Source organism: Bombina bombina, chromosome 6 (assembly GCF_027579735.1).
Source record: "Bombina bombina isolate aBomBom1 chromosome 6, aBomBom1.pri, whole genome shotgun sequence".
Taxonomy (NCBI): domain Eukaryota; kingdom Metazoa; phylum Chordata; class Amphibia; order Anura; family Bombinatoridae; genus Bombina; species Bombina bombina.
In genome coordinates this window covers 883,085,383-883,229,561 of record NC_069504.1, presented here as the reverse complement: position 1 = coordinate 883,229,561, position 144,179 = coordinate 883,085,383, and the positions used below count along the sequence as shown (strand labels likewise).

General features: G+C 37.9%; 2 protein-coding genes across 2 annotated transcripts; both read left to right on the top strand.

Annotated features, from left to right (window-relative positions):
• Positions 1–23,838: 23,838 nt before the first annotated feature.
• On the top strand, positions 23,839–90,082 carry LOC128663849 (RNA-binding protein FXR2). The gene is made up of 17 exons (XM_053718383.1): positions 23,839–24,040; positions 24,708–24,760; positions 25,684–25,777; positions 25,900–25,971; positions 26,067–26,215; positions 26,788–26,881; positions 28,472–28,588; positions 28,715–28,885; positions 28,975–29,053; positions 54,218–54,327; positions 59,233–59,319; positions 59,411–59,597; positions 59,841–59,993; positions 72,876–73,052; positions 88,341–88,427; positions 89,689–89,780; positions 89,864–90,082. Exons 1-17 carry the CDS (start codon positions 23,990–23,992, stop codon positions 89,945–89,947), a joined length of 1,857 nt encoding a protein of 618 aa, XP_053574358.1. The 5' UTR covers positions 23,839–23,989; the 3' UTR covers positions 89,948–90,082.
• A 28,798-nt stretch (positions 90,083–118,880) lies between these two features.
• Positions 118,881–124,934, top strand: LOC128662347 (transcription factor sox-2-like). The gene is made up of 2 exons (XM_053716149.1): positions 118,881–119,289; positions 124,189–124,934. The coding sequence occupies exons 1-2, from the start codon at positions 118,883–118,885 to the stop codon at positions 124,361–124,363; spliced, it is 582 nt and encodes a 193-aa protein (XP_053572124.1). The 5' UTR covers positions 118,881–118,882; the 3' UTR covers positions 124,364–124,934.
• Positions 124,935–144,179: the final 19,245 nt, after the last annotated feature.

Below are 144,179 nucleotides of genomic sequence, written 5' to 3'. Positions count from 1 at the left end.
AACATTTCGGCTATAGCCAAATAATCTTGACATATATGTGCTCCACTAAAATGTTTAAGAATATATTCTAACTCTGGGGAAAGGCGGATATCTGGGAATTTCTATAAAGAAAGCTATCAAGTTTTGACGCTGACATTAAATGAGCTCAAGAGCAGAGTCCCGCGCTATAGTATTACAGACAATTGAGTTATGAGTATAACATACCGCAAATATATCATGCATTTTGTACCGTTGTCAAATCTTAAATATTTAGGGGAGTCACTCATATATATATTATAAAAAAAAAAAAAAAAAAGATAGCTAGGGTGAGAGAAATCTGTTACTATAGGGTTGTCTGCAACAGAATGGGTATGATAGCTATTAACTTTAGTAATCCATCTAGGGAAGTAGCATACATTTCTCACTAGTTTAAAGGGACAGTTTACTCAAAAATTTTTCTCTCCTTTCATTTGTTCCCAATGATCCACTTTACCTGCTGGAGTGTATTAAATTGTTTACAAGTAGCTCCTTTACCCTTATATTGGCATTTGAAATTGTTGATTTAGCATGTGGTATCCCCACCTATTCTGAAAGTTTGTGGCCGCGCGTACCAGCTATAGATGAGCTTTGTAAACGCAGCCAGCAGAAGAAATTACACTCCCAATGCAATATAGCAGAGATAAGGTAATACAATGTTGATTTTCCATTGTTCTCTCAAAGTACTGGTGATTGTTTTAAGGACAGATATAAGATAAAGAATCAGGTATATTTGCACAATGTGATACAGTAATGAGATTGGATTATACCTACAAGCTCAACCCATTTTATTAGGTTGTGGCTTCAAAACACAAAATAAGAGCTTTAATATACACAAATAAGCCTTAAAAAGCTAATTTACATACATTTTTTACTCTGCAGTTGGTAAAAAAAGCAATTGTAAACACATTAAGGGAAAAACTATTTTACAGTATACTGTCCCTTTAATGGGCAACTAATAACTAGGGTTATAAGAGGGATATGTTGCAGGAAAGATTCTCATATTGGGACTAGTATATATTACTGGAATTGAACTGGAGCTTCACAATCATCAAGTACAATAATCATATAAAATACTAGAAAACAAAATGCACAAAGTAAACTGGTTTGCAAAGTATATGAACAAGTAAACTATTGAACACTGTGTAAACAGCAGACTCTTATGCTATAGTATGACAGGTAGGTTTAACCAATGCAATGTCGGTATGATGGGGTACAAACACTCCCGTAGACCCCAGGGAATCAAATGCAGGAGGGCTTCAGACACTGTCATAGCATTAGGTTACATTTCTTTTTATAGGTGGGTCACCTAAAATATAGGTAATATAAGCTTGAAGAAGAGAATACAAGTGGCTCTACTTAAAGGGACACTGAACCCAAATTTTTTCTTTCGTGATTCAGATATAGCATGCAATTTTAAGCAACTTTCTAATTTACTCCTATTATCAATTTTTCTTCATTCTCTTGCTATCTTTATTTGAAAAAGAAGGCATCTAAGCTTTTTTTTTTTTTTTTTTTTTTTTTTTTTTGGTTCAGTACTCTGGACATCACTTTTTTATTGGTGGATGAATTGATCCACCAATCAGAAAGGACAACCCAGGTTGTTTACCAAAAATGCGCCGGCATCTAAACTTACATTCTTGCATTTCAAATATAGATACCAAGAGAATGAAGACAATTTGATAATAGGAGTAAATTAGAAAGTTGATTAAAATTTCATGCTCTGTATGAATAACGAAAGAAAAAAATTGGGTTCAGTGTCCCTTTAAGTATGTTGTATTAGCCCCAATCCCTAATGCAAACAGATAAGCAAATAAATACTGAGAGAGAGGGTAAAAGTGCTGTGTATTGAACTCTAGGCTGTATATAGGGATAAGAAGAGGTGATAGGACCTACTCTTAGAGAGAATATATATAAAGCACTAAGTTAACATAAACTCTAGAGTTGGACCACAAAAATAATTTTAGGGGTTCACCAGTGAATGAGAAATAATATACATATGAGACTCTCATAACATCATATGAAGCATCGTCATGATATGAAACTCTAAACTTAAAAGGACAGTCTACACCAGAATTTTTATTGTTTTGAAAGATAGATAATCCCTTTATTACCCATTTCCCAGTTTTGCATAACCAACACAGTTATAATAATATACTTTTAACCTCTGTGATTATCTTGTATCTAAGCCTCTGCAAACTGACCCTTTTTTCAGTTCTTTTGACAGACTTGCAGTCTAACCAATCAGTGCCTGCTCCCAGATAACTTCACGTGCACGAGCACAGTGTTATCTATATGAAATACGTGAACTAACACCCTCTAGTGGTGAAAAACTGTTAAAATGCAATCTGAAAGAGGTGGGCTTCAAGGTCTAAAAAATTAGCATATGAACCTCCTAGGTTAAGCTTTCAACTAAGAATACCAAGAGAACAAAGCAAAATTGGTGATAAAAGTAAATTGGAAAATTGTTTAAAATTACATGCTCTATCTGAATCATGAAAGTTTATTTTGGTATAGACTGTCCCTTTAATTCTCTGTCAATAACATACTGTATTAGTTGACAGCATGTATAAGTATTACTGCTAGGAGCGGTATTAAACATATGGAAAGCAGGTAACATCTCAAAAAATTGTCTCAGTCAGTTGGATCCAATGTATAACCAAATGAAATACTAGCCGATTAGATGTCTGTAAACTAGGCCTCTATCAGTAGCCGTTAGTAATTTGTTGTAATGCTCCGATGCAGGTATAACTTGTAAAAGAAAACGAACAAAAGAAAAACATCAGTTGACTCAGCAAGATGTCTTGATTTCATTTCTGTAGTTTTATTAGGATAGATGACTGAAATAGTCATAGCTACATAGTAGATTATCTGCCGGAGTTATAGAGCTTTAAGTTTTTGCTACCGGTCATGGCCGCCTTCTGGTCACACCCCCATAAAAATTTAATTTTGCAGTTGTATGCAAAAGGACACTCAAAAGGTTCAGAACTGAAACAGTCACTTTAGTAGAAACACTCACATATACACACAAATACACACACTCACACATATACACATTCACAAATACACACACATATACACACACACACTCACACGTATACATACACATACAAACACATATACACACACATATATACACATACTCACACATCTACACACACACTCATACATATACACATTCACACACACATATACACACACATACACAAACACATATATATATATATACACACACACACACATTTAGACACACACACACATACACACACACTCATACATATACACATTCACACACACACATACACACTCACACACATACTCATACATGCACACACATATATACACAAACACACACACACTCACACATATACACACACATACTGTCACGCCGTGCCGCTCTAGCCGTTACTAGGGGTGCAGTGTTTCCTTCTCTGCTCGTTGCCAGGGGCAGTGTCGTCATCGCCGCACGCTCCTGATGCCGGTCGGAGCTCAGTGTTTTGAATCCTGCACCTATTTAAATGTTACACTGACGATCTGTTACTGCCCAAGTATAGGTGTTACTTTGTGTGCTCCTGGGTGTGACAGATCGTTCTTTCTAACTGCCTATTATTGATTACTGTTGCTGAACCTGCCTGTCTGACTACTCTACCTGCCTTAACCCTTAATCTGCTGGATTGTTTACTTTTGCTGAACCTGCCTGTCTAACTACTCTACCGGCCTTAACCCTTAATCTGCTGGATTGATTACTGTTGCTGAACCTGCCTGTCTGACTACTCTACCTGCCTTAACCCTTAGTCTGTTGGACTGCTTTGCTGTTGTAAAACCCTGCCTGCCTGACCATTCTAGTGGTTTATCCTTGGACTGCTTTACTGTTGCCAAACCTTGCCGAGTTTGGTCTGATAGAGGAGTATCCCACGAGCGTTACATTATACATGGGCCATGCAGCTAGATGAGGTGGCACGAGCTGTTTATCTTCAGGGACAGATGTTGGGAACCCATACCACACAGTTGCAGAATATGGATTCCAAGCTAGAGGCTATTACCGCTCAACTCTTCTTACTAGTTGCAGCGAGGGATGCCGTTCCTGTTGCTACTCTACCAGCCCCTACTCCTAGTACTGTGACTTCTTCCTCTGCTTCTGGAGGTACAGTGGGGCAAAAAAGTATTTGTCTGATTTGGAAAGAATTTATTTGCATATTATGGTGGAAAATAAGTATTTGGTCACCTACAAACAAGCAAGATTTCTGGCTCTCACAGACCTGTATCTTCTTCTTTAAGAGGCTCCTCTGTCCTCCACTCATTACCTGTATTAATGGCACCTGTTTGAACTTGTTATCAGTATAAAAGACACCTGTCCACAACCTCAAACAGTCACACTCCAAACTCCACTATGGTGAAGACCAAAGAGCTGTCAAAGGACACCAGAAACAAAATTGCAGACCTGCACCAGGCTGGAAGACTGAATCTGCAATAGGCAAGCAGCTTGGTGTGAAGAAATCAACTGTGGGAGCAATAATTAGAAAATCGAAGACATACAAGACCACTAATAATCTCCCTCGATCTGGGGCTCCACGCAAGATCTCACCCCGTGGGGTCAAAATGATCACAAGAACGGTGAGCAAACATCCCAGAACCACACGGGGGACCTAGTGAATGACCTGCAGAGAGCAGGGACCAACGTAACAAAGGCTACCATCAGTAACATGCTACGCCGCCAGGGACTCAGATCCTGCAGGGCCAGGCGTGTCCCCCTGCTTAAGCCAGTACATGTCCGGGCCCCTCTGAAGTATGCTAGAGAGCATTTGGATGATCCAGAAGCTGATTTGGAGAATGTCATATGGTCAGATGAAACCAAAGTAGAACTGTTTGCTAGAAACACAACTCGTCGTGTTTGGAGGAGAGAGAATGCTGAGTTGCAACCAAAGAACACCATACCTACCGTGAAGCATGGGGGTGGCAACATCATGCTTTGGGGCTGTTTCTCTGCAAAGGGAACAGGATGACTGATCTGTGTACATGAAAGAATGAATGGGGCCATGTATTGTGAGATTTTGAGAGCAAACCTCCTTCCATCAGCAAGGGCATTGAAGATGAAACGTGGCTGGGTCTTTCAGCATGACAATGATCCCAAACACACCGCCCAGGCAACGAAGGAGTGGCTTCGTAAGAAGCATTTCAAGGTCCTGGAGTGGCCTAGCCAGTCTCCAGATCTCAACCCCATAGAAAACCTTTGGAGGGAGTTGAAAGTCCATGTTGCCCAGCGACAGCCCCAAAACATCACTGCTCTAGAGGAGATCTGCATGCAGGAATGGGCCAACATACCAGCAACAGTGTGTGACAACCTTGTGAAGACTTACAGAAAATGTTTGATCTCTGTCATTGCCAACAAAGGATATATAACAAAGTATTGAGATGAACTTTTGATATTGACCAAATACTTATTTTCCACCATAATATGCAAATAAATTCTTTCCAAATCAGACAATGTGATTGTCTGAATTTGTTTCCACATTTTGCCTCTCATAGTTGATGATGAAAATTACAGGCCTCTCTCATCTTCTTGGGAGAACACAATTGGTGGCTGACTAAATACTTTTTTGCCCCACTGTATACCCCGGATACCCTTGGCTGACAAGTATGAAGGTACTACTGATTGCAGGGGCTTTCTAAACCAATGCAGGCTGCACCTCCGCAACGACCCACACATCTTTCAGTCTCATCAGTCAAGGGTCACCTTTATCATCTCCTTGCTAAAGGACAAGGCCCTAGCCTGGGTCTCTCCCCTTTTGGAACAGAATGCTACACTCCTGCATGATGCTGATGAGTTCATTCCTGCTTTATCTTCTGTGTTTGGGACTTCTGGCCATACCTCTGCTGCAGGATATTCTCTCCTGGATCTCCACCAGGGCAATAAAACTGTGGCACAATTTGCCATTGAGTTCCGCACCTTGGCACTTGAAAGCACTTGGGATGGCAGTGCTCTCAAGGCAGCCTTTAGGAGGGGTCTCCATGAACGCATCAAAGATGAACTTACTTATTGTGATATTCCTTCTTCTTTGAATGACTTTATAGCGCTTTGTATCAACCTGGACTCGCTTTCAGGAAAGGCAAGCCGAGAGAGACAGAACAAGGAGGCTCCTTCCCTCCCGTCCTCCTATTCGCCCAGTTTCAGCAGCATCTGCTACCCCTTCAGCAGCTCCAGTTACCTCAGTAGAGGAACCCATGGATCTCTGCTCCTTCAAACCCTCAGAGTCTGAAAGGCAGAGAAGAAGGAGACTGACACTATGTTTTTATTGTGGATCTAACACCCACCAACTTAGGGCTCGCTTCCATTGAGTCATTATTCAGTTTGCGTGCACTCGCAAACCGTTAAATATGCTGTCGAAAGCAATATCGTTTATCGACTGTTTCCAATGGCACGTTATACCTCAATATCGGCAGCCGAAAAGATCTTTGCGTCCCATAGAAAGTAATAGAAGCCGTTAATCGATAAATTATACCAGGTTTCCAATGAAAGCGCTAACCGTTAATACACTGTCGGAGGCTGTTGATACATTGAGAAATATTACCCCCAGCTCAACTAGGTGTAAAGGAGGAAAAATAGCTTTTTTGAGGCCTGTTTCTCATTGAAATTGCAAATCCAAAAGAAATTATGAGTGTTTCAATGTACAAATAACATTATATATGCTACATTTATTGGTCCTATGCATAGGAATATTTGCACCCATCCTGTCATAGAAATATCAATATGTATGTACATATAAAAATATATGCAAGCACCACAATTATGGAGCGACCTCCCGCACACTTTCAAACCTTCCCCATGCCTAATATCCTTTAAGAGATCCCTCTCTACATATCTCAAAACAGAATGCACCTGTCATTGTTGATTATATATTTCCTACCTGTTCTATGTTAAATTTTTGGGCATATGTATTATTATTGTTTTTTATTTTATTGTACCCATTGTATCAATGCAATGTTTTGTGTACCCAGGACATACTTGAAAACAAGAGAAATCTCAATGTATCTTTGCTGGTAAAATATTTTATAAATAAATAAAATATCAAACTCTCCACTAACTCTCAAACAACTCTCAAAAACCCAAAACTCCTACCAACGCAACTAGCTCCCGTGTCTTTCTCTCTAGAGGCGATCACAGGTAAAGAGCGCAGGCGCAAACCGTTATTCTTATAGACAGAGGTCGGGTTACCATGGCAATGCACTTGTTATGGCGCGCTTTTCGACAAATCTGACATCGGTTGGCAACGCAAACTTACGTACGGCCGAAAAGAGCGACTGCGCGCAACACGCTAATCTTTTCAATGGAAACCTGGTACTAAAATGGAGCCGTAAATTACTTTTAGCTGTCGTCCGCTTCGGTAGCTTACGGCTCCATTTTTAACGACTCAATGGAAGCGAGCCCTAAAGGACTGTGACATTCGGTCCGGGAAAACCCAATGCTTAGGGGATAACACTGGGGTACCTCTAAGCATGATCTCTACTAAATCCCCTCACTCCTCTCGGATCCTGGTACCTGTTACCCTTACCTTCCTTCAGAATACTGTCCACACTCAAGCCTTCATTGATTCAGGGGCAGCGGGAAACTTCCTGGATCACCGTTTCATGATTCAAGCAGGTTTGCCTATTCTGCAGAAAATACATTGTCTCAAAATAATTACCCTGGATGGCACCCCCCTTGGTTCGGGCGTGATTCATTTTGAGTCATCACCCCTGACCATGACTGTGGGAGTCCTCCACACTGAACAGCTACAGTTTGAGGTCATTCATTCCCCAGCACAGCCTATCATCCTTGGTCTTCCTTGGCTTCGGGTATACAATCCACAGTTCGACTGGGCTGAGGGACAATGGCCTCCTGGGGTACCTCCTGTTTCCACTCCTGCCTTGCTTAAGTCATTCCTCTGCCCCGTATTCCTAAAGCCAGTATACAGACTCCTTCAAACCTTCCTTCAGTATACACAGACTTTGCAGATGTGTTTAAGAAAAAAGCAGCCAACGTGCTGCCACCCCACCATCCTTATGATTGCAAGATCGACCTCTTTCCTGGAGCCCCACTTCCTAAAGGTAGGACTCTCCAAGACTGAAACCAAATCCATGGAGGAGTACATCCAAGAGAACCTAGCTAAAGGTTTCATTCACCCTTCCTCCTCTCCTACTGGGGCAAGCTTCTTTTTCATCAGTAAGGATGGTGGGCTCAGACCCTGCATTGACTACAGGGCCTTGAACAACATAACCATCAAGAATCGCTATCCCATACCATTGATCACCGAACTGTATGACTCACTCCAGGATGCTCGCTTCTTCACCAAACTGGACTTACGTGGGGCATACAATCTGATTCGTATCTTTCCAGGCCACAAATGGAAGACCGCCTTTAACACAAGATCTGGGTATTATGAATACTTTGTAATGCCCTTTGGGCTGTGTAACGCCCCTGCAGTCTTCCAGGCATTTGTCAACTATGTCTTCCGTGACCTCCTTAATCGCACTGTCATCATTTATCTGGACGACATCCTTGTTTTCTCTTCCACTTTAGAGGAGCATCATAGGTACGTGAGACAGGTGCTTCTTCGTCTCAGAGATAATTCTTTGGTAGCCAAGCTAGAAAAGTGTGAGTTTGATCAAGTGCAGATCACGATTTTCCGATGAGGTAAGATTGATTTGCATTCCGCTTTCATTTCACAAGTACACACAGTGCTCCGACTGCCATCTAATATGGGGCGTACATGACATTCATCTGCTTGATGATCACCTTGCTGTACAATAGTAGCTGCTGCCACCGCCATCTTGCATGTACGGCTGCCTCGTGTATCAGATGTGTCTCTGAGTATTTGTGCAAGTTCATCCAACCTGTTATGAAGCCGCTGTTCCAGGTTTTTAAGCAAGGCTTTAATTAGCGAACATTGATCCTCCTCCATGCTTAGTAGTAGTACCCGAATACTCGGGGGGGGGGTTGATGTCTGTAAACTAGACCTCTACCAGTAGCGTTAGTAATCCGTTGTAATGCTCCATCAGTTGAGTCAGCAAGATGTTTTGATTTAATTTCTGTAGTTTCTGAGGATAGATGACTGAAATAGTCATAGATATATAGCAGATTATCTGCCGGAGTTATAGAGCTTTAAGTTTTTGCTACCGGTCATGGCCGCCTTCTGGTCACGCCCCCGTCAAATTTAATTTTGCAGTTGTATGCAAAAGGACACACAAAAGATTCAGAACTGAAACAGTCACTTTAGTAGAAACACACACACACTCACATATACACACAAATACACACACACTCACACATATACACATTCACACATACACACACATATACACACACACTCACACGTATACACACACATACAAACACATATACACACATATATACACACACATATACACACACACTCACACATATCTACACACACATACAAACACATATACACACATATATACAGACACACATACACACACACACACATATACACACACACACATACATATACACATTCACACACACACACATACACACTCACACACATACTCACACATGCACACACATATATACACAAACACACACACTCACACATATACACACACATACTGTCACAGGGGCACAGCATCTCCTTCCCTGCTCGTTGCCAGGGGCAGTATCGGCTCAGGATGCGTGCGGTGCTGACGTCTTCGCCGCACGCTCCTGATGCCGGTTGGAGCTCAGTGGTGCAAATCCTGCGTCTATTTAAATGTTACACTGACGATCTGTCACTGCCCAAGTATAGGTGTTACTTTGTGTGCTCTTGGGTGTGACAGATCGTTCTTTCTAACTGCCTATTATTGATTACTGTTGCTGAACCTGCCTATCGGACTACTCTACCTGCCTTAACCCTTAATCTGCTGGATTGTTTAGTGTTGCTGAAACTGCCTGTCTGACTACCTGCCTTAACTCTTAATCTGCTGGATTGTTTACTGTTGCTGAACCTGCCTGACTACGCTACCTGCCTTAACCCTTAATCTGCTGGATTGATTACTGTTGCTGAACCTGCCTGTCTGACTACTCTACCTGCCTTAACCCTTAGTCTGCTGGACTGCTTTGCTGTTGCCAAACCCTGCCTGCCTGACCATTCTAGGGGTTTATCCTTGGACTGCTTTACTGTTGCCAAACCCTGCCTGCCTGAACATTCTAGAGGTGTGCCCTAGGACTGCTCTGCTGTTGCCACTGGGGACTGTCCTTCCTCATCTCACTAACTTTCTCTGCTCTGGGATATTCCCTATCATTCCGGCTCAACGCCGGGATAACAAGACTACTGGCCGAGTTTGGTCTGATAGAGGAGTATACCACGAGCGTTACACATACAAACACACACACATATATACACACATACACACACACACACATACACACACACATATACATACTCACACATATACACACACTCATACATATACACATTCACACACACACATACACACACACATATACATACTCACACATATACACACACACTCATACATATACACATTCACACACACACACATATATACACAAACAAACACATAATCACAGACACACATACACACTCACACATACACACACACATATACATACTCACACATATACACACACACTCATACATATACACATTCACACACATACACACTCACACATACACATACACATATACATACTCACACATATACACAAACACTCATACATATACACATTCACATACACACACATATATACACAAACACAAACACACACATACACACACACTCACACATACACACACATACACACTCACACATACACACACATATATACACAAACACACACACACATACATACAAACACACACACACACTGATGCATGTATCTCATGATAAATAATTATTCCATACAAAACCCTTTTTAGCTGCCACCTTCAAATAATAAAAAAAAAAATTTAAACAGAACTTTCTCAGTTGGCAGTCTCTGAAATTAATGAGTAACCTCCACACACCCCAACAAAGCAATAAGAAAGAGTGTACACAAGGATCACAGCCACTGTAAATAAGCCGTGAACAGTCTACACCTGCTAGACAAACAAATCCGTCAAATCAGAGAGACATTAGCTTCAGCAGAGTAAACTAAAGCAGTGCTTCTCTTGTGCAGACAGTAAAGGGAAATGCATGCTAGACTTGAAATAACGTTAGTAACTCGGGTTTGAAGTCTAACATTTACAGAGGAACATGAATGTAAATACTTAAGGCATCTATGCAAATAGTATTGCAATATAGATAATTAGCTTCTAAAAATATTTGTTCAATCTGAATGCACTGTTCGCTTGTACCTTTGGTGCAGTTTTAAGCTGCCCTCGCCGCCCGCCATTGATTGCATTAGTGCCCCCCCCCCCCCCGGTTAAGTTTATCGAATATTAGCAGTATGCAACATAAAAATTGTATGTTGCATGCTGCAATTATATTTGATAAACAAACTATGATGTTGTACTCAGTCTATCTGAAATAGTCTTGTGACTGACGGATACCCCGACTGGGTAGCTCCGCCAAGAGGAGTCCTTCTTCCTCCCTGCCGACTGCAGCTGTGTAGCTGGCAAGTGACCACAGCCTGTAGCCCACCCTGATACCTGGACCGCAACAGTATTCAGGATCCCATCCTGTGACAGACTCCCCGACTAGGCAGCTCTGCCAGAGGGTCCTTCCTCTATCTGGACCCTGGAACAAGCCGCTATGTAGTGGAGAAAGTGATTATAGCAGGAGCCTATCCAAATAACTAGACAGACTAGCATTCAGGTGAAACAAGAACTGATTTTATTGGGAAACACACACTCCTTTTATACACAGACAAAGGGTCTTATCTCCCTCCCAAATCTCCCGCCATACCCGCCCCTCCAGACAGGCTGGCGCCTGCCATAGCAGCCACAGTCCCACAGAGTCCTAGGACACAGAGGTGGTGGTTTCGGGGTGATCATTTAAAAGCTCTCAATCCTCAGATGCCACAGTCCAAGGGGTCCAGGGGTAAAGTTAGTGGGTGTCCAGGGTGATTCGGCTGACAAGGAGTTTCAGGAGCCCGGCTAGACTGAGAGGGGTTAGGCGGGTATCTGTTGCGGTGCGGCCGGCTGGCCGTTCCAGGAGCCCAGCCAGCCTAGGAGGGTTTTCCTCTGACAGAGTACTCATAGCAAAAACAACATCTAGCATGAATCTGGGAGATCACGTAAGCCATGAAAAGACCAAATCCGATGTAGAAGGAGTGAGCCCTGTAGTAGGGGGTTAGCCTTGGTGGTCTGGTATCCGTGACAAGACTTACCTCTAAGTCTCGGTCTGTTTGAGTCCTCTCCTCCTTAGTCTGTAGCTCAGCTGAGCTCACTTGTCATGGTGGTTGCCGAGCGTGCAGTACTGCAAAGTTAGTCAGGACTCAGTTGTTCCTTCCCAACGGCTTACTTCCTGCCACTGAGCTGACTTGCTGAGGCTAAGATCACTCGTAGTAGTCTGAGCAGCTGCTCCGTCTCTTCCTCCCTGGCGCTGATTGGTTCCCCCTAAGAGGCAGCTATGAGAGCTGCCTCAATTGGGAACTTATTGACCGCGCTGTGCTTACAACCACCAGTGGGTGGCGCTGGAACTTGCAGCTCGTAGCACATCAGTAACCATGTTCCGCAATGGAGAGAACCTGCTCATTGCCTCTCTCCATAGCTTACATGGACAATTTATTTTTTATTTTACACAATGATTAAAATTTGCCCATATAACAGCACTGACTAACCTGCCTCCCCTGACTGCATGTCCCTGGTGTTTAACTCCTCAAAATGGATTAAACACTAAAAACAGAAATGCACTACTGGGACTATCTGAAGACATCTAGTGAGCCAATGACAAGAGATTAACATATGTAGCCATCAATAACCAGCTAGCTCCCATAAGTGTGTTACTGCTAATGATGATATGTATGTATGCTTTTCAACAAAGGCATTGTTGTTTAACAGTAGCAGACCTACTTAACAGAGGGCCCTGGCAAAAAAAAACATGTTTCCCCCCCATGTTAAGTAAGTAGTAAGCAATAGTAATATTAGATATGCTGCTCTGTATAGCGATGAGACAGAGAGACAGCTAAATAGATAGACAGATGGCCTGGCAACCTGCACTGATAAAAGGCTCCCCTGTATTAGGATTGTACACATTTTACACATGTCTATATATAAACTGTTTCTATGGGCCCCACAGCAATTGGGCCCTGGTGCCACTGCACCTGCAGGTCTAATGATAGTTCCACCCCTGCTGTGTAAGGGGATGGCAGTGCGATGGCAGGCTGGACTTTATTTGCAATTGTATGGGTATAGAAAGAGTTTAAAAGGGGTTGATCTCAACAGGACTGCTGCAGGCTGCTATATTTGACATGGTAAGGCTGATATAGTGGGTATGGTTAAGAAAATATCAAAAGATGCTTTTAAAGACACCCTTTTTCTTTGGCTGTTTGTTAAAGGGACATTCAACTCTAAATAAATCATTGCTTGGATGATGTATTCAGAGCAAAGATTAGCCTGAGAATAATTTGTACATACATTTATTTTTTTACATTAGTTGTTTAAATATTGAAAAAATAAGGGTAAAGTTAATTTCCATAAAGCAATGGGCGCCTCCATATTGTAAATTAGCTTAGCTTTTCTGCTGAAGCCAATTAGGAATGGTTATAAAAGGCTTACTAGAGTGTGCAACCAATGACTGTGTGGAATACAGCTGTTTCTGCACTTCTATGTTTAACATGAATTGGAAAGTCCACAATATTCAGAATAAAATTACAGGAAAGGAGAACAAAATAAATAATGAAAGTATATTGCAAAGTTGTTTTACTGCATGTATTTAAACAATGTATATTACTATATTAAGGTGTTTAATGTCCCCTTAAGATATTATGAATTAGCCAGTTGCATTTGGCTGTTGACTAAGGGTTTGAGGTATCATGGTGTGCAATTTGAGAATGCCAACTGGTTTTCTCACACAGCTGAAAACAGGTGGCATGAGTTGGGCAATTGTCCTAAACGCAGCCTGTGGTTAAAGCTGCTTATGTACTTGCATGTACAAAATTAGAGTGGTTCAACCAGGAATTGAGTGCCCTTTTTAGAACAAGAGGACAGGAAGTCATTATGTAGGCTCAGGCTATAATAAGGCCTTGCCTGGCACAGCTTAGGCCTAAGTCATTAGATATGCAGTTTGTATGATTTAAATTGATAAAGGTTCAGAGCCAACCAGGTTAGAGTAAGGTGATGAAATTGTAAAGAAAATTGACAGATGAGAGTCTGGACGCCCTAAATCATTTACTTAAAGGGCCATAATACCCAAATGTTTAAACACTTGAAAGTGATGCAGCATAGCTGTAAAAAGCTGATTAGAAAATATCTGAACATCTCTATGTAAAAAAGAAAGATATTTTACCTCAAAAGTTCCTCAGTAGCCACCTCCCATTGTAAAGGATTTCTAAGCAGCATTTTAGTGTGTTTGTCCTGGGACATCTGAAGGGACTAGCATCGTGCACTCTCATATTATTTCACCAATCAGGTAAAAGAAGCTTACTATGAAATCTCATGAGAGTTAAGTGAAATCTCATGAGATCACAGTAAGAGTTCATGACCTCAGCACTGCTGATGCTGATTGGCTGCTGTTCATTTCTTCATTTTTTTAAATTTGTTTACCTGCAGCTGGGAGCAGCTGAGTATAACTTTTTAGAAAATAATAATAAATAATCCGAGAGCGCCAACTAGAGGCAGAGGAAGATTCTAATAGAAAAATAAATAACAGTCAAAACATTTATTTAAACATATAGTAAAAACATGGATCCATGTAACATATACTGAAATCAAATACAGTTAAAAAATACAATAATCAATACAGTTAAAAAATACAGTTAAAAAATACAATGGTCAACGAATTTGTATCACCAATTACGGGGATAATAAAATAAGAGTCACATTAAATGATCTCTTAAGGAGAAAGAAAAAGTTCTGAAAAAAGTCCAAAGGAATAATGGTGCAATTCCCAGGTGTAAATGTCAAATCCAAAAAATCCAGTGAAAAAAGGGAAGGTGATAAAAAAACCAAATAAATAATCCAATGAAAAAAGTGTTATACTCCAAGTGTATATATAAAAATGTGTAATATGAACTGGGGATCCCCTAAAACTGTGTAAAAGAGTGTGAAAAAAATATGTGTAAAAAATCTGAAAAAATAGGAAAAGTTAGAAAATATATATAAAAAAGTTATATGTGTAAAAAATCCAATATAAAGTCTTAATTAATAAGTAAAATCCAAGTGAAACTGAGTTAATAAAATAGTGGTTATTAGTGAATGATCCTCCTTATGAATGTCTCCATATAGGTGATGGTAATAGACTTTTGTGTGCTAGATGACTTTGCTTTGTCTTTTCAATGTAAACTTCGATTATCCCTGTAATTTAAAAAACAACATAGTGCAATAACGTTTTAGCATATGAAAAATAATGAAATAATGCTCACCAGATTTGTCAACGCGTTTCGGCCTCTATAAAAGGCCTTTCTCAAGACTAACTAAAGGTGATTATTTATTATTATTTTCTGTAGTCTTATCAGGGTAAGCTAGATACCCTTTTATCCAGGAGCTGTGAGGAAGCAGGTTGAGCGCTGTCAGATCTTTTCTGTATGGAGTATAACTTTTTACACAGAACTTACTCTGGTGAGCTGAGGAGATTGTGAGGTAAAATATCTTCCTTTTTTACATAGAGATGCTCAGGTGATATTTTCCTGTCAGCTTTTTACAGTTATACTGCATCAGTTTCAAGTGATTTAGCATATGAGTATTATGTCCCTTTAATGCCAACATTTTTCTTTAATGATTCAGACAGAGAATGCAATTTTAAGCAACATTCCTATTTACTTCTATTATCTAATTTGCTTTTCTCTTTAGATATATTTTGTTGAAGAAATAGCCATACACATGGGTGAGCCAATCAAACGAGGCATCTATGTGCAGCCACCAATCAGCAGCTACTAAGCCTATCTAGATATGCTTTTCAGCAAAGAATATCAAGAGAATGAAGCAAATTAGATAATAGAAGTAAATTAGAAAGTTGTTTAAAACTGCATCCAAATCATGAAAGAAAAAAATGTAGGTTTCATGTCCCTTTAAGTGTATTAGTGATGTTTTTACAAACAAGTATTAAGCCATTGAAAAGCAACAGGTGGTCTCTTTCTCTGGGTGATGTTAGTTTCCATTGGTTAGATTTTAGGGCCCTGAAGAGGGCTCAGAGGATGTTTTCTTTTTAGGATTACAGCTTCCAGGATGTTATACTGATCTTTGCAGGAGGTAATGTGTCAATGAAAGACAGTTCTATAATAAAAGAAAATGAAGATGCCTAGCATAATAGCACTTACTAATAATGAGTTATATGAAAGAGGAGAAGGAAGGAAAGAAAGGAAGGAAGGAAGGAAGGAAGGAAGGAAGAAAGAAAGAAAGAAAGAAAGAAAGAAAGAAAGAAAGAAAGAAAGAAAGAAAGAAAGAAAGAAAGAAAGAAAGAAAGAAAGAAAGAAAGAAAGAAAGAAAGAAAGAAAGAAAGAAAGAAAGAAAGAAAGAAAGAAAGAAAGAAAGATTTTTTATAATTATCAAATTACTGAAAATGATATTAAATAATTAATTGTACATGTAGTTAAATTAATGTTTAATTTAAACACCTGCATTCAATTATTAAAGAGACATGAAACCCACATGTTATTCAGATAAAGCAAAAATTTTTAAAGAACTTTCCATTTTTTTTTCCCAATTATCAATTTTACTTAATTCCTTTGGTATCCTTTATTGAAGGAGGAGCAATGCTCTACTGGGACCTAGTTGAACACATCAGCAAGCCAAGAAGCATAGATGTGCAGCCACCAATCGGCAGCTAGCTCCTGAGACTACCTAGGTATGTTTTTCAACAAAGGATATCAAGAAAGCAAAGCAAATTAGATAACAGAAGTAAATTGGAAAAATTGTTCAAATTGTATGTACAGATATACGGCTGTATGAGGATTACGAAAGAGGCTGAAGTTGAAGTGCTCCGTGATGAAACAAGACTGCATTTACCCTTAAAATGATAGCGGTGTTTGGTGATTCGCATGGTGAAAGGGAAGGAAAGATAACATCACACGCTAAGCCAATATTGAAGTGTGGGGAACCGTATGGTGAAGGGGAAGATATGGTAACATTATTCCTTGAGTAAAACTCTCTCTGTAACCGACACCGTTTGCTGTTTATTGATTCAAAGGGGACCTCTATCATACAGTCCGTATATTACCCACAAGCCATCATGGGAGCAAGGAATCTGAGACCTGAACTGTAAATAAGTAATATAAGAAATGCATTACAATGTCAAAGTCTAAAATGACTGGTCATGGGATAATAAATCCAGACATATAAAATTGTTTTTTCAAGGATTTCTTTCTTCACTTTAACGGTTTTGGGGATCCAGAGTCACTTTTGGGACTTTGCATTTAAAATGGTCATTTTGTGTCAATATTAGGGATGGGCGAATGTGTTAATTTCCGAATTCGAATGTTAGAACGAATGTTATTACCGAAATTTGAATTACAAATCCGAATGTTGATTCGAACAAATATTCTTAAAAATTCTATAATCAAATGCTATTTACAGTTTTCAAATATCACTTTTGAATTTGAATGTTTATAATTAGATTGAATGTCCACATTCGAAATTTCGAATTTAACATTCGATTTAACAAATACTATTCAGAAGTTCAATAGTTCATGTGTTAGGGAATTTAGTAAATTGATACATAATAGATACAAATATATCAATTTGAATGTTTCTATTTTGATTGAATATTGCATAATTCGAATATTACATTTAATGAAAGCATTTGAAATACTATTATATACACAGTAGTATATATGTATATAAACACACACACACATATATATATATATATATATATATATATATATATACACACGAACAATATATAAATATAAACACAGTGTGTGTGTATGTATATGTGTATATAATATATATATATATATATATATATATATATATATATATATATATATATATATATATATATATATATATATATATATATATATATATATATATATATAATCCCATCCAGTGTACAGTGTTACCCTCCAGTGGTCATCTGCCTGGGTGCAAACATGCAATGAATATTCCTGAAAAATAGTCGCACTCTCAGGTCTTTTAGTGAAGAAAGTAAATAATCTTTTAATGAAACGTTTTCGGGGAATTCCTCCCCATCATCAGCATAAACATGAACTGCATCAAACAAACTTATATAGAGACTGCAAATCATCAAACTAATTTCAAATACCTGTGTGTAAAGTGTCTTCTCAGTGTGGTGGCGCCAAACAGTTTGTGTGTGGAACGCAGATTCTGCGTTCCACTGTGTAGACCGGAAGTGCTTGATGTGGTGCTCTTTCCGGTATTATCAATATACAAACAATTTTTTTTATTAGCAAATAAACTTGCAATGTTGATATATCTTTAACTGTAAATGTTAAAGTAACAAAGTGTACCGAAATTATTTGTTATATATACCGTGTTAGCTGTGTATCACACTCATTGTGGGTTACTCGTATTGCGTGAATCAATCTTGCATGTGCAATCTTCCCCAGTCAAAGATCCTATGTGTGCTCATGTGTTGTCATATTATTGTTACCCACTGTATTTCTGGACTCCCCCCTGCTTATTATCCTACATGTGTCACTCTCGATCATCTGTAAAAGTCTTACATGAGGACACGCTGTTGTAGTCTGGTTGGCATAGGAACCGTTTGTTATGCCGGTTCTACTTAGGCGGATAGATCTATTTGTTGCCCTTTATTTTATGTGTCTTTACTAGGACATATAAGTAATGTTAGTTAGCTTAGTATCCTAGTAAAGACACATAAAATATTTTCGAATGTAATTGTAAAATTCGAAACCGAACATTCGAAAATAGAATGTTAGAATGTTATGTAAACATTCGAAATTTGATTCGAACGAACGTGTTAAAATTTGTTTCATTTTTTGAATGTTGCGAAACATTCGCCCATCCCTAGTCAATATTACCCAATTGTGATGTGCAAATGTAGGGCAAATGTATAATATCAATGATTTGATGAATTAAATGTTATTCTTTACTCTGCTGGCTTGCAACATTAGTATTTATTTCTAGCAGTGTTTTACTGAATTACTTAGAACCTTAGGAATGTGATTCTTAATTGTTACAGTTTGTCCTAGTGCTGGAAAAGATTGGCTTGTTTCTCTGGTTTATGTCTTTCTGTTACTATCTTTCTAAATATTCCTTACTTTTTTGAATGTATATATATATATTTTATTATTACTTTTTTTTTAATTTTAAGTGTACAACCTAAGGTTTTCATCTAGGCCCATTTTTGTATGTTTCATGCCACCATTTTGTCTGCAAATGCAATCATATAAAAAAAAATTACTTTTTCACAAACTATGTTTCTCACTGAAATAATTTACATACACCTTTTGCAGGCATAACACAAATGGTTGTAAAAACTTCTCTGGGATCCATTTTGCTCAGAAATAGCAGACATTATGCATTTGATATTGCTTTTTGGTAATTATAAGGCTGCTAATTGCAGCTGTGCACCACATTTCTGAAATTCCCACTGAAGGGATTAATTAGCTAGCTGGTAAGGGTAATAGTATTGTAATGTAGGTATGACCACTTCCCACCTCCCTTATCCCTCCCAAACAGCACTCTCCTCCCCCCACCCACACTCCTTATCACCATCTTAGGTACTGACATGCAGTCTGCCCCTAAGCAGTTTAATGCTTTTTTTTTTTGTTTAATCTACAGTGTAGAGATCCCTCCTCAACAATCCCAGCTACCTGATCCCTCCGAAGCAGCTCTCTATTATAATTAGAGTATTTTTAAATTTTATTAATTTACTAATTATTTTTTTCTGTAGCGTAGTGGTCTTCCCTCCCTGCGATCATTTTGTAGCACTCCCCCCTTTGATTTGACATTTTTCTGTAGTGTAGTGTCCCACCCCTCCATCACTCTCCCAACCCTCCTCTGCCACTGAGTCACCTCCCGCCCCTCTCCCTCTCTGGGCTGCCCTCCCTCATTGTTACTGTTTGCATACAGTAACCATGTGATCGCTGTGGTTCAATATCATTGTGATCACATGACCACCCTGGGCTCTGACTGACCCCGAACACATTGACTTAGTTGCTGGAACACAGCGATCCCCTTTACAAGAGACTCAAAACCACAGACCTAATATTACGTCACTAGGGTCCTTCTGACAAATTGTTTTGTGATGTCATGGTATGTCCATTTGGCTGAAGGGGGTAAACAAAAGAGATTATGAAAGCAAATGGCAAGCATAAAATATATATACTGAAACTAGACCAATTTTGTGTTCTTCGAAACGCATAAAAATAAAGATTTTTTTTTTAATTAACAGAGGTAGGTTTTTATTTGAAGCAAATGCTGGTATTAGCTTTTCTCAATGCCAAAGAAAGCTGAGCACACGAGCTTGTGCTATGCAGGCAAACGTAGTACACATAAAAGTGGAGTTCAGTATGCTGTATCAACAATGCTATGGACTATCGGATGAACAGTCAAGGTTTTTGTTGGCAATCTATATTCTCTATAATCAAATGTAAATACAACATGCTATAACTAGCTATTTTATCACATATCTCAAACATGTAATTAACCTTTTCACTGCTAAGCTTTTTTTTCACCCCAGTGCTGAGCCAATTTTGAGCTTTTTTTTGCTACTTACATTTAAACCCTATTGTAGTCAAATTTATTTAATTGACCCACACAAATTATATAGTGGGGTTTTTTCAGCAGGCCCAGCAGATTCACAATATGCCATTATTATATTTATAATTCATGACATGAGAGAAAGCTGCAGCCAAAACTGTAAAAAAAAATTAAAGGGACACAACCAAATTTTTTTCTTAAGTGATTCAGTTAGAGCATGGAATTTTAAGCAACTTTCTAATTTACTCCTATTATCAAAATTTTCTTCATCCTCTTGGTATCTTTATTTGAAATGCAAGAATCTAAGTTTAGATGCCGGCCCATTTTTGGTGAACAACCTGGGTTGTCCTTGCTGATTGGTGGATACATTCATCCACCAATAAAAAGTGCTGTTCACAGTTCTGAATAAAAAAAAAAGCTTAGATGCCTCCTTTTTCAAATAAAGATAGCAAGAGAACAAAGAAAATTTGATAATAGGAGTAAATTAGAAAGTTGCTTAAAATTGCATGCTCTATCTGAATCACAAAAGAAAAAATGTGGGTTCAGTGTCCCTTTAATCATTTTTGGGTAGATTTTAGTAAATAATATGGAAAATGGCCCAGTAACTGTGATCACTTTACTAAATTGTCATCAAGAGTAGCCACATGTGAACAGGCTTTTATGGTTATAATATAGATTAGAGTGGGCCCATTGTGCAGTACAGAAACAAAATCACTTTTTTCTTGCAAGGTGTTCATTGTTACCACAGTGATCACCTGATTTTTGGTGAACAACCTGGGTTGTCCTTGCTGATTGGACAGCACCAATAAACAAGTGCTGTCCATGGTTCTGAATCCACAATTTGCTGGCTCTTTAGCTTAGATGCCTTCTTTTTCAAATAAAGATAGCAAGAGAACGAAGAAAATTTGATAATAGAAGTAAAGTAGAAAGTTGCTTAAAATTGCATGCTCTCTGAATCATGAAAGAAAACATTTGGGTTCAGTATCCATTTAAGTGTCTCTAAACATAAACATTTGTTTTTCATGGTACATATACTGTACTATTGCAAAACAAATCCCTGTGTGTTTGGTATTCTTTATTTTTTATATGATTTAGTTTGTACTATTGCTCCACCACCAGCATGATTTCCTTTTTCAAATGAGGAGTCTGGGAGCTTTGTAGCTGCCTTGGGAGCTGAGATTGAGGGGTTAGAAAAACCTCCCACCATCCAGCTCCCTAGTAGCTACTGGTGAATTCTGGCTTAGGGCCTTTGTGACATCACCACGTCAGCCTGGGAGTGCCACCCACTAGGCCACAAACGATCCATGGACTGTAGTACGGGGGATCGCCGAAAACAGCATTTGATCAACAATACCCCTCCCTGCATAACGAGGAGGGCTTGTCATGAGCCTATGGGTAGCAATGCGCATGACGAATATAGCTTATTTTACACATTGAAGGGAATAAGAAGCAATTTTTGTTTTTTTAAAGTCCCTGAGTGTTTAATTTATAATGCCTCCTATGTCTCAATGCAATACAAATATAGAGTAGAAAAAGATGAGGGGCAGTCAAGGGGGTCAAATCTCTGTTTACATTTATGTTACTGGCAGTCAAGGGGTAAACTGACTGCTTAGTTGTGAAAAATATACATGGTAGGATCAAGAGTGTTGTCTAAGGTAGAGCTTTGGTGTGGGCATTGTGTGAATTCACAGACCATTGTGCCGAGTCACCTATAGAATTCCAGTATTTTTATAGAGGACAGGTGGTAATCCTCTATTTAAAGGGCCATGTAAGAGTATGTAATTTTAATAATAGCAATGCCCAACTCTGTATGTGTTTAACCCCTGCAGAGACATTCCAGACAAGATTGAGATGCACATCAGTCTATTTAATTTGTAAGTAGAAACATGTTTGCAGTACATGCTTATTAGCTTAAATACTTCTACTAAAATCTACCCATTTTCAGCGAAAATGTACTGTGCATGTGAAGCATATCTAGCTATGCTCCATGCACCAGCATTTTAACAGCTTTCCTGCTCAAGTGGAGACTCGTATTGTGTAAATTGAGTAATCCCCAACACATTACAAAGCACCACTGACTTTCCGAGCAGACAAGCAGTTTGAATTGCTGTTGCATGCACCATATCTAGATATGCTTCACGTTAGCATGAACATCTCCAACTGAAAACTGTGATAGCTTTAAGACAAAACATTTTTGATAACACATATTGCAAATATGCTGCTATTCAAATGCATTTGTGTGCATTTTAGTTTTAACTGGGATGACATTTTAAAGTACTTCTTGGGAGCCGCAGAGGGCTGCTGGTCCTGAGTAGAAACTACCATTCACCTATCTGCTGCGACCCTGCAGATTAGGTAAGCTTTAGTTTCTGCTCTGAACCTGCAGTGCCCTGTGGCTCCCAGGTGGTACAACTATGTTTAACTCCCTTGTTGTGTCTAAAAGCTTTAGGGCTTTAGTAGTGATGGAATTACATGCTCTATCAATCCCCGCACACCAATATGTGTAATGTACAAACAGACTCTGCAGTGTTAGATAGGGGATACATCAAATAAAGAGAGAACAGGGGGAAAACTGGAAAAAAAGATGACTAAAACCCTGCTCCCTAGATAGCTTACCATCTAATAAATGGTAGTTAGAGACAACCATTTTCGTGGTAGTAATTTTAAGATGACTAAAAAAAAGGAATATGCTTTCAAAGTCTCGACAAAAGGGATATTAGTGACGTTACGTATAAATGCATTTATTCACACTATGCGCCACATGGTCAAGAGCCAATCAGAACTCAGCATGTAGGCAGGGCACTAAGTTTCTACACAGCCTTATTCTGACTTTAGCCAATCAACACACAGGAAGACTTCTATTTCTGAAAGGTGTCCTTATATGCCTGGTTGCCATAACGACGCTGTTTCAACAACCGGTACTCTAAATTCTCCTAACTCCTCCCCATCTGGTAAATGTTACGGATCTTCCCCAAGACTTATAGAGCGCATGCGTATATTTGACAAACCAACGAAAAGACCATCTGTTTCCTATGCCAATAGGCGATCTGACTTTTCCAGGGTGTTTTACTGAGCCTGTCGTCCAATCAGTGCATTTTTCCTATAATATGCAACCAATCAGCGGCTCGACGGACCCCCCAGAGATATCGAATTAGGTTGAGGAAATTGAGAGGACTGCTGCACATGCGCACTGAGCCTAGAGAGGCATGGAGGGGCTATCGGTAGAAGTTCGGGGATCTAACGGGGCGTTTTATACGGTAAGGAACTGTCATGTTATCGAAATTGCAGAAACGTGTCCTGTCAGTCCATCCGTGTATATTTATGTTGCGTGCGCTACTTGTTTTTCTTTTCATATTACGTGGGAGGCAGACGAAGGCTCAGTTCTCCCTGTCACTGTGTCCCCAAGTATACTATGCTCTGCCTTTTTATTATTTTTTATTTTTCCACTGTTTCCCATTTGAGACGAGCTCTGTTTACATGACAGCAGGTGCGCCCCGCTATTAGCTATAAATAACTGCGCAGTGTCCCCCAGATCAGGTTCCTCGGTCTCCCAGCATCCCATTGGGGGTTACAATCCCGTATTATGTGGTAGGTCTGGGAACCTGACTAGCTTCCATGGTACTGATCACAGTGCTTTGGGTCACCATGTTATACCTCATCATTTGATTTATTTTATTTTTTTTTTGGTCTTTAACTCTGTAAAGGCTTTGTCTGGGGAATTTCAATAGGAAAAAAAACAACACTTTAATATTGCATAAAATGTATAGTGATCTTGTAAGGCACACTGCATGTTTGTATAAAATATGCTGTAAATGATTATATTTCCTTACCCATGGTACATCAGGTTGCTACTTTTTAAGGATTACTCAGTTTTTTGGCTATTTTACATGAAAAATGTATAACATTATCTTATGTAACACACAGGGTTATGTACAAGATGTCCACGAAGACTCTGTTACTATCACCTTCCAGAACAAGTGAGTTTTTTCTTTTGTGTCCATCCATCTGTTCCTGGATTATTTTAATGCTAGGGGGATGGATATAATACTGTACTGAGATCCCAGACTTTCCCAGTGTCACTGTTGGCATTTAAATTTACTTTTAAATGTACATTTAATACCTTAAGTTTGCTCTGGGTTATGCCTACAAACATCAATTTCTAGCTGAATTCTTCAATAAGTTTGTCATTTTTAATGAAAGCCACAACTAAAAATTCATGATTCAAAAGGAGCATCCAATTTTAAGTCCCTTCAATTTACTTAGTTCTTAAAGGAACACTAAAATCAAATTTAAACTTTCATGATTCAGATCATGCGTTCGTAAACAACATTCACTTCCATTATCAAAATGTGCACAATCTTTTTATAGGCACACTTTCTGAGGCACTAGCTCCTACTGAGCATGTGCAAAAATTCACAGTATATAGATATATGCATTTTGTGTTTGGCTGTTGACTGTCACATTATACAGGTGGAAGTAAAATTGAACTGACCTTGAAATTTGAAAAAAAAATCTTCTAGTCTTTTTTGAAATTTAGGTTTTGCATTGTTTTTTTTGTTTTAATTATGCATTTCTCCTTATGCAATAATACTGTCTTTAATGGTCCTTTCAGTATGGGTTATCTTACTATAACATCAAGCTGTATGTTTAATGCCTTTTAAAGGGACAGTAAACACATTGAGATTTTTATATAAAAAAATAGTTATGTGTAGTGAAACAACTTGGCAATATACTTTCATGATATATTTTGCACCCTTTTGATATAATTTAGCTATGTATATTGAGGATTTTCTAATTCACCTTCCTACTCTGCAATGCTAACCCTACCCTATAACAATACAACAGAAATGTCTTGTAATCACAATTTGTTTACTGTTCCTTTAACCCTCTCTCACTATAGCTGGATGCCTGAGAGACAAATCCCATTTAGTGATGTGCGATTGCCACCCGTCTCTGACTGCTCAAAGGAAATAGCTGAGGGAGACCATGTGGAGGTAGGTTCCCTGATATAATAGCTGAAGAAGGCAGGGCCATAAAGTTTGTTAAGCAGGATCTGTGTTTGCAAAGTGTTCTGCCTGTCAGAATAGACATGCAGTGACAGCTGTGTCTGTTCCAGGTCTACTCCAGAGCTAATGAGCAGGAGCCTTCTGGCTGGTGGGCTGCACGAGTTCGCATGATAAAAGGAGAAGTAAGTATTAAAGCACTGACTGGCTGTGCTATAGGAAAATCCCTAGGATAATCCTTCTCAAATCATTCTTTTCTGTCTTTTTTTCTGACTCTAAGTTCTATGTAATAGAATATTCCGCCTGTGACTCTCCCTATAATGAGATTGTCAGTCTGGATCGCTTGCGGCCCATGAATCCAAATGGAGAAGCAACAAACAGATCTTTCTACAAGCACAGCTTGCCAGTCCCAGAGGATTTGAAGGAGATGTGAGTGTGCATTCCTTCTGTTCACTCCTTTTCATAATTATTTTACTCTTTGGATATAATTAGACTTGTGCATGGCCGAAAAATTCGGTTCGGTTTGGATCGATCCGGATGTTTTCGAATTTCGGTTCAGATCTATTCAAATTTGGAAAAATTTGAATGGATTCGTTTCGGATTCATTCGGATTCAAATAAATTCGGCTGAATTCGGTTCAATCCGGAATTTCGGTATGTGTTAGGTGGGATGTGCTGTGTATTAGACTAGTATTATGTACTGTATATTAGGTGTAACCCATAGCAGAGTGATATAACCTAACATACTGTACAATACTAGTGTAATCCATGGCCATCCAAATGTAACGAATAAATCCGAACTAATTCGGATTTATTCGGTAGATTCGGTACTACCGTAATTCGGAAATTCGAATCGATCCGAATCTCCGAATTTAACAAATTCGTCCGAATTTCGATTTGTTCCAAATCGAAATGCACATGTCTAGATATAATCAGATTCATAGTTCTTCATTCTCATTCGTATACTTGGACTTTTTTCAACTTTTCACTCTTTCTTTGTAGTTGTTCCAACCCTGATGTGCATAAGGAGTTTATGAAAGCTGTTGGAGCCAATTGTATTTTCCTGGACAAGACGGGAAAAGAGCTGATTATTCTGGTAAGAGTGACAGAGGGAGGTGGAATTGATTAGGAGGGTTTTGGAATGAGTAATATAATGCAAGGCTAGTCTTAGGTGGTAGAAAAGGAGAGCAAATAAGAGTACAAGGTATAAGTAGTTATAGGGACAACCCTGCCTTGTCATTTTTTTTTTTCTATTTAGTTCAAAGGTAGAGCTTAAAGGGACAGTAAACACCTTACGATTTATATCTAAAATGTTTGGTTGTGAATAATGAAACAACTTTGCGATATTCTTTATTTATTTTACTCTATTTTTATGTTATTTAGCACTGACAATTAAGGGTTTTCTAATTCTCAGATCTTGAAATGTGTCCTGCTGACTACTCAAGGCTACCCAACTACGTATATGTTCCTTATTGGATATAACTGATAACAACTGCAAAACAATGTATTTGATACTAGCATTATGACAGTGGTTAGCCTTGTTGTCTGTGTGCTAAAGGCCAGACTGGCTCCTCCAAATAAGGCAAATGGTGGAGGTGGGTGGAGTTTGGCTATTGAAAAATAATTGAAGTAAAAAGGATGTTAATTTAAAAACAAAAAAAAAATGTTTACTCTTGGCTATTATTCTATAGTAATACAACAGAAATTGCTTGAAATTACAAGGTGTTTACTGTCCCACACAATACATATAAAATGATTACATAACAGTAGTAGTAAGGTTTTGGGAACCATAGCTTCTTATTCAGACCCTGAAACATTGCTACTTATTTTAATAAAATAGTTCAGAAGACCTTTTAGAGTTCAAAGATTTGCTACTTGATTGTACACAAAATGTGGCAGCCTGGCAGGTGATTTACCTCCTTGAAAAAGCCCTTGTGGGGGAAACGTGCATTGGAGCTGATCATCATTTAGGACACATCACGTAAGGCGGGATCCTCTGAATGCAACTGAACTAACTCTGATTCAAGATCAGCTGGTAACACGGAGTTGCCACTGCATTCCTTCAGCTGTAGATCATACACCTGTACTATTGCTTGTCCATTAACGCCAGGGTGCTTATGAAATGTCCTATATCTGATGTTATCTAACCTGCCAGAGGACTGGGGATAATATTTAGCAAATACAACTGAGAGTTGGTCATTAGCTCCCAAGTGTGTGAGTATGGTCATATACTATTCACATATCATTTTAATCACAGAACTTCACTATTGTTTGTACCTCTTCCTTAATTTTAATGATTCTGGTGTGGAAAAGGTGAAGGTCTTAAAGGAACATTTCATTAAAGGGACATTTTCCCAAGATAAACTCAACAGAAACCAGTCTAAAAGACTATATTCTTTAATAATAAGTGCACATTGTTGTAAATTACTATTGTTTTATTTTTATTGCTTATGTTTAAGTAATTTCACAATGTAAAGGTGATTATTTCAGTTTTCTGTTTGCACAGGTGATTTACCTATGTTCTTATCCTTGCATGATAATTGTGGTTCAGGAAACAAGGTGGGATGAGAGTGTGATGGGGATAATACTTCATCTAGGATAGGAAATTTTGTTTGCTTAGAAGGAAAAGTGAAAAAAGAGAAGGAAACAAATTATATTTTTTTATTTTTCTTTGTATTTCCTTAAGTCCACCAATGATTCAGTTGTCAAACGGGCAACTCTCCTGGCTGATATGCACCTGCGGAGTATTCGGACCAAACTCCAATTAATGGCACGAAATGAAGAGGCAAGCAAACAGCTAGAGGTGAGAGGCTGCATGGTTTGTGTTAGAGTATAGGACCCATCTTCAACTTTTGTGTCTTTGTATAATGATGCTCAAAACAAGGTGACAATAATTGTCTTCTATCCATGATGGCACTTCTTCCTTTAGACTAGTAAGCAGTTTGCTGTTGCGTGTCGGGAAGAGTTTTGTGTGCCAGAAGATCTTATTGGCCTGGCTATTGGGGCACACGGTGCCAACATCCAGCAAGCTCGCAAAGTGCCAGGGGTAACGGCTATTGAATTGGATGAGGCAACATCAACCTTCCATGTATATGGAGAAGTGAGTAGTCCAAACTTGTAAAAAAAAAAAAAAAAAAAAATCTTTTCGGAATGCCAGGTACAAAATGATTAATATTCATGTCTCTGCAGACACAGGAGGCGGTGCGTATAGCTCGTGGATATTTAGAGTTTTGTGAAGGTTCCATGCAAGTTCCAAGACCACTTGTGGGTAAGTATAAGTTTTTTTCTTTGAGAAATGTGGCAAGAGCAGTAATGTACAAGGCTTATAAATCTTTACAAGCTACAGTTTGTGATATAGAATGTAGGGGTCAGTAATCTATGGAACTTGGTCCATGAGCAGTGCTTTTGGGGTGGGGTTGTTTTTGTTTTGTTTTTAAAAAAACAGCACTCGGAGTGCTGCCCTAAAGAAGTGGCATGACTTTTGGTGCCATTCTTATTGCATTTCTACATGACTGATAGGCATTGTGGCAGCCAGGTCTAGCTTTATCCTCCCATTCACAAATCCCTCCCCACCCAAACCTCAGGCATGAACACCATGTGATATTTAAATAATGGGCTGACACAGGGACTTCAGGAACAGTTGTTAATATCTAAATTGAGTATGGGGCTGCAAGGCCAGGCGATCTGAGCAGAAGTATTTATGTAGCGGATATTAGTTTATTAGTTTGTATTATTAATATTCTTTATCTAACCCAATTTAAAAAAAAATATGAGGTTGTCAGACAGATCCATAGTATTAGTGTAGGATCCTTATTTAGTGTGGAACTAGTGTTTGCAATCTGTAGCTGTTCCCATTCAGAAGTTCTACTTCATTACGGCTAGGGACCAAGGGGACGCTACTGTGTATATGTGTGTGACTTGCTAGCAGAACACGGTTTTTGGCTTTGTTTCAAACCACCAAACTACTTACAGAAGTATATTAGGAATGAAGCTGGTCACTCCCAGTTTTACATTACACATACAGATCATACAAGAAAAGCCCCTAGTTTAAAGGACACAGGTGGATTAGAACAGACCTGTGAAATAACTAATTGTAATGTTTCTTTGTGCCTTTTTGTAATTTTTATACAATCAGAAATGAAGCTGAATCATCGACTGTTTTGTTTAATAATGTTTTACTTTGTATGATAAAAGCAAAATAAAACCTGTTTAATTGTAACTGCAACTCTCAGGAACTGCTTGCTAGTGCACAACTGATACATAAGTATCAGTAGCTGACGGAAAGGGACCACTTCCAGAATTGCACTGTCTAACTAATAAACACCACCAAAAGCCTAAGGAAAAAGGTACTTTTATCACCAGCCCTTCTCTACCACTGGATTGGTTGTTGGCAAAAAATGTGATTTTAGTAAGGTATAGCAGAATTCAGTCAGATCCAATGCACTCAAGCAATATGAGATTTTGTAAGCAAAGAACTCTCACACATTTATACATATAGCAGTAGTAGCAGCAGTGTTGGTTATGCTAATGTTTGAGTTCATCCTTATCCCTTCTGTGTCAATAAGTAGATAGAGCCTGTATAGTGGTTGTGCTAACGTTGCCCCTTTTGGACTCTTTGTTTTGGCAAACTTTTTAAAGTCCTTCAAACACTGCTCTTGCCTGTAACTGAGACACATTTGTGTTTGATTTCCATCCACTGAATTCAACAGCAGTTTTCTGACCACATGCTCCTTATAGCTTAAAGGAACAAGAAAACCATTTTTTTCCCTTCATGATTCAGATAGGGCATATAGGTTTTTTATTAACCCTTTGAGTGCTAAGCACTTTCCCACCTGGGTGCTAATATTTTCTAAGTTTTATTTAATGTATTTAATTTTTGAAAAAACATTTTTTAACTTTTTTAATTGTTTTTACAGACCCCCAAGACTTACACTGTTGGAAAGGTTAGGCAATTCCCTTTCCAACAGTGGCTCTTGGGGGTCTGTAGCTGCTTAGATGCCTGAGATAAAGGCTTCTAAGCAGCATGCCCCCTCCTCCTATACTTAACATTGTTAAGTATAAATAAAGTTGCACGGTGACGTCATCACGTTATTGCGCGTGACGTCACCGTGCATCACGTGAAGCCCCGGCGATGCCTGTCAATTTACAGGCAACGATCGCCGGGGTAGGAGCTGTTAGGAGCCCCCAGATCTCCCTCAAGGTGGGAGAGTGCTCATGACGGCTCAGAGCCGTCATTAGCACTCAAATTGTTAAAGGGACAATGAACCCAATTTTTTTCTTTCATGATTCAGATAGAGCATGCAATTTTAAGCAACTTTCTAATTTACTCCTATTATCACATTTTCTTCATTCTCTTGGTATCTTTATTTGAAATGCAAAAATGTAAGTTTAGATGCCGGCCCATTATTTGTGAACAAACTGGGTTGTTCTTGCTGATTGGTGGATAAATTCATCCACCAATAAAAAAAGTGCTGTCCAGAGGTCTGAACTAGGGCTGCAACTAACGATTATTTTCATAATCGATTAATCCAGTGTTTTTCAACCAGTGTGCCGTGGCACACTAGTGTGCCATGAGAGATCCTCAGGTGTGCCACGGCAGACTGACAACAGTGTGACATATTTTTTAAACTTTGCTTGTTTTTTACTCCCAGTGCAGGGGTAGTTTGTAGGAGGCATGACATAACAGCACAATACATACAGTATGTGTGTGTTTGTGTGTATGTGTATATATATATATGCTGTATTAGGCTACAATGTGTGATTTTTTTAAAATTTTGGGATGGTGGTGTGCCACAGGATTCTTTAATGTAAAAAAGTGTGCCACGGCAAAAAAAAGGTTAAAAATCACTGGATTAATCAGCCGATTATTTTTTCGATTAATCGGATAAAAAAATAAATAAATCATTTTGTTTCTATATTTAAAATAAAAATCCACATACTGAGTGTTATAAATATAAACTTCAGACTACACATTTACATTAACATAACTGTTGGTCAAATGTTTAAGCAGCAGAACAAATTTTTATCACAAAACAAAATCACAAACTGTTTGAAAAGAGGTAGAATTAGAAAGAGGTAGACTACCACTGTTTATAACATTGTTATTCACTCTTTCAGAAACTTTGCATTGAAATGCAAAAATGTCAACATGACCACATGCTCCTGGCTGAGGCTGGGTCTCTTCTTGCAGCTATTTTTCCAGCAGCAGAGAAGAGGCACTCAGATGGTGTTGAGGTCCCTGAGATGCATAAGTAGGGTTTTGCCAATTTCACCAAGGTGGGCTATTTATCTTTGTTAGCTCTCCACCAATGCAAGAGGCCTCTTAACAATGAAAGCCTGGACTTCATTCTGACATAAAAATGTCTTGAATATCTATATGCTATGGCAAACAACCAGCTATAAGGTTAGGGGGACAAATATTTAGTCCACTCTTAAAATACCAGATATATACTTACATAGGTTGAATTTGGTACATATTCCAATTAATTTAAAAAAAAAAAAAGGCAAAAGGGCTAAAGACTATATATCAGTAACAGGACACAGCCTTACACATATCTATAGAGTACATAATCAGCAATAGCAAGTGATCCTCAAAAAAATTGTGCAGACAGGTAATAGTGACATCAATTCATATAACAAATGCCATCAATCTAGGGCTAGGTGTAAATAACAAGCTTGACACTATATCATGCAAAGCATAGTCCCAAATTACTTGATTTAATATAAACAATCCAAATTTGACTACTATTTTTTTTTCTGGGTTGCACATACGACAGGAGTAGTTGTAAACTTAAAAAGAAACTTATAGTGTCCTGAAAAAGTGAAAAGTAAAATGTCTGTAGACGTCCTTTAGGCTAAGGACATAACCATAAATCACAATACCATGTGCAGGAGCTCAGCGGAGTAAAGCAGCTGGTTCTGTGCACAGACCAACTGCAAACCAACTAATCGATTATGAGATTCGTTGACAACTATTTTCATAGTCGATTATTATCGATTATGCCGATTAGTTGTTGCAGCTCTAGTCTGAACCAAAAAAAAAAACTCGGATGCTTTTTTTTTTTTTTCAAATAAAGATAGCAAGAGAACGGAGAAAAATTGATAATAGGAGTAAATTAGAAAGTTGCTTAAAATTGCATGCTCTATCTGAATCACGAAAGAAAAAAATTGGGTTCAGTGTCCCTTTTTAATAATCTTTTTAGTTTACTTCTATTATCTAATTTGCTTAGTAATTTTAGTATGCTTTTTGTTGAAAAGCATGCCTATGTAGGCTCAGGAGGTGGGAGCTAGCTGCTGATTGGTGTTTGCACATATGTCTCTTGTCATTGGCTTACCAATGTGTTCAGTTAGCTCCCAGTAGTGCATTGCTGCTCTTTCAACAAAGGATACCAAGAAAATGAAGCTAAATTGACCTGAAAAGAACACTGGAAAGCTGTTTAAAAATGTATGCTCTATCTGAATAATGTCTTTTTTAAGTTATTGGTTTCTGGTGATACCCTTCTTTCATATGTTATGACACCTGATTTCTTCTAGTGGTCAATTTTTAAAGAGCATTGTTTATTCTGGTTCGCTGACCTACTTTTCATGTCGTTCCTGTATATACAAAAAACAATATTTGGGGCCTGATGTGTTTAAAGCTCTTCACTCGGACAAGATGATCTAAGAAGCCTTGTCAGTACTGGAAGGTCTTTCAAATAATTTTAGAGACACAAAATTTAGTTTGAATTGCTGTTTATCTCGCTATGTAGTGTTCTGAATGTGAATGAAAGAACACAACATTTATAATATAAGGTCTAGAAAAAAAATCCCAAAGATTGTATGTGATTTCTCCCAATTCCAGGGAGTTTTTGATCATTGGACCACTAGAGAGTAATTAAAATTAACATTTTAGTACTTATATCTCCCACCCCCTGCTGGGAGAATGATTTCTTCTGCTTCTTGTTTACGTAGCTTTCCTATAGCCAAGACTTATTTACAGAAATGTTCAGTATAGGTGGTGGTTTCAACCGTCAAACTCGGCTATTTCAAGTGACAAAAAAAATTATATACACTATTTGTAAAAAAACATTTTTTAAATACCCTCCAGTATGTAGAATGGTTCATTAGGGATGAGAACTTCCGGTGGAGGAGCCCTCATCGCATGCTGCGTTTGGTTCAGCAGCCTTAGAGGGCCGAATTAAGACCTTCAATCCTTATCCTAAGCTGAATCAGCCTTTGGCCGTTCCCACACCGGCTTGGTGGGCTACCATATTGCTGCAAAGTGGCTGCAGCACTCAGCGGAAGTCCCGATAGCAGAGACGCTGCTACCTGTGCTAAGGTTAAAGCCTGGGACCTGCCTATGCTGTAGGAAAAGATATACTGACTGACGACCTTAACATACCTACCTGCTAGAGCCTGTCGGGATCACCGCAGCCGAGAGCAAGTTGACGTGCCAGCGCCCTCCTGGTAGGGCGAGGCGGGCTGGAGCTGTCCTCGTTGGCAGGAGTTATCCGGTGTTTAGTCTAAGCCGGCAGCGGAGGGATCCACGAGGATTCACGTCACAGCGCTGGGTCCACAACAGTGGCGCATCAGATTGGCGTCACCGGTACCCGACATGTGGAGCTAGGAGCCAGAGCTGTTGCGGCTCCGGGAAGCAGTTGAAGTGACCCAGCAGAAGGCAAAGGCAAGGTGGCAGATACTACCTCGAGACCCAACAAGGTTTGGAGTAATACAAGCATGCAGGACCTCGGACTTGGTAACATCCCTGAAACACCGGTATGTGACTTTTTATGCAGTGGGACCTTTTTCTATTCTTTTTACCTGCTGGGGAAATATCTTGAATTAACTCTGCATTGGCGTTAAAAATAAGTAAAGGGAGGAGAGGGAGAGGAGAGAAAAGAGGAGAGACTTTCCCTGGCGTCTAGGAAATACAAAGGAGGTTAATAAGGGGAAGAAAAAGAAGGGCTGTATTCTAAACCCCTGAACTTTGAAACCCCTGAACTTTGATATTGGAAGACAAGGGGAAAAAAAAAAAGGAAAAACAGGGGTAATAACTCATAGCCTTCTCTGGTACTAAGTGATGGTACCTTAAGGAACTTGCTTGGGACTGAATAATGGCATCAGAACTGGATTAAACGCTCTTGTGGAGCTACTTAGAAATAATTTTGCTTATTTTCTTTCCCTTCCTTAAATAACAGTTATCTGTTTTACCACTAAGCTTGTTATACTTAAAGAATATACTGTTTGAATTACTAAGCTAGTTTAGCAACTTATTTAATTTCCTGATTAGAAGCTTTACTGATATAATTAATATATTGTAATATAGGCTTATCTCACATAAGCTACTGACTGAGATTTATATATATAGTACCCAGCTTATATTTACACATAATCAAAAGCTGAATATTTTTTGTATTGCTTTGAATTTTTTTTTTTCTTTTTCTTTTCCTCTCCCTTTAGTCATTATTGACTGTTAAAAATATTGCTGGATATTTGTGTACAGGTTTGGAGAAGTAACTGAGCTATCCTTATATTAGCAGTCTGTGCTGTAGTCATAGACGCCTAGCAGGGGGAGGCCGGGGTAGACTAGATTTAAAGGAGATAGTTACAGTATTTAACTTTTCTTTTCTGTTAATTCAGTAGGGAACTCCTAATAATTAAAGGAAGTAGTGCGGATATAGGTGGAACTAGATCCTAGAAATAAACTATAGCTTGAATCAGGCATAATAATATCACACATTGTACACTTAATTCACATTTAATATAAATATCACTCACTAGCTGAACGGCCAGACTGGGATTTACATTATATTTTTTATTTTTTTTTCTCCTCTCGACTGCCCTTTTCTCCCTTTTCTTTCTTATACACGCTGATACCACGTCACAATCCCTATCACTCTTTGTTTTTTTTTTTTGTTTTTTTTGCACATCTTTAAATGGAAAAATTTGTCACCCAAACAAAACATCACTCCCCCGCTATGTCTGCAAAATCAAAAGACAAAAAATCTAGGCCCACTGATATCAGCACTGATTCTGTGGAAGTATCTACACTACCTTTTGATACACAAAGTCTAGTATCACAGCTAAGTAATCTTTTCTCCCCGCAATTTGATATTATTAGGAGAGAACTAGGCACTATTTCTTCGGATTTAACTACATTAAATTCTGAAGTTAAACAGTTTTCCAATAGAATGATAGAAGTGGAAAGTAGAGTGTCTAACCTAGAGGATTTAACTAATACTCAAGAATTACTCCTGAATACTCAAATCTCCAAAATTCAGAACTTGCAAGCACGTCTGGACGAGATGGAAGATCGTTCCAGACGTAACAATTTAAGAATAGTTGGGCTCCCGGAAACCCCTGATTATTTAAATTTGATAGAATTTACCAGTAAGACCCTACCACTAGCATTAGGATTCCCTGCTCATCTCCTACCTCTCCCAATTGAGAGAGCACACAGAATAGGAGTTAGGAGCCCTAATGAAGAAAATATAGCCAGACCCAGAATTTGTATATGTAAATTACTAAGACACCAAGATAAATTAGAACTCTTAAGATTATACAGGAAAATTGAGAGGTTCTCTATAGGAGGTAAAAAGATTTTGTTTCAAGACTTCTCTCTAGAGACGTCTCAGAAAAGAAAGGTTATGGCACCTTTATGCACATCTCTGATAAAGAATGGCCTCCAAGCACGTATGCTGTACCCAGCTAAGATTCTAGTTGAGGAAGGCGGAAAGAGATATATGCTCAAAAACTTAGCTGAAGCAAAAGAGTTTATAAAGACTAAACAATTATTAACAAATGTAGCCCCAGATGTACAAGTAATAACAAGAGATTGCTCGGCTATACTAGATTCTTAGAATGCTTAAAGTCAATTTGAAAATTAAACTCAAATGTTTATTGAAATATGTTCAGTTTAAAGATATGATATTGCCATGTTTGGTATTGTATTTTTGTAGAGAGATATTTTCTCTTGGGGTTTTTTGTTTTTTTTTCCTCTCCTCCCCCCCTGTCTCCCCTCTTTAGTGCTGAAGGGGAAATAAAGAGCTTTTGAGCTTACAAAAAGTTAAAACTAAGTATTTATTATGGCAAATGAATTGAATATACTCTCGTGGAACATAGGTGGTATCTCCTCGCCGATTAAACGCAAACTCATTATTAAAGAATTAGGTAAGTTAAAACCGAGTATTGTCTTCTTACAGGAGACTCATTTAAAAGATATTGAAATACCGAAATTGAAATCAAAGTGGGTCGGCGAGGTGATAGCAACACCATGTATAAATAGAAAATTAGGGGTAGCGATCCTTATAAATAGAAATCTAACATACGAAATCATTAAAATAGAACTAGATAAAGATGCTAGATATATGATTGTCCAGATTCGGGTTAATACAGTTAATTTTGTACTTTGTAATATCTATGCTCCAAATAAGTTTATTAAAGAATTCTGGGGAAAAATTAAGATTAAATTATTTCCATTTATATCTGATAACTTGATCGTAGGTGGTGACTTTAATATGTCCTTAGTTCCTGAAATGGAAAGGACCTCTAAAAAAAATATGAAAGAATATAATAAACAAGCAAAATTTTTTAAAAGTTTTTCTCATAAGCTTAAATTAATAGACATATGGCGTATTAAAAACCCAAATCTTCAGACCTATACATGTGAATCTAAGTCACACAAGTCTTTTTCTAGGATTGATTTTATTCTTGTTTCTGAGGCGCTTTCAATAATGAAAATCAATCCACAGATAAATGATATATTAATATCAGATCATGCAATTATCATACTTTCCCTCCAGTTAGGTAATAGCACTAGAAATAATATTCAAACTATTCCTTTTCCCCGTTATTTATACTATAATACTAGATTCTCCTATTGGTTAAAACAAAAATGGAGGGATTATTGTACAAATAATATATCCTATCTGAATTAAATAGAAACTTTCTGGGAGGCATCAAAAGCCGTATTAAGGGGCGAAATTAAGTCATTTATATATGCTAAGAAAAAAAAAGTACTAGCCAGGGAAATACAATTAGCGAATCAAGTCAAAAATGCCTACAGGAAGGTCCTTAATAATCCCTCAATTACAAATTGGTCAAAATATATTTTAGCTAGACAAGAAAGGGACATAGTATTAAAACAGAGATCCCAGGAAGAAGAGCAAAACACTAGTACCAAATTTAGAGGATCTTATGGTTGCTCGGTTAAATATTTGGCCAATCTAGTTAAGAATAGAACGAAAAATTTTTTTATTCTAGCAATTAAAAAAGATGGTCAGAGGAGTATAGAGACTAAAGAAATTAGTAAATTATTTTTTGAGTATTATCAGCAATTATATTCAAACACTCAGAGTGACAATGTAAATCAAGAATATTTCTGGTCACAAATTCTGTTACCTAGAATCTCTGAAGAACAACTAGCAGCACTTAATCTGCCAATTACATCGCAGGAGATTATACTAGCAATAAAAAAAGCTAAATTAAATAAGGCAGCAGGCCCAGATTGCTTACCAGTGGAATATTTGAAAATACTAGTAGAGGAAATTACCCCAGTACTAGAAAAACTTTTTAATAGTTATTTTATGTCTAATAACCCAATCTCAGTCCACTTTTCTGCAGCAAATATTACATTAATACCGAAAAAAGGTAAGGACGTAGAAGATTTAGGGTCGTACAGACCGATATCAGTTTTAAATGCAGATTATAAAATACTAACATCAATTGTGGCCGCTAGATTGATGGGTTGTTTGGATGGAATTATTCACCCTGATCAAATGGGCTTCATGGCATCAAGGAAATCATCCAAGAATATCCGTAAAGTCACTACACTTTTAGATTATATGTGGAATATAGAGGATATTAAGTACTGACATCTATAGAGGATATTAAGTACTGACATCTAGGGTTAATAACGGTTTAACAACAATAATGTTGTATAATTTTTAACTCACATATGCTAATACTGATAGAATAAGAAAAAGTTCTAATGAATATAGATGTAAGTTTTAACTATATCAGTCCCAATTTTAGATGATCTGTATAATGTATGCATGAACGACGAGTTTGTATTATGCATATTTTTACAGTATATAACTTTGTATACTATTTTTAGGATTCTATTACCAATTTTTAAAGATTCACTACTATGTTTATACTACTATGTTTATATTATACTAACTCCATTTATATGTTTTATAGAATATACCAATTGAGTAAAAGGAATTAATTTTTAATACACAGATCTTACATTTTTACACCATAAGAAATCATGTATATACACAAAAGCAACTATATATAAACTGCATTAAGAAAAAGCTCTATTCAATACAAAAAGAGAACCTAGATAATCCACCTTAAGTAAATCAACCTTTAAGCAAATCCACCTTAAGGAATCAACGATTTATCAATTAACTTATGACCAATCACAGATGAACTACACATTTATAAAGGATCTCAGAACCAGCTTAAACCATCTTGATAAAGCCATTCTATATGGTGAAACGCGTTGATGGACCTAGAAGAACAATTACAAAGTGAGAATATATAATTATCTACAAGGATTGCAAAGGATTCGTTGGGATTATTTGATCCACTTCCAATACTCTGCGCAGAGTTTTTTCATCGAGACCGGACCTACATTCGACACGCATCCAGCGTTCCTGACTGTTACGGTACCAACAGTGTACCAAGAGTTAATACCAGGGAACAACGTCAGCAATTCACAAACCAGCCAGTTTTCAGGTTTAAACAGAATGACCACTTTATTTGAAGGCAGCACACAGATTTATACACCCTGGCTTCCGGTTACAAAGGGCATTGGTTTAACAGTAAAGCAAACATATGAACAATGCATCAAACCTCTAACAATTGTCTATTCACAGGTAAAACAGATTAACACATTAAGTTAATTTACTGGGAAAGAACGTTTACTCAGACAATCTGATATTGGCCAGTCTAGTTAACATAATCACACAAGGACACAATCAGTTTACCCAGACAGACTCCTGAGACACAATCAGATCTTAAACATACATAGAATACATCTTATTACTGAATATAGGAACAGTTCTTATTAGCTATAAAGTCTTTTATGCCCACTTGGCTTATAGAGTCACAATTGCTCCCACAAGGGGCACTCACACCCTGTACCCATCCTGTATTTATGGATACAGGGTGACATAGACATAAGACAGAGTTATGAAAGTACATGGGGTGTCCAGCATATAAAATTCCATATTTCCATGCAGTCTCTGGGTATCCTTAAGCCCATGTACCTCCAGCCCAAAGAATGTTCCATAACAGGCCCTCCAATGTACAGTGGCGAGATTGGTTTTGTCACATCTCTCCCCTTTTCCAAACAGACTAACAGGGAATCTGACCTCCTGCCGGTCAGTGCCCTGGTTAGTCCAGCAACCCACCCATAAAACACAATTAGTAGTACAGCCCACCCACAATAAATGGTTACTACACCTGAGTACGGGGAAAACTTGTTCATGTCCAGGTGCCTCACCACAGCTGTGTGGGGGACTGGTACGCTGAATTGGTGGGTTGCGAGGTGGGCAGAGACCAGCTGTACTCTGCCCGGGTGCCAGCACTACCATGGAAGTAGCCTGGTGGGAGCCTGGTTGCTGGAGGGGAAGACCGACTGTCTCCCCTTCGGATACATAGCTGTGCTGCTGGAGGGGGAGACCAGTCGTCTCCCCTTTGGCTAAACAGCCGTGTTGCTGGGGGACAGGACCATCAAACTCCTCTCCCTCTGGTTTGTCATGCTCGGCTGTCCAGGGTATATACTGTGCCATATACCACCAGAGCGCCTGGTAGGCATGTCAGTTTGCTGGGACAATCCATCTGTATTCCCGTTATGAGAGAGAATTCCTGTCCATACAAACAAGGGTTCAAATTCCTCAGTGCCCAGACCAGGGCCAAACAGTCCTTCAAAATCCCATCAGCTTCTTTACGAGTTTTCTGTACCTGCTCTTTATAGGTATCCACAATCCCTTCATACTGACATAGGGTGCCCTTGAGTTGCTGCACCTCACTATGAGCCAGCGTCAGCTTCTCCTCCAGTGTCACTAAGTTTGTCTTTAATGTTTCATGTTCCACTCTCAAGCTGGTGTTTTCTGCAGTCTGTCGGTGCAGCTTGTCTAGCAGAGATTCCTGTTCTAAACGCGCTTTTTCCTCTGCGCTCCTCTTCTCCTTCATCAGCGCATTGTAACGGGACTTCCACGTATCAATAGCGGATAGAGATTTACTGAGCTCAGCGTCCTGGGGCTTAGCAGCAGGTGGGTCAGTCTCTGCTGCACGGATCTGGGCACGGGTAGTCACAGAGTTAACATCAGCGGGACCCATAGGAGCGTAGGCAGAAACAAGGGGGGCCAAGTCATTTCCAAGAAGAACATCAGCGGGTAAGTCCTTCTTGATCCCAACATTCACAGGTCTAGCGCCCACTCCCCAATCCAAATGTACCCTGGCAACAGGTAGGCTGAACACATCGCCCCCTGCTACCCTCACAGCCACAGTGTCTCCAGTGTACTGTTTCTCAGACACCAAGTTCTTTTGAAGCAAGGTCATGGTAGCACCAGTATCCCGTAGACCACTGACCTTCTTCCCATTCACTTTAACCAGTTGCCGGTTATTCCGGTGGGCAGCTTGCACAAGGTCTGCCTCATGTAGGATGCTCCAGCATTCTTGCGCCTCTACGTAGCGGGCCGCAGGCTGAGGATTACGTGGGATTCCGCCGGCGGGTCTTCTCCAGGACTGCGCTTGGTTCGCTGCGTTTAGGGGACACTCTGGTCTTTTGTGCCCTAGTTGCTTACATCTAAAGCACCGAATAGGTTGTGAGTAGCACCGCAGGGCTCTCTGAGGGTAGTTCGTGGCCGGAGGCCGTGTGGTATAGTGGTGCGCCGGGGTTTGGTAACTGGCAGCTGCTGGGGTGACTGGGGGTCTGTACTCCACTCTAGCAGGGGGCTTAGTGGTAGCAGTGTCCAGTTTGCGGGCATCCGTATACTCATCTGCCAAGCGAGCCGCTTCCTGCAGGGTGGAGGGTTTACGGTCCCGAACCCACTCTCGAACTCCTGCGGGTAATTTGTCGAAGCAATGTTCCAACAGGAATAGCTGCAGCACCTCTTCCCCAGATATGGCTTGGCACCCCGCTATCCAGTGAGCTGCTGTGCGGTGCACCTTACATGCCCACTCAAGGTAGGAATCTCCAGCTAATTTAACAGTGTCTCTGAACCGTCTCCGGTATGCCTCCGGTGTAACCGCATACCTGGAGAGCAGAGCCTCTTTTACAGTATTATAATCCCTGACTTCCTCATCTGGAATGGCCAGAAAAGCCTCTCTGGCCCGGCCGGATAATTTTCCAGATAATATCGTGACCCAGTCCTCTGCGGGTACCTTGTGTGGTGCACATTGCCTCTCAAAATCCGCAAGGTACCCATCAATCTCTCCTTCTGTTTCCAGGAAGTTTTTAAAAGCTGCAAAATTTACTTTTCTCTTTTCCATCTTAGTCAGTATTGTAATAATCCCCCTCTTCCTGAGGTTACTGGCTTGTGTAGTTGCTCTTCTGGGCGATAAGGTTCATTCCGTCGCTGCCACCAATGTTACGGTACCAACAGTGTACCAAGAGTTAATACCAGGGAACAACGTCAGCAATTCACAAACCAGCCAGTTTTCGGGTTTAAACAGAATGACCACTTTATTTGAAGGCAGCACACAGATTTATACACCCTGGCTTCAGGTTACAAAGGGCATTGGTTTAACAGTAAAGCAAACATATGAACAATGCATCAAACCTCTAACAATTGTCTATTCACAGGTAAAACAGATTAACACATTAAGTTAATTTACTGGGAAAGAACGTTTACTCAGACAATCTGATATTGGCCAGTCTAGTTAACATAATCACACAAGGACACAATCAGTTTACCCAGACAGACTCCTGAGACACAATCAGATCTTAAACATACATAGAATACATCTTATTACTGAATATAGGAACAGTTCTTATTAGCTATAAAGTCTTTTATGCCCACTTGGCTTATAGAGTCACAATTGCTCCCACAAGGGGCACTCACACCCTGTACCCATCCTGTATTTATGGATACAGGGTGACATAGACATAAGACAGAGTTATGAAAGTACATGGGGTGTCCAGCATATAAAATTCCATATTTCCATGCAGTCTCTGGGTATCCTTAAGCCCATGTACCTCCAGCCCAAAGAATGTTCCATAACAGGCCCTCCAATGTACAGTGGCGAGATTGGTTTTGTCACACTGACGTCACCAGCTGTAGTGAGCCGCGCCGGACACCTGTGCCATACCCTGACGGAGGATTCAGCTCGACTAAAGAGCAGGTAGGCACCATAGAGGTGTAGCGGTCCTGCAGCGTGGTTGTCAGTAAGTTATTCCTAAAAGAAGGTATCAACTTATTTTCACAGAAACTGCCAATTACGGAACTTTCAATATCTCCATACGGGACTTTTAACACCTGTTTACTCCTATAACGGAGCCATAATAATACTTCATCCCTAGGTAGTTTGATATCTACCTCTTTCCCAAACGGAACTTTCACTGTTATAAAAGCCAAGATTCCATAGGTGGATTTACTCTCTCATATAGGGCTACTATCCCAATATAATTTTAGACTGAGCTGCACAAATAGTCAGCTATTTTTATCTTATTTTTTATGTTTTAGCATAGAGTTTGTTACTATATATGACCGGTCATAATATCATAGTATCAGTAGACAATATTTCATTGTTATTTTAATTAAGATAAATAAATTTTATTTTGATATACATATTGCTTTGATATTTGATTCATTTTAGTTGCTTGGATATTAGATTTAAACTAGTCGCACAGGTAGACTCTGTAACATCTACACTATATTTTTATGCCACACAAAGTGTTTTCATAATATATACCTTCATAATTCATATCTCTAAATATACTAATATATATTTATAGAATATTCATCATCCCCAGAGCTGTTTAGCGCATACACACATCTCTCTTTTTCTTTGTACCAGTTCTTGCATTATCTGCTTTATGGGAGCAGATTAGTGTGTATTGCAAGGGGCAGATTTGCGCACCATATACCCAACACTTTTTTAGGATATTAAAGGGAAACAACTAAAATATGACTCAGCAATTTTAACACTTGATGCCGAGAAGGCGTTTGACTCGATTGAGTGGGAATATCTATTTAAAGCCTTGGGAAAATTTGGTTTTAAAAATCAGATTGCACAATTTATTCATAATTTATATAGTAAACCAATATCTTTCCTACTGGTTAATGGCTCTTTAACACAGGCAATATCCTTAAAAAAAGGTACTAGACAGGGGTGTCCACTCTCCCCCCCCTATTGTTTAATATTGCGCTCGAACCTTTGGCCATATGGTTAAGACAATTATGCGTAGGGATTCCTATAGCTGCATCAAGACTGAAAATTATCCTCTATGCCGATGATCTCCTGATCTTTTTATATAATACTCCCCAGGCAATACCATCAATTTTAAATTGTTTAAATCTTTTCAGTACCTTTGCGGGATACAAAATAAACTATTCTAAAAGTGAGTTTATGTGGGTAAAGTATACGCGATCCTCCCATTAAGTTGTCGATTAACTTACATATCTGGGCATACACTTACACAAAAACCCAAATAATTGGTATAATTTGAACTTTCAAACACTCTTACAAAAAATCAAACTTAATTTAGAGATCTGTGCAGCATTCCCGCTGTCTATCTCAGCCAGAATTAGTCTTATTAAGTCAATTGTCTTTCCACAACTGCTATATCCTCTACAGAATCTTCCACTCCTTCTTAAAAAATCTGATATAAATAAAATAAATGCTATGTTTACTAAATTCATTTGGCGTGGTAGGAAGGCGTGTATTTCTATTTATAAGCTTACACAAAAACGTAATGTTGCTGGACTTGCCCTACCCAATATCAATTTTTATAACTTGGCCGCTCTAGTTAAAATTGCGATAGACTGGCTAGCAGAAACTAACTGGTTTTCTTCAAATGAAATTGAAAGTCCAATGATCTATCCTTTCTCATTAAAAGCTATCTTGCATAATTCAGCGAACAAAATCCCCGGTATTGTCTCTGGTTTAATAACCATCAACAATATAGTGATAGCATGGCGTAAATTCTGTTCCCTGATTGGGATAAATCACACTTTTTCTGAATATTTACCTATAATAGGTAATGTAGAATTTACCCCGGGAAACACCCAGAAAATATTTAGGATATGGGAAGAAAAGGGCCTGAAATACCTATACCAATTGCTCTCAGATACAGGACAGATATCGGCTTTTGAATAGCTTGTAAATCAATTTGATCTCCCGAGAAATAGCTTATTTGCCTACTTTCAAGTTCGACATTTTATGGATTGTAGAGACCCTACTCTGGACAATGGAGGCTCATGGTCAGATATTAGAGTATGTATTCAAAAATCTGTGGGGGGAACCTTATCTATATCACTGATATATAACATTATGCTGGCTAAACAGAGTCAAATTTTTCTGGACAAAATTTGTAATACATGGCTACCTTATTTCCCTACTGTGAACCATGAGAAGATCAAGACAAGCTTCTCAGTCTTGGGTAAATGTAGGGTTTCAATAAACTGGAAAGAATCTCACATGAAATTACTTAATAATTATTATCTCACTCAGCCAGATTGAAAAGAATGTTTCCTTCACAAGCATGTTTCTGCCCACGTTGTTCATATGTAAATGCAGACATTTTACATATGTTCGGTTCCTGCCCAAAAATTTACCAATTCTGGAATAAGGTATCATTCTGGTTTAATAAAACTTATGGGACTAATGTCTATATAGGGTTGGAAGAGATTATATTTCTTGAGGTTCAAATAGATAATCAAAATTTGTATAGAAATATATTAAACACAGTAATACTACTATCCAGGCATTTAATTTTGAAAGCCTGGAAGAGTACAATAGCTCCTAGCTTTTCGCTTTTTATTAAAGAGGTACAGAATCAAATTATTTTTGAATCATTTCACACACAATTATTAGGAGAACAAAAAATTAAAAAATTCTTGGTAGGATGGATTCCCATTATTAAAACGTATTCCCCTCAAATCCAAAAACGTATTTTGAACCCTTTCTTGAGCTCTAATAGTTTTGCTGAATTAGTTCTATTAAATGAATTTCCGGCATCTTGGATCTCGTTATATAGAGAAATATATTAGTGCTTATTAGCCCAGTAAATTAATTTAGCCTACTGAATAATAAATACAATTAGGATTCAGCATTAGGGGAGACAGGGGACGGGGTTCTTTTTTTTTTTTTTTTTCCTCGCTTGCTTTGTTAAGGTGGAGCAGAGTCTCCGTGGAATTTACAATGTGATGAGGAGCTGGTCTCCATAATATATTATATTTTCTTTTCTTTTTTTGTTTTTGTTTCCTGTGTTATATGAAAAAAACTGATAAATATTTTAAAAAAAAAAAATGGTTCATTAGGAATATAAGTGGATACATTTTTTTTATTTATTTTTTTGGGTGCACTATCCTTTTTTTTTTTTTTTTTTTTTTTTAAATTGGTTTATTTTAGTGTAATTTTTTTCTATTACTTGAATTGTCCTCATTGTTACCTGGAGACTTGGCAAAAATGGTCATTAAAGGGATAGGAAAGTCAAAATTAAACTTGCTTGATTCAGATAAAAAATGTTATTTTTAATATACTTTTAAATTCACTTCCATTTTGAAATTTGCTTTGTTCTCTTGGTATCCCTTGTTGAAAAAGAATATGTACATATCCTACACTAGTGGGGGCTAGTTGCTGATTTGTACCTGCACACATTTGTCTCTTGTGATTGGCTAACTAGATGTGTTTAGTTAGATGATAGTAGTGCAATGCTGTTCCTTCAGCAAATTATTTGCACTAAGATAAGAGGTGACCTTCAAGGGCTTAGAAATGAGCATATTAACCTACTTAGGCTTAGCTTTCAACAAAGAATACCAAAAGAACAAAGCAAGTTTAAAAAAATTCTGTGCTGGAATGTCCTTGGGTAAGATGGTGACTCACTTGGTATAGTTAGCACACAGGTTGGTGTCCTTGAAGAGCCCCACTAGATAAGCCTCACTGGCCTGCAGCACCATGACGCATAGCTCTAAAAGTGCAGATCGGTCTTAGAGTCCTGGCCAATCTCTCGGACCAGGCGCTGGAAAGGTAGCTTGCGGATGAGCTGCTTGGTGGATATTGCATGTGTTTCTCCATTTAAAGGCATATAGGTAATGCTGCTTAGTGAGATGAAATCATTTTAGTGTGCAATTTCCTTTTCAAGAATACTTTGCAATGCTGTCTGATCTCTGTAGAAGACCTTGCCTTAAAGGGATATTAAACAGTAAATACATGCTAAACAAAATGATGTATTCACAAAAAAGATTAATCTTATAACGATATGTAGATATATTTTCAATAATTAAACAACCAATATAACTGCACAAAATACAAGTGTAAAGCACTGTTTGTCAAACCTGTTCTCAGGCCTTCCTAACAGTCCACATTTTGAGGATATCGTAACTGGAGCACAGGTGAAATAATCAGCCGATTAGTAAACATGGTTATTTTACCTGCTCTCATCCAAGGTAATCCTGAAAACCTGGCCTGTTGGGAGACCTGAGGGCAGGTTTAAAAACCAGTGGTGTAAAGTAATGAACGCTGCCATGTTTGAACTAGTTTTCTATTTATTCCTGTTTGTGCAAACAAGGCTGTGTGGAAACCCTTTCAGATAATTGTATGTTCCACACAGTCTTGTTTGGACAGTCTTATTGCCTTTTTTATATCTGTCCCTATTTATCGTTGGCTGAAAAGATCATTGAAGGGAAACTTAAACAGCCATAAGAGACAAAAAACATAATTTATGCTTACCTGATGAATTTATTTCTCTTGTGGTGTATCCAGTCCACGGATCATCCATTACTTGTGGGATATTCTCATTCCCAACAGGAAGTTGCAAGAGGACACCCACAGCAGAGCTGTCTATATAGCTCCTCCCCTAACTGCCATATCCAGTCATTCGACCGAAAACAAGCAGAGAAAGGAGAAACCATAGGGTGCAGTGGTGACTGTAGTTTAAAATTAAAAAATACCTGCCTTAAAATGACAGGGCGGGCCGTGGACTGGATACACTACAAGAGAAATAAATTTATCAGGTAAGCATAAATTATGTTTTCTCTTGTTAAGTGTATCCAGTCCACGGATCATCCATTACTTATGGGATACCAATACCAAAGCTAAAGTACACGGATGATGGGAGGGACAAGGCAGGTACTTAAACGGAAGTTACCACTGCCTGTAAAAAAACCCTTTCTCCCAAAAATAGCCTCCGAAGAAGCAAGGTATCAAATTTGTTAAATTTGAAAAAGTATGAAACGCAGACCAAGACTCCGTCTTGTAATCTGTTCAACAGAAGCCACATTTAAAAAAGGCCTAAGTGAAAACCACAGCTCTAGTAGAATGAGCTGTAATCCCTTCAGGAGGCTGCTGTCCAGCAGTCTCATAAGCTAAATGAATTATGCTTTTTAACCAAAAAGACAGAGAGGTTGCTGAAGTCCTTTGACCTCTCCTCTGTCCAGAATAGACAACAAACAAGGTGAATGTTTGATGAAAATCTGTAGTAGCTTGTAAGTAAAACTTTAAAACACGAACCACGTCCAAATTGTGTAAGACGTTCCTTCTTTGAAGAAGGGTTAGGACACAATGATGGAACAACAATCTCCTGATTGATATTCTTATCAGATACCACCTTAGGTAAAAACCCAGGTTTGGTGCGTAGAACTACCTTATCTGCATGGAAGATCAGATAAGGAGAATCACATTGTAAGGCAGATAACTCGGAAACTCTACGAGCTGAGGAAATAGCTACCAAAAAAAAGAACTTTCCAAGATAAAAGCTTAATATCTATGGAATGAAGAGGTTCAAGCGGAACCCCTTGAAGAACTTTAAGAACCAAATTTAAACTCCATGGCGGAGCAACTGGTTTAAACACAGTCTTGATTCTAACTAAAGCCTGACAAAAAGCCTGAACGTCTGGAACATCCGCCAGGCGCTTGTGCAAAAGAATAGACAGAGCAGAAATCTGTCCCTTTAAAGAACTAGCTGACAATCCTTTTTTCCAATCCTTCTTGGAGAAAAGATAATATCCTGGGAATCCTGACTTTACTCCATGAGTAACCCTTGGATTCACACCAATAAAGATATTTACGCCATATCTTATGATAGATTTTCTTAGTGACAGGCTTTCTTGCCTGAATTAGGGTATCAATGACTGACTCGGAGAAGCCACGCTTTGATAAAATCAAGCGTTCAATCTCCAGGCAGTCAGTCTCAGAGAAATTAGATTTGGATGGTTGAACGGACCCTGAAGTAGAAGGTCCTGTCTCAGAGGCAGAGTCCATGGAGGAAAGGATGACATGTCCAGCAGATCTGCATACCAAGTCCGGCGTGGCCACGCAGGCGCTATCAAGATCACTGATGCTCTCTCCTGCTTGATTTTGGCAATCAGACGAGGGAGCAGAGGAAACGGTGGAAACACATAAGCCAGGTTGAAGGACCAAGGCGCTGCTAGAGCACCTATCGGCGTCGCCTTGGGATACCTGGATCTGTAACAAGGAAGCTTGGCGTTCTGGCGAGACGCCATGAGATCCAGTTCTGGTTTGCCCCAACGATGAATCAATTGTGCAAACACCTCCGGATGGAGTTCCCACTCCCTCGGATGAAAAGTCCGCCTCCCATTTCTCTACACCTGGGATATGGATAGCTGATAGGTGGCAAGAGTGAATCTCTGCCCAGCAAATTATCTTTGAGCCTTCTAACATCGCCAGGGAACTCCTTGTTCCCCCTTGATGGTTGATGTAAGCCACAGTCGTGATGTTGTCCGACTGAAATCTGATGAACCTCATTGTCGCTAGCTGAGGCCAAGCCTGAAGAGCATTGAATATCGCTCACAGTTCCAGAATGTTTATTGGAAGGAGTGTCTCCTCCTGAGTCCACGATCCCTGAGCCTTCAGGGAGTTCCAGACTGCCCCCCCCCCCGCCTAGAAGGCTGGCATCTGTCGTTACAATTGTCCAATCTGACCTGCGAAAGGTCATACCTTTGGACAGATGGACCCGAGATAGCCACCAGAGAAGAGAATCCCAGGTCTCTTGATCCAGATTTAGTAGAGGGGACAAATCTGTGTAATCCCCATTCCACTGACTGAGCATGCAGAGTTGCAGCGGTCTGAGATGTAGGCGTGCAAACGGCACTATGTCCATTGCCGCTACCATTAAGCCGATTACTTCCATGCACTGAGCGACCAAAGGGCGAGGAATGGAATAAAGAACACGGCAGGAATTTAGAAGTTTTGATAACCTGGTCTCCGTCAGGTAGATCTTCATTTCTACAGAATCTATCAGAGTCCATAGGAAGGAAACTCTTGTGAGGGGGATAGAGAACTCTCTTCCTCGTTCACTTTCCACCCATGCAACCTCAGAAATGCCAGTACTATGTCCGTATGAGACTTGGCAATTTGGAAGTTTGACGCCTGTATCAGGATGTCGTCTAAATAAGGGGCCACTGCTATGCCCCTTGGTCTTAGGACCGCCATGGTACGAATAGTCTCCATCTTGAATGATGGAACTCTGAGAAATTTGTTTAAGATCTTGAGATCTAAAATTGGTCTGAAGGTTCCCTCTTTTTTGGGAACCACAAACAGATTTGAGTAAAATCCCTGTCCCTGTTCCTCCTTTGGAACTGAATGGATCACTCCCATAACTAGGAGGTCTTGTACACAATGTAAGAATGCCTCTTTTTTTATCTGGTTTGCAGATAATTGTGAGAGGTGAAATCTCCCTTTTGGAGGGGAAGCTTTGAAATCCAGCAGATATCCCTGGGATATAATTTCCAACGCCCAGGGATCCTGGACATCTCTTGCCCAAGCCTGGGCGAAGAGAGAAAGTCTGCCCCCTACTAGATCCGTTACTGGATAGGGGGCCGTTCCTTCATGCTGGCTTTTTGGCCTGCTTACCTTTGTTCCAGGTCTGGTTAGGTCTCCAGACCGACTTGGACTGAGCAAAAGTTCCCTCTTGTTTTGCATTAGAGGAAGTTGATGCCGCACTCGCCTTGAAGTTTCGAAAGGCACGAAAATTAGACTGTTTGGCCCTTTATTTGGACCTATCCTGAGGAAGGGCATGACCTTTTCCCCCAGTGATATCAGCAATGATTTCCTTCAAAGCAGGCCCGAATAGGGTCTGCCCCTTGAAGGGAATGTTAAGCAGCTTAGACTTTGAAGTGATGTCAGCTGACCATGATTTAAGCCATAGCGCCCTGCGCGCCTGGATAGCAAAACCAGAATTCTTAGCCGTTAGTTTAGTCAAATGAACAATGGCATCAGAAACAAAAGAATTGGCTAGCATAAGTGCTCTAAGCTTGTCAAGTATGTCATCCAATGGAGTCGCTACCTGTAAAGCCTCTTCCAGAGACTCAAACCAGAAAGCCGCAGCAGCAGTGACAGGCGCAATGCATGCAAGGGGCTGTAGGATAAAACCTTGTTGAATAAACATTTTTTTAAGGTAACCCTCTAACTTTTTATCCATTGGATCTGAGAAAGCACAACTGTCCTCGACAGGGATAGTAGTACGCTTCGCTAGGGTAGAAACTGCTCCCTCCACCTTAGGGACTGTCTGCCATAAGTCCCGTGTGGTGGCATCTATTGGAAACATTTTCCTAAAAATAGCAGGGGGAGAGAACGGCACACCTGGTCTATCCCATTCCATAGTAATAATTTCTGTAAACCTTTTAGGTATTGGAAAAACATCAGTGCACACCGGCACTGCATAGTATTTATCCAGTCTACACAATTTCTCTGGCACTGCAATTGTATCACAGTCATTCAGTGCAGCTAAAACCTCCCTGAGTAACACGCTGAGGTGTTCAAGCTTAAATTTAAATGTAGACATATCAGAATCAGGTTTAATCATCTTCCCTGAGTCAGAAACATCACCCACAGAAAGAAGCTCTCCTTCCTCAGCTTCTGCATATTGTGAGGCAGTATCAGACATAGCTCTTAAACCGTCAGTATGCTCTGTATTTCTTCTAACTCCAGAGCTATCTCGCTTTCCTCTAAATTCAGGTAGTCTGGCTAATACCGCTGACAGTGTATTATCCATGACTGCCGCCATGTCTTTTAAACATAATGAACAAGGATTTTCCTTTATGTCAGACATGTTTAAACAGACTAGCAATGAGACCAGCAAGCTTGGAAAACACTTTAAATCAAGTTAACAAGCAAAAAATAAAAACGGTACTGTGCCTTTAAGAGAAACAAATTTTGTCAGAGTTTGAAAAACAGTGAAAAAAGGCAGTAAATCAAACGAAATTTTTACAGTGTGTATAATAAACTAGCAGAGCATTGCACCCACTTGCAAATGGATGATTAACCCCTTAGTTCAAAAATGGATCAAAAAAACGACATAGACGTTTTTTAACAGTCCCAACCAACTGCCACAGTCCTGCTGTGGCCCTACCTTCCCAAATAAACGACTTTGGAAAGCCTCTCAGCCCTTTAGAGATGTCCTATAGCATTCAGGGGACTCCTGGAGGAAGCTGGATGTCTCAGTCTGTAATTTTTGCTGCGCCAAAATAGGCCCCTCCCACTCATGTTAAAACAGTGGAGAGTCTAATGAACCTGTTTCTAAGCAAATTTAAGCCAGCCATGTGGAAAAAATAGGCCCCAATAAAGTTTTATCACCAAAGCATATATAAACACGCTTAAACATGCCAGCAAACGTTTTATATTGCAAATTTATAAGAGTATTACCTCTAAAAGTAAGCATGATACCAGTCGCTATTAAATCACTGTATTCAGGCTTACCTTACATAAATCTGGTATCGGCAGCATTTTCTAGCATTTACGTCTCTAGAAAAAAAAATTAACTGCACATACCTCATAGCAGGATAACCTGCACGCCATTCCCCAGCTGAAGTTACCTCTCTCTTCAGTTATGTGTGAGAACAGCAATGGATCTTAGTTACAACCTGCTAAGATCATAGAAATCACAGGCAGATTCTTCTTCTATTTTCTGCCTGGGATAAAATAGTACAACTCCAGTACCATTTAAAAACAACAAACTTTTGATTAAAGCAAAAAAACAATTACTTTTCACCACTTCTCTCTTACTACCTCCATGCTTGTTGAGAGTTGCAAGAGAATGACTGGATATGGCAGGGGAGGAGCTATATAGACAGCTCTGCTGTGGGTGATCCTCTTGCAACTTCCTGTTGGGAATGAGAATATCCCACAAGTAATGGATGATCCGTGGACTGGATACACCTTACAAGAGAAAATGACCTGCTGTAATCGGTTAGAGCATGTCATTTTAAAACTATTGACCCTGTGTTTAACCCCTGCATCTGAGCTATGTGACTAGCAGTGCTGATTGGATCAGCGGCGGGTTCCGCTTGGGACTGGCAGTGCACTGTGGGTCCAGAGTAGTACTTCTACTGTGTGTTTAAACCCTTTGCAGGGATTAAACACACAGTAGAGCAGGGTTGATGGTCGTAAAATGACATGTTCTAGCGGATTAGAGCTTTTTTTTTGCTTTTTTATATTATAGCCCTTTATGTTAAAACATGGTGGTGCCCAATACTTTATAGAAACACTGTGTGATTCACAAAACCATCAATTTTCAGGTAAAGGGGGTCATAATAAATAGTGAAAGTATAATGTAAAGTCTTTTTGTTTTGTTTTTAAACTACACATAACTAAAAAAAATTATTACAAGCTCATACTGTTTAATATCCCTTTTTTACTTGACAAGGTGTGGAGCAGGGGCTGGCATATTGGTATTATCATTGTGCTAAAGTTATAGTATAAAATAACCAGATACCTTACTACTTATTTTTTTCAAGTCAGATTTGATCATCAATAAAGAGTATATATTAGAATAAAAATTAAGTGAATATCTGGTACAACCCTCTGCAGCTTCTACTCACACATCGGATCTGACAGCCCCACTGTTAGCAACATATCCACATTATTTAAGACCCCATAGCCCTGCAGCCTCTTTGTTAGCCACATAAGACATCAGATCTCAGAGTTTTGCCCCTGAAGTTCCTATGTCTGCTGCTTTGGCCTGTGCAGGGGGAGTGATTAACATAGTGCTGGGCATGGGTGCCATATTTAGTGATAGGCGGAATGTGATAAGGGCAGCACCAAAAGCCGTGTCACCCCACATTACGTTAACTAAGTGCCACTAACGCTGTAGGTGGCTGACCCCTGCTTTAGATAACTCACAATATTATTTAATACAATATATGAAAACAGAGTATATAATGTATAATTACCGGACTATATTGTGATAAAATGTTCAGTACTTAAATGTGAAAGTTTATTTGTTGCTATATATAACTTTTATGTCTGATTCCCCCAGGTAAAGTCATTGGTAAGAATGGTAAAGTGATCCAGGAAATAGTGGATAAATCTGGAGTAGTACGAGTGAGAGTGGAGGGTGACGGTGAAAAGGCAGAGCAGAGAAAAGAGGTAATGTACTAAAGCAGAACCACTATCTATATACCGCACTGGATGTCAGACTTAAATTGTCATTTCATTGTAAAAATTGTTTACCATTGATGCATTCCCAGTAACTTTCTATACCAGCTGCAGAGCTTTAAGTGTCTTGGAAATTGCTTTATTTTTGTATTTGAAATAGCTTTTGTTCATTGAAACCACCACCCATTAAAATGGACTGAGTGTGCAATAAAGAGCAGACCTGCTTATCTTATAGAGATATGAAACCAACATTTTTCTTTTGTGATTCAGACAGAGCATTTTTCAATTTAATTCTATTCTCAAATTTGCTTTGTTCCCATGATATTCTTTGTTATTTAAAGAGATAGATAGGCATCTGGAGCATTACATGGCAGGAAATAGTGCTGCCATCTAGTGCTCTTCCAAATGGATAACATTCTTCCAAAACTGCTGCCTTATAGTGGGTCCCTGCTTTTCAACAAAAGTTGTTTAAAATTACATGCTCCTCTCTCTTGGGTTTCACATCCCTTTAAAGGGACACTCAAGTCAAAATCAAAAACTTCAAGATTCAGATACAGCATGCAATTTTAAACAACTCTCCAATTTACTGCAATTAACAAAATGTTCACACTCTTTATATATTTACACTTTTTGAGTCACCAGCTCCTACTAAGCATGTGCAATAATTTACTGCATATACGTATATGCATATGTGATTGGCTGATGACTGTCACATGAGATACAGGGGGAGTGGAAATAGACATAACTTTGCAATTTATTTAAAGGGACAGTATACTATAAAATTGTTTTTCCCTTAATGTGTTTCCAATTACTTTTTTTACCAGCTGCAGAGAATAAAATGTATGAGATTTGCTTTTTAAGGTTTATTTGTGTATATGAAGTAGCTGATTTTGTGTTTTGAAGCCACAACCTAATAAAATGGGTTGAGCTTGTAGGTATAATCAGACCTCATAACTTTATCACATTGTGCACATATACCTGCTTCTTTATCTTATATCTGTCCATTCACCAATACTTAGAGAGAACAATGGAAAATGAACATTTTATTACCTTATCTCGTCTATATTCCACTTGGAGTGTAATTCCTTCTACTGGCTGTGTTAACACAGCTTGGCCTCGTGGCCAAAAACTTTCAGGATGGATGGGGTTAGCACAGGCTAAATAAACTAATTCAAATGCCAATATAAGGTTAATGGAAATACTTGTAAACAATTTAATACACTCCAGCAGGTAAAGTGGATCACTGGGCACAAATTAAAGAGGAGATTGTTTTGATTAAACTGTCCCTTTAACAAAAATCTACTACTCATTTGAAGTTCAGACTAAGTGCTATTGCATTGTCTTCTTATCATGCATTTGTTGATTATGCAAATCTACTGTATTGACTGGTCCTTTAATTTTCTAAAAACACGTGGTGGTGGTGGTGGGGTTTTTTTTGTTTTGTTTTGGGGTTTTTTATATATATTGTTTTCATATTTTGTTCATTTTGTTTCTCTTAACACATTTTAAAGGGACCGTAAAGTAAAAATGAAACTTTCATGATTCAGAGCATGCAATTTTAAACAACTTTCCAATGAACTTCTGTTATCAAATTTGTTTGTTCTCTTGGTATCTTTTATTGAAGAGTAAAACTAGGTAGACTCATAAGAACTCAGGTGTGTGCACGTGTCTTTAGCACTCTGGCAGCAGTGTTTTGCAACATCGTATAAGAAAGCTACAAATAATGTTGCAAAACACTGCTGCCATAGAGTACTAAAGGGACACGTGCACACTCTTGAGCTCTTATGAGTCTACCTAGTTTTACTCTTTTAAAGGGCCATAATACCCAAATGTTTAAACACTTGAAAGTGATGCAGTATAACTGTAAAAAGCTGACTAGAAAATATCACATCTCTATGTAAAAAAGAAAGAGATGTTTTACCTCAAAAGTTCCTCAGTAGCCACCTCCCATTGTAAAGAATTTCTTAGCAGCATTTTAGTGTGTCTGTCCTAGGACAGCTTAGGGGATGAGCCTCGTGAACTCTCATATTATTTCACCAATCAGGTAAAGGAAGCTTACTATGAAATCTCATGAGAGTTAAGTGAAATCTCATGAGATCACAGTAAGAGTTCATGACCTCAGCACTGCTGATGCTGATTGGCTGCTGTTCATTTCTTCATTTTTTTTTTATTTTTACCTTCAGCTGGGAGCAGGTGAAGTATAACTTTTTACACAGAACTTACTCTGCTGTGCTGAGGAGATTGTGAGGTAAAATATCTTCCTTTTTTATATAGAGATGCTCAGGTGATATTTTCCTGTCAGCTTTTTACAGTTATACTGCATCAGTTTCAAGTGATTTAGCATATGAGTATTATGTCCATTTAATAAAAGATACTAAGTGAACAAAGAAAATTTTATAACATAAGTAAATTGGAAAGTTGTTTAAAATTGCATGCTCTATCCAAATCATGAGGTTTGTTTTAAATTTTTGCTTTGTCTCTTTAATGATTCAGATAGAATACAATTTAAAACATTTCAATGTACTTACATTATTGAAACATGCACAGTCACTCACATGCTACTACTGAGCATGTGCAAGAATTTACATTATATATATATATATATATGTATATGCATTTGTGATTGGCTGGAGGCTGTCACGTGATACGGAGGAGGGAAAAATAGAAGTAACTGAAATTCCGACTGTTGTTGCATTGTGTTTTTGCTGTGCATTTGTTGATTATGCAATTATATTGTATTTAATTGCCCTTTTTAATGAATCAGTGAATATTGTTTGCGTTCATCTGTTCCATTTGATGAACAAATAGGAAAAGTGGTTCAAAATCATTATTCCACTGCAAATATATCTATCTAGGTACTTTTTTTAGCATTTAAAAAAAAATAAAAAATATATATATATATATATATATATATATATATATATATATATATATATATATATATATATATATATATATATATATATATACAGTTATACAGTTGCAAGAAAAAGTATGTGAACCCTTTGGAATGATATGGATTTCTGCACAAATTGTCTATTGTTGTGACTAAGATGATGATCAGATCACATTTTATGACCAACCACAGTCTGCTTAAACTAATAACACACAAAGAATGAAATGTTTCCATGTTTCTATTGAACACACCATGTAAACATTCACAGTGCAGGTGGAAAAAGTATGTGAACCCTTGGATTTAATAACTGGTTGAACCTCCTTTGGCAGCAATAACTTCAACCAAACGTTTCCTGTAGTTGCAAATCAGACATGCACAACGGTCAAGAGTAATTCTTGACCATTCCTCTTTACAGAACTGTTTCAGTTCAGCAATATTCTTGGGATGTCTGGTGTGAATCACTTTCTTGAGGTCATGCCACAGCATCTCAATCGGGTTGATGTCAGGACTCTGACTGGGCCACTTCAGAAGGCGTATTTTCTTCTGTTTAAGCCATTCTGTTGTTGATTTACTTCTATGCTTTGGGTCATTGTCCTGTTGCAACACCCATCTTCTGTTGAGCTTCAGCTGGTAGACAGGTGGCCTTAAGTTCTCCTGCAAAATGTCTTGATAAACTTGGGTATTCATTTTTCCTTCGATGATAGCAATCCGTCCAGGCCCTGACGCAGCAAAGCAGCCCCAAACCATGATGCCCCCACCACCATACTTCACAGTTGGGATGAAGTTTTGATGTTGATGTGCTGTGCCTATTTTTTGCCACACATAGTGTTGTGTGTTTCTTCCAAACAACTCAACTTTGGTTTCATCTGTCCACAGAATATTTTCCAGTACTGCTGTGGAACATCCAGGTGTTCTTGTGCAAACTGTAAACGTGCAGCAATGTTTTGTTTGGACAGCAGTGGCTTCCTCTGTGGTATCCTCCCATGAAATCCATTCTTGTTTAGTGCTTTACGTATTGTAGATTCGCTAACAGGAATGTTAGCATTTGCCAGTGACTTTTGTAAGTCTTTAGCTGACACTCTAGGATTCTTCTTCACCTCATTGAGCAGTCTGCGCTGTGCTCTTGCAGTCATCTTTACAGGACGGCCACTTCTAGAAAGAGTAGCAGCAGTGCTGAACTTTCTCCATTTATAGACAATTTGTCTTACCGTGGACTGTTGAACAGCAAGGCTTTTGGAGATACTTTTATAACCCTTTCCAGCTTTATGCAAGTCAACAATTCTTAATCGTAGGTCTTCTGAGAGCTCTTTTGTGCGAGGCATCATTCACATCAGGCAATGCTTCTTGTGAAAAGCAAACCCAGAACTGGTGTGTATTTTTTATAGGGCAGGGCAGCTGTAACCAACACCTCCAATCTCATCTCATTGATTGGACTCCAGTTGGCTGACATCTCACTCCAATTAGCTCTTGGAGATGTCATTAGTCTAGGGGTTCACATACTTTTTCCACCTGCACTGTGAATGTTTACATGGTGTGTTCAATAAAAACATGGCAACATTTCATTCTTTTTGTGTTATTAGTTTAAGCAGACTGTGATTGTCTATTGTTGTGACTTAGATGATGATCAGATCACATTTTATGACCAATTTGTGCAGAAATCCATATCATTCCAAAGGGTTCACATACTTTTTCTTGCAACTGTATGTATATATATATATCATCTTGGTGCAATCTGGGCATCATGGCTTTCTTTGCCCTTAGTATTTCACAAGTTTTGCCCATTTTGGAGGTGCAAATCCCACACCTAGTAGAATCTTGATGCTGTAGTAGCAGGTCTGCAAAGAATGAAAATTATATCTAAGATTAAGTATAGTTCTTGTACTTTTAAAGCCCTTACACTATACTGCCAATAGACTCAAGTAGACCACTCCATACTTTATTGGTTATTTAAAGTGTTTGTCTCTTTACCCCAGAGTGCTAACCATTTTATTCTTTTACAGGGTTTGGTCCCTTTTATCTTCATTGGCACAAAGGAGAATATTAGCAATGCCCTTGCGCTTCTGGAATATCAGATAGCTTATCTACAGGTAACCTCCAACAAATTCCAGTTTCGGTGTCCTTAACATACTGTTCCACTTCTTCTTGACTTCACCTGGGGCTTTCTTCTTACTTTTGCAGGAAGTTGAACAGTTGAGAATGGAGCGCCTTGTGATTGAAGATCAGCTCCGTCATGTAGGAGGCGGATACCGAGTCATGGCACCCCGGGGAGAGAAGGAAAATGGAGGAGACCAAACTGACAGCAACTCACCTCCCCCTAATACCAATCGCCCTTCGGGTGGAAGAGGTCGGGGCAGGGGGGATAATGGTAAGATATGTGCTGATTGTTTTAGAGATTGAGAGTAAAGAAACGTAATGTAGAAAACTCACAACATAGATGTGGAAAATAAAAAGGCAATACTGCAAGGAAGTGAGGCCTAAAAGAAAGCAAATCAAAGCGTCAGATTCTCCCAGAATAAGCACAGGCCTGTGGTTCAGGAAGTTAACTGTATGAGCTAGTACAGGGGAAAGCAAAGCTGTATTAGTAAAAATGTGACCTCCTCTTCTCTAGCCACAAACCATCAACACTCCAGCAGACTCGATACCGATCCTGAGTACAAGTTAGACGCTAATGATAGAGGTGGAGACTCACGGAGAAGAGGAGGCAGAGGAGGTGCAGGGAGAGGACGAGGAGCAAGACATCCCCCCTCACATGCAAACAATGGTAAGAAGATGGCACTGTATGCAGTGTGATGGGCAAATTACTGTGTGTGCGTGCTTTTTTTTGTTTTTATTCCATTAAATATTCAGTGGATTACATTAGTCTTAATATTAATATTCCTGAATAGTTTTTATAATCTTACGTGACTTAAACACACTAGAACCTGTGAATTTAATATACTAATTATTTACAAACCATATGTACGGATGCATCATCACTAGGGATGGCGAATGTGCTGAAAGTGTAATTCGTTTGGTAGAACGAATAGTTGGACATTCGTTTTAGACAATTGAATGCTGATAAGAATGAGAATCCATTAAAATTTGATAATCTAATGTTTTAGAATGTTCATAATTAGATCGAATATCCACATTTAAAATTTCAAATGTAACATTTGATCCAACAAATACTATTTAGACGTTCAATAGTTCATGTGGTAAATTTAGTTAATTGATGCATAATAGATACAAATAAATCAATTTGAATGTTTTTATGTTGAATATTGCATAATTTGCAGATTACATTTAACCTCTTAACGACAGAGGACGTGCCAGGCACGTCCTACAAAAAACAGTCGTTAACGATCAAGGACGTGCCTCGGGTTTTAAGGGCTGGAAGTGATCGTGATCACTTTCAGGGTTTTGCAGTGATGCCTCGATATTGAGGCATCCTGCAATACCCTCTGGTAAGCAACCGATGGTGCCGTTCATTGGTGGTGTGGGAGGGACAGGAGGAAGGCGGGTGGGTGGCCGATCGCTGGATGGGGTGGGAGCGGATGGGACCGCTACTCTACGGAAAGTGATGTGGGAAGGAGGGAGAGGGTGATAAGAGTTGGGGAAAAGGATCTGGGAGCGGGGTAGGTTATTGAGGGGGGACAGCTACACTATGGGAAAAAAACGGGTTTATTTAAAAAAAAAAAATTAAATTGAGCCCAATTTTACTGGAAACTGGCAGACAGCTGCCAGTACCTAAGATGGTGGCAAATGGGTAGAGGGGGGAGGGTTAGAGAGCTGTTTGGAGGGTGGATCAGGGAGGTTGGGAGTAAGGGGGATCCTACACTGCAGAAACTATATTTAAAAAAAAAAAAATATTGGGGTGATTATTGTGGGGTGGGTTAGGGAAGAGAGCTGTTTGGGAGGGATCAGGGGGTGAGTTGTGTCAGGTGGGAGGCTGATCTTTACACTAAAGCTAAAATTAACCCTACAAGCTACCTAATTAACTCCTTCACTGCTGGGCATAATACAAGTGTGGTGAGCAGCGGCATTTAGCGTCCTTCTAATTACCAAAAAGCAATGCCAAAGCCATACGTTTCTGCTATTTCTGAACAAAGAGGGACCCAGAGAAGCATTTATAACCATTTGTGCCATGATTGCACAAGCGGTTTATAAATAATTTCAGTGAGAAACCTAGTTTGTGAAAAAGTGAACGATTCTTTTTTTATTTGATATCATTTGGCGGTGAAATGGTGGCATGAAATATACCAAAATGGGCCTAGATCAATACTTTGGGTTGTCTACTAAAAAAATATATATATGTGTGAAGGGTTATTCAGGGATTCCTGACAGCTATCAGTGTTACAGTATAACTTTCGCTAATTTTGAAAAAAAAAATGGTTTGGAAATAGCAAAGTGCAAAAAAGCAAAGAACATGTAAACATTGGGTATTTCTAAACTTAGGACAAAATTTATAAACTATTTAGCAGGGGAGTTTTTTAGTGGTTGTAGATGTGTAACAGATTGTGGGGGTCAAATTTCGAAAAAGTATTTTTCTTTTTTTTCCATTGTTTTTCATCATATTTTATATATTTATTTATTTTTTATAGAAAATTATATATGATGAAAATAAGGGTATCATTAGAAAGTCCATTTAATGGAGAGAAAAAGAGTATAGAATGTGTGTGGGTACAGTAAATGAGTAAGAGGAAAATTACAGCTAAACACAAAAACCGCAGTAACAAAATTGAAAAATGGTCTGGTTAAAGAAAGCATTAGAAATACAGCTACTCGTCGACTTACGACCGCATTACGTTCTGACCTTCCGGACGTAAGACGATTTGGACCTAACACAGTCAATATATTTGGCATGTAAATAATATGGTCTATTGTTGGGTGTGGGGCAGATATTTCATGATTAATAATAACAATATTACCAGAGTTTTTTTAAATACATTTACTAATACAGTTTAATCACAGTATGAGTAATAAAATAACATTTACTGTACTCTACCTGTACTGTGCAAATAATAGCATAGCATTTACTGTACCTGTACTGTGCAAATACTGTAATAAAATAAATTTACTGTACTGTGCAAACAATAAAATAACATTTACTGTACCTGTACTGTGCAAATAATAGCATAGCATTTACTGTACCTGTACTGTGCAAATAATAGCATAGCATTTACTGTACCTGTACTGTGCAAATACTGTAATAAAATAAATTTACTGTACTGTGCAAACAATAAAATAACATTTACTGTACCTGTACGGTACTTTGCAGAAACTTTAACACTTATTTTACTTTAAACTTTTAAGAAATAAAGTATCCAAACTTACATTTTTCTTTTACTGTACTTCTTGTAAACTTTTACAGTTCTATGTACTGTCCAGTAATGATCACTCTTGAATCATACTTGACTACAAGTCATCAGAGTTATCATCTTGGTGGGTTGAGGCTGGTTGGGTTTCAGATGCAGTGTTCTTTTAAAAAAACATGCTGAGCTTTGTTTGAAGCGTTTTGTTTCTTTTTCTCCTCATAGATTTCACGATAGCCGCACACAGAATCCTGAATTTGATGGTCAACCTTGTTAAATCTTTCAACATTCTGGTCCATGTTTTCAAAACGGGAGACAGCTTTATTTAGCAGTGTAAAGCCTTCAGCCAACCCTTTTGCAGTGATTTTTTTTTTCTCTGGCTCTTCTTCTTTGTCTTCTTCCTCCCTTCTTTTTTTCCTCTGCAACTCTTTCTGCTTCTAGTTCTATTAGATCTTCATTTGAAAGTTATTTTGACTCATAATCTAACAGCTCTTCTACATCTTCTACTTCACATTCCAATTCAAGATTGTTTGCCAGTCTCACAATGTTTTCTCTAAGTTCATCGAGCTCTTCCTCTGTTTCAAATCTCTCAAATCTGTTCACATACCGCTTTAGGCACTTCTTCCAAATTCCGTGTGTTACATCCTCCCACGCTGCTGCAAAAAAATGTTATGCACTGAAGAATGTTATAACTTTTCCAAAAATCATGCAATGTTATGTCGTCATCAGCATCTGTAGCAGCTATGGCTTGGGAGAATGTACATCTGAGGTAGTATGCTTTAAATGTGGCAATTGCCCCTTGGTCCATCGGTTGAATGAGTGGTGTTTTGTTGGGTGTCATATAAACCACTTTTTACATCAGGATAAAGGTCGCCCAGGTGTGGTGGATGTCCAGGTGCATTGTCTAAAATCATTAAATTTTTTAACTGGATTACTTTCCCTAAGCAATATTCACGAACTTGGGGAATGAAACGGTTAACAAACCAGTCGGTGAACAATGTCTGAGTCATCCACGATTTAGCACTTGAGCGGTAATACACAGGCAGCGTGTGCTTATTAATGTTTTTTAATGCACGCGGGTTTTATGAGCGATGAGATGAGAAATGGCTTAAGCTTAAAACCAACAACGTTTCCTCCAAGTAACAAGCTTACCCGATCCTTGAATGCTTTAAATCCTGGCATGGTTTTTGATTCTTGGTGAATGTATGTGCGCTCAGGCATCCGTTTCCAGAACAGACCCGTTTCATTAACGTTGAATATTTGTTCAGGTAAATACCCTCCCTCTTGGATTAATACATCCAAAGTGTCAATGAACTTTGCAGCGGCTTCTGAATCTGCATTTGCTGCTTCTCCTGAAACCCGCACATTATGCAGACTGAATCTTCTTCTAAACGTTTAAACCAGTGATTTTCAACCTTTTTTTTGCCGTGGCACACTTTTTTACATAAAAAAATCCTGTGGCACACCACCATCCCAAAATTTTAAAAAATCACACATTGTAGCCTAATACAGTGTATATATATATATATATATATATATATATATATATATATATATATATATATACATACTGTATGTATTGTGCTGTGATGCCATGCCTCCTACAAACTATACATGACATATTGACATCACAAACAATCATAATGATTGTCTGTGAATGAATGTCAATATGTCATGGTTGTAAATGATGTCTGCCTGTCTGCCTGATGAGCCTGTCACATACCTCCTCAATATTTCAAAATTTGAAAGAGGGACACCCCTGCACTGGGAGTAAAAAACAAGCAAAATTAAAAAAATATGTCACACTGTTGTCGGTCTGCCGCGGCACACCTGAGGATCTCTCCTGGAAATTCTCTTTGTAATCCTCACCAGCTTTCTCCTTTAAAGTCTCAAACAAACTTTTAGCCTTTATCTGAATTGTTAGAAGGCTTATGGGTGTACGTTTTTGTATTTCATCTTCTATCCACAACATTAATAATTTCTCCATTTCGTGAATGGGCCCTTGATGTTTTGTTATTGTTGATTTCATTGGTGCGGAACCTTTTATAGCTTCACGTATGCGTTCCTTGTCCTTAATGATCGTGGAAACTGTGTAATGCGATAGTTTCATATCACGCGCGATCGCGTTCACTTTTTTACCTTCGTCATACTGCTTTATGACTTTCTTTTTTATCTCCAAATCAAGAGCTTTCCTCTTCTTTGTAGCTTCTTTGCCACTACACGTTACCGGCCTTTTGGACTGCGACATGGTGAGACCCATGCAAAGGCTGCTGCTGCTTACAGTCACTTCTCGTGCTGTTTACAGTCACTTCTCGTCGCACATACGCAAATAAGCATCGCCTTCAGTACTAAGGATGGTCGTAAGTCGCATAGGTCGTAAGTTGACGAGTATCTGTACTATTACATTAAACGAATGTTAAAATGTTGTACAAACATTTGAAATTCGAACCAACGTGTTAAAATTAGTTTCATTTCTCGAATGTTGCAAAACATTCGCCCATCTCTTTTCATCAGTGGTCCTCATTCAAATTCTAAAGTTTAGCAACTAATCTTCTGTATCAAGCGTGATCATATCAGCTCCTTGTGTACCTTGCACAACCCAGGATTTATGGATGTATTTGAGCATGAGGATATATTCAGAGTTGTTTTTTCTCTCTTGGCCCTTTGTTGCTCACTGAGTGAAATCCTGACCTGCACACGCATCTGAGTATACAGAACTGACTTTGTTTGCCCCATGACTTTAGCTTTGCATGAGATGGGTGTCACTCTAGCAAAGTGGCTATTTGTTCAATATCCTGCCACAAAAAAATATACATTACTGTTTGACCATCCAAACTATGGCCCACAAGCAGCACTCAATGACATTTGTGTGGCCTTCAGCACCACTGGGCAGAAAAAGGACAACAGTAATTTGTTACCCCATGAAAGCGCTAACTGCTTTTTCAATAATTGTCTATTTCTACCAAGTGATGTAAATGTGAGTATTGTGTATATGAAGTTAAATAGGAAGCTAGTTACTATTAATGCATTTATGTATAATGTAATGTGCCCCCTGCCCAGTCCCTTAGTTACAGGCACTCAGTAGAAAAATGTTTGGCATCCTTGATTTTTACCTACTTTATACTGATTTACTGTTTAGATTGTGCAAGTAAAGTCTTGTGGTGTTTGACTACATTTGTGCTTAAAAAATAGGGAGAGTAAACTATAGAACCTATGGTGTTGTATTCTCCTAAACCACACAGAGAAGGTTACACTGAGAATAGAATTCAATAACGGCCAATACATATGGTCTGTGTGATCAGTTAACTACATGTTTGCTATAGAACAAGTAACAATTATAATAATCAGTACAAACGGCTATGTAGCATATTGATACCAAAAGGGACGCTGTGCTATAATGTTCCTCCTTAATGTGTTCTCAGTGACTTGTTATACCAACTGCATAGGATTAATTCTATTAAAAATTGATTTTTTATTTTTGCAATTTAAATAACTGTTTTTTTTGCTCGTTGAAACCACTACCCATAATGAAAATATCAATACTTAAAGGGACAGAAAATTTAAAATTAAATTTTAATGATTTTGCACAGATCTTGGTGTGTTGCTTTTTTACAATAAGAAATCCGGCTCTGAAAAGAGCTGATTGCCTCATGTGGCTGCATTTGGAGGCATCCAAAACCTCCAAATGTACATGCCTAATATGCAACCAGTGTGTTCATCTAGCTCCCAGCAGTGCATTGCTGCACCTTCTTCAATAAAGGATTCCAAGAGAATGAACACATTTGATATTAAGCAAAACAAATGTTACACTTCAGTGTAGTGTTAGGTTTCATTATCCCCCCCCCATAATTAATTTTGGCTAAACTGCTCGTTTCAAACAGGCATACAGCTGTTATTTTATATCTTAGAAAGAAAACAAATATGTTATACAATAGTCTTAACCTTAAACTGTGCATGGTCTCGGATGTCCATCAGATAATTTCCCAGTAGTACAACCCTGTAAACAAAAAAGTTTTTATAAATTGCACTAGAATTTTTTTTTTTTTTTTTAAATCTATTCACAGATTTAGTAGCTGAGTTCTGTCTTTGCACGACTTTAGCTCTGATGAAGAATAAGGATTTATGGGAAGGGGGGGATAGCTTTTCAAAGCTGCCAGTAACCTGCTGCTGGCTGCTATGGATGAGCGATATTGCTATGGTTAACACATGGAGCGTTTAACATGCTATTCCAGGAAGGAGTTTTTATGTATTTTTCTCCCCCCACAAAAAAAAGTGTGAAAAGAAAATAATTGCTCTTTATAAAAATGTATTATTATTAATTACATTTATTTACTATTGTTATTCTTAATAGGACAATTATCCGTTTTTCTGAATATGTGTGTCATGTGTGTATTTTTAATATTGGTTTTATTGATAGTGTTGTAACATGAATATGCTTAGTGAAGTGTTGTGTTTGTTATGCAGAACATGACGGTAGTGATGACTCAAAGGCACATTACTGATGCATAGAAAAATGAATGTAATCACTGCATTTTTTTTTAAATCCACATACAATATAAAAATATTTAAAACTGTCATTATGTTAGCAGCATTTATAATTTTTTGCAGTACAAGGACACACCCTTTGAAAAGCCACTGGAGTGTTATTTATGTGATTTTGTCTTTGCAGTGGCCAACAAGGGACTAATCTTATTTGATCTCTAGTACATGTCCCTTTTTAAACTTAATTATTTCTATGTCTCCTTGAGAAAAGGAATTTCAAGCCTGCTTCTGAGAATTCTATTTTAGTGTTTAACCCCTTAAGGACTGGGCATTTCAGACAAAAACTTCCCCAAAAGACCAGAGCATTTTTGTCATCACTACATTTAAACAGAAATAGAGCCTTTTTTTATATTTACCTATCAAAACTATATAATATATATTTATTTTTTTAGTAGACAACTCAAAGTATTGATCTAGGCCCATTTTGATATATTTCATGCCACCATTTCACCACCAGATGCGATCAAATATAACAAAACGTTAACTTTTTCACAAACTTTAGGTTTATCACTGAAATTATTTACAAACAGCTTGTGCAATCATGGCACAAATCGTTGTAAATGCTTCTCTGGGATCCTCCTTGTTCAGAAATAGCAGACATATATGGTTTTGGCATTGCTTTTTGCTAATTAGAAGGCCGCTAAATGCAGCTGCGCACCACACTTGTATTTATGCCCAGCAGCGAAGGGGTTAATTAGGTAGCTTGTAGGGTTCATTTTAGCTTTAGTCTATAGATTACACTGCCACCTGACACATCCCACCCCCTGATCAGTCCCTCTCAAACAGCTCTTCCCTCCCCCTCCCTACAATGATCACCCCCATCTTAAGTACTGGCACCTTTTAGGTAGTTTCTGCAGTGTAGGATCTGCCCAACCTTCCTGACCCCCCCCCCCCCCAAACAAATAAAAGAAGCTCTCTAAACCTCCCCCCTCTACCTAATAGCCACCATCCCATCTTAGGTACTGACAGCTGTTTGCAGTAATTTAAAAAAATATATAAATTAAAAAAAAAAAAAAAAATTCTGTAGTGTAGCTGCCCCCTCCCTCCACCCCTCCCTCATTTACCCCCTCCACATCCGAGATTACATCTGTCCCTACCCTCAAATCCCCCCTCCCTGCAGCTGTTAGGTTTTTTTTCCGTAGCCTAACAGTTCCACCCGCTCTCGCCTACTCCCACCCCCCACCAGAGATGGGCCGCCCACCCGCCACCCTCCTTACCATCCCAGCCACCAACAATCGGCACCACCGTGACCCTCTCTGCATCAGTAACTCTGCAACTCTATTTTAGCAGTGCCCCACTCGTAGGGCATGCAGAAATTGTGCAATCTCGCTATTTTTAGAGAGATCACGGCAGAGAGAAGCCCCGGACTGCAGCGTTGTACAGGATACAAGGCTGGTCCTTAAGGGCTTAACGACCAGCATCATACAGGGTATGGCGCTGGTTGTTAAGTGGTTACTACAATTTTGGAGCATTCTACGTGATTTTTCTAAGGAATGCTGCCTTGTTTTTTTTTGGTTAGGTCATTTCACAGATTAGGATCCTTGTTAAGCATTCTCCATCGCCTTCCTAAACACATGACACTAGATGGTTCCTGGCCTTTTCTTCCCCTCTTTGGTCCTATTGAAACAGGAGTTTTAAATTTTCTTCTTGACTGATTCTATTCCACACACTTGAAAAGTCTGCACATTTTTCGTGTCTATACAATGAAGTGCTTTTATTTCTTTTTACATTTATAGTTTTTTTTTTAAGACCGTGTATAAAGAAGAGCGCATATACCATGCGTTTATTGCCTTGAAATGTGTCACTTTGTAAAGTCATTGATCTGAATTGTCTGTAGTTATAAGGTTGCTAGAAATTATCTAGGAAAAGCAGAAATCTGGCAGGACAGTGCTCCTGGTCCTACAAGTTTCTTAGACTATTATGTAATGAAAAAAGCCGACAGGTGAAACGTGCGTCTGAGGTGGAGCCGGAAATCTGATGTCACAAGGAGGGGTCTCACTCGATCTAACGCTGAAATCGTGATTTACCCTAGAATCATTACGGCTACTTCAGAGCTGTTATTAACAGTTTCGCAAAAATAAAAAAGTTGCACAAAACTTTAAAAATACATTACAAAATACACTTACTCATATTAACACTATCTAGTAAAAAATATTGCATACCAGTTATAAGGGCTCAAAGATAAGAGATCTCAGGTGTTAGAAAAAAAATAGACGGCAAAGGGCTTTAACATAGAAATACCTACATATACGTGTCTACAGATGTATGTGTGTGTACGTATATTTATATATGTATATATGTATTTAAAGACACATAAAAGTATATGTATGTGTGTGACTGTGTATGTATATATCTGTGTGTGTGCATTAGAGAGATGAAAACATGTAAAAGCATATTTATGCAATATTCATATTTAATAAAGGTTATAACTATGTATTTACTGTAAATATTTCACATTTCAATGTTTTGCACATAGCAAAATAAGTTCTAAGTATTTATAAATAGATATTCGTATATATGTCTGTGTGTGTGTGTGTGTATGTGTGTATATATATATATATATATATATATAACATCAGATATATGTAGAAATTTCTATTTATGAATAAATAGAACATGTCATATTCTGTTATGTAAAGAACATTGGAATATGAAATATTCATATTTTCATGTCGGTTAGCGCAATTGAGAATGTTATTGTGTTTGCGCAAGGTTTTCTACCTTAGAATTTTTGCTCTAGTCGGGTTACTGCAACAGTTATTAGTTTTAAAAATTTGTAAAAAAAATTTATTTTCTGTAATTTAGTGGGGTTTTTTTTCTTAATTTAATTGTAGGTAGTTTAGGTAATTCATTTAATTATAGAGTAGTGTTAGGTGTAATTGTAACTTAGTTAGGGTTTATTTTACAGGTATATTTGTATTTATTTTAGCTAGGTAGTTATTTAATAGTTAATAACTATTTAATAACTATTGTACCTAGTTAAAATAAATACAAAGTTGCCTGTAAAATAAATCTTAAAATAGCTACAATGTAACTAATTAGTTATATTGTAGCTATATTAGGGTTTATTTTAAAGGTAAGTATTTAGTTTTAAATAGGAATAATTTAGTTAATATTAGTAATTTAATTTAGATTTTTTTTAAATTATATTTAAATTAGGGGGGTAGGTTTAGGGTTAGACTTAGATTTAGGGGTTAATAACTATTATAGTGGCGGCGACGTTGGGGGCAGCAGATTGGGGTTAAAAAAATATAATGTAGGTTGCGGCGGTGTCCGGAGCGGCAGATTAGGGGTTAATAATATAATGTAGGGTTCGGCGATGTTAGGGGCAGCGGATTAGGGGTAAATAACTATAATGTAGGTTGTGGTGGTGTCCGAAGTGGCAGATTAGGGGTTAATAGTATAATGTAGGGTTTGGCGATGTTGGGGGCATCAGATTAGGGGTTCATTAGTATAATGTAGGTGGCAGCGGTGTCCGGAGCGGCAGATTAGGGATTAATAATATAATGCAGGTGTTGGCGATGTCAGGGGCGGCAGATTAGGGGTTAATAAGTGTAAGATTAGGGGTGTTTAGACTCGGGGTCCATGTTAGGGTGTTAGGAGTAGACATATTTTTTATTTTCCCATAAGAAACAATGGGGCTGCGTTAGAAGCTTGGACGCTGCTTTTTTGCAGGTGTTTTTTTTTTTTTTTTAATCCGGCTCAGCCCCATTGTTTCCATTGTTTCCTATGGGGAAATCGTGCACAAGCACGTTTAGCCAGCTCACCGCTAACTTAAGCAGCGCTGGTATCGAGGTAAATTTTGCTCAACGCTCACTTTTCTGAGGCTAACACAGCCATTCAGAAAACTCGTAATACCAGCGTTGTTTTAAGTGAGCACTGAAAAATAAAGGCTCGTTAGCACCTCACGGCTTTACCGACAAAACTCGTAATCTAGCTGCTTGTATCTAAGACTCAGCAGACTGCCCCCTTATCTCAGTGAGTTTTAAAACATTGCAATTAGTGCTGGTTCCTGCATAATTCCACAAAAGAGAGAACAATTTTATCTATATGGCACACATGAACTAGCACTGTCTGGCTTTGAAATGCTAATAAAATACTCTGAGATAAGAGGCGACCTGCATGGGCTTAGAAATAGGCAGATATTTAGAGGTTATAAAGTATATTAAAGGACAGTATACTATAAAATTGTTTTTCCCTTAATGTGTTACCAATTACTTTTTTTTACCAGCTGCAGAGTATAAAATTTGAGATTTGCTTTTTTAAGATTTATTTGTGTATATGAATTAGCTGATTTTGTGTTTTGAATCCACAACCTAATAAAATGGGTTGAGTTTGTAGGTATAATCAGATCTCATTACTGTATCACATTGTTTACATATACCTGCTTCTTTATCTTCTATCTGTCCAATATCATCAATACTTGGAGAGCACAATGGAAAATTAACATTGTATTACCTTATCTCTTCTATACCCCACTGGGAGTGTAGTTTCTTCTACTGGCTGTGTTAACACAGCTTGGCCTTGAGGCCAAAAAAAATCAGGATGGGTGGGGATACAACAGGCTAAATAATCAATTTCAAATGCCAATACAAGGGTAATGGAAATACTTGTAAACAATTTAATACACTCCAGCAGGTGAAGTGGATCATTGGGAGCAAATTAAAGGGGAGAAAGTTTTTGAGTAAACTGTCCCTTTATATACAACAATGTTGGTTGTGTAAAGCTGGGGAATGGTTAGTAAAGGCGTTTATCTTTTTAAACAAAATCAAGTAGACTGTTCCTTTAAAGGGATATTCCAGTCAAAATTTAAATGCACATAAATTAATTACATCTTTGAAAAGAAACAGAAGCATATTTGCTATATACATATATTTGCAAAAATGCTTCTAGTTAAAGTTATTTTTGTTTTAGTGTTGGCATTTTTCTCTGCACGTGCATGTGAAGCATAGCTAGATATTCTCGGTGCACAAGCATTTTAAATACTGCAGCTGCTCAGAGTGCCAGTGGAGCTTGTATCTTGTCAGCAATTAACAAATTGAGTAATTACCAGATGCTACAATCACCTTCGGCTCTCTGAACAAGTGCTGTGTTTAAAATGCTGGTGCACAGAGCGTACTTAAAGGGACGCTAAACCCAAAGTTTTCGAATTTACTCCCATTATCAATTTTTCTTTGTTCTCTTGCTATCTTTATTTTAAAAGCAGGAATGTGATGCATAGGAGCCGGGCCATTTGAGAACCTGGGTTATGCTTGCTTATTGGTGGGTAAATGTAAACCTCCAATAAGCTGGCTGCTAAGATTTACATTCCTGCTTTTAAAATAAAGATAGGAAGAGAATGAAGAAAAATTGATAATGGGAATAAATTAGAAAGTTGCTTAAAATGTCATGCTCTATCTGAATCATGAAAGAAAAAAATTGGGTTCAGTGTCCCTTTTAGATACTTTTGAAATAGCTATGTTAGAAGCATTTTATTTAATACTTGTGTATTACAAAAATGATTCTATTCAAAACCTGAAATGCACCAATGTGAATTCCAATTTTGATTGGTATGTTCATTTTAAAGCTAAACTGACAATGAATATAACAAGAAAGGTAGGTTTGTGTACAACTGATACTAGTATATCAATTGGTTGCTGGTTTATAAGAACCACCATAACCTACATTTCTACTGGTGACGGACACATGGATTTTTATAATTTTAGAAAATACAATTTTTTGTGTGTACATCGTGGTTGTAGGATAATCTATGGCATTTGTTAGTGAGGATGACACCGGTGATATTTCTCTCACTTTGATTTCTCACTTAGACTTTACGTATGCCGACAATAAACCACTTAATGCTCACCCTAATAAGAATGAGGATGGGTTCAGAGAATCGCAAAGTAACCGCTCACGGACATCACGAAGGAGAGTGACTGATGATGAGCGGACTGTGATGGATGCAAATGGAGAAGGTCCCCCCGAATTCTCCCATAATGGACTGGGTAAGAGTGGGAAAAAGAAGAGAGGAAAAATGACTTAACACTTTATATTTAGATTAGTAGAAGGGTTATAGCGGATACTTTCTTCAGAAATGTATCAAGGGGGCAAGCACATGGCTTATGATTGGTCATTTGTGAGACTCGCCAAAAACTATAACAAATTGGAACGTGCAATTTTCAGCATTAGAATTTACTCTTAAAATATCATCAGCAATCTTATATCCCCTCTTAAAAGTTACATAAGAGAAAAATAAAATATATTCTTTGTACATTCATGTGTGTGTATATAGTGTACCAGATGGAGTGCACTCTCACTTCATAGGACAACTTGCCAGGGTGCATGCAGAAAAAATATCAATAAACAGTGGCTTGCACTCGCTGGTCTTTCCAAAAACATGCCTTTATTGTAACGTGTGTGTATAATATATATATATATATATATATATATGTGTGTATGTATGTGTGTATATATATATATATATATATATATATATATATATATATATATATATATATATATATATATATATATATATATATATATATATATATATATATATATATATATATATATACACAAAACACGGAAGGGAACTGCACTCTCATACTGGACCGGGTACACATCCCATGAACATGCAGCACAGCTTCCTGTGGGAGCAGCACAGCTTCCTGTGAGTGCCAGTGGCACCCAGGGCTGAGCATGTTGCAGGGTTATGGGATGTGTACCCGGTCCAGTATGAGAGTGCAGTTCCCTTCCGTGTTTTGTATATGTCTAGGGTGATTACATATTCCTGTGCACCCTTCCCTTGTTCCCAGTTTGTTTGGATTTGAAAGCTTGCATTGTGTGGCTGTTTTAGGGTCCCAGGTATTGAAAAGGACCTTGACGTGGTACCTGAGCTTGTCCCATTTGGCCAGATGCGGTGACTAACCTTTGCATTTTTGCTTTTAAATCTTAGCTGAGAGCTTGTAAGTGAGTGCTGGGTTTTCTCTGTGTGTTGTATTAATTTGTTTTGTAATTTTCCCTATGGTTCTTGCACCCAGACCTGACTGGGGTTAACTGCCTGTGACTCTAGGAGCAGCACAGCTTCCTGTGAGTGCCAGTGGCACCCAGGGCTGAGCATGTTGCAGGGTCATGGGATGTGTACCCGGTCCAGTATGAGAGTGCAGTTCCCTTCCGTGTTTTGTATATGTCTAGCGTGATTACATATTCCTGTGCACCCTTCCCTTGTTCCCAGTTTGGATTTGAAAGCTTGCATTGTGTGGCTGTTTTAGGGTCCCAGGTATTGGAAAGGACCTTGACGAGGTACCTTGGCTTGTCCCATTTGGCCAGATGCGGTAACTAACCTTTCCATATATAAACCAGCATAAAGGAAGTCGCTCACAGGGTCTTGCAAAAAGATAAAGCATTTATTTAACATTTCGGGTGTTACCCCTTTCTCAAAAAACAGCACAGTGTAAAACAGTATACTCACCCCCCCTTAAAGTGCCATTATACACTCATTTTTTCTTTGCATAAATGTTTTGTAGATCTATTTATAAAGCTCATAAAGTTTGTTTTTTAAAAAAATGTATAATTTTGCTTATTTTTAAATAACATTGCTCTGATTTTCAGACTCCTAACCAAGCCCCAAAGTTTTATTTGAATACCGTCAGCTACCTTCTCCAGCTTGCACCTGTTTGTGTAAAGGGTCTTTTCATATGCAAAAGAAGGGGGAGGGGGAGTGTCTTATTTCCCACTTGCAGTGGGCTTTCCAACTGCCTTTTCAACAGAGCTAAACTGAAAGCTTCTAAGTATGTTTTTAAACCATTTTAGACTGGATTTTTATATCAGTATCTGTGCATCTTATTCTTTATAGTAGTGTCTATTACATGCAGTTATATGAAAATGAGTGTATACTGTCCCTTTAAATACCCCTGCACAGCAAACAATTAGTGTGGAAAGCACCCTGGTAACACGGAAGTAAACCCACGTCACGTAACACAAGGTCACGCCCCGTTGGCATGGCAACCAGACACTTAGCAGTGCAAACTGAGTGACAGTTAAAAACAACAGCAAAACAGATTGATAGGAGCAATGTTAACATAGGAGCAATATTAAAATACAGGCATGGGTAAATACAAGCATGGGTACATACAAACAAGCAGTAGTATAATATAATGTAGGTACCATTAATCACCAAAATCACTCAGCGCATATACATGCAAACATTCAAAGGGTATACCTAGCCAAAACGATATAATAAATTGGGTACGGATAATGTACATCTGTGGAGCTCAGGCATTCAACTACCCATATACCTTAAAAGTATTCCTAGCGCAGTCTAACACAACTCCCCATGTGTAACACACAATAAGCTATGCATGCAGGTGGTGTACACATATAGTAAACGGCATAGAAACTAAGTCACCCCGCATCCCAGGTCGAACACTGTGCTGTTTTTTGAGAAAGGTGTAACACCCAAAACGTCAAATGCTTTATCTTTTTTCAAGACCTTGTGAGTGACTTCCTTTATGCTGGTTCGTTTATACTCTTGAAGTGCACCCGGGGCAAGGAGAGCTTAATGAAGCTATTTGGAGCTGGTGCTGGAGTGCGAGAGAGAGAGTGCGAGAGAGAGAGTGCGAGAGAGAGAGTGTAATAAGAGCAAGAGTAATAAGAGCAATAAGAGCTTATTTGCCTAGGTATGTACCTAAACGGAGCACAGCAGACTCGTATATGCTTTTGTCACACCCTGCACTTTAAAATCAATACAGTTGTAGAAAAGGCGCTTTTTGCTAATTTTAGTGATAACATTAATAAGGGGTAGATTGCAGTCTATCATTTTGATAGTTATCATTACGTTTAAAGGGACATGAAACCCAATTTTTTCTTTCATGATTTAAAAAGAGAAGTAAATTGGAAAGTTGTTTAAAATCGCAGGCTATTATCTAATTTGCTTAATTCTCTTGATATCTTTTTGTTAAAAAGCATGTCTAAATAGACTCAGTAGCTGCTCATTGGTGGCTGCACATAGATGCCTCATGTGATTGGCTAACCCTTGTGTATTGCTATTTCTTCTCCAAAGGATATCTGAAAAATGAAGTAAATGAAATAGAAGTAAATTGGAAATAAAATGTTTGGGTTTCATGTCCCTTTAATGGCTGCCATTGGGCTGTTTTTAATGTCATTACTGTCATAATTAGATATTTTATATCAAAAGTGGCCCTATACTTAAAACAAACAGATTCACAATACTTAAAGGGACACTAGATCAAAATTAAACTTTCATTATTCAGATAGAGCATGCAGTTTTAAACAACTTTCCAATTTACTTCCATTAACAAAATGTGCACAGTCTTTTTATATTTAAACTTTTTTAATCACCAGCTCCTACTGAGCATGTGCAAGAATAAGTCTGTATGCATTTGTTAATGGCTGATGGCTGTCACATGGTACGTGTATGCATTTGTGATTGACTGATGGCTGTCACATGGTACAGGGGGAGTGGAAAAAGACATAACTTTTAAAATTGTTAGAAACAAAATCTACTACTCTTTGATTATGCAAATCTACTGTGTTGACTGGTCCTTTAACAACCTCTTTTTAGGTCCATTTTTCACTGATCTATTTCAACAGCTGAAATTACCCCCTGCCATATTGAATGAAAATGTTACCAAATGGATGCAAACACTGCCTGCTCCATCACTTAAAGGGGCATTAAACACTTTGATATGGTAAAATAAAAAATAAATTGTGTATATATAAAAAGGGGGGTTCTTCAGTTGCTGTTAGAAATGAAAGTGCAGAACACTGTTGCATTCCACACAGTCATTGGTGTTTAATGTTCCTTTTAAGTTGGAAAAAATAATAATAAGCAGTTTACAATAAGTGAAAATGATAACCTCATGCACATGTTAACTATACAGATAATGCCCCTGTCTTCCCTGTCCCTTTAACACAGAGCTTTCCAAACTGCTCATGTTGGCGACACACTTTTTAGACCTACATGATTTTGCGACACAGTAATTCAGTCGTACTAGCAAACAGGAGGTTAAACCAACTTGCTTTAAGAGATACGGACACATACATAAAATCTATAATAACAAAATGTATTTACAAGTAACAGTAAGTATGTGCAAGAATAAAAAAAGAAGTTAAATAACACCAATAGCTACTTACTATTTTAATGGGATGTATGAGATTGATGGGATGAACACAGTTTCTGAATATTTGGTGGAATATTAGATAAAGACACTCGCATTTCATCATCAAGCATTTTTAAGCTTCCACTTCCTATCCATATATCCAGAGCAGGAGCAGCAATGCACTACTGGGAGCTAGCTGCAAAAAAACCCAACACTGACTTCAGCTCTGCGTTTAAGCTGCCGCCCTCAGAGCTCTGCGAGTTGCACTGACTACTGCCCGCACGGCAAATACACTGCTATCACACTCACCGACTACACATGCAGTCAGGAGCCGATTGAGGAGACTACACGTGCAGTCAGGAGCCAATGTGCCGCCAATGGTAATAGTTTCAGTTCCCACTGAGCAGCGCTAATAGGTTAAAATGATCTGTGACCCACTAGGTATCAATCACGAGGCAACCATTTGATATGCGTAGCAAGCAGGCGAAAAGTCGGAAACCTAAAAAAATTTTTTAATTATTTTAAATTTTAAAAAAAATTGTGCTGAAGCAGGGACACACCTACACACTGCTGCCGACACACTGTGTCACAACACACAGTTTGGAAAGCACTGCTATAAAACATGTTACAAATCCTGCAATCTGTATTTAAAATGATGTTTTAAGCTAAGTTGCTATTCAGCTGTGCTATAAAATGCACCATATTTTATGGATGACAAAATACTCCCAGGACAAGACCTTTATCATTCCACATTGTGGTGTTGTGTGTGCCATGTGGTACTTTCACTCCACCCAGTGGCGTGCTTAGATATTGCACTGCCTTTGGCCTTTCAAAGCAGTAGAGTTTGCCAAGACTTAATTATATTCTCAACATCCTTCTTCTGCCAAGCCTATTTACATATAAGCAAAACTATGCATAGCATTAATCTCCTTATCAGCAAAATATTCTGTCACACACCATTAAGATTAGCAATTCCTAATTCACATTCCATTGGTTACTTAATACCAAAATAAAATACACCATGTGGTTGTGTGTTTTTTATGATTATCTGCAGTAATTTTTGGTTGGGAATAATCTCACCAATGATATTGCAGCTGCCAAAATATTGCAGCCACAATGTTGCCATGGCTACAGTGTTGTCAGAGCACTGCTGCCTGTGCCTGAATGTCACAAGTCACATTATTGGGGGGGGGGGGGGGGCTATGAGAACTCCTATTAACCCCTTGGATACAAAAGAGACACAAAACAAATTGTAATTACAAGATTTTGCAGTCTTGTAATAAATTAACATACTAAGTGAGTGTGACATGTTTTGAATACAATAAAATCTTGTTTGCTGCAATTTTTTACCCAACAACCTAATGCCACCCACCACTTACCTAATTTGGAGGAGCCACTTGTTACTCATAAATTAACATATTATATTACAATATCACAGTGTTTCATATCCCTTTTAACGTTACCTTAAATCAAAATTTTGGGCAATGGCATTTTGCTTCTAGGTGTCATAGAACATGATTCAGGGTACTGTGCCTGGATACCGCAGTCATTGCTATAAAGGTCCAGTTTAAAGGGACATGGTTATATTAATATACTTTATAACATTTAAACCTCTTAAATTTCTGCCTGTTTCTAAGCCACTACAGACAGCCTCTTATCACATGCTTTTTTTATTCGTTTTTCACAGCCAGACACTGCTAATTCATGTGTGAATTATAGATAATATTGTGCTCACTCCCGTGGCACTAATTGGCTAAAATGCAAGTCAACAGATAATAAATTAAAAAATAGCCATGTGATCAGGGATCTCTCAAAAGATGCTTAGATACAAAGTTATCACAGAGGTAAAAAGTATATTAACCCTTTGAGTGCTAAGCATTTTCCCACCTAGGTGCTAAGCTGGATTTTAGGGTTTTTAATTTTTGATATATATATATATATATATATATATATATATATATATATATATATATATATATATATATATATATATATATATATATATATATATATATATATATATATATTTTAACTTTTTCTTTTTTCAGATCCCCAAGACTTTATACCATTGCAAAGGTTAGGCGATTACCTTTCCAACGGTGGGGGTCTGTAGCTGCCTAGATGACTGAGATAGGTAGGAGCGAATGGGAGCCCCCAGATCTACCTCAAGGTGGGAGAGTGCTAGCGACAGCTCTGAGCCGTCGTTGGCACCTGACTGAGACTCAAAGAGTTAATATAACAATATTGGTTGTGCAAAGCTAGGGAATGGGTAATCAAGGGATTATCTATCTTTTTAAGAAATAAACATTTTGGAGTTGACTGTCCCTTTAAAAACTAAGCTGGGCGCTGAAAGTCTGATCAGCTGATTCTGAATACAAACATAGTCATTGTTCTTCACTCCTGAAGAAGTATCTGTTTGACTCAAGCCATTACAGGATTACTGACCACTGATCTATAGTAAATAAGATTCCCCCACGAGAAATTGCAAACTAAATGTTGATTGTATGTAAAGATATAAATAAAAACAAACATCTACCTGCAGGTATACTAAATCCAAATGTGTTTACAAAAAAAAATTCTGTTACACAAATAGTAGCATTTGTCATTGATACCCCTTTGGGTAGGTCATAGAGATTTATATTGTCGACCATCTTTAGATCCATAAGCTAAAGACATTTATCCCCCCCCCCCATCAAGCTACAACTAACTTTTAAATACAATTGAAAAATATCAGCAATCAGGGCAGCTTTATTTGTGAATCCACTTGCATCACCAGATTGCATTAAGTGATTGTGCTGACATTACAGAACATTATCTTGTTTCTGCAGACAGTAAATTGGTCTTGCAAAGCAGTAATTGACAGGATACTACAAAACAAATGACATTTTTGGCTTCTACAAGCAATCGCTCATAATGATATTCTAGATGCTACATCATGGTGCTAAAAATTGTCAATACACTTTGGAATGGTACTAAGTACTCAGTAATGAAAATGTATATAGTATTTGTCATCATATGCTAGTTAGCACCATTTAAAGGCTGACACCCTGATGGTATTTATTTTAGTACAATCGTAAAAAAATATATCTAGAACATATTTAAAGACACCTTGAGAGCTGAATGAGGCCCCTAATAAACCAAATGTAGCTAAAAGAGAAATATACCCAATTGCGCTAAGAAAGAACTCGGCTGAGTTGCAAACCGTTTTTAACTAACTTTTATTAGTCTTTGTTTTTAGGTATATGCATATTTGTTTGCTTTATGATAAGTTAGTTACTACAGAATGCTGTCTTGCTAAAACAGGCTTTTAAGTTTACTTTATCAAACTTTATTTTTTTACAAAAATCTTTCTCAAAGTTTTTTTTAGGTGTTAAAGGGACATTTAACACTAAATAAATCATTACTCTGAATACATCATTCAAACAATGATTAGCCTAAGAATAATTTGTACATGTATTTTTAAAAATTATATTAGTTATAAATATTTTAAAAAAATAATGCCCTTAAAGCTGTGGGTGCCGCCATATTGTAACTTAGGTTAACTTTTCTGCTGAGGCTAATTAGGAATGGGTATAAATGGCTTACTAGACGGTGCAACCAATGACTGTGTGGAATACAGCTGTGTCTGCACTTCTATGTTTAACATGAATTGAAAAGCCCACAATATTCAGAATTAAATTACAGGAAAAGAGAACAAAATAAATAATGAAAGTATATTGAAAACTTAAAGAAATAAAGAAAAAAGAGCGCCCAAACGCATCTAAGTGCAGACAGTCTAAAAAATTTATTGTTTCACATATAAAAGTCACACATAAGAATAACACTCACAATTTAAAAGTCTAAAACAAGCATTGTACGATATCACCCAATGCGTTCTCCTCTCCTTCAGCTTCAATGGCGTTGCGTGCAGCGTCAGTAACCCGGATGTCTGTGGGTGTGTAGAATCCTGGCCAATCCGGCAATTGCTTCCCTAGATCAGCTCCGCGTTGCCGATTGGCTGTAGGGGTCACTCTCTCAATATGGAGATAAGTTCCTTGATAAAATAGAGCGAACTAATAAAACTAAACACATACAATCCTCAGCCCACTCAGTGCATTCAATTGTCAAAGTTGTCAGAATTACACCACAAAACCGGCCTCACAGGATTGATGCAAATATCATTAACAGAGGCAATAGATAAGCCCCCTCACTCGACGTACGTTTCGTTCCGTTCTGGAACTTTTTCAAGAGTGTTGCTGTGCTATAACTTCCTGCCTTTTATAGGAATTAATAGCCTCAGTTACCGGTATTTAACTGTTTCATTGCCACTGAAATATTGATGTTTGGTTACATAGCCAAAATATCCTATACAGAATTATACCTGCTGATTAACATAAATCATGACAGTATATAAATTAATAACTATATAATTGAAAATTACAGATATAGAATTAACTGTTAAAAAAAAAAAAAAAAAAAAATTTTTTTGCTTACCTATACCGTGTTAAAATCATTAATATTGATGTAAAATACATAGATGGTCTAAAAAAAATATATATAAAAAAAGACAATTATTTACATTTAAATATATCAGTAAACATCACAGTTAAAAGAATAACAATATGGCAGGAAATAACAAAATACATATTCATCCTATTTACCCCTTATGTTAAAAAGGCCTGTATATCTAAATCAATATTTAACCCCTGGGGGTAAAGGCAATCCAACTGTTTAATCCAGAATGTTTCTCGTTGTCGGAGTTTGAGTAGCCTATTGGTATCCCATATGTTAGGAGGGATCCATTCTATAACTTTAATTTCTAAACCCTTTGGATCGCAGTTGTGTGCCTGTTTGAAATGCTGTGAGACACTGTGAGTTTCAAGCCCTTTATCAATATTATTTAGATGTTCTCTAAAACGATACTTAATTTTCCTTTTCGTCCTACCTACATAGATATAATTGCATTTACACTTTAGGTGATAGACTACGTGGGTGGTCATACAGGTACACCTATTCTTATTAGAAAACTTTTTTGAATTATCGAAATTTTCAATAGAATTGTGATTGTTCGGTATATGTGGACACATTACACAGTCTTTCTTTTTACATTTAAATGTACCTGTGGTAGTCCCCCAGTCTGATAGCTTTACTGGTGGTTTAGTCCTAAGTTTGCTAGGGGCCAAGATGTTTTTTAGGTCTATATTCTTCCTAAAAACCACTTCAGGTCTTTCTCCCAATGATTTATTTAGAATGGGGTCTAGTTGTAACACCTTCCAGTGTTTATTCAGTATGTCCTTAATCTTAAAGTGTTGGTTATTAAATCTTGTGATAAATTTTGGATTTTTATTCTCCACTGTATGATTTTTGGTACCTTTCTTATTACTTATTTTATCTAGTAGGTCTTTTCTGTCCATACCATCTACTTTATTTTTCATTGTGGAGAGAAGCTCCCTATTGTACCCTTTATCCAAAAATTTCTTAGTTAGAACAGTAGCTTCTTGATTATAATCCTTTTCGTTCGTGCAGTTTCGCCTAATGCGTTGGTATTGACCAAGTGGTATATTATTTTTCCACTGTTTGTAGTGGCCACTCGTTGCATTTAATAAACCATTTCTGTCAGTATCTTTTTTGAAATTTTTTACAGCTATTTTATTTTTATCTACAAACAATGTCAAATCCAAGAAGTTGATCTCTGTATTTGATTTTGTATATGTAAATTCTAAGTTGTAATCGTTAGTATTCATATACTCTATAAATTTCTCTATTTCATTGGACTCCCCCTCCCAGATCATAATGATATCATCTATGTACCTGTAGTACATAAATATATTGGCACAGTACGGGTTATTATTCCATATTTTTAATTCTTCGAAATTGGACATGTAAAGATTTGCATACGATGGGGCAAAGGTCGTCCCCATCGCTGTCCCCTGTATTTGTCTGTAAAATTTATTTTCAAATAAAAAGTAATTATGAGATAGGATAAACTGAATAGACTCAGAGATAAACCTAGATTGGATCGCAGATATACTTCCTTTTTGACATTCCTCCTTAATTACTGCTACACCCTTATTATGAGGTATACTAGTGTACAATGCGGATACATCACAAGTCACCCAATTATAATTCATCTTCCAATCTTTTCCTTCAAATTTCTTGATGACATCCACAGTGTCCTTAATGTAAGAGGGTATCACTTTAACCAGGGGCTGCAGATAATAATCGATGTATTTAGACATATTATCGCATAAGGACCCAATCCCTGACACTATGGGCCTGCCTGGGGGTACTTGTGCATCCTTATGTATTTTTGGTAGGTGATAAAAACATGCTACTTTAGGGTATGCTTCGTATAAATATGAATATTCATTCTGGTTTAGAATTCCATCCTGCTTAGCCTTACATAAGAATTCAAATACTTCCTTTTTGTAATTTTGAGTTGGATTGTAGGTTAAAAGTTGATAAGTATCTTTATCACTCAGCAATCTATATGCCTCATTTAAATAGTCACATCTGTTCTGGTTGTCCAGAACAGATGTGACTATTTAAATGAGGCATATAGATTGCTGAGTGATAAAGATACTTATCAACTTTTAACCTACAATCCAACTCAAAATTACAATAAGGAAGTATTTGAATTCTTATGTAAGGCTAAGCAGGATGGAATTCTAAACCAGAATGAATATTCATATTTATACGAAGCATACCCTAAAGTAGCATGTTTTTATCACCTACCAAAAATACATAAAAATGCACAAGTACCCCCAGGCAGGCCCATAGTGTCAGGGATTGGGTCCTTATGCGATAATATGTCTAAATACATCGATTATTATCTGCAGCCCCTGGTTAAAGTGATACCCTCTTACATTAAGGACACTGTGGATGTCATCAAGAAATTTGAAGGAAAAGATTGGAAGATGAATTATAATTGGGTGACTTGTGATGTATCCGCATTGTACACTAGTATACCTCATAATAAGGGTGTAGCAGTAATTAAGGAGGAATGTCAAAAAGGAAGTATATCTGCGATCCAATCTAGGTTTATCTCTGAGTCTATTCAGTTTATCCTATCTCATAATTACTTTTTATTTGAAAATAAATTTTACAGACAAATACAGGGGACAGCGATGGGGACGACCTTTGCCCCATCGTATGCAAATCTTTACATGTCCAATTTCGAAGAATTAAAAATATGGAATAATAACCCGTACTGTGCCAATATATTTATGTACTACAGGTACATAGATGATATCATTATGATCTGGGAGGGGGAGTCCAATGAAATAGAGAAATTTATAGAGTATATGAATACTAACGATTACAACTTAGAATTTACATATACAAAATCAAATACAGAGATCAACTTCTTGGATTTGACATTGTTTGTAGATAAAAATAAAATAGCTGTAAAAAATTTCAAAAAAGATACTGACAGAAATGGTTTATTAAATGCAACGAGTGGCCACTACAAACAGTGGAAAAATAATATACCACTTGGTCAATACCAACGCATTAGGCGAAACTGCACGAACGAAAAGGATTATAATCAAGAAGCTACTGTTCTAACTAAGAAATTTTTGGATAAAGGGTACAATAGGGAGCTTCTCTCCACAATGAAAAATAAAGTAGATGGTATGGACAGAAAAGACCTACTAGATAAAATAAGTAATAAGAAAGGTACCAAAAATCATACAGTGGAGAATAAAAATCCAAAATTTATCACAAGATTTAATAACCAACACTTTAAGATTAAGGACATACTGAATAAACACTGGAAGGTGTTACAACTAGACCCCATTCTAAATAAATCATTGGGAGAAAGACCTGAAGTGGTTTTTAGGAAGAATATAGACCTAAAAAACATCTTGGCCCCTAGCAAACTTAGGACTAAACCACCAGTAAAGCTATCAGACTGGGGGACTACCACAGGTACATTTAAATGTAAAAAGAAAGACTGTGTAATGTGTCCACATATACCGAACAATCACAATTCTATTGAAAATTTCGATAATTCAAAAAAGTTTTCTAATAAGAATAGGTGTACCTGTATGACCACCCACGTAGTCTATCACCTAAAGTGTAAATGCAATTATATCTATGTAGGTAGGACGAAAAGGAAAATTAAGTATCGTTTTAGAGAACATCTAAATAATGATAAAGGGCTTGAAACTCACAGTGTCTCACAGCATTTCAAACAGGCACACAACTGCGATCCAAAGGGTTTAGAAATTAAAGTTATAGAATGGATCCCTCCTAACATGGGATACCAATAGGCTACTCAAACTCCGACAACGAGAAACATTCTGGATTAAACAGTTGGATTGCCTTTACCCCCAGGGGTTAAATATTGATTTAGATATACAGGCCTTTTTAACATAAGGGGTAAATAGGATGAATATGTATTTTGTTATTTCCTGCCATATTGTTATTCTTTTAACTGTGATGTTTACTGATATATTTAAATGTAAATAATTGTCTTTTTTTATATATATATTTTTTAGACCATCTATGTATTTTACATCAATATTAATGATTTTAACACGGTATAGGTAAGCAAAAAAATTTTTTTTTTTATTTTTTTTTAACAGTTAATTCTATATCTGTAATTTTCAATTATATAATTATTAATTTATATACTGTCATGATTTATGTTAATCAGCAGGTATAATTCTGTATAGGATATTTTGGCTATGTAACCAAACATCAATATTTCAGTGGCAATGAAACAGTTAAATACCGGTAACTGAGGCTATTAATTCCTATAAAAGGCAGGAAGTTATAGCACAGCAACACTCTTGAAAAAGTTCCAGAACGGAACGAAACGTACGTCGAGTGAGGGGGCTTATCTATTGCCTCTGTTAATGATATTTGCATCAATCCTGTGAGGCCGGTTTTGTGGTGTAATTCTGACAACTTTGACAATTGAATGCACCGAGTGGGCTGAGGATTGTATGTGTTTAGTTTTATTAGTTCGCTCTATTTTATCAAGGAACTTATCTCCATATTGAGAGAGTGACCCCTACAGCCAATCGGCAACGCGGAGCTGATCTAGGGAAGCAATTGCCGGATTGGCCAGGATTCTACACACCCACAGACATCCGGGTTACTGACGCTGCACGCAACGCCATTGAAGCTGAAGGAGAGGAGAACGCATTGGGTGATATCGTACAATGCTTGTTTTAGACTTTTAAATTGTGAGTGTTATTCTTATGTGTGACTTTTATATGTGAAACAATAAATTTTTTAGACTGTCTGCACTTAGATGCGTTTGGGCGCTCTTTTTTTCTTTATTTCTTTAGATTATCACTACAAGTTCGTTATGGGACTTTTCTAAGGAGCAGCCTGCACTTTTTACCAATCAAAAGGAGCATTGACTTTTAACTGGACATTCGTTTTTTAACATTTGTAAGACTTTTTACATCTATTTATATCATTGTATATCATTGTATGTCACCTTAATATTGTTTGAGGAACATTAATTACAAATTGTAATACTCATTAGAGATCTAATAGAGATATATCACTACCTAGATTTTAAGCAGCGCCTGTATACTTTCCTTGTCTTTATATTGAAAACTTGTTTTACTATATGTAATTAAACACCTCACGATATTAATACAAATTCTTTAATGTCCCTTTAAAAAAACATTGTTATTTCTTTGCTCAATTGGGTGTTTTTCTCTGTTTGGATTTTATAGAGACATGCAAGCCAATTTTTTTTCTTTCATAAATACACGTTCAAACAACTTTCCAGTTTACCTCTGTTGTCAAATGTGGGTATACTTTGTTGAAGGAGCAGCAGTGCACTACTAGGGGCTAGCTAAATGCATTTGCTTAGCCAATGGCGTGGCATATATCTACAGCCACCAATCTGCAGCTAGCTCCCATTAGTGCACTGCTGTTTCTGAGCCTACTTCATGTATGCTTTTTAAGAGATGACACCAAAAGAACGAGGGAAATTAATTGGAATTTAAAATTGCATGCTCTATCTAAATTGTGAAAGTTTAATTTTTACTTTACTATTCGAAGGAGACCTCTCGGGTGTTATATAGACAAGGTAGCACTCTGGTATTTAAATATCCATTTATAAGTGCTGCAGAATCTGATACTCTACAAATAGTTGATAAATATAAATAAATCTATATAACGATAAATAGCCAATTAGCACACCTAGGTAAGTGTCCTCCAGGGTAAGAATTGCAAATGTGATATACAATAAGTTTAATATAAATAGATATTTTATAATTCAAATAGGCAATGCTTTGGCAAAGTAAATGGTGCAAACATTCATAGATATGTACACAAAAACATTTCAATTGGATAGAGAGGCAATGGTGGTCTAGTAGCATATAAAAGGCACTGGGCTGCAAAAAAAGATATATAGATGAGTAGTGTTAAAGCTTTATAATCTGCCACTGCAGGAAGGGTCATGTAAATAAGGTTATGGAGCTACAATGAACCTCAGATTTGACAGCATGAGGGCAGCAACCATCTGGTCTTTAATCATAGAAAATCGTATTACTTTATTGTCACCATTACCAGGTAGCATGCTTTAAACGTCTATTAACCAGAAGATAAAGTCAGTCAGGTTATCGTGAAATTACCTGGTGGGCAGTATTAGAGTAAGCTGTTTTCTTATCCATGTCCACAACTTGCCAGGGGTGGTGTTTAACCTCCTATTTATCGTCTGGCTGCCATTTGCACATGGTAGCCAGGCCCAGCCCTTTTTTTTTTTCCCTTGTGTGCGGTGCTGTCACAAAATAGGTAGCATAGCGTGTATGTGGTGTGTGAGAGCTGACTCAGGCCAGACTGTTTGATAAAGGGGGGGGCACATTAGACATGCATCTAGTTTGAGTTAGGTTTTAGCTCATAGATGTTTTGCGAGTATTTTGTGTTGTCTCTTATTTCTACTCTGTTTTCTGCTGCAGGCTTCCAGCTAAGTTAAAAGGATGTTTGTGAATTGTATTTATCTTTGTATCAAGAGGCATTAGTTTCTTCCATAACAGACACATTATTTCATATGCTTTTAAAATGTTATTTGAGCCACTAACACTGCCTCTGGGGGGATGGTGAGTGGTAGGGGAAAATGGTGGACCTGTTCTGTCAGGAGCTGGAAGTGATGAAGATAAATTGTTAGAGGTGAAACAGATTTTTCTTCTCCCATTGTTCCATAACTTTTCACTTTCACAGATAGCGACCCTAAACCCCCACGCAGGAACCGGAGCCGCCAAAGCAGGTCCAGTGGTGAGCAAGATTCTGCCAATGACAAACAAACAGGTGATTAATGAAGCCTTAGATGCATAGACAAAATAATAAATGAGAATGTAAGGGTTGACTGGGCTAGGACTCTGTCTAAATCAGGGTACTTTAGTTCTGATCCTCAGAAGTCACTGATGGGTCATATTCTAAAGATCTTAAAGGGACATAATACTCATTTGCTAAATCACTTGAAATTGGTGCAGTATAACTGTAACAATCTGACAGGAAAATATCACCTGAGCATCTCTATGTAAAAAAAGGAAGATATTTTACTAAACAATTTCCTCATCTCAGCAGTCAGTGCTGTGTAAAAAGTTATACTTCAGCTGCTGTCCAGCTGCAGGTAAAAAAAAATGAAGAAATGAACTGCAGCCAATAGGCATCAACTGTGCTGAGGTCATGAACTCTTTTACTGTGATCTCATGAGATTTGACTTAACTCTCATGAGATTTCATAGTAAACTTCCTTAAACTGAATAGGGAAATAAGATGAGTGTGCACGAAGCTCACTCCCTTGGCTGTCCCGGGACAGGCATACTGATTTGTTGCTTAAAGTCCTTTTTCAATGGGGTTTGAATACTTAGGACATTTTGAGGTAAAATATCTTCCTTTTTACATAGAGATGTTACGGTGATATTTTCTAGTCGGTTTTTTACAGCTATGCTGCATCACTTTCAAGTGTTTCAACATTTGGGTATCATGGCCCTTTAACTAGTGCATCAGTGAAATAAATCAGCTGCTTAGTTGCCATAACCTGCTGTCAAAGGTTTTCCAAAAAATATGGTTTGTTATTGGGTCTTGAGGATGTAATTAAAGAGTCCGGAATTAAAGAGTCCTAAATTACAATCATGGTTGGTGGTAGTGGCTATTCCCACAAAGCATTGATGCTGTATAAATTGAGGCCTTGGTTAACCGGGAATTAAAGGGGACATTCTAGAGAGGCTAGAGTGTGTCCTGTAAGTTTTTTAAAAGGCTGTTCAAGTTGTCCCTGGACTGCAAAACAATAAATCATTAATTCTTTAAAAATCATAGTTGTATGTATTTGCATAATATATATCTATATCTCATTAGACGTCTTCATAAGAACTGAACAATCCCGTTTCAACCACAATTTGAGTGAGGTTGGAATGTTTAGAGAAAAAATACTACCCAGTAAGTCCTACGGAGGAGGAATAGTTTTTGTATGGACTTCCTTTTGAGTGTGATCTAACTTTATTTTTATTTTTTTCTTGGCCTGTATGAAAATAGAATTTAGAGTTTACTTTTTTAATACCTTACAGTGACTGGTGCAGATCCTGTTCCTAAAGCAGTTTCTCAGCCTGCACCAAAAAAGGATTCTAAGGCAAAACTACCGGACAAGAAATCTACGAAGGTGAGAACCCAAATAAAGTAAACTATTGGGTTGGTGACATCCATTTTAAAAGTAGTCCCTAATGTCATGATTCTTATCTCAAGGACAATATTGTAACGAATGGGCCATCACAGAAGCAGACCGAGCACCTGAAGGACACAGAGGCAGTTGTTAATGGCACGTCATGAAGAAGAAAGGACTGCTGCTCTCTTCCAGACTAACCCCAGTGAGGACAACTGTGAGAATGGAGGAAATATGAATCCTCCACTCCCTGCTTAAACTGGAATATCTATGTACAAATATATATATATGTACAAACTCAAGTGCTTGTGTGTGTCTTGTATGCAAGGGTTAATTACTCCTGACTTCTAAATTATTCAATTTTGTTGTCTGCATATGAACTCTACAGGTCACATCACACCTTGTATATAATTGCATGTCTACTATTTCCTGCTGATTTCACGCACTGTTTTACCATAGGGTTTGTGATCAAAATACTACTTTTTTATTCTAACCAAACATGCAAGTGTCTCCATCTTTTAAACAAGGTATAATACTCAATACATTTAGCCCTCATGGCAGTCTACAGATTTCAGAAAATCGGACCCTTAGCCTTGAACTGCTCTGAGTTATATTCATACATGAGATTAGATGCCTGGCCCTGCAGTCAAACCTATTTTTCAGCCATGTATCTGCTTCAAACCCCTGACCGTGCAATCCCTAAAAGTTGCTGCAGTCTTTGGCTCCAAGAGTCCTTTACTTTTAGAATGAATTAGTTTGTCGAGCACAGTGATGCATGGATCACGGTATTACAGCATTTAACTTGCACTAAATTTTGTCTGAATTTAAAGGGACACTAAACACCATCGGCTAGATTTAGAGTTTTGTCGGTAAAGACCCGCGTAGCTAACGCAGCTTTTTTTCCTACCGCTGCTTCCAAACAACGCTGGTATTTAGAGTTGTCTGAAGGGCTGCGTTAGGCTCCAAAAAGGGAGCGTTGAGCCGAATTTACTGCCACTTCAACCCTCAATACCAGCATTGCTTACAGTAGCGGTAAGCTGGGAAAACGTGCTCGTCCCCCATAGGAAACAATGGGGCAGTTTGGGCTGAAAAAAAAACTAACACCTGCAAAAAAGCAGCGTTAAGCTCCCAACGCAGCCCCATTGTTTCCTATGGGGAAACACTTTCTAAGTCTGCACCTAACACCCTAACATGTACCCCGAGTCTAAACACCCCTAACCTTACACTTATTAACCCCTAATCTGCCACCCCCGCTATCGCTGACACCTGCATTACACAACCCCTAATCTGCCGCTCCGGACACCGCCTCCTCCTACATTATCCCTATGAACCCCTAATCTGCTGCCCCTAACACCGCCGACCCCTATATTATATTTATTAACCCCTAATCTGCCCCCCCAACGTTGCCGCTACCTTACCTACACTTATTAACCCCTAATCTGCCGACCGGACCTCGCCGCTACTATAATAAATGTATTAACCCCTAAACCGCTGCACTCCCGCCTCGCAAACACTATAATAAATAGTATTAACCCCTAATCTGCCCTCCCTAACATCACCGCCACCTAACTACAAGTATTAACTCCTAATCTGCCGACCGGACCTCGCCGCTACTATAATAAATGTATTAACCCCTAAAGCTAAGTCTAACCCTAACACACCCCTAAGTTAAATATAATTTTAATCTAACAAAATAAATTAACTCTTATAAACTAAAGTATTCCTATTTAAAAATAAATACTTACCTGTAAAATAAACCCTAATATAGCTACAATATAACTAATTATACTAACAAGTTACATTGTAGCTATTTTAGGATTTATATTTATTTTACAGGCAACTTTGCATTTATTTTAACTAGGTACAATAGCTATTAAATAGTTATTAACTATTTAATAGCTACCTAGTTAAAATAATTACAAAATTACCTGTAAAATAAATCCTAACCTAAGTTACAATTAAACCTAACACTACACTATCCATAAATTAATTAAATAAATTAACTACCAATACCTACAATTAAATACAATTAAATAAACTAAACTAAATTACAAAAAAAAACAAACACTAAATTACAGAAAATAAAAAAAATATTACAAGAATTTTAAACTAATTACACCTAATCTAAGCCCCCTAATAAAATTAAAAAAATAAAATAAAAATAAAAGTCCCTACCCTATTCTACATTACAAAGTAATCAGCTCTTTTACCATCCCTTAAAAGGGCTTTTTGCAGGGCATGCCCCAAAGTAATCAGCTCTTTTTGCCTGTAAAAAAAAATACAAACCACCCAAACCCCCTTTAAATAAACCTAACACTACCCCCCTGAAGATCTCCCTACCTTGAGTCGTCTTCACCCAGCCAGGCTTTTATTATTTTTTTTATTTTTATTTTATTAGGGGGCTTAGATTAGGTGTAATAAGTTTAAAATTCTTGTAATATTTCTTTATTTTCTGTAATTTAGCGTTTGTTTTTTTGTAGTTTAGTTTATTTAATTGTAGGTATTGGTAGTTAATTTATTTAATTTATTGATAGTGTAGTGTTAGGTTTAATTGTAACTTAGGTTAGGATTTATTTTACAGGTAATTTTGTAATTATTTTAACTAGGTAGCTATTAAATAGTTCTTAACTATTTAATAGCTATTGTACCTGGTTAAAATAAATACAAAGTTGCCTGTAAAATAAATATAAATCCTAAAATAGCTACAATGTAATTATTAGGTATATTGTAGCTATATTAGGGTTTATTTTACAGGTAAGTATTTAGTTTTAAATAGGAATACTTTAGTTAATAAGAGTTAATTTATTTTGTTAGATTAAAATTATATTTAAATTAGGGGGGTGTTAGGGTTAGGGATATAATTAGCTTTAGGGGTTAATACATTTATTATAGTAGCGGTGAGGTCCGGTCGGCAGATTAGGGGATAATACTTGTAGTTAGGTGGTGGCGATGTTAGGGAGGGCAGATTAGGGGTTAATACTATTTATTATAGTGTTTGCGAGGCGGGAGTGCGGCGGTTTAGGGGTTAATACATTTATTATAGTAGCGGCGAGGTCCGGTCGGCAGATTAGGGGTTAATAAGTGTAGGAAAGGTAGCGGCGACGTTGGGGGGGCAGATTAGGGGTTAATAAATATTATGTAGGTTTCGGCGACGTTAGGGGCAGCAGATTAGAGGTTCATAGGGATAATGTAGGTGGCGGCGATGTGCAGTCGGCAGATTAGGGGTTAAAAATATTTTATAGTGGCAGCGATGTGGGGGGACCTCGGTTTAGGGGTACTTAGGTAGTTTATGGGTGTTAGTGTACTTTAGAGCACTGTAGTTAAGAGCTTAACTACAGCCTTTCCATGGGCGTTAGGAGTCTTGTCGGTAGAGGGTCTACCGCTCACTTCTGCCAAGACTCTAAATACCGGCGTTGGGAAGATCCCATTGAAAATATAGGATAAGCAATTGGCGTAAGGGGATCTGCTGTATGGAAAAGTCGCGGCTTGAAAGTGAGCTTTACACCTTTACCTGGCCGACTCTAAATACCAGCGGGTGGCCAAAAGCAGCGTTAGGACCCCTTAACTTGCTTTTGACGGCTAACGCAGAACTCTAAATCTAGGCGCATGAATGGTGATAGTTCTGTATGAGCTGATAAAGTAAAAAAGCAGATTAGATAAGGAAAACAGGCTAAAGAAACAGGTTACAACATGATGGTACCCAAGCTAATGATTGATTTAAATACACCATGTGTAGCATTTATTTTATGCTCAATATCCCTTTTAAGGCAAAGTATTACTATTTTTCTGATTGGCGTAATTAACTCTAAAGAAGGAAGTATGACCTTCCTTAACTCGGGGTTCTAAGTGTTTGGTAGGCAGGCTTGTTAAGTATTTTGTTTTCCTCTAATATTTCACAAGAGATTTTGGTCATGGTCTGGGTTTACACATTACTCATAACTAACTCCTTGTTTTTACAGGAATACCATTTTACAATTTCACATGTATATTTGTACTTGGAGAGTTCACTTTTCTTGTCCTCTGATTTTTTTTAATTTTTTTTTTATTGATTTTTTTAGCCAAAAAGGACAAAGCAATAATAAACTTTACATAGAGTTGTGCCACGCAGGGCAAGAAAAAAAATTCCAATACAATATAAAAATTAAATCCTGCAGAGATATGTTATATTATTCCTCATTTAACAGAAAGTCTAGTGAAAAGGTAAAAAACTTTTCCACTTTAAACATTGTATATTTATTATTGGCATTTTAACTAAATACAGACTATCACAACCAGACAAACAAAAAACACACAAAAAAAGACGAATAAAGAACCCCCTGCTCTCCTCCAATCCTATCCTCTCAGATAAGTTGCCACTCACCCCTTAGATTGCCTTCCAGTATAAAGAGTGAGTTTTTAAAAGGTAAAATAACTGATTTCTGAGTCTCATATTCTAAAGTCTTAATAAATGTCCCCCATTTCTCTTGTAAGATGTATCGAGTCCACGGATTCATCCTTACTTGTGAGATATTCTCCTCCCCTACATGAAGTGGCAAAGAGCACCCACAGCAGAGCTGCCTATATATCTCCCCCTTAGCTCCACCCCCCAGTCATTCTCTTTGCCTACTCTAAGAAACTAGGCAGTGCAGAGCGAGTGTGGTGACAAAAATGTTAGTTTTTTATTTCTCAAGCAAAAGTTTATTTTAAATGGTACCGGTGTGTACTATTTACTATCTGGCAGAAAAGGGATGAAGATTTCTGCAAGGAGGATTATGATCTTAGCACTTTGTAACTAAGATCCACTGCTGTTCTCACAAGAGCTGAAGAGTACAGGAAAACTTCAGTTGGGGGAACGGTTTGCATGCTAAGCTGCATATGAGGTATGTTCAGTCTATGTTTTTTCTAGACAGACTGTGTTAATTCTAGAAAAGGCTGGCAATATCCCCATGAGGGAAGGGTAAGCTGTATTCAGACACTTGGATAGGAATTTCAGCTTGCTTGAAGGGCTCATAAGTTACTGGTGACACTGTTAGGAAAAAACGTTTTTGTTTGTTCAGTAAATGATGCAATTATAACGTTTTTTTGAAGGGACTAAAGGGGTCATTGTGGCTTGTTTTGGGGTTTTTTAACCCACATGGTTAATTAAGAGACACTCTGGTGTTTTGTTTGATAGGCCTCAAAACATCGAGTGAAGTGGGAGGGGCCTATTTTCACGCCTCGGTTGCGCAGTTTCTTTTCCTTAGAGACATCCAACTGCTTCTCCAGTGGTTCCTGCTGTGTTTGAGGGCTGTAAAGAAGGTTTTTTGCCCACAAATCGTTCTGAAGGGCAGGTAGGCGCCACAGCAGAGCTGTGGCAAGGTGCTGAAAGTCTTTTTTACCGGTTTTTGACGTTTTTTCAATCCGGTTTTGCCATTAAGGGGTTAATTGTTTATTTGCATAGCTGTGCAAAGTTACTAAGGCTGTAAGATACTACTGTAAAAATTTCGTTAAGTTTACTGCTTTTTTACACCGTTTTGCAGAACTTGTGCAGCTTTTTTTCTCTTAAAGGCACAGTACCGTTTTATTTCTAAGTGTTATTTACTTTGATTACAGTGTTTTCCAAGCTTGCTTGTTACATTACTAGCCTGTTTAACATGTCTGACACCAAGGAAAATCCTTGTTCAATATGTTTGGAAGCCATTGTGGAACCCCCTCTTAGAATGTGTCCCAATTGTACTGATATGTCTATAAATTATAAAGAACATATATTAGCACTTAAAATTAGAGCAATAGATGATTCTCGGTCAGAAGTAAATAAGGGTGCGCCATCTAGCTCTCCCCAAGTGTCACAACCAGTAACGCCCGCACAAGTGACGCCAAGTACCTCTAGTGCGTTGAATTCATTTACTTTACAAGACATGGCCACAGTTATGAATACAACCCTCACAGAGGTTTTATCCAAACTGCCTGGTTTACAAGGAAAGCGGGACAGCTCTGGGTTAAGGAAAAATGATGAGCCGTCTCATGCTTTAGTAGCCGTATCTGATATGCCCTCACAATGCTCGGGTGAGGGATTTGTTATCTGAGGGAGAAATTTCTGATTCAGGAAAGACGCTTCCTCAGACAGATTCTGATATGACGGCCTTTAAATTTAAGCTTGAACACCTCCGCTTATTGCTTAGGGAGGTATTAGCAACTCTAGATGATTGTGACCCTATAGTGGTCCCAGAGAAATTGTGTAAAATGGATAAATACTTAGAGGTTCCTGTTTACACTGATGTTTTTCCAGTCCCTAAGAGGATTGTGAATATTATTGCTAAGGAGTGGGATAGACTAGGTATTCCATTCACTCCCCCTCCTGTTTTTAAGAAAATGTTTCCCATATCTGACACCATAAGGGACTCATGGCAGACAGTTCCTAAGGTGGAGGGAGCTATTTCTACTCTGTCTAAGCGTACAACTATACCTATCGAAGACAATTGTGCTTTCAAAGATCCTATGGATAAAAAAATTAGAGGGTCTCTTGAAGAAAATTTCTGTTCATCAAGGTTTTTTCTCTCCAACCTATTGTGTGCATTGTTCCTGTAACGACTGCAGCTGCTTTCTGGTTTGAGGCTCTAGAGGAGGCTCTTCAAATGGAGACTCCATTAGAGGAGATTATGGACAGAATTAAGGCCCTTAAGTTGGCTAATTCTTTTATTACAGATGCCGCATTTCAACTGGCTAAATTAGCGGCAAATAATTCAGGTTTTGCCATTTTAGCAAGCAGGGCGTTATGGCTTAAATCCTGGTCTGCTGATGTGTCATCTAAATCTAAACTTTTGAACATTCCTTTCAAAGGTAAGAACCTCTTCGGACCTGAACTGAAAGAGATTATTTCAGACATCACTGGAGGGAAAGGTCATGCCCTCCCTCAGGATAGATCAAATAAGATGAGGACCAAACAGAATAATTTTCGTTCCTTTCGGAACTTTCAGAGTGGTCCTGCTTCAGCTTCCTCTACTGCAAAGCAAGAGGGGAATTTTGACCAATCCAAGTCAGTCTGGAGACCTAACCAGGCTTGGAACAAGGGTAAACAGGCCATGAAGCCTGCAGCTGCGTCTAAAACAGTATGAAGGGGTAGCCCCTGATCCGGGACCAGATCTAGTAGGGGGCTGACTCTCTCTCTTCGCTCAGGCTTGGGCGAGAGATGTTCACGATCCCTGGGCTTTAGAAATTGTGTCCCAGGGATATCTTCTGGAATTCAAGGACTCCCTTCCAAGGGGGAGATTTCACATTTCTCGATTGTCTGTAAACCAGACAAAGAGAGAGCCGTTCTTACGCTGTGTAGAAGACCTACATACCATGGGGGTGATCCGCCCAGTCCCAATAGAGGAACAGGGGCTAGGGTTTTATTCAAACCTGTTTGTGGTTCCCAAAAAGAGGGAACTTTCAGACCAATCTTGGATCTCAAAATTCTAAACAAGTTCCTCAAGGTTCCATCATTCAAGATGGAGACTATTCGGACTATTCTACCTCTGATCCAGGAGGGTCAATATATGACTACCGTGGACTTAAAGGATGCGTGTATACACATCCCTATTCACAGAGATCATCATCAATTTCTCAGATTCGCCTTTCTAAACAGGCATTACCAGTTTGTGGCTCTTCCCTTCGGGTTGGCCACGGCTCCCAGAATTTTCACAAAAGTGCTAGGGTCCCTTCTGGTGGTTCTGCGACCATGGGGCATAGCAGTGGCGCCTTATCTAGACGACATCTTAATTCAGGTGTCGACTTTCCAGCTAGCCAAGTCTCACACGGACATCGTGTTGGCTTTTCTGAGAGCTCACGAGTGGAAGGTGAACATAAAAAAGAGTTCTCTCTTCCCTCTTACAAGCGTTTCCTTCCTAGAGACTCTCATAGACTCGGTAGAAATGAAAATGTTTCTGACGGAGGTCAGAAAATTAAAACTTTTAACCACTTGCCGAGCTCTTCATTCCATTCCTCGGCCATCAGTAGCTCAGTGTATGGAGGTAATCGGACTCATGGTAGCGGCAATGGACATAGTTCCTTTTGCCCACCTACACCTCAGACCACTGCAACTATGCATGCTCAAACAGTGGAATGGGGATTATGCAGATTTATCTCCTCACCTGCATCTGGACCAGAGACTCTCTTCTCTGGTGGTTGTCTCAGGACCACCTGTCTCAGGGAATGTCTTTCCGCAGGCCAGAGTGGCTCATTGTAACGACAGATGCCAGCCTGCTAGGCTGGGGTGCAGTCTGGAACTCCCTGAAATCACAGGGCTTATGGTCTCGGGAGGAAGCTCTCCTCCCGATAAACATTCTAGAACTGAGAGCGATATTCTATGCGCTTCAGGCGTGGCCTCAGCTTGCTGCGGCCAAATTCATCAGGTTTCAGTCGGACAACATCACGACTGTAGCTTATATCAATCATCAAGGAGGAACAAGGAGTCCTCTAGCGATGATGGAGGTAACCAAAATAATCCAGTGGGCAGAAGATCACTCTTGCCATCTCTCAGCAATCCACATCCCAAGGGTAGAGAACTGGGAGGCGGATTTTCTAAGTCGTCAGACTTTTCATCCGGGGGAGTGGTAACTCCATCCGGAGGTATTTGCCCAGCTGATTCAGCTATGGGGCACACCAGAATTGGATCTGATGGCGTCTCGTCAGAATGCCAAACTTCCTTGTTACGGGTCCAGGTCCCGGGATCCCAAGGCGGTATTGATAGATGCTCTAGCAGTGCCTTGGTCCTTCAATCTGGCCTATGTATTTCCACCGTTTCCTCTCCTCCCACATCTGGCTGCCAGAATCAAGCAGGAGAGAGCTTCGGTAGTTCTGATAGCACCTGCGTGGCCACGCAGGTTTTGGTATGCAGACCTAGTGGACATGTCCTCGGTTCCACCGTGGACTCTGCCAATGAGGCAGGACCTTCTAATCCAAGGTCCGTTCACGCATCCAAATCTAATTTCTCTGCGTCTGACTGCTTGGAGATTGAACGCCTGATTCTATCAAAGTGTGGTTTCCCTAAGTCGGTCATTGATACCCTGATTCAGGCTAGAAAGCTTGTCACCAGGAAGATCTATCATAAGATTTGGCGCAAATATCTTTCTTTCATGTAATTAGCAAGAGTCCATGAGCTAGTGACGTATGGGATATACATTCCTACCAGGAGGGGCAAAGTTTCCCAAACCTCAAAATGCCTATAAATACACCCCTCACCACACCCACAATTCAGTTTTACAAACTTTGCCTCCTATGGAGGTGGTGAAGTAAGTTTGTGCTAGATTCTACGTTGATATGCGCTCCGCAGCAAGTTGGAGCCCGGTTTTCCTCTCAGCGTGCAGTGAATGTCAGAGGGATGTGAGGAGAGTATTGCCTATTTGAATGCAGTGATCTCCTTCTACGGGGTCTATTTCATAGGTTCTCTGTTATCGGTCGTAGAGATTCATCTCTTACCTCCCTTTTCAGATCGACGATATACTCTTATTTATATACCATTACCTCTGCTGATTCTCGTTTCAGTACTGGTTTGGCTTTCTACAAACATGTAGATGAGTGTCCTGGGGTAAGTAAATCTTATTTTCTGTGACACTCTAAGCTATGGTTGGGAACTTTGTTTATAAAGTTCTAAATATATGTATTCAAACATTTATTTGCCTTGACTCAGAATGTTCAACATTCCTTATTTTCAGACAGTCAGTTTCATATTTGGGATAATGCATTTGAATCAAACATTTTTTCTTACCTTAAAAATTTGACTCTTTTTTCCCTGTGTGCTGTTAGGCTCGCGGGGGCTGAAAATGCTTCATTTTATTGCGTCATTCTTGGCGCAGACTTTTTTGGCGCAAAAAATCTTTTCCGTTTCCGGCGTCATACGTGTCGCCGGAAGTTGCGTCATTTTTTGACGTTCTTTTGCTCCAAAAATGTCGGCGTTCCGGATGTGGCGTCATTTTTGGCGCCAAAAGCATTTAGGCGCCAAATAATGTGGGCGTCTTATTTGGCGCTAAAAAATATGGGCGTCGCTTTTGTCTCCACATTATTTAAGTCTCATTTTTCATTGCTTCTGGTTGCTAGAAGCTTGTTCTTTGGCATTTTTTCCCATTCCTGAAACTGTCATTTAAGGAATTTGATCAATTTTGCTTTATATGTTGTTTTTTCTCTTACATATTGCAAGATGTCTCACGTTGCATCTGAGTCAGAAGATACTTCAGGAAAATCGCTGTCTAGTGCTGGAACTACCAAAGCTAAGTGTATCTGCTGTAAACTTTTGGTAGCTATTCCTCCGGCTGTTTGTATTAATTGTCATGACAAACTTGTTAATGCAGATAATATTTCCTTTAGTAATGTACCATTGCCTGTTGCAGTTCCTTCAACATCTAAGGTGCAGAATGTTCCTGATAACATAAGAGATTTTGTTTCTGAATCCATCAAGAAGGCTATGTCTGTTATTTCTCCTTCTAGAAAACATAAAAAATCTTTAAAACTTCTCTCCCTACAGATGAATTTTTAAATGAACATCATCATTCTGATTCTGATGACTCTTCTGGTTCAGAGGATTCTGTCTCAGAGATTGATGCTGATAAATCTTCATATTTATTTAAAATGGAATTTATTCGTTCTTTACTTAAAGAAGTACTAATTGCTTTAGAAATAGAGGATTCTGGTCCTCTTGATACTAATTCTAAACGTTTAGATAAGGTATTTAAATCTCCTGTGGTTATTCCAGAAGTTTTTCCTGTTCCTAATGCTATTTCTGAAGTAATTTCTAAAGAATGGGATAAATTGGGTAATTCATTTACTCCTTCTAAACGTTTTAAGCAATTATATCCTGTGCTGTCTGACAGATTAGAATTTTGGGACAAAATCCCTAGAGTTGATGGGGCTATTTCTACCCTTGCTAGTTTATTTGTTATCTTTTCCGGTTCTAGAAAAGGCCAGAAAACTTCTGCCATTTCTTTGGCATCTTGGTTGAAATCTTTAATTCATCTTGCCTATGTTGAGTCGGGTAAAACTCCGCCTCAGAGGATCACAGCTCATTCTTCTAGGTCAGTTTCTACTTCCTGGGCGTTTAGGAATGAAGCTTCGATTGATCAGATTTGCAAAGCAGCAACTTGGTCCTCTTTGCATACTTTTACTAAATTCTACCATTTTGATGTATTTTCTTCTTCTGAAGCAGTTTTTGGTAGAAAAGTACTTCAGGCAGCGGTTTCAGTTTGAATCTTCTGCTTATGTTTTTCATTAAACTTTATTTTGGGTGTGGATTATTTTCAGCAGGAATTGGCTGTCTTTATTTTATCCCTCCCTCTCTAGTGACTCTTGTGTGGAAAGATCCACATCTTGGGTAGTCATTATCCCATACGTCACTAGCTCATGGACTCTTGCTAATTACATGAAAGAAAACATAATTTATGTAAGAACTTACTTGATAAATTCATTTCTTTCATATTAGCAAGAGTCCATGAGGCCCGCCCTTTTTTTGTGGTGGTTATGATTTTTGTATAAAGCACAATTATTCCAATTCCTTATTTTATATGCTTTCGCACTTTTTTATCACCCCACTTCTTGGCTATTCGTTAAACTGAATTGTGGGTGTGGTGAGGGGTGTATTTATAGGCATTTTGAGGTTTGGGAAACTTTGCCCCTCCTGGTAGGAATGTATATCCCATACGTCACTAGCTCATGGACTCTTGCTAATATGAAAGAAATGAATTTATCAGGTAAGTTCTTACATAAATTATGTTTTATTGGTGTGAATCCAAAGGTTACTCGTGGAGTAAGATTAGGATTCCTAGAATTTTGTCTTTTCTCCAAGAAGGTTTGGAGAAGGGATTATCTACTAGTTCCTTAAAAGGACAAATATCTGCTTTGTCTATTCTACTACACAAACGTCTGGCAGATGTCCCAGACATTCAAGCATTTAGTCAGGCTTTGGTCAGAATCAAGCCTGTATTTAAACCTGTTTATCCGCCATGGAGCCTTAACTTAGTTCTTAAAGTTCTTCAAGGGGTTCCGTTTGAACCTATGCATTCCATAGATATTAAGCTTCTATCTTGGAAAGTTTTGTTTTTAGTAGCTATCTCTTCGGATCGAAGAGTTTCTGAGCTATATGCTTTACAATGTGATTCCCCTTACCTTGTTTTCCATGCAGATAAGGTGGTTTTGCGTACCAAACCTGGGTTTCTTCCTAAGGTTGTTTCTAATAAGAATATCAATCAAGAGATTGTGGTTCCTTCTCTGTGTCCTAATCCTTCATCTAAGAAGGAACATCTGTTACACAATCTTGATGTGGTTTGTGCTTTAAAGTTGTACTTGCTAGCAACTAAAGATTTCCGTCAAACATCTTCTTTGTTTGTTGTTTATTCTGGTAAACGGAGAGGTCAAAGGGCTACGGCTACCTCTCTTTACTTTTGGCTGAAAAGCATCATCCGTTTGGCCTATGAGACTACTGGACAGCAGCCTCCTGAAAGAATTACTGCTCATTCTACTAGAGCTGTGGCTTCCACATGGGCTTTTAAAAATGAGGCTTCTGTTGAACAGATTTGTAAGGCGTTCGACTTGGTCTTCGCTTCATACTTTTTCCAAATTTTACAAATTTTATGCTTTTGCTTCTTCGGAGGCTATTTTTGGGAGACAGGTTCTACAAGCAGTGGTGCCTTCCATTTAAGGTCCCTGTCTTGTCCCTCCCTTCATCCGTGTCCTAAAGCTTTGGTATTGGTATCCCACAAGTAAGGATGAATCCGTGGACTCGATACATCTTACAAGAGAAAACATAATTTATGCTTACCTGATAAATGTATTTCTCTTGTGATGTATCAAGTCCACGGCCTGCCCTGTTTTTTAAGACAGGCATATATATTTTTATTTTAAACTTTCAGTCACCACTGCACCCTATGGTTTCTCCTTTTTCTTCCTAGCCTTCGGTCGAATGACTGGGGGGTGGAGCTAAGGGGGGAGCTATATAGGCAGCTCTGCTGTGGGTGCTCTCTTTGCCACTTCCTGTAGGGGAGGAGAATATCTGACAAGTAAGGATGAATCCATGGACTCGATACATCACAAGAGAAATACATTTATCAGGTAAGCATAAATTATGTTTTCATAAAGAAAAATGTAATACTATTTTCTAACTCCGCTTGTGTTGAGGCTAGTTCTAGGAACATTTGATATACCATCCCATTCTTAAATTCCGAAAATTTTGGTTCTTTATTAGATTGCCAGTTCCTTAAAATAAGTTTTCTACCTATCAGAACCGCAGTATTAATTAGTAAACAATTAGGGCCTGCTTCATCCTGTGTTAGTAGAAAAAATACTTCATATTTATTTAAATGGATCTATTGTTTCAGGGTTTTTGTGGCCCAATATGAAATTTTCCCCCAGAATTTTTGAATTAATGGACATGTCCAAAAAAGATGGATCATTTCTGCTGCATAAAATTTACATTTATTACATAGTGTTTTATTGCTTATCTTATCCTATTGTGAACTACAATGAGGTGTGTGATAACATTGAAAGAGAATCTTCACCTGTTGTTCCCTGAAATATTCCCCTCTCATAGCCTTCGCCACTCTGATCCCTGAACTCTTCATTAATACTAATTCAACCTGGTTTGTACAGAGTTGATTCCATTTCAATTCGAGAAATCTAGAATTACTTTGTTCTTGCGCTAGTAGTAGAGCATGATATGTATATGAAATAGAGAATTTCCCTGCCTGAAATAAGCAATTTATCTGTCTTAATGTATAATTATGCCACTCTATGAGCTTATTTTTTCTACACTGTTCAGCATAGTGTTGCAGTTGTAAGTATGAGAAGAAGAGGTGATTCGGCATATTGAACTCATTTTTACATTCGTCAAAGTTTTAATTAAGTTCTCTTCTTTTTTGATAAGTTGCGCAAGATAATTTATCCCTAAATCTGCCCATGTCTTGAACCTAGCAGAATCATAGCCTTCTTCAAATTCAGGGTTCCCTCTAATCCTCAAGAAAGATGAAACTCTATAATTAACTCCTATTTTAAAACAAAATTTGCGCCACGCTCGTATTGCTTGATCTATGACTAAGAAGCTTTTAATTACTCTTGGAATTAATTTCACGGGCATATGTACAAGGGCTTTCAGTGCATAGGGAGCAACCAATGCCTCTTCGGTCTTCAAAACAGAGAAATGATCCTTCTCAGAGAACCAATCCCAGACAAATTTTAAATTAGCTGCTATGTTGTATGATTCAATATCCGTTACAGCCATGCCTATTGTTTCTTTTTTTGCAAACATCCGCCTGAGAGCTATCCTGGGCTTTTTATTTCCCCAGATAAATTGTGTTATTAATTTGTTAATTATTAAACAATCTTCCCTCAGTAATAATAGTGGTATTGCCTGGAATAGGTATAAAAATCTTGGCAAAGATACCATTTTTATTAAATTTATATGGCCTGATAGAAAGGTGGAGGAAACTGCCCTTATCGCTAAGTGTTCTTTAAAAGATAAAATAGCTGGTAGAAAATTTAAACTATACCATCTCTTTGAGTCAGATGAAAATTTTAACCCTAGATATGTGATATATTCTTTTGCTTCCTTAAATGGTGTTAGTGGTGAATTCTTCTGTTTAATGAGCCACAGGATTTCAGATTTTTCTTTATTTATTGCAAAGCCTGTAAAGGCTTGTAACGAGTCTAAAGCCTTACTAATTAGGGGCAGATTAAACTGAAGATTTTGAGTAAAAATAAGCAAATCATCTGCATATATAGCCTGTTTGATTCTGTGTCCTTTAATATTGATCCCTTCCAATTTTTGCTTTAAAAATATTGCAAGAGGCTCCAGAGCCATATCAAAAAGAAGGGGAGACAGTGGACACCCTTGTCTTGTCCCTCGTTGCAGGGTAAACTTTTCTGATGTTAGTGAATTAATACATAAAGCAGCTAGTGTGTTTGCATATAATAGAACAATAATCTGATAAAAATTACCTTGTATACCATAGTTACCAATAGTCGTAAACATATGATCCCAAAGTAGCGAATCAAACGCTTTTTGTGTATCTATGGAGATGACCGCTGCATCTTCTGTTACGGCTACACCTGTTTTCTTCCTTGTTTCACAATAGTTAATTGCTATTTCTAATTTCCTAACATTTTTTATAAGTGTCCTACCCTTAATAAACCCTGTTTGATCTGGATGAATCAGTGTGCCTATACATGTTTGGAGTCTGTTAGCTAATATATGTGTAAGAATTTTATAATCAACATTTAGCAAGGAAATAGGCCTATATGAGTCCATTAATTCCTTATTTTTACCTTGCTTAGGGATTAAGATTATTCTAGATTCAGTAAAATAACTAGAGGGTGATTTATCTTCTAGGAAAAAAGAATTACTTTGTTTAGTATAGGGGTAATTTAATCAGTTAGAATTTTATATAGTTCTCCTGGGAGGTCATCAGGTCCTGGAACCTTATTAAGCTTCAGTTTATGTATAGTTTTTTTAATCTCCTCCTCCGTTATTGGAGAGTTTAATAGTTCAAGGTCATCCTTTGCTATTGGGGGAAGTTTAATCCCATTCCAAAAAAAAATCTCTCTCTTGTTGATCCACTGTCTTATCTTGATATAACTGTTTGAAATATTGAAAAAATTCCCCTAAGATATCTTGGGGGAGTGTATATGTTTTATCTTTTGTTTTAATAAGAGATATGGTACTATTCGTTTTACGTGAATTCACCAATTTGGCCAGGAATTTCCCTATTTTGTTCCCGTATTGCATATAGTTACTATTCCTCCTCAACTCATTGTGTTTCTTTCTGAATATACCAGTTGTCTCTTTGTTTTTTAACTTCTAAGTATTCTCGCCAATTGTTTTTGTTGCTATTCATAACATATTTTTTATATTTATTTATAATTTGTTTGTTAAGTTGGATCCAGTAAGAATCATTTTTCTTTTTTAATTTGATAACATATGCAAGGATCTCTCCCCTTATTACCGATTTAAAGGCTTGCCAGATAATTTCTATGTTTGACACTGAACCTTTGTTTCTATCATAGTAATCAAACCATTTACCAGCCAGAAATCTTCGAAATTTTAGATTGTTATATAGATATGTTGGAAAGAAAAACCTATTATTAGATGATTTAGGTGCCATAATTAACAAGGATAATAAAATTGGAGCATGATCGGAGATGGTAATTGGCAAGATCTCTGTTTTTTTAGTTAAGGAGAAAAGTTTATCACTAACTAAAAACATATCAATACGTGATAAAGACTTATAAGCTTTAGACAGACATGTAAACTCTTTACTATCCGGATGTGAATTCCTCCAGATATCCATTAAACCTAGATTAAAGCAAAGCTTTTTAAAAAAATTTGGTATCCTGACATCCTGTCAGGGCATTTTTCCCCTTCCGTTTCCCATCTAAGAAACCGGATGCTATCCGATTCATATCACCCCCAAGAATTATATTCTGATAAAATTCCATTAGCTTAGCTTGTAGGGACTCCCAGAATAATTTTTTCTTTGTGTTTGGGCCATATACATTAGATAATACTATTCTTTTCTGCCCTAATTCTAATTCAAGTATAATGAATCTCCCTTGTGGATCAATTTCTCATCTTAAGATTTTATATTGTAGTTTTCCTAAGAACTATAGCTACCCCTTTCTTACACTGTGTACCTGCCGCATATACCACTTCTCCTACCCAAACCCATTTCAGTTTTTGACTCTCTAAATCATTCAGATGAGTTTCTTGTAATAGGCCTATGTCTATTTTAATTTTATTTAAATATTGTAATACGGCTTTCCTCTTGACTGGGGAGGTAAACCCACCAACATTCCATGATCCAAATCTATATGCCTCCACCATTATGGGTAGCTATTTTGCTTATCCAGGGAAGGAGGAGAGACGAAAGAGGGGAGAAATAAAGGGAAAAAAGAGAACCAACCCCGCCCCATCCTCAACCCATATCTTCCATAACCATCAATGCTGACTTTATTAACATCTCTTAAAAATCTAAACCACATTGCTACTATAACTATGTGAGGTATTCAACCTATCTCTCAGATCTATGATTCTCACCTCTGCTCAACTCTCAAATTTTTTTCCAATTCTTGGGGATGTTCAAAGGTCCTAAACCCTTCCTTAGTCTGAATGCTTATTTTAGCTCGATATAATAGTCTTACTACTCTCCCCTCCTGAATCAATCATGTGCAAATTGGAGCACATAGCTTTCTTTTATTTGAGGTCTCATATGCAAAGTCCTGGAAAATTAAAAATGTCTTGTTTTGAAAAAAACACTTCTTTCTGCAATCTTTATGCCTGTAAGATTTTAACTTTCTCTTGAAAGTTTAGATATTTAATGATTATTGGTCTCGGTCTATTCTTACTATCTTCCTGATTTCTCAAAGTGCATATTCTATGTGCTCTATCTACTGTAAAAGTTAGATTTGTTTCTGTGATTTTTAATAAAAGAGGTAATTGTACTGAGGCAAAGTGTGTCAAATCTTCTCTGAGAGTGCCTCAAAGATACCAATAAGTCTTAAATTATTCCTCCTCGACCTATTTCCAAGGTCCTCCACTTTCTCATTTAAAAATTTAACTTACTTTCAAATATTTGTTAAGTCTTTATCTTTCTCTATATCCCTGTCCTCTAAGTCTGAGATACGCTATTCTGGCTATCAATTGTTTAATCTCTTGTGAAAGTATATCTACACTAGTCTGAATGGCCTCAAACTTAGGTAAGAAAAGATCACTGATTTGTTTCAATAGTTCTGAGCTATTAACTACCTCTGATCCGCTTTCCTGTGAGGGATCTTGACTATTTTCAGTGCTTCGCCTAACTAATCTCTTGTCTTGTTGCCTTCTTCCCGCCATATTTAATGTTTTATTATTAGGTAGGGGTGTGAGATATTTATCCATAAAGGATGGTTAGAAGGGAATTAAATCCTCCTGCCAATCCTTTTGAGTCAGTTCTAAGGTCTAGTCTTAAATTAAGTTGTAATTTACTTATCTTTAGCTTCCTACCTTTGTTCTTTTATAGACATTAGAAGTATTTATAATAAAACATACTCATAAATTTTAAATCCCTATCTTACATCAATACGATAGCACTTTTCTAGAAATGCATATCTTTACAAAATCATGATAGGCCAGAAAGAGGAGAGGAAAACAAAAGATCCATACAAATAATATTCAATTCAGCAGAAAAATAATACTCAAGTGAATTTCTTTAAAAATCACCAAGTCCCAATGTTATCTGTTCTTTTCCAGCATTATCATCGAAATCAGGGGAAGAGGGAAAAGGAAACAAGGTCCTGATACAGATTCAACTATTTCCTCACATAAGCAGCCAGGGAGAAAATGTGACTTTTAGCCTCTGTTCGTTTCTTAACAGACCAGTCCTCAAATGACCATGCTAATAAGAGAAAAAGAAAACACCACATGTGTGTATCTGCAACAAGACACTGTAGCCTAAAGTAGTTGTGTGCAGGGTACTCACAAATTTCGTTGGCACTCTTTTGTGCCGACTGAGCCTTCAACAGCAGCCAAGCTCGCTGTTTCCCGAGATTATCCCAGAAGTAAACTCATAGAAGGGCAATGATAAACGAGAAGAAAACAGAGATACAACATACATGCGTGAGTCTGTTATACACAAATGATGTCCTGGAAAAAGTAGTCACAGGGTACTCACAAAAGCAGCGGCACTGTAGTGTGCCAAGTGAGGCAGGCTGGACCTTCAACAGCAGCCCAGCTCGCTGTGTCCAAAGGGAACAGGAATAGACCTCATACAGGGCGAGAGACAAGTATGTGCAACACGTGTGAATCCATAAGAAAAACCAAATATACTGTAATATAGATAAACTCAGGGTACTCACAAAGATAGCGGAACCCCTGTGCCAAGTTGTACAGGCTGGGCCTTTCACAGCAGCCCAGCTCGCTGATTATGGTCTGTTCTCTATTAACTTTTCTGGAGAGTGCTCTTTCACTTTGTTCTTATTAACTTTATATGTTTATCTGTTTAGAGTTCAAGCTCAATATTGCTTCAGTAAGGAACACTTTCCCACAATTAGTCAGAAATAAATTTGGCTTAGAGGGAGATACAGGTAGAGGTCAGAGTGAGGCCAAGCCATACCTAAACATTAACCCTTGACTTCCACAGACCCTATATATGATATGGGGGTTCAGGGCTGCATACTTCTAACTAATGCAGCCTGATAGTACCATGCATCCAATAATTGGATCCAGCTCCCGGTGGGAGTGCGAGTGAGGAAGTACCGCATACAAGGCAATAAAAAGGTGATGTCACATAAAAAAAAGAAAAAATTCCCCTTTACCTTGAGCCGTTCCTTCTCTCGTCCGCACCCCCCCCCTAAGGAGTGAACTAACGCGCTTGCAAGTGGGATGCGCTGGAGACTTTGCAGCTGTCGGCTGTGGACCCCGACCTGCTTTTAGGCCTTCCTCACATCCCTCTCTTTCCGGAACTGCCCCAGTGCGAGATCGCCTGCCCACTGGCGTCTCGCTCGGTCCTTCCTCGGCGCTGCTCACTCGTACCTATGTCAAGCGCGTACGTTAGTGCGTGGACCACACAACGCGCCTGCAATCTTGTCCTCTGATTTTAATCTTTGAATGCACATGGATCCATATAACTCAATTTATTGCACTCCACTTACAGTCTATTCCACCCCCCCATATAATTTCTGTACATGCCAGACACAAATCTGACTGCACCTTTACCATCCTCTGCATTTGACCCTAGTGTATCTCTATAATGTAATGTAATTTATTGCTGCACAAAACAAGCATTACCTTCCATGCCTTGTGCTTACTTTCCACACCCCATGTCACTATATCCTTATCAAGAACCCGTTACTATGTGCTATTCATATATCATACACCCGTTAGTCCATCATCCCCTGCAGTACATGGCTATTCCATTATTGTTATTTCGGCCTTGACCATTATAATCATGTACTCTTGGTCTTTCAATGCACACCCATAACGTTACCTAACTCCTACCTCTCCCTTTCTCTAGTGCAGATCCTACACATATGTGCTCATATACCTTAGTCATATGATGCTGGCTTACTACAAGAAAAGCTCTCAAGGTTGCACTCTATTAACCTACAACACTGTTATGTATGAGGGTTCTGCTTTTATACTACCCTGCATGGGTTTCTCACTGAGTTCTGTTCCTGTACTTGCCACCCTTTTATACATATACACATATCTCCCAACATTTTTGAGATGCTTCCTGTGACAGGGCATATGGACTGTGGCCCACCAGTATTTTGTGACCAGTGCTTCAATAGGAGGGGTGGGTTTGGATGTCATTGATGTGTTTCCTGGACAGCACTGGGTAACCCCCTACAAGCAAGACATATGTCTTGGCCGGAGAAGCTGCATCATGAAAGCAGACGGACGTCCCAACCTATGACATTCACAGAAAATCTGTAATGGTTGGTGGTCTATACAGCATTGACTTTGTTTGAAATACACCCTGCTATTTCTGTACTGGTGACCTCAGTAGTTCAATTTCTGTATCATTTTTATTTGGCTATACCCCACACACAGGTCTTTGTGTGAAGTTTCTTTGTTATTGTGCATACTGATGAGCAGCAAGCATTTATTCTTTGTTTAAACATGAACTTCAATAACTACTGATGACACAGACATAAATGCCTCACTAATGCCAGCCTCAGAGAAATTAATTACAACTGCAACATTGTTTATTTGGTATGAAAACTTCTGCAAAATGCATTATTCAGCTCTGGGTTAATTGATGCTCAGTAAGATACTCTAGATATACCACTGAATGTGTCTCACCTTCACTGGCTTCCTGCTAAATGCCACCACTAGATACTCTTGGTGGACAACTGTCGAAATACTGGATATCAAATGTGACTGTTACCCCTGTACCTGTCCTCTCTCATACAGTCTCCCTCTATCGTTTTATGATATCCTATACCACTTTAATATTCACGTCCTTATAAACCATTCATCTCTTATCTTCCCTGTACGCTACTCTCCATTCCACCACAGTAATATTCCATCCCGTTAGTGTACTTCTATCTTACCATGCAGATCTCATACAGAACTCTGTGATAAACTACTTTAAAGTGATGGTAAATTTATCAAATCTAAATAAAGGCTTATCAGTTAAACTATTATGAAAGCTTCAGTCGCTATATTGTTTTTAAAATATTAAATCCACTTACTTTCTAATACACTCCGGCAGTGATATGCTCCGCCCCCATTCAACTTCCTTATTCTATCAGCTCTAGCTCGAGTTCTGTCCCACCCGCTCCGTATTTATTCATGACGCATCCATGTCTTCAATAATGAATGCTAATAATCTGCATGACGTAGTAAATGCATGCGCAGCAGATCCGTTTTTTTTTTTTTTTGCTTGATACATGCCAAAATGCCAGAAATTTGATTGGCGAAAGGAAAACACGCAATAAAAAAGAAAATCGGTCTAAGTGTCGGGGCTGCCAAAGCTATCAATAGAACAGTAGCGGTTATAAAAAAGTGAACTGAAATACCAGTTATACTGCAAAAGTATGTTTTTCAGGAATTAAACTAAAATTATGATTAGATTTTATATCTGATTTTAATGAGTACTCCGTCTGAGTTTACCATCGCTTTAAATCCGCTTTGCCCCTTATCCTTTAATGTATCTTTCCATTAGAACTATTGTTGTGGACCCTAGATTTGAGGGCCCAGAGTCAATTACGCCCTTTTGGGTACAGTAATGAATGGAAAGGATTTCTGTCCGTCTCTTTTAATCTTAATAAACAATCTTGTTTAAAGGGATATTAGTGCTTTGATATTGTAATATGAAATATTGAATTATATATAGGAGGGAATATACTTTCATTATTCATTGTTGTTAAGTGGAGGTGCAGACTTTAGACATAACACTGCTATAATTCACGCATTGCTTGCACACTGTAGTGACCCATTTATAACTGTCCCTAATTGGCCTAAACAGAGAAGGAAACCTAGGTTACAACATGGCAACGCCCTTTGCTATATGGACACTAAAACTTTACACTTATTTTTTTTCAATATTTAAACTAATATGATTGAAAAAATATATCTGCATATTCATATATGGCTAGTTTTTTCTTTACATAAATCATTCAATCGCCTCATGTTATTGGCTCACCCATGTGCATTGCGGTTTCTTCGACAAAGGATACCAAGACCATGAAGCAAATTAGGTAATAGAAGTCAATTTAAAAGTTGTATTCTCTTTCTCGCTGGTTTTGAGGATATCTAAACTGAAGCGCAGACATAATAAAGAGCTGATTATGGTTATTTTACCTGCTCTCATCCAAGGCAATCCTGAAAATCTGGCGTGTTGGGGAGGCCTGAGGACAGGTTGAAAAACTAGTGCCCTGACACGTGAAAGACAAGTGTTTGCCTCCCTTTTTCCATTTAAATTAAAGGGATAGTAAACACCAAAATTTGTATTGTTTAAAAAGATATATAATGCCTTTACTACCCATTCCCCAGCTTTGCACAAGCAACATTGTTATATTAACCCCTTAAGGACCAAGGCCATTTTTCAATTTCTTTCCCTTAAGGACCAGGGCTATTTTTACATTTCTGCGGTGTTTGTGTTTAGCTGCAATTTTTCTCTTACTCATTTACTGTACACACACATATTATATACCGTTTTTTCGCCATTAAATGGACTTTCTAAAGATACCATTATTTTCATCATATTTTATAATTTATCATAAAAAAATTATAAAATATGATGAAAAAATGGAAAAAACCACACTTTTTCTAACTTTGAACCCCAAAATCTGTTGCACATCTACAACCTCCAAAAAACACCCATGCTAAATAGTTTCTAAATTTTGTCCTGAGTTTAGAAATACCCAATTTTTACATGTTCTTTGCTTTTTATGCAAGTTATAGGGCAATAAGTACAAGTAGCACTTCGCTATTTCCAAACCATTTTTTTTTTTCAAAATTAGCGCTAGTTACATTGGAACACTGATAACTGTCTGGAATCCCTGAATATCCCTTGACATTTATATATTTTTTTTTAGTAGACATCCCAAAGTATTGATCTAGGCCCATTTTGGTATAGTTCATGCCACCATTTCACTGCCAAATGCGATCAAATAAAAAAAATTGTTCACTTTTTCACTAACTTTTTCACAAATATTAGGTTTCTCACTGAAATTATTTACAAACAACTTGTGCAATAATGGCACAAATGGTTGTACATGCTTCTCTGGGATCCCCTTTGTTCAGAAATAGCAGACATATATGGCTTTGGCTTTGCTTTTTGGTAATTAGAAGGCCGCTAAATGCCGCTGCGCACCACATTTGTATTAGGCCCAGCAGTGAAGGGGTTAATTAGGTAGCTTGTAGGGTTAATTTTAGCTTTAGTGTAGTGTAGTAGACAACCCAAAGTATTGATCTAGGCCAATTTTGATATATTTCATGCCGCCATTTCACCGCCAAATGCGATCAAATAAAAAAAGAAAATGTTCACTTTTTCACTAACTTTGGGTTTCTCACTGAAATTATTTACAAACAGCTTGTGCAATTATGGCACAAATGGTTGAAATGCTTCTCTGGGATCCCCTTTGTTCAGAAATAGCAGACATATAGGGCTTTGGCATTGCTTTTTGGTAATTAGAAGGCCGCTAAATGCCGCTGCGCACCAAACTTGTATTATGCCCTGCAGTGACAGGGTTAATTAGGTAGCTTGTAGGGAGCTTGAAGGGTTAATTTTAGCTTTAGTGTAGAAATCAGTCTCCCACCTGACACATCCCACCCCCTGATCCCTCCCAAACAGCTCTCTTCCTTCCCCCACCCCACAATTGTCCCGCCATCTTAAGTACTGGCAGAAAGTCTGCCAGTACTAAAATAAAAGTTTTATTTTGTTTTTATTAATTATTTAAAAAAATATATATCATATTCTGCTGTGTAGGATCCCCCCTTTGCCCCCAACCTGCCTGATCCCCCCCAATGAGCTCTCTAACCCTCCCCCCACTAACTATTAGCCACCATTTTGGGTACTGGCAGCTGTCTGCCAGTACCCACTTAGCATAATAACTTTTTTTATTTTTATAAACCTAACTTTTTCTGTAGTGTAGCTGCCCCCCTCCATACCCTACACCCTCCCCCTCCCAGATCTTTTTCAGATCACCCCCAGATCACTGCTCCTCTGCACCCACGGCCACTACCCTCTCCCACCAAAAAAAAACTCCAGCAACTGTCTGACTTAGATCGCGGGTGCGCATGCACCCGCCCCTCGCCATCAGCGCGCGCGCTCCCGCGCATACCCGGCACAGAGACTAGCCGGAAGGAACTTCACCAAGTGATGGGCCCCCAACCCACCTCCCTTCAATGGCTCCCACCCACCAACGATCGGCACCACCACTGGCCAATACAGGGAGGGCCACAGAGTGGCTCTCTCTGCATCGGTGTGCCTAAAAAGGTATTGCAGTGATGCCTCAATATTGAGGCATCACTACAATACCTTGAAAGCGGCTGGAAGCGATCAGGATCGCTTCCAGCCGCTTGAAACCCTTAACGACGTACAGGGTACGTCTCTGGTCTTTAAAGACCAGTTTGTGTAAGACGTACCCTGTACGACATGCGTCGTTAAGGGGTTAATATACTTTATAACATTTAAACCTGTAAATTTCTGCCTGTTTCTAAGCCACTACAGACAGCCTCTTATCACATGCTTTTTTATTAGCTTTTCACAACAGGAGATTGCTGGTTCATGTGGGCCATATAGATAACATTGTGCTCACGCCCGTAAAGTTGTGCACAACACAGCACTAATTGACTAAGATGCAAGTCAATAGATAATAAATAAAAAGTCATGTGATCAGGGGGCTGTCAGAAGAGGCTTAGATACAAGGTAACCACAGAGGTAAAAAGTGTATTAATATAACAGTGTTGGTTATGCAAAACGGGATTGGCTAATAAAGGGATTATCTATCTTTTTAAACGATAACATTTTTGGAGTTGACTGTCCCTTTAAAAGGGCAGAAAAATGCAAAAAGAAAATGCTCTGTCCAAGCTTTTTATTGCACCATTGCTTGCATTTAAAGGGACATGAAAATCAAAATGTTTCATGATTCAGATTTTTCATTCATAATTCAAACCTGTTCTTAGGCCTCCCTAACCAACAGGCCACATTTTGAGGATATCTGAACTGGAGCACAGGTGAAACAATCAGCTGATTAGTAACCATGGTTATTTTATCTGCTCTTATCCCAGGTAATCCTGAAAACCTGGCCAGTTAGGGAAGCCTGAGGACAGGTTTAAAAACCAGTGAGATAGAGTATACAATAATCTTTCCAGTTTACTTCTATTATCATATTTGCTCCATTCTCTTGATGGCCTTTGTGGAAGAAGTCCCAAGTGAGTACAGCACAGAGGATAGGGTGCACAAAAGGCCAAGGGTACTGCCACAACCCTCCAACAATAGAAATAGGAAAGAAGGTCTCCAGCACTCCAATATAAAAGGCAATTTTCATCAATAAGTTTGCCTTTTATATTGGAGTGCTGGAGACCTTCTTTGCTATTTCTATTTGTGGAAGAAGCAACAATGCAACTTTCCTTAACCCTTTCCGGTCCTATACATTTTTAATTTAGTGCGCCAGCAGGTCTTATTTAATTTTCTGGGGGGAAAACACATACTTTTAAGGCAGTAAGGCTGCAACTTGCGGTAACGCTACGCCACTCCTAACTGCCTGCTTATCCAGCATGGACATTGACCACGGTTCTCATATGCGCCTGAAGCCTAAGTATCAGCTTATCCCCTACCTGCAAACAGCTATACCAGACACGGCAAAATGACGCCAGATACCCTTCCAAATATAATGGGCGCTCGTGTCACTATAGCTCACATATGGAGGGCCTAAGTTTGACATGGTAACTATTTGCTCTTTATAGGGAACGATCGCTATAACTACCATAGGATTTTACCTAACACACCCTTAGAGAAAACCTGCTGCTCTGCCCCTATACGGTAGGGGAGGGTGATTGTCTTTTGCAGCATGACCGGAAGGAAATCTACTTCCGTGTATCGCCGGTGGAAAAGTCACGTCGGAATATATACAACATTTATCTGCAAGCAGTAAAGCCCTTTGTCGGATATATTCCGACAAAGGACCGGAAAGGGTTAAGGTGGTTTAAGCACTGATTCTGCTTATTTATTTGGTAATAATTTATTTATACATTTCTTTCTAATCTCCATCTAATATATTCATAATAATATTCACACATACACTATCATGATTGTTGAGGCAAAAAGTACCCTGGAAGCAAAATAAACAATGAATGCATTTTGCAATGTTGTTTCACTTTTAATAAACATTTTATGCATTGGTGAAATGATGAGTTTAATGGCCCTTTAATCCCTTCACGCCATTTGGACTTTCAATGCCATCCTAACAGTGTTGGGCTTTAACGCCGTTAGGACGGCATGGAACGTCCTACCTTATATGGTGTTCTGCAGCTTCCCCTTTTGCCGAAGTCAAGAATTGGCTTGTTGGGCGTGTCTAGCTGCATATGCAGTCCCCCCACGATCCGACCCCAGCCTTGAAATCACGTGAATACAATGACAATCATTCAGATGTTAACATTATTGTACCTGCACAAAGGGGTTAAATCTGCTTGTTTTTTTTAAAACTCCCAGACAGTGCATGTTTGTATGGTCTCTAGGACAGACGCTCATTGGCTAAAAATGAAAACTCCTACAGCTCTATTGGTGGTAAGTAAAATACCCTAAAAGAAAGAAAAACTACTTTATATCTATGGTTCCTGTACTGATAACATTCCCCGAGGTTCTATCCCTTCTGTTCAGACCTTTTGACTCCTACTATGTAGCTTTGCTGCAGGTGACACTTATCTAAGCTGCTTGTACTGCCCCCCCTTTCTGCTACAGTACACTGCTGTGCGACTGAATAATAGTGACGGCAATGGGGTGAGGACGTATGATAAATAATGTATCATCTTATTCATGTTTCAGAAATATATATTTTAGAATAATGTTCTAAGGATCACTGTCTGCAAAAAGAGTAGTCGATCCATTGATTAGTATGAATGGTAACATATGAAATTACATAAAAGCAAACATGATACACAGGATGTGCGCAAACATAAGTTCATTCTGCCCATAACAGACCTGGTTGGCAAAATAGTTGTTTAAGTATCACATTTTTACATAAAACAATTATGCACTTATTTTATTATTATTTTTTAGTTTATCTGGACAATAAAAAATGAGTTTTTCATTCAATGTGTAAATGTCTCTTTTCTGCACTGTACACAGTACATACTCCACTGCTCATATATCAAAAGGAACCCTACAAAATCTCAGATCTATGTACTGCCTCTGCAGGTCTAAAGTATTTCCTTGTTTGATGTGTCATGAACCAAGAGGGTTTTGATGAATCTCCTATACAAGTATCCAGTCACCATTATATACAAATACAAAAATGTTCAAACACATTTCACCAAGCTCACACAACTCAGCAGTGCACAGGGAGAGGGGATGCTGGGGGATGGGGCACCAGAGGGACAGTTGGTGGAACAGAAGAGTCACCTCCCCCCCCCCCCCCCCCACATCTGCAACACAAAGCCCCAGAGCACAGCATTGAGGGGGAAGGGAAGCACTGCAGGGGGTGAATATATGTGCAGAGTAGTGTATATCTCTGACACACACACTGCAAGTACAGCCTATAGGATGTACAGATTGTTTTGTGCACCTCTCTGTATCTGTGCAATGTTGGTTTGTCTGTGTATATTTGTAGTGTATATGTAAAGTTATGTATATCCAACAAAACTATATATAACCCTTTATTTTAAAGATGTGCAGATACATAAATGTACTGTATATATTGTAGATGAGTATACAGGTGTAAGACAAACAATGTATATGTGTGTAAATTTTATATATTTAAATATATATACTTATAAACATTCAGGCACATTTGTGTATAGATGTTCATTGTGTGTGTATATGTGTATGTGTGTGTATATATATATATATATATATATATATATATATATATATATATATATATATACACACACACACACTATATACAGGCATGTAAGCAGATAAGTCATTTAATGCCCTTTTATTAAAATAATGATATAGCAGGTAGTGACAAAAAATGTTTTTGTTATTACCAGTTTATAGCATTTCAACTGTAACATGATCTAGTATGTATCATATGTGTGAAAAAGCAAGGTGTACAAAAATGGGAGAACAGATATACACTGGAATATTTGAGTACACAGCAACATTGGATTCATTCAATTTTACTACATTTACACAGTGTATTTTTTGTTTTTTGTGTGAATTATTTACAATTGCTTGACTACATATATTTCAAGTTGGTATAATGCACATCAATAGAAATCATAAATGGTACTGTAAATTGTAAAGAATCCCAGCTGCTCCATAAATCATAAATGCACAGGGTGAGATATTTTTGTGCCCCATACAATACTTATAACAGAATGTACACAAAAAAATGGCAACAAGGAAACATTGTAAAACAATGGGGGGGAAACAAAAACAATATTAAAAATAAATTAAGTGCTTTAAAACAAATGTTTATTTTATTAGTTCATGGTTATGCCTTGTAGTTTACAGTATTCTAAAAACCGATCATTCATAATTCATGTGACTAGAGAGCAGGACAGTTATAGAACATGCAGATAATAATGTGAGATTATGGTTTGTTGCTGAAACGATGTTGTTATGGTGACAACTGTATCTTTATTTGTATATCTATGTACACAGCACTTCACAGTGGTAACAAACACAGCAAAGGTTTTTATGGTCAGTGTTTTCACTGTAAAAAGTTGATTATAGAGATTTTCTGGCTCCAAAGAGTATGCTACCCAGCTATGATGTCACTGACCAGCAGGCTAAGGGTTAACATTCTCCTAGCAAAAGGGGCTGAGTTCAATGTGCACTTCAGGCTTTGATTGGTTACACAGCTTCTGTGGGGGAGGATGTGGCTTAAAGGACTGGGGGTGGAAAGACACATTTCACACCTCAGAAACACACACACATACAGGGGGAGGGAGGGAAAGAGAGAAATCACAGAGAAGTAAGAGAGAGGGAGGAAAAAAAAAACCCATTTTAAAGGCACAGCACACCTGTAGCATGGATCCCTCCCAGGATGCCCGTACATCACCCCCAACAGTAAAGCGCCCAATGAATGCTTTCATGGTGTGGTCCAGCAATGAGAGGAAGCGAGTATCTGCACTGCACCCCAAGATGCATAACTCTGAGATAAGCAGGAGGTTGGGGGAAGTTTGGAGGGGTTTGGGAGAGGAAGAGCGGAGACCCTTTCGAGAAGAAGCCAGAAGACTTCGAACCCAGCATGCACTCGATCACCCAGGATACAAATACGCACCCCGAAAGAAAAAGAAAGAAAAGTCAGTCAGCAAGCAGCAAACCCCAAATAAAATGCAAGAGACACCTTCTCATGCTCCTGTAACCCCCACCCCACCTGGACCAGTGGTGCAGCACCAAGGATATCATAGTAATGGCTACCAAGACACTTATGGGTGAGTGGGAACCCCAAAAACTTTCTCTCACACACAGTCTAATATGGCAGTGCCTATCAGATAATGTAATAGCTGTTTCTTGTATCACTCTCCCAGCAGAGGTATTTGAAGTTAGTACAATCTGTGCGTTATTTATTTCTTAGATATAATTCAGTATCAGCTGGTGGGGAAAAAAAGATGCACCATGTGATTTCATACAAGTTGTTCTTGTTTTATTTTCTCACCTGACAAATGCACAACATTGAACGTATTACAAATAGAATTAGCTCTTTGAATTTCAGTTTCTCTACACTAGATACAAATATACTACTCAATATATCTTAAGTAGCTATATATTGTGAACATTGCTTTCAAATTCAGCTTTAGGAATTAGCCAACTATATACATTTTACCCATTTCTATCCAATATTTTCACTAGGAGCAAACTTATTTTTTACACCAAGGGCAGGTGAGCTATTGCTTAACTGGGCAGCCATTTACCTCAGTTACTGCACAATTCAGAAACACATACAAAGTCTTTAAATGGATAGAAAAGTCAAAAATAAAATGTGCATTTCAATTAAAAATAGAAATTTTTTTTGCAATATAGCAAAAACGCTTCTAGTAAAAGTTATTAGTTATTTTTCCCTGCAGCATACGCACATATCCTGTGAAGTCCATGCACCAGTATTCAAACACTACACTACACCTTCTCAGAGTCAGCAATGGCTTTTTAAGCAATACACAACCAGCTCTCTGAGAAGGTGTAGTGTTTGACTACTGGTGCCTGGGCCCTCACAGGATATGTGCGTTTGCTGATGAAAGTGTATTGCAAAAAGGCTTAATTTCAATTGTTTTTTTTTTTAAATGCACTCAGGCACATTTCTATCCCTTTTATCTGTGTCTACTGCAGCTAGATGATTGTATAGTTACTGCTTGAATAACATTATTCATTTAATAATTGTTCCCTACTAGTTAAGAGACCTATTCAGGGCTGTACTGTGGGTGGGCCTCAGGTTGGACAAGCCTGCTTTGTATCATCAGCATTCCCTTATTCCTATATCTTTTTATTGCTCTGCTTGTTTGGCCCTTGCTAACCTGTTGAGGGCCCACCCACTCTAATCTCACTACTGTACCATACAGATGCATGATTTGCCTTGTGAGACCACATTTTGCTTTTACACTTCATGTTTGCATCTCCTCTCTTGCTTCACTTTCATGTTTACTTTACACAGTAGTTTGCCAGGATGTTTTTTGTTTTTACCTCAATCTATAGATTTGGTCCCTTGCCTGTAACTACACTGCCCACCCACTTGTGCTGCCTCACTTGCTGCTAGTTAAAATCCCTCATTTCTGCTACCTTAATTAATTTCCCCATTACAAACACAGTTAGTCTAAAAACAAAAACTGCTGGTTTATTTGTTTTATTATGTGTCAGGATTATTTTTATTGGTATAATGTTCTGCTTTTCACAAGCCTGCTACCTTACTGATGTCCCCACTTGTCTCTTTCCATACATATACCCCCTTTTTGGTCTGTATTTTTTTTTTTATCTGTAGCACCCACAGGCAGAAGTTACTAAGCAACAATCCATGCATTTTGTCCCCACTTGTGCTGAGTGATGCATCACTACAAAACAAAGCTGTAAACTGCCAGCTGCAGCCTGTTATTAGCTCTGCTTGGTAGCCAGGAGGTTTGTAGCACACACAATGTGAGGGGAGAAAAAAAGAGGTGGATTATATCTCTTGAACAATCTTGCAGTAACTCTTCCCAGTAAAGGTGCCTACAGGCAGGTGTCTATTTTTGTCCAATTGCAAAATAAACATAGTTGTTTATGTCTCTGCCCCATATAATATAAAAAGGACATAAACAACTCTTGGTTTTGTTAGAAATCTGTTTGTCCCACACTCCCTAGTCCCTAATGATGCCAAAAAGCAAATTCTGTAAGCTGCAAATCAACTAGCTTGGTCACTAGGCGCTAGACACACTGGCAACATTCTCCGATTGGTTGTGCTTCACGGACCAATCAGATAATGCAATAACGGCCAAGGGCAGATACGCTCCAGAGCTCTCTGCTCTAATCAGAGCCTTGGACACCACAACCGCTGGCCTCTGGGAACCTAACCATGGGTCCCACAATGTGCTTTTAAAGGTTCTGACTGTTATCCGGCGGTCATTAGTTTTTCAGATTATTATTCGTTGCACATACATTCTGTCCAAGAACCTGCAAAAGCACATGGGGAGGGGGGCATGATTAGGTTCCCAGAGGCGGTTGCGGCGCCTGAGGCTCTCGTGCTCCAGAGAGCTCTGTTCTTATATCTGCCCTTGGCCGTTATTGCATAATCTGTTTGGCCCATGTCTCTGAGGGACAGGATGCACAACCAATCGGATAATTTTGCCAGTGTGTCGCTAGCGCCTTGTGCTTGGTCAGGCATTTTGAAAACCTAGGGAGCGTGGGACAAAGCACTTTTTTTTTTTTTTCTTTTTTTTTTTATTTATTTTTTTACAGAAAGGAACACTCTTTACTCACTAATGCTCCACATGCACACTACTTATTAGCTTTTACTTTTATTAATCCTGTCCCATGTGCTAATATTGCCCACTCCCCTGCCACACACAATTTACACCTGTTTTTCACTTGTTCCTGACTTATACAGGCACATTAGCACTCTTCATCACACACTACACTCTAGTTTTGTACACTTCATCTTGTTTGCTTCTTTCCATAACGGAAAAAAGAATGTCACCATTGTACCATCTCTTTGTCAGCTGTCACCATGGGCCTACAATCTGATGCTTCAAAGTCCCATAGGGAGACACTCTTGTGAGTTGTCAAATTACTTGACTCCAAAATGGTGTCTTCTCCAGTAAACATGCTGAATTGTAGTAACTGTCATCAGAAATTTGTGAGGTTAAGAATTTCCATCCTTAAAAGAAGGGTTGGAGGTGGGGGGGGGGGGGGGGTTATTAGCAGTTTATACCATCCCTTAATTTTTTTCAACATTCTATTAAAGGGACATGAAACCCCAAATTTTTCATTCATGATTCTTCAAGCAGGCATAATTTACTTAGATTATCAAATTTGCTTCATTCTTTTGGTATCCTTTGTAGAACGAGGTTCAATGCACTGCTGAGAGCTAGCTGAACACAATGGTAAACCAATGACAAGACATATTTGGGCAGCCACCAATCAACAGCTAGCTCCCAGCTCCTAGGTATGCTTTTCAACAAAGGAATTTAAGAGCACTTAGTAAATTAGATAATAGAAGTAAATTGGAATGTTGTTTAAAATTGTATGCTCTATCTGAATCATGAAGGAAAGCATTGAGGTTGTATATCACTTTAAACTTCCTGATACTGCAACCCTAGCCTACATGCAAATGATCTCTCACTCATTTAACGCGTGCAATTGCTCTAACTGTTTTTTTTTTCTTTTCTTATCCCTCACACTTTTTACCCCTGTAACCTATATGCTAATGGTCTGGCCCTCGTTTAACCCATGCATTTCCTCCAATCCTTTTGCTTTTTCCAAATACATTTTTTTTATGCTACCATCTTGGGGCAAGATTATTTGCTGTTCACTCTACTCCTTTTGTTCCACACACTATTACACTTACTACTAGTGCCCGCCCCCCACTCTGTAACCTACATGCTAATGGTTTGGTCCTTATTTAATGCATGCATTTGCTCCAACCTTTTATTTATTTATTTATATATATATATATACACACCCCTTTTAAAATGTTTCCTGCATACTATTAGAGTATCTCTCTTCTTTATCCTGCTACTGATATTTGTTTACCCAGTAGTATACTTCTTTTATTACCCCATATATTACATAGTTGTTATTTCTTTTTCCCCTGAAAACTCCTAGTTTAGCTGAAGCAAGATTTTTTTTTTTCCACCCTCCTCTACCTTTAAAGTTTCTGCTTTGATTTTCCTTTTTCAGATTTGTTATAGATCTCTATTCCTCAGACCACTGCTGTGTGCAGCACAACACCCTACAGCTGCCCTGCATAATACTAATTTGCGCATTCTTTCTCCTACCACACATATCAATGGTTCTTACCCCTATATTCTGCTTATGCAGACACTACTGGCTTCTCAAACGCTAAACCCCCCATTGTCTATATGGAGTCTCTAGGTCCCTCATTGCATGTCCCCTACTGGGTAATACAGAGGGCCTCTTTCTCCTGCACAGCAGGGTTTTTCACAATTCCTATTCCTCTCCCAAACCTGTCCTGCAGGATTTACAGCCACTTGCTAGCATCTCACTATGCATAGATTGTAATCAGTAGTACATCCGATGCCCTTAACATGCTTTTAACTCTCTTTGCCTCTTGCAAATGTATATAGTTTTGCTTATATGGCCAACCTTCCATTTAACGTGACCACCTGCTCCAATGTCATCCTCACACACAAATAAAAAAATAAAGTGTATGTATGTATGCATACAAGTAATGTATCCTTCACTGTGGTGCATCTGCAATATCATTCTGAATTACACCAGCAAGGCTCAAGCTTCTTAAAAGGACATGAAACACTTTTTTTTTTTTTTTTTAAATTTCATGATGTGGAAAGAGAATAAAATTGTAAACAACTTTCCAATTTACTTATCTAATTTGCTTTATTCTTTCTCATTTGTTGAAAAGCATATCTAAATGGGCTCAGTAGCTGCTGATTGGTGGCTTAACATAGATGTCTTTTGTGATTGGCTCACCTATGTGCATTTCTAATAGGAGTAAATTGGAATGTTGTTTAAAATTCTATTCTCTATCTGAATCATGAAAGAAGAATATTGGGTTTCATGTCCCTTTTTTAAATAATAGAATGCAAGTGTTTAAAACCTATAATATTTATTTTCTCTCCCCTATCCTTTTCATAAAATGACTTTGAATGCATTTTTTTTTTTTTCTGCAGCTTTTTGTCCTACATGGATCCACCAAAAACAGAATCAATTCTTCCTCCCATTAGTGATATGGCCGCTCTCTATGGCTTTGGGCTACCAGATTTGGGCGAACGTAGAGGGTTTCACCCTCAGGTTCATTACCAGATGTTAGAAGTGGAGAGCAGTGGTTCATTAATTGATCTGTAAGAAAGTGAAAAAAAAACTACAGGATCCAAAATGCATTGCAAAAAGACATCTAAATGGCCCATAATGCACTGCACCCCAAGATCTAACAGGTGCAATGTGCATTGAAAGTTCAGATGCGGAGCTAAAGGATCTAGCATCATTTACAATTACAGAACGAGAGTGTGTTGCCAACACTGGATTTAAAATGATTCCAAATCTTATTTTTATGGAGATTTGTTATCATGACTGCTATAAATGCTAGCTAATATATACCTCCAGATCCCCAACAAATCCTTTAGGAAATGTGTAGGATCTTAGTTTTAAAATACCCCAAGGACGTTTACTATAGGATGCCAACTTAAGGAGTGCCGGAAGATTTCTTATAGGGTGCTGAATAGAAGTTTCTCATTTGTGAAAATCTTCTTACCTTATAATATAATAATCAACTTAATGGGTTTTCCTACCTGAAGTCTTAGAGGTTTATAAAAAGAGGCCTTATTGTGAAGGCTGCTGTATGTATTATATATTTTTATAGGAATTTTCTACTGTTTCGTTAGAATGTATATTTGGTTTTTTAATGTCAAAATATTGGTTTAAGGGTTTTCTAGAATATCTGCAGTTTTAAACTAGTTAATTTTTTTTTATGTCTCATGCACTGTTCTGTATTCTCCTTTTTTTTTTTTTTTTTTTTTTTTTTTTATCAAATATAGAATATTTTTATAGTGTATTTTGATTTAATTTTTTTTTTAATATATTAAAACCCTTTAAAATTCAAAATTTTAAAAAATATTGTTTGTTTGTTTTTCTTTTCTATTCCTGCTGTTAACTACTAGTGGTGGGTAAAATGATAAAGTCCGTAATTCTTTTAACTAGATATGTGCATGATCGAAAAATTCCGATCGATTCGGAGGTTTTCGGATCGATTCGAATTCGGAAAACTTCGAATGAATTTGTGCTGGGTTCGGTTCGGAATTTTGGTATGTGTGCTGTGTATTAGACTAGTATTACGTACTGTATATTAGGTGTAACCCATAGCAGAGTGATATAACCTAATATACTGTACAATACTAGTGTAATCCATGTCCATCCGAATTTACCGAATAAATCCGAACTAATTCGGATTTATTCAGTAAATTCAGCAGTATTTTAATTCGGTTCGATCCGAATCTCCAAATTTCCGAGCTGAATTGCACATGTCTACTTTTAACCCCCTTTGTGTGTGTATTTATATTTAATCAAATGAAACATGCTTTCCATTAAAAAGGAAACAAAGTGTCACTTGCATGTTAGGAGATGCATGTTTTGCTGAATAATTCTATGCGGAAACAGATTTCCTGATCTGCTTTAGGCAGAGGAACAGGTTTTTCTTTCTTATTCCATTTACACTAAATGCTTTTTATTCTACTTGCAATGCTCTGACACCTCATGTGTAATAGAATTTCTTGTTGAACAAAAAATTATAATGCAAAGTTGCTAGAATATACCTGTGGGTATAACGGGATACTGTGCACCTTCAGTTCTAGTTGTACTCAAACATGTTCTATTACGCAAAGAAAAAGAAGCGTTTACAAATAACATTTATATAACTGTTACTGACCTCAGCAGAGGAGATAACATAGAGAAAGGAAGACTAGGTTACAACATTGTGGTTCCCATTAATATTGAGAATACGGCTTGTGACTTCAAAAGTTGAAATATCAAAAGACTTTCCAATTTTCTTCCATTTAAAAAAGTGCAAAGTTGTTTAAAATTGCATGCTCTATCTGAATAATGAAAGTTTAATTTTGACTTGAGTGTCCCCTTTTAAATGGACTAAACCTAAATTTTTTTTTCTTTCATGATTCAGATAGAGAATACAATTTTAAGCAATATTCCAATTTACTTCTATTATCTAATTTGCTTCATTCTTTAGATATCCTTTGTTGAAGAAATAGCATTGCAGATGGGTGAGCCAATCACACAAGGCATCTGTGTGCAGCCACCAATCAGCAGCTACTGAACCTATCTAGATATGCTTTTCAGCATAGGATATCAAGAGAATGAAGCAAACTAGATAATAGATGGAAATTAGAAAGTTGTTTAAAATTACATGCTTTTTCTAAATCATGAGACAAAATTTGGGTTTCATGTCCCTTTAAACAACAACTAAATTCTCCTCCCTCTGATTATGGCTGTCACCATTTTGAAATCTAGGTTTCACTACAGGTATCTGAAGGGGTAGTATGTGCAAACACATCAGCACTGGAATGCAGTGAAAACCAGATTTCAACATGGTGGCACCCATAATCAGAGGGAGGTGGGGGTAAACTCAATATTAGGCTAATGTTTATAGTGTTTAAGGTCCCATTTAAATGATAATGTCCTATATATTGCCTGTAATGCATTCATTTGATCCTTTTGAATGCCTTATATTTAAATATCTGCGGAAATAGGCATTGTGGATCTTGTGCATTCTCCATGGGTAAGGAGATTGTCCCTTTAATTCTCATCAGCTTGAGGCAGTCTATTAAAAAATAAACTTTCATGATTCAGATGGGGCATGTAATTTTAAACGACTTTCCAGTGTACTTTTATAATCAATTTTTGCTTTGTTCTTTTTGTTTTTTTAGTTCAAAGCTAAATCAAGGTGGCTCATATGCTAATTTCTTAGCCCGTGAAGGCCCCCTCTTATCTGAATTAATTTGGTCATATATATTTTTCACAGCTAGAGGGTGTTGGTTCATGTGTGCCATATAGATAACATTGTGCTCACGCTAGTGGAGTTACCTAGGAGACATCACTGATTGGCTAAATGCAAGTCTGTCAAAAGAACTGAGATAAGGGGGCAGTCTGTAGAGGCTTAGATACAAGGTAATCAGAGGTAAAAAGTGTATTAACCCTTTCGTGACAGGGTTAAAGTGTCTACATCGGAACACCTGTTCCGATGTAGACAAATTGAAACTACGCGATCGTGCATACGATCGCGAGATTTCAATTATTGGATCGCATCTGGGGGGCGTCCCTACAACCCTAGGAACGCCCTCCAGACCGCGATCAAGTCCTTGAAGCGCAGAAGGCTTCAGGACAGCCGTTTGATATGACGTTCTATTCCGTCATAACGGCTTTAAAGCCCAGTGTAAATATGACGGAATAGAACGGCATAACGGCGTTAAAAGGTTAATATAACTGTTGGGTAATAAAGGGATTATTTATATTTTTAAACCATATCAATTCTGGTGTAGACTGTCCATTTCTAATGAGAAAAAAACTTTATAATTTCCTTCTAATATCACATTTTCTTTAGTATCCTTTGTTGAAAAGTAAGTTTAGGAGCATGAATGTGTCTCGAACGCTATATGGCAGCAGTTTTGCAAGAATGTTATCCATTTGCAAGAGTACTAGATGGCAGCACTATTGTCATGTAATGCTCCAGATGCCTACCTCTGTATCACTTCAACAAGGAATACCATGGGAACAAAGCAAATTTAATGATAAAAGTAACTTGGAAAGTTGTTTAAAATTGCATGGCCTATCTGAATCATGAAAATTTAATTTTGACTCGCTGTCACTTTAAGGTAAACGCGCACACACAACTCTGTTGGTAAATAGATACGTCTCAAAAGCAGTATTCCTTCTAAGACCACATTTTGTGATGGGCCCAGCAGTTAAACAGTTAATAAGAGAACCATACCTTGCGGTCTCCATTGTGTAGTGTTTGCTAACTGCAAGGTGCGGTTCCCAATTTAACAGTTTCACTGCTGGCCCGAGTGGGATTGGGAATAAAAAGCAGCCATGGAAAAATCTGAAGACCAGCCCTATTTTCCGTTGAGTCCGTAGAATTCACATGCCCAATTTTTTTCTTAAGGAGTTTACTTGGATATGGCTTTCCACAATATTTGTTTCAGAATTAAATTATATTAGTATGAAGTAAAAGAAATAAATAAAAATTAGCAGGTTGTTGTTATGGGAACTATACAATACAATTTCATCCATGACTCCTTTTCGCAGTTTGAAAATAATTAACAATAGTTTAAATTGATACGGAAATTCAAAGTGTGTCACTCTGTCTCACAACATGACTTGATTAGACACTAGAAATCATTCAAAGGCTAGCTACTAAAATGGTACATGGTCTAGGAAATACTTGTGACCTTTTTATACATATAGCTCTGAGGAGAAAAAAAGAGGTGATACAACTGAATTGCCTCAACAGAAGCACCACCTGCTTAAATTGTATCTGACCAGCCCCAAATGCTGCGGCCCACCGGGAAATCTCCTGGTAGGCCAATCTAGTCTTACTGCTGGGCCACTCACAAAATGTGGCCTTAGAGTGAACACTGCTCACAAGCCTTTAAAAAGTACAAAAAAAAAAAAATCAGTGACACATTAAATTAAAAATAACATGATTAGTTTTGGATGCATGAAATATTAACAATGAATTTAAACTCACAATTGATTTTGTATCTGAGGTTTTTTTCCCCTATAAACACCAAATGTTTGAGAGAGTATATTTTCAGTCCATCAAACTATCTCAAAACCTATAGAGAAATTGGTTATTAAATGTAGTCAAGCTCACAGTAAATTTTATATTATATGCTGAAGCCAAATTCAATATTGCACCTATACTAAATAGCTAATAAAGGCACAGGGACTTCTGAATGAAAATGGTAGGCATGTGGAGAGACATAGGTGAAGGGTTGCTTGAAGAGGATGGGTCATTCCTTTAGCCTTGCTATTTTCTAGGCATGTGCATTCAGATAATTTGTGAGGATCTAAATGCGGACAAAGGCGGGCGCTCATGGCATTCAGCTCTTATCAGAGCCAGATTCTTTCTTGTGAAAGTACAACAGTAAGATCGGGGGGGGAAGCAGGGTGCTGTACACGAGATATGTATGCAGAGAAATAGTGGCGTAGCCAACTACAAAAGTGTGTACGTAATAGCACTCATCACCATCATTACCACTGTCAGAGTAAGTCAAATTGTTTCTTATTTAGAAACAAAAAATATCAAATGTGACAAAATTAGATCCCTTTTAATATGGGAGTACATTACAATAAAAACAAAACTTTATTAGTTATGATTAAAATTGGGAAAAACACAAATAAAATCAGTGTGAGAACAAGATGATTAGCACAGGATTATTTTTGTGCTGTACTGTGTAAAAGTTGAAAATGGGCAAAATATAGGTAATATACTTGTGCATATATAATGACCTCTTAATAAATGGTTATTATGCAAAAAAGGGGGATTAATCTAACAATCCGAATGCAAGTATATATAGTATAGTTAAATAAACACTGCTGGCACATCCCTTTCACAGAGCTTATCAATAGTTGTTGGTACTGGGTATAAATGTGTAGTCAGTCTCCATATTATTAATCATTTTGCTCTATATTTAAAGGGACAGTAAGTAGCACTTACAAGTCTATTTTGGATCAAACGATATAAGCTATTATACAATGTACACATAGATACCCCCATTAGTGAATTCCATCATCAACTCTCATAATCGTTACCGTTCATATCTCTATTTCTCCTTCAAAAATGGCCCCTAAACAACTCCTCCCTTTACCTTCTTCACCCCTGTGTATATTTCATTTTCAAAATTGCTGCTCGCTCACTATCTGTGGCAATATGTCATTACGCAGTGAAGATAACAACTCAACGTAACTGCCACTGTCGTTCACAAATACATTGTAAATGTATGGTTCCGGAATATTAGTTCCCCCTGGAGGTTGCGCATGCGCAAATGCAGCAGTCGACGTGGGCTTAGAAACGATGACGCAAGCGCAACAGTATGTGAACTGAAGTAATAACTGATTTGCGAGTCGCATCTAAGAGGGGCATTGATAGAACAGGTAAACTTGATTCATACATAGGGGCTGAGTTTGGGGGCCATAACTAACGGTCTGGATTGTACTTTGAAAATGTAGCTGGGACACACTACTAATAGAGGATGCGAATTGAAAATAAAAAGAGTTCTCAGCAATGTAATATATTTAAAATAAAGTGATTTTATATGGGGTGTTTACTGTCCCTTTAACCATTCTATTCATGTGTAAAAGTAGCAATGTAATACTGGCTACTATTAGATAAGCAGTATTAAGTAACTGTTACCACTACTACAGAATAAGTGGTATAGCTATGATAGATATATATATATATATATATAGTGACTACAGTGTGAATTTCTGGTTAGTGGATAGAGAGGAAAACACATCAACTCTAATGTCTCTGATGTTTGAGTAGTTTTACAAGCGACAAAATGCCATTATTTGTACAGCAGCATATTTATAGATGTTAAGTCTGTAATAGACCCATTATATTATACGCTAACCGTAACAAACGGTGGTTTATAGATTAGATCGGTCAATATAATATTCTACTGTTTCTCATTGCATATTCTAGGTGGCTAAAATATAAAGCCATATTATTAGCAAGCACGCCAGTAGAACGGTTAGATTATGTTATTAGAACAGAGACTGATCGAATACCCACTTTAGATATTAAGATGCATATTAGCCCACGACAAAGTATGATACTTGTGCTATCTAAATTGTTCCACATATTAAAAAAAGAGGATCCCAAACCCTATGGCTAGCTCCCTGACATGCTTAGCAAATTAATGCTTTTTCAAAGGCCATTTTTTTTTTTTTTTTTTAAATTTGTGGAACAATTTAGATAGCACAAGTATCATACTTTGTTGTGGGCTAATACGCATCTTAATATCTATGTGGGTATTCAATCAGTCTCTGTTCTAATAAAACTACTCAAACATCAGGGACATTAGTTTATTTATTTTCCTCTCTATACACTAACCAGAAATTCACACTGTACACTGTCAGAAAAAAGGTGGTTGTACCCCCAATGGATCATAATTACACCTTAAGGAACTAATATGTACCATTTAGTGGTAAATAAGGTACAAATATGTTTCCAACTGTCAAAGGGTCCATGTCTGTACCATTTAATCCCCCCAAAAAGGTACAATCACTTGTGTGACTAAAAGGTTGAGGGGGATGGGTGGTTCAAGGCTGCCAAACCCTGCAAGTCCATATCATTTTTACAGCTCACTTATTCATATTCACATAACTGGCAGTCACCCAAAATGAATGCAGCATACATGTTGTACAGCAAAATAATTATGTTCAATCAATGTTGGTAATATGCTAGAAGCGGGTAAAGCAAAAAAAAATACTTAATAACCCATATTTTCAATGATACTGTGTTGCTGGTTCTAAATAGCAAACAAGCACTTAACATTTTAATGTTTATATTTAGAGCATCAAGATGTTAACTCTTAAACATAAAGCAAATGTATTAACTAAAATTACAAAGACATTTTTTTGTTTTAAACTCTATAAAATAAATGAGCTGTTTAAGAACCAGTTTTTAAAAAAATAAAATAAAATTGTAGCCGTTCCCCAGTCACATACATTGACATTGTGTAACACGCCATAGCGCCATCTGTTGGTTGAAAGTTCCTTGGCATGTGTAACACAGCTCCATCTATTGGTTGCAGGTTCATCACCAAAATGTGTACTGGGGAAATAGACTCATTTGCATAGAGTGACAATTCAATGTATGGTTGTGAGTTTTATCGTTTATCCCTCCCCCCCGAATCCCCCTTCTTTCATTAGTTATATTTTGTTATGTTGTTTTCTATATATTTATGTTTTATGTGGCATATCATCCTAAATTAAATGGGGTGTTTTTAGAGTCTAGTACAGAGTGATATAAATCATGTTGAGTAGCTCTTTTTGGAACTGGTTGTTTAGCCTGGTTCTTTCAGGTGGTTTTGTAGCAGTCTTTGGATTTGCTATATGGCTACAATATGCATACTTTTTTTAAAAACTGCAGCATGGCTATTGTAATACTGTCTGCAAAAGTACACATTAAATGAATGCTTATTTGAATGTTATATAATAAATTTAAAGGAACAGCATTTGTAATATGCTGTGTTTAGTACAAATTTGCCATCATGAGGTACAAAGGGCTTGTCACTGGGGCAGTTCCCTTAAAAGGCCAGATTTGCACCATTTTTAAGAGTACAATATGGTACCATAGCACTGAGGTTCAATCTAGTCACCAAAGGTACATATTTGCCTTTTGAAAGGTACAATCTGCAAGGGTACCAATTTGTACCCATGTTAAAGGGTACAGCGGGTGTACCTTTGAGGGTACTGCCCCAGTGACAAGCTGTTGTACCCCTAAAGGTACAATTTTTGCACATTTTGTTCTGACAGTGTAGTCACACATCTTCATAAATATATATATATATATATATATATATATATATATCTCATAGCAAAACTGCTTATTCCGTAGAAGTTATAACGATTAAATACGCAATGGTAACAGTTACTTAGTGCTTATCTAATAGTAGCCAGTATTACATTGCTACTTTTACACAGGAATAGTACAGTTAAATTATTAACAATTTGGAGAGTGACTGCATGTGAAGTGTACACATTTATACCCAGTACCACCAACTATTGATAGGCTCTGTGAGAGGGATTTTTATGTGATGTGCCAGCAGTGTTTATTTAACTATATAACCTACTTGCAATCGGATTGTTAAATTAATCCCCTCCCCCCCTTTTTTTTTTTGCATAATAACCATTTATTTAGAGGTCATTATATATGCACAAGAATATTACCTATATTTTGCCCATTTTCAACTTATACACAGTACAGTGCAAAAATAATCCTGTGCTAATCATCTTGTTCTCACACTGATTTTATTTGTGTTTTTCCCAATTGTAATAACTAATAAAGTTTTTTTTTTTTTTTATTGTAATGTTCTCCCATATTAAAGAGATCTAATTTTGTCACATTTGATATTTTTTCTTTCTAAATAAGAAACAATTTGACTTACTCTGACAGTGGTAATGATGGTGATGAGTGCTATTATGTACACACTTTTCTAGTTGGCTACGCCACTATTTCTCTGCCCAGTAAGATCTGGATTTTTCACCTTCTTCCGCATTTGTGATGATCAGTTGTCTTCGATCAACCCCTGACCTACGTCTCTCTACTCCTTTTTTTCCCAGATAGGCTTTACCATCCCTCCTCTGTTTTTTAGCCTATCTAAAATAAATCTTGTGCTGCCTTGACTTACTGTTGCAACTACAATCCACGTGACAAGCTAGCACAAATCCGTATGTCTCTACATCCTCAACCTATAGACTGTAAGCTCTTCGGAGCAAGGCCCTTCTCCTGTACTAGATTAGTTTGGTCTGTTATGTGTTTGTATCGTATAAAAAATCTTTGTAATTGTCTCTACCCAACACTATGGCATTTGTCAGTGCTATACAAATGATAATAATGTCCTTTATAGGTCACAGAGAGTACAATCTTCAATTTCAGAAGGAAGGAAGAGTGTTGACATAAGAGACTATAAGAACGCAATATCCTTTATTTATATTATGCATGACCTTAGGTATAACTGTGCAGACATATGTAAGTTAAACCTCAGTGCTTCTCATCTTATCACTTTGAAACATTCGACCAGGACTGCCTCAAGATGTACTACCTGGGTCAAAAAATAAAACAAAGCCCCTAACTCTGCCCACTACAATCTAAATCCAACCATAGTTCGCAGCCTCAGTGATTAAAGTTCAGTAGACTAAGGTCTTTCAAGAGAGCATATTGCAACCCAGTAAATGGACACCATATGAGAGAGATTTCTCTTAAAGAAAAAACAAAAAAGCTATAGCCTATTTGTGCGTGTGCCATCCCTGTCAAATGCTACCTGGGTCCCATGGTCCCACCTGGTCCAACTATAAAGCTGGCCTTTCAGTTGGCCCTATACAAATGTTATTGTAAGATTTGTCTTGTTCTGAATACTGAACATTTAACTGGATGTATCTGCTAATAAAACCCCTAGTCTAACAGCTGACACTTGTCCTTAATTATGTATAAAGAATACATGGGAAACCTTGTTGTGTCATTATCTGTCCTCTTAGCTCTTCCTTTTGTTCTTATATCACCTTCCAGTGGTTTTCCAACACACCCTTAACCTGGGCAACTGGCATATAGAATTTCATATAGCTTTCTCTCAATATTTGACTGAGACTCAGTCAATCAAACACTTTATTCTGTGATTCTCTGACTCCCCAACCACAATCTCACCTCCATACTACTTATTTTAGTTGTCTCTCAAAAGTATATTATTTTCAGTTGTTATTCATCACTATGCTCATGTAAACCCCCACAACAACTCCATGTTGCTTTTATACCCAAGTAATAACTTGGCTTTCTCATCCTATATTGCTGAACATGACCCCTAATGAAGCTCTAAAAATGCCACTCATGCAGCCGTTCAATAACTTCAATGATTTGTCAATAAATTTTGGCTTCTCAGCTTCATAATTTGTTAATTAAAGAGATACGAACCCCTTTTTTTTTTTTTTTTTTTTTCTTTCTTTCATGATTCAGATAGAGAATATGATTTGAAACTATTATCCAATTTACGTCTGTTATCTAATTTTTGTTCTCTTGATATCCTTTGCTAGGTAGATACCTAGGTAGGATCAGGAGCTGCTAATTGGTGGCTGCACATATATGCTCCATTTTATTCACTCACTCAATGTGTTACATAGCTCCCAGTAATGCATTGCTGCTTCTTCAACAAAGGATATCAAGAAAACAAATTAAATTAGATAATAGAAGTAAATTGGAAAGTTGATTAAAATTATATGCTCTATCTGAATCAAAATTAAACTTTCATGATTCAGATAAAGCATGCAGTCTTGAGAGATTTTCCAATTTTACTTCCAGTATCAAAATGAGTCCAATCTTTTTTTTACATGCAAACTTTCCGAGGCACCAGCTACTAATGAGCATGTGCAGATCAATGCCTATATGTATACAGGTCTGTGATTAGCTGTCTCATGATAAAGGGGACAGGCAAATAAAAATAAATTATGAAATTTGTCAGAAAAAAAATTCACTGTTCATTTCAAATTCAGAGAAAGTGCCATAGCATTGTCTTTTTATTATGCACTTTTTGATTATGCAATTCTACTGTATTTAATGGTACTTTACTATTGCACAACAAACTGTAAGCTATCTATTTGTCTCTAGCTATCATTTTTCTAAATGTTATACCCTGAAGAAGTTAAAGTTGTCACTTACATACAATTGTGATCTCTGTCATGCAAATCCAAAAGTAGCAGCAGTTGTGACTGCAATCAATTCAATGTTTTCTGCTATGTAAACTAATCTAGAGAGTATGCTTTTCACTATGTAAACAGTCTACATTGTTTCCCACTTGGCTTTAGGATTATGCATTATTAAAGGGACATTAAAGTAGTTTTTACACATGCATCATTTTGAATAGGATGCATAAAAATGAAATGTTTAGTACACTTCTAAACTGTGATTTTGTCTACCACTTGTGACACTACAACCCCTGACAAAAATGACGAACCTTACTCTACCCACCCCAATAATGACAACACACTGAGCTGGGTATAAGACCATGCCTTGGTTGCATTTATTTAACAATTTTTACAAAAATATATTACTAAGCCTTTTACAAAGTCAAATATCTGGTAGCCCTAACAAAATTCCATGAAGCAAATTTGGAGAACCCTAGCGATGTGCTACCCCCAACTCAACAGATGGGCACAACCTCAGGACACCCCCTTTAGCCTGACTCTCACCCTTAATGAACCTGTACTACAAACATTTTGGGCCATGACCTCCTGCTACCAGGCGATGAAACACTCACAGCAACTCCAAACTATATTATACCAAGGTAATGAGCTATACAGCAAATTACTTCTCGTGGGAGTGCAAAACTTACTAGCCGAAGACTTACCAAGATTAGGTCAACAAACCCTACCCCCTCATCCAGCGATAAACCAGCAACCCTAAGGGAGCCATTAACCCCTTCCTGACATTAGGACGTTCCATGCCGTCCTAACTGTGCTGTGTATTAGCTCTGTTAGGACAGCATGGAACGTTCTAGCCGTTTGGCTATACTGAAGCCAACGGAGCTTCCTGAATTGGATCGTGGCCTGGAGGGGGTCATAGTGTCATATGCACGCCCCCCTGACCCAATCCCATCATTGAAATCTGGTGATTGCATGCACGATCGTGTGATTTCAATTTGTTTACATCTGAACGTAGTTGCATTTAAAGGGTTAATCATCGATAGCTGCCTCCAACAACTTGAGGGTGGGTGGGGGGGGGGGGGGGTAAGGGAAAATTCACAGGAGAGGATCCAAGGAGAAAGAGGCAGGAACATCAAAGGGACACACATTTTCAAATAACTGCATTTAATAGACACTACTATAAAGAATAATATGCACAGATGCTGATCTAAAAATCCATTATAAAACCTTTTAAAAACTTACTCTCAGTTAAGCAATTTTGATTAGGTTGACTGGAATACCCAGTGAAAGCAGACACTCCCCCTTCCTCTGCATACGAAAAGATCCTTTACACAAACAAGAGCAAGCTGGAGTAGTTAGACATCTGTATACTCCTAAAACTTTGGGGCTTGGTTAGGAGTCTGAAAATCAGCACAATGGTATTTAAAATTAAGCAAAACTATACATTTAAAAAAAAAAAGCCGTGTGTGCTATATAAATAGATAATCTACAAAACATTTATGCAAAGAAAAATCTAGTGTATAATGTCCCTTTTACTCCCTGATGTTAAATAAGGTGAGTACAAACCCTCCCCATAACTTGAAGCATAGTTGCTATACTAAGCACACCCTGAGTTTACATGTCAGCTAGGGGGCAAGACCCTTAATTCCGTTATAGGAGACAGGCTGCCTTACACTACCATTATTTTACAGTTCAGGGACAAACAAAAAAATAAATAATTGAGTATGTTTATATTGTCCCCTTTCCCATTTAGAAATAGACATCAGAGAGCGCCTCCTGCACTGACCAAGCAAATAACTATGTCGAATGTTGCAGGGTTAGCATTCTGCAGTATGTACTTCAGCCTCCCTGGGGCAGTGAAAAAGACCTTTCAATAATGTGTGGGATATCTGAGAGTTCTCTGGGTAGGAGGAATTATTTGTATAGATAAGTGGCCAACTACAGCTAAGTCTAGTAAGATGCACAATCTAGCAGCATTAGAATATATACAGTGCTGAGCAATTACTATGATTATTGAAGTAAACTAAAAAAATAATGCAATGGAAAGTAAAAAAAAAAACCCAACTAATATGGAGTTTCTATACAAAATCAGTATTTTGTGTGGTCTTACTTAGAACAGAAGCCTGAAACAATTTGCTTTGGCGCACTGTTGTGTAATTATTATAATAATCATGTAGTATATTCTTCCAAAGCTTCTTGCAGGATTTGTCATATTTTTTTCTTTTAACTTTGCTGTTTTTTTTGTTTTTGTTTCTCTCCAAGTAATATCACAGAGCATCAGTTATGTTAAATCTAATACTGTGTCCCATCTGTAAACTTTTGCTCTATGCAATTCCTAAAGGGAAATACTGACACAATAATACAATTCTCTAATGCATCAGAGTACTTTATTATTGTAATTATGCCTGAATTATGTGCTGAACACTTTAAAGGGACAGTCAACACCAGAATGTTTGTTGTTTAAAAAGATAGATAATCCCTTTATTACCCATTCCCCAGTTTTGCAAAACTAACACTGTTATATTAATAAACTTTTTATTTCTGTGACTAACTTGTATCTAAGCATCTTCTGACCGCCCCTAATCACATGACTTTTAGTTATTATCTATTGACTTGCATTTTAGCCAATTAGTGCAGTGTCTGCCGCTAGCCACGGGCGTGATCACAATGCTATCTATATGGCCTACATGAGCTTGCTCTCCCCTGCTGTGAAAAGTAAATAAAATAGAGGCAGTCTTCAAGGGCTTAGAAATTACCATATGCACCTTCTTAGCTTTGCTTTCAACTAGAATACCAAGAGAACAACGCAAAATTGTTGATGAAAGTAAATTGGAAAGTTGTTGAAAATTACATGCCCTATTTGAAAAATTAAAGTTTTTTTTTTGGACTTGACTGTCCCTTTAACTATGTGTTAACCGGGGTAATAATAAATACAATCAAGCATTAAAGGGACACTCAAGTCAAAATTAAACCTTTATGATTCAGATAGAGCATGCAATTTTAAACAACTTTCCGATTTACTTCCATTAACAAAATGTGCACAGTCTTTTTATATTTACACTTTTTGAGTCACCAGCTCCTACTGAGCATGTGCAAGAATTTACTTCACTGTGATATACACATTACCTGGCATTTTTCCTGTGACAAACTTTAAATCCGCTTTTAAACGTCAGTCCTCAAATCTAAGAATTTCCCTACCTGAGTAAAGGTCAGTCCTTCACAGTGAGTGAGTAACTGACCGTTCCAGGCAGGCTAAAACTGGCCTGTTAGGGGTTCTTGAAGGTAGAAATAAAAACACTGATTTTATTCACTCATGGGGGCAGGCCAGGAGACCAATAATATCTCTGGGGTCAGATAAGAGTTGAACTAGAAGATGATGGAGTGCAAGGGGAAAGATGATGGAGTGCAGGGGGAGGGGCATTAACGGGTGTGTCCAGAAGGGCGTGGCTACCTCTAGATCAGGTGTCCATATGTATGTACATTCTATATGAAAGAGAGAGAAAAAAACAAACCGATGTTGACATAACAAGAGAGAAAGAGAGATATTACTACACTTATGAAACCTTCTAACAAGATTCATTTGACATCATATTACACATTCCTGCACACTAAAAGGGACAGTAAACACAGTGAGATTGTAATATAAAATGCTTAATCATGAGCAGTAAAAAACATTGCAGTATAATTTCATAATTTATTTTGCTTTTTTCCCCCTGCAATTTAAATCTGGTAATTATAGGTTTCTAGTTCTAAGAGCTGGTAGTGTATACTGTAGTTGTCGCAAGCCTAACCCTGCTACATATTTGTCCCAAAGTGGCCTCAACAGAGGTGGATAAAAAGGAACAGCAACAAACAAGGTAGTTATGCATTAAAAAAAACATTTAACTACAGAAAAATCACACAATTGCAATGTATTTAATGTTGCTGAGCAGGACAAACTAAAATGACAGCACTAGCAGTATCCTACAGGTCATGGAATTCAGAGTTTATAAACAAGCCAGTGTGTGAACTGTGAGGCTGCAGTAAGGCGATCTATTATAAGGAATTAAATCCCAACCAACCCCTGACTGGAAATATGCATCCTATATTTATTCTTCAGCATATTACAGACAATTCCTGAGACACTTATTGTATGGAGAGAAGCAGGCAAACCAGGGCACAAGTAACTGGACTTTATATGCTATATAGACTTTGGGCTTGATTTATCAATCAGGGGTGGACATATTTGCCCCTGTCCGCTCCAGCTCTCCTCTGGCGGGCAGCAATACGCTGCTGAAATTTAACATTGCACATGAGTGTTATTTAGCACTCGCGTGCAACCCCCCTGCCCGCGCACAGCCAATCATGCACGTGCAAGAGCTGTCAATCTCCCCAGGTCAGACGAGAGCGGGGAGATTTAAATTCTCCATCTAAGAGATAGATAAGAGGGTAGAGAAGCAGCGGTCTGATGAACACTGCTTGTTAAATACTGACGGCAGGTCCTCTTGTGAGAACCTGCAGTCCAAGGGAGGAGAAGGGCTTGATAAATCGAGCCCTTTATAGAGAATAAGGCAGAGCTGATCTATACGTTCCTAACAGGGACACAGAGCTGATGCTACTAGCATTAGATCGATATTTACAATAGCATATGAGATACAATGTATCAATCAAAATGCTATGGGTTGCTGCAATGGGTATTTTAGAAATAAACTGTAATAGCAGTATGTATAGTAAGTGCCCCTACAGTATATATGCAAGAAGTTCTATTTTGTAGTCCTCCCTCTCTTACTGCTTTGGGACAAGATGCCAAGTTAAAAAAATTAATTGCACTAATTTGATTATATTATGGGTACATATTTGTATACACACAGACACACATATAGCCATTATAAAATGAATCCCTCGTGAATAAACACACACATCTACTGCCGTTTATAAAATTACACAGCACAACACTAATATGAGTTAAAATGATTTAATAAATATCTACTGATAAATATCCCACTTCAATAAATATATATAATATATATATAATTCAATATTTGTGCAACCCATAAAGGGCCATAATGGTCAAAAAATTACATGCTCTAATCCTATTTAGTTGAGTTCTTATGGTATCAGGAGGTGTAATATATAGTGTTATTCTTTTGGGCAGATTTATCAAAGGTTTCACCAGCCTTCCGACCCCCTATGACTGCAGGTTCTCACAAGAGAACCTGCAGTCTGTATTTAATAAGCAGCGGTCATCAAACCGCTGCTTCCCTAACCTTTCGCCACCTCTAAGATTTTGACAGCTCCTGCCCATGCGTGATTGGCAAAATTGCGTTCTTGTGCAATGTTACATTCCGGCAGCAGCATGATAAATCAACCCCTTTATATAGGTAACTGAATGTTGGGGCAGGGGTGGTCCTGATAGTCTAATATATGTTTAATGTTTTTCAATCCCAGGCTGCAATCTGGGGGGATATATCCATTTTTGCCCCCTCCCCTATGGGGATTATCTGTCCCCCCAATCCCCCCCCCCCCCGTTCCTGCATCCATGTTGTTAGTCTGAGCCTCATTGTTACAGTGAGATTATGTCCAAAATGCTCCTGTTTTTGCTAGTGCTTGATCGGTAAATATTCCTTTCATTAACATATATTGTTTAGGGCACAACAAGTCCTAAGATACTAGCCAGGCCAAAATTTTACTTGCCACTTCTTAACCCACCTATCCCCTGCCCACACTACAACCACTACCCCACCCCCTTTATATATGTTTAGCCGTTGTGAAACACATTATTGTGCAATAATTGTTAATATTTTTTTATTTTAAACCATAGCAAATTGTCATTTTAATACAATTGTTAAAGGAATATTAAACCCAAATGTTTAAATGTAGCCAACAAATCAGCAAGCTCTACCCAGAGTACTGAACCAAAATTGGTCCGGCTCCTAAGCTTACATTCCTGCTATTCCAAATAAAGATACCAAGAGAACAAAGGAAATTTGATCATTGTAGTAAATTAGAAAATGTGGGTTTAATATCCCTTTAAAAATATATACATTTGCTGGACATTTGGCACGGTGTATAGACAGTATTTACCTCTCACATGATGCAAAGTTAGTGTCCAGTTTTCTTTTTTAATTTTGCATGGTTAGTAACATGGACAACTATTCATGGGTGGCCTTTTTCTTGATAAATAGCTGATTTTACCTGTCGAAACTGCCACCAACTGATCTTCTCAATACTGCAGTATTTGCTATAGAAAATAAACATAGATTTTGATGGCAGACAAGAACCATAGGCCCAACAAGTCTGCACAAAGGCTATGCAATCAAGAGGTAGTGGTTACTGCGGACTCGGTTTGCGCTCTACAAATAGCTGATAATAATAGTGGCAGTGGTGGTGGAAAAAATAGCCAAACCCATTTGAAAAAGTGTCCCTGCAGTTACTTTGAATACAAAACATTTATCAGCTGCTTGGCTGAGTCTGTGATCCCTTTCAGGGAGTTATTTGTTATTTATTTATTAACATTTTTTAAGCAAATATTGACAGTGACCAGAAGAAACTATTATTTCAAAATCATAGTCTAAGCTAGACACGGCCAACTGGGGGCCCACGGGCCACATGTGGCCCTCTTTACTAGTCTGTGTGGCCTCTAAGGGGAAAGCAAAACTAAGAATCTGTGCCATAGTTTTTTGGCCCCAGGAAAAAGTGAAACTAAAAATGTGTGATTTGGGGAATTCTGGTGATGGGCAAACAAAGAGGCTTCATCTCAAAAGAGCACTCTGAAGGGGAGAACAGGAGATAGAGGGTACCCTCCTGCAAATTGACCTAAATCTTACATTTTACCACTGGACATTTTTAGGAAATATATATTTATTTGTGTGTAGCCATAACTTTTATTTGCAGTCCTTGAGGCTTCTAAAATATTGATCTAAAGCCCTTAAAACTTCTAAAATACAGATTCCCATTTGTTAGGAATTTGGCCATCACTGGTCTAAACAGAGCTAAATTATTTAAATTCCTCAACCTTTCACTCACAATCATATTGTATTTATTTTTTCCACATTGTCATTAGTGTAAAAGAGTAGTCTATGAGCCCATGACCGCCATTCAAGAGACCTTCATAAATGCATTTAGCAATATCCATCACCCACCCCCAATATTATGTTATTGTATATCCCATTTGTATATCATACCCATTAGTAACAGTGTATACTAACCACTTGTGGGGATTCTTGCATACACATGCTAATTGGCTACGCAATTATGTCTGGTATGGAGTTTAAAATGAGTTAAAAAAAAAAAAAAATATATATATATATATATATATATATATATATATATCCTCAGCATGCTGGGTGACCTCAAAGTTAAGTGTGGACATTAACATATGTAGAAAGAGGTTAATATGTGGAACTTAAAGTGACAGTAAAGTCAAATTTAGGGCTAGATTACAAGTGGAGCGCTATTTAATCGCACACACACACGCAAATGGGAAAATTCGTTTGCAGGCGCACAATAAATAACCAGCCTTTTCAAGTGTCTGGTTATTGCTACCGTGAGCTTTTTATTTCACCTGTATCAAGTCCAGTGAGTGCTTGTTTTATAACTTGGATATTTGAACTTTCAATAGCACCCTGGCAAAATTGAAATTTACTGTTCGTGGGAGTGCACTTATTTCAGTGGATTATAAATATATATATATTTGTATCTATGTCAGGGAGTGTGTAAGTATACGTATGTTTGTGTGTGTGTGTTGTGAGTTTGGATGTGTGTGTGTATGTATGAATGTGTGTGTTTGTGTATGAGTAAATAACTTTTTTTCCCCCATACTTTTCTTAATGTGAGGTTTTTGGAAGGCCCTGCAATGTCAGGGGTGAGGTTATAAGAACTACAACCTTTTCAAAATGCTGCGAATTGCCTAAAGCCCTGCTATTTGATTTTCAGCATTAGCACATTACAGAATTAGCTTTTTTTGCTTGCCAGAAGAAACCTTAATCTACTTGTACTCCAATTTTGATATTTTTCTTCTTAAAATTGCTCATACAATAATGAAGTATTCCTATAATGAAAAAATAAAAAAAAACACCTGCCATGAATTGGTCGCCCTCTGTTGGTCATGAACTGCATTAAACCTTTACAGATATACTGTATACAGTATATATATTTTTATATTATTTGCAGTGGCCCCAGCTTAGATTACTTGTTAAGGTTGCTCTACATATTAACCAAATAATGAAGATGAGTGAGCTTTTGTTAAAGGTTACATAAAATAACATAGGAATATCCATATAGCAGTGGGCAGTTATGGTTTTAAAGTTATTACTTAAAGGGACAGTCTACACCAGAATTTTTATTGTTTTAAAAGATAGAGAATCCCTTTATTATCCATTCCCCAGTTTTGCATAACCAACACAGTTATAATAATATACTTTTAACCTCTGTGATTATCTTGTATCTAAGCCTCTGCAAACTGCCCCTTTTTTCAGTTCTTTTGACAGTCTTGCAGTCTAGCCAATCAGTGCCTGCTCCCAGATAACTTCACGTGCACGAGCTCAGTGTTATCTATATGAAATACGTGAACTAATACCCTCTAGTGGTGAAAAACTGTTAAAATGCAATCTGAAAGATTCAAGGTCTAAGAAATTAGCATATGAACCTCCTAGGTTAAGCTTTCAACTAAGAATACCAAGAGAACAAAACAAAATTGGTGATAAAAGTAAATTAGAAAATTGTTTAAAATTACATGCTCTATCTGAATCATGAA

What these genes read in the sequence shown, in the direction of transcription:
- LOC128663849 (XM_053718383.1), top strand. Translation starts at nt 23,990, where the DNA reads ATGGAGGGGCTATCGGTAGAAGTTCGGGGATCTAACGGGGCGTTTTAT. An exon ending in CTAACGGGGCGTTTTATACG is followed by an intron (nt 24,041 to 24,707) that starts GTAAGGAACTGT and finishes TGTAACACACAG; the next exon opens with GGTTATGTACAAGATGTCCA. An exon ending in AGTTCCAAGACCACTTGTGG is followed by an intron (nt 29,054 to 54,217) that starts GTAAGTATAAGT and finishes TGATTCCCCCAG; the next exon opens with GTAAAGTCATTGGTAAGAAT.
- LOC128662347 (XM_053716149.1), top strand. Translation starts at nt 118,883, where the DNA reads ATGGATCCCTCCCAGGATGCCCGTACATCACCCCCAACAGTAAAGCGC. An exon ending in GGCTACCAAGACACTTATGG is followed by an intron (nt 119,290 to 124,188) that starts GTGAGTGGGAAC and finishes TTTTTTCTGCAG; the next exon opens with CTTTTTGTCCTACATGGATC.